The following is a 144,179-nucleotide window of genomic DNA, read 5'->3' as shown; positions in this document are numbered from 1 at the left end:
AGTGGAGGGCTACGGAGTAATTTCGACCACTTGGGGATCTTTACGTGCGCTGACATCGCACAGCACACGGACGCCTCTTCGTTTTCGCCTCCATCGAAACGCAGCCGCCGAGGTCGGGTTCGAACCCGGGTATTCCGGACAGTAGTCGGGCGTCTTACCACTGTGCCACCCCGACGGGGCATGACCGCGTAGAAAAACTGATTTATTTTTTATAGGAAGGGAAAGGCGCAGTATCTGTCACACTTGTGTCTGTGGACACCTGAACCAAGCCGTAAGAAAAGGGAGGAAGGTGGGAGTGAAAGGGGAAAGAGAGAAAGAGGAGCCGTAGTGGAGGGCTACGGAGTAATTTCGACCACCTGGGGATCTTGAACGCGCGCTGACATCGCACAGCACATGGACGCCTCTTCGTTTCGCCTCCATCGAAACGCATGGTTCTCTAGTTCATTGAACCTTTCCATTACAGATGGATGCGACTTCCACGTCATCTATTAACGATGCGAGAAAGCAACCTCCTGCCCTTTCTCGCGATTCGCAATAATGTCCTTGCCCTCCGCTGTCTTTTGAGCGGAGTGCGCCGTTCTTTTGGACACCAAGTGGGATGGTTCTTTTGCTTTGGTTCTATGGATGTAGATCTGCTAGATGGCTGGATTGGTTGGGTTGGTTGGTTGGTTCACAGGAAGGGAAAGGCGCAGTATCTGTCACACTTGTGTCTGTGGACACCTGAACCACGCCGTAAGAAAAGGGAGGAAGGTGGGAGTGAAAGGGGAAAGAGAGAAAGAGGAGCCGTAGTGGAGGGCTACGGAGTAATTTCGACCACCTGGGGATCTTTAACGTGCGCTGACATCGCACAGCACATGGACGCCTCTTCGTTTCGCCTCCATCGAAACGCATGGTTCTCTCGTTCAGTGAACCTTTCCATTACAGATGGATGCGACTTCCACGTCATCTATTAACGATGCGAGAAAGCAACCTCCTGCCCTTTCTCGCAAGATTCGCAATAACGTCCTTGCCCTCCGCTGTCTTTCGAGCGGAGTGCGCCGTTCTTTTGGACACCAAGTGGGATGGTTCTTTTGCTTTGGTTCTATGGATGTAGATCTGCTAGATGGCTGGATTGGTTGGGTTGGTTGGTTGGTTCACAGGAAAGGAAAGGCGCAGTATCTGTCACACTTGTGTCTGTGGACACCTGACCCGCGCCGTAAGGGAAGGGAGGAAGGTGGGAGTGAAAGGGGAAAGAGAGAAAGAGGAGCCGTAGTGGAGGGCTACGGAGTAATTTCGACCACCTGGGGATCTTTAATGTGCACTGACATCGCACAGCACACAGTAAAGATGTCAGCGCACGTTAAAGATCCCCAGGTGGTCGAAATTTTTCAAAACATTTATTTCGTCGCTTAGGAAGGTCTAGGGAGACACGTACTAGATGGCCACTAGTCCATGGCTGGCGGCGACCGCATTAGCTCGCTCGATGGCCCGTAGATGGATCTTCGGGTCCAGCTGACCAGCACGGCTGCGTATTTGGGTTTGCTCGGTACGGTGGCTCCGCAAGGGACAAAACGACAGAAGAGACGAAGAAAGCGGGCGGTTCCGACCAGCATCTACCGCCCCCAGGAGCCGAGCAGCCTAGCTATTAGCGGCGCATGCTTTTTCAATGGGCGTCATGTTGGACGCGGCACTAGCTTGAGGAAAGCCTATACTACTGCTACTATTATTATTATTATTATTATTATTATTATTATTATTATTATTATTATTATTATTATTATTATTATTATTAGTAGTAGTAGTAGTAGTAGTAGTAGTAGTAGTATAGAGGAAGACTCGTTTTACTAAGTTGGCACTGAATTGTCTGTAGGTAACGGCCAAATTAACTGGCTAAATATTATCTTGCCAGTTTTAATTATTAATGATAATAATATTAATTGGCTCACAGGAAGGGAAAGGCGCAGTATCTGTCACACTTGTGTCTGTGGACACCAAGGGATGAAAGTGTCCACAGACACAAGGGAGGAAAAGAGAAAGGGGAGCCGTAGCGGAGGGCTATGGAGTAGTTCAGGTGTCCACAGACAAAAGTGTGACAGATACTGCGCCTTTCCCTTCCTGTGACCCAATCATAATTATTATTATTAATTAACACTGCGAAGATAATATTTAGCCAGTTAATTCGGCCGTTAACTAGAGAATTCAGTGCCAACTTCGTGAAACGAGTCTTCCTCTATACTACTACTACTACTAATGATAATAATGATAATATTAATAATAATTGTTAGCAGAGAAATATTACTGTGTATTATTAATTAATATTAATATTAATATTATTATTATTATTATTATTATTATTATTATTATTATTATTATTATTATTATTATTATTATTATTATTATTATTATTATTATTATTATTATTATTATTATTATTATTATTATTATTATTATTATTATTTATATTATTATTATTATTATTATTTAGTAGTAGTAGTAGTAGTATTATAGGCTCTCTCAAGCTAGTGATTATTACTGTGTATTATTATTAATATTAATATTATTATGATTATTATTATTATTATTATTATTATTATTATTATTATTATTATTATTATTATTATTATTATTATTATTATTATTATTATTATTATTATTATTATTATTATTTCGTAGTAGTAGTAGTAGTATTATAGGCTCTCTCAAGCTAGTGCCCTGTTCGGGGAGAAGGGAGCTGTATTAATTCCGCCTGCGGTGGATCATTTGCGGAGTCCATAGAATGTGGTTGTATGTCGCTTTTTCGCCGCCTTTATTGCAGTTTGGGTTGTAGAGGCCTAGGCACATCAGGGCAAGTACCGCCGGATTTAGGAGGGCGCGTGTTTGTAGTCGGCGCCAGGTAACTTCCTGCGCCTTTGCTAAGGATTTGTGAGGAGGCGGGTTTTTGTGCGTTTCCAGCCTGAAGCGGTGGGTAATATCATGAAAAGATGTTAACCCGTTCCCCGTGAAATTCGAGTTGGTGGGTGTGCTCACTGCCTGATACGGCGGTTCTTTCAAAAAGCCGGTTCTCTCTCGTTCATGAGCCTTGTTTGTCGGAGCCAGGTGAGATCCAAAACGCAAAGCGAAAAAGCAACTATACCGCCCATCCTTGTCAGCTATTTCCAACCAAACCATTTCCTTCGGATCTTCCCGCGGGTACCGCGGGCGAACTGCTGCAGGTACCCGCACTTTTTCTTTTGTCTTGCAGTTTTGTGGTTTCATTCCATGCCGATGAGTGGGGACCGCTACTCGTACTCGTCCGCTGTGTAAAGTGGTCCGCGGCAGTCCGCTTTGGTTCTGTTGCGTAATATGGTGTGACACCCGATGCCATTGAAGACAGATTTAATTGGCAAAGAATGGCTGGCCCTCGCGGCCCTCGAGGCCGGGCGTCAGTGGATCGAGGTCAATATTGTCATATTCCAAGCGTGCTTAATACGCTGTGTTTTGTAGTGTGCGGAGCGGAGCCATGCTCCGGAGAGGAGAAAGGTAGAGCGAAGTGGTGAATGTTCCGCGTTCTTTCGTATTCCTCAGTCGTCTCAACAGGCAGAAACCGCAACTGCAATCCCAACCGCAGGCAGAAACTGATGCTAAATGCCACCGCTTGCTGTGTCACGTGAGGGCCAAAATTGATTTTACTTTTTAGTATTATATACATATATATATATATATATATATATATATATATATATATATATATATATATATATATATGATCTGGCCTCTCCTGAGCGACCCGACTCACCTCTACAGATGTGAGCCAGTGACCCGTTCAAGTGAGCCGGCTCACTTTAGTGAGTGCAGCCGCTCTAATCCGCTCACGAAAGTGAGCCATCTTGCCCATCTCTAGGTCAGCTGTTCTTACTGTTCTTACCCATTAGCACCTGATCGGACTGTTTTCAAATTGAAAAATCGTAACATGTATTCCAAATTCCTATTCGGCCTCTCACATCTAACATGACATCCCAAATTTCCTTTTCAATTATACAAGCAAATTTAGATCACTGCAAAAACGCAACTCCAACATTATTAGACCGAATCCGAGAGGCTAATTTCGATTTCGCACTCCTCTTGGATTCCTACACGAGGGGAAACGACATTCCGGGCATCCCTGAAAATTATTTGGTTTTCAAGGCGCCATCAGCACCTAGGACAGCCATCGTCGTAGTCACCACTCGCTTTGACATCTTCCCATCGTTCATGTCTTCTCGTGTAACATCGATCACTTGCTCGTCAACAACGGCATCATTTACACTCATATCAGCATACGCTCCACCGCACACTCCAATGACACCTACCCTGAACGACATACGACAATCACTCATCACAACGGAGGGGACACCTGCGGTGGTCGCTGGCGACTTCAACGCCAAGCACACCGCATGGGGTCCGGAACTCTGCGATGCGAGGGGTGGAGAGTTCCTGAGCTTCGCAATGAGTTCCGGACTAATAATATTAAACGATCCGTCTTCCCCTCCAACTTATACAACACCATACACAGACAGCTGGATAGATATTTCACTAGCTACACCCACATTGCTTAGGGTAGGTTACACATGGACAGTCACTGATACCAGAACATTTTCGGAACACAAACACATTGAAATCCGATTCGTCCATTCACCGCACGTAAAAGAGCGTCGCTTAATATATAGAGACACAACAAGATTAATAAATTCACTCTCTTCCACACAATTCACGGATGCCGTTGTAGGGGCAAATTTGGCTTCATCGGCAGCATTAGATTTGATTCTCCAAAAGTTTCAATCTTTATTCGATCACTTTAGAAAACAAAATTTATCAACCACCCGTCAGGATTCTCGACATGCAATGGACAATTCGAAACAGTGGTGGACCAGCGATCTGACAGTCGAGCGCTCCAGGGTGCGCGCCATGAGAAGGCGCTACCAAAGAACACATGATCTGCAAATGCGAAAATTTTACGGTGACATTTATTACACCGCATTGGCAAACTTTCGTTCAAAAGTCTCGGACGCCCGAAATTCGTTCCTGCGCGAATTGGCCAGACGATCCCTACAATCAGGCATATTCGGGCGCCCGTATAAATTAGCTTTCAAAAAATATACAGCACCCATAATTCTTCCTTCGGTGGAGCGGCCTGACGGCACCATGACATCATTTGTGCTGGAAACAGCACAGACGTTGTTGGACGGTCAGGTCGCATCGGATTCACACGAAAACGATAGCGACGCTCACAGACGGATGCGTATCGCTGCGGCATCCCCGTCCCTCGGAGGACCGGACGACGCCCCATCCAAGCACGGCGAAGTGGGCATGGCGGTGTCCCGCGTCGTGCCGGGAACGGCGTCAGGTTTGGACGGGATAACGCCGCGTGTGGTACGCGAACTCTGGGAGCGTCTCCCGAATTTCTATCTATTTATATTTAACGCTTCCCTCAAGCTTGGCCATTTCCCAGTGACCTGGCGAAGGGGACGCATAATTTTCTTGCCTAAGCCAGGTCGCCCTCCGGAGATGACCACATCTTATCGGCCAATAGTAATGAATTCAACTTTCGGCAAGGTGTTAGAGCGTCTGTTGTACGGGCGCTTGTACCACTTCTATCGCGATGCAAATTGCTACATTCGAACCAATTCGGATTTACCAGACAGCGCGGAGCCGTACAGGCTCTATACGCGCTCGTCTCCAAATTACGAGATATAAGGAATAGCGGCCAATACGCACTTCTTATATCCATAGATTTCCGTGGCGCATTTGACAGTGTGTGGCACCCCTTGGCCCTGGCTTCGCTCGGTGACTGGGGGTGTCCGAGGAACCTCTGTGCACTGCTGCGGTCCTTTCTGTCGGACCGAGAGGTGGTATTCCGCTCAAAGGCGGGAGACGCGGTCGCGCGTCTCACCTTGGGCAGCCCACAGGGTTCCCCACTGTCGCCACTTCTGTGGAATATTGTCGTGCGCGGTCTGCTCGAGTTGCCCATGCCAGAGGGTGTATCGGTGCAGGCGTATGCGGATGACGTCGTCATCCTTGTGCCTGCATCCGAATGAAAGGTGTTGACGCAATTGGCGGAGAATGCTCTCGCCAGAGTTGCGACATGGGCGGAGGAGGCGAGAGTCACCATCTCACGAGAGAAGACAGTGTGCGTCCTTATTGCTCCCCCCAGGGGTGGAATGGGGCGCACACTTCCCACCGTAAGGCTGGACGGCGTACGATTACAGTTCAAGCCGTCCGTAAGAATCCTCGGTGTGGTCTTCGATCGCACTCTCTCCTTCATACCTCATGGCGACATGCTCAAGGAGAAGGCCGAGATGCTTGCCGCGCGCCTCAACACTTTCATGCGACTCAGCGGTACACCGGCACCGGATCAACGAAGAGCACTTTACCGCCAGGTCGTTCTTCCTTCACTCGCATATGCGTCACCCGTTTGGTGGACGGAATCGCCCCATTCGGGACTGCGTTCTCGGCTGCTCTCAGTGCAGCGTGCTCCCTTATTGGCACTCACGGGAGTTTATTCTACAACGAGCACCAGGGCGCTCCAAATTTTGCTGCATGCGCCGCCACTGGCTTTGGATCTAGACAGATTCAACACGAAGTTCGCGCTATTTACGCAGCGATCTGACGTCACTTTTGGACGAAATACATACCGCGCATCGGAAGTGGCGAGACCTTTTGACGACTCTATCGAACACCCGGCAGAGGTAGTTTCGTTTGCGTATGTCCGGTTGGACGTGGAGGCGGCGCGGGCGTCGGCGTCGTCGCCCGTTTACCATGTCTATACGGATGGCGTATTTACCTCTGCCTCGGCCGGAGCGGCGTACGTCGTTATGTCACCAGCAGGCCGAATAACATCTGTAGGCCGCTTCAGGGTGGAAGGAGCAACTGGTGCATACGGCGTGGAACAAATAGCGTTTGAGGAATGCCTCCGCTATATACAGGGTCTGCAGGGATCGACACCTGTGTATATTTACACAGATTCTTTGTCGATTCTTGCAGCTCTAGCCGCACCAAAAACATTAAATACCAAAATTTACGAAATCAAGCGATTGCTTAAATCTATTATCACACGGAGGCCGATCAGACTCTATCACGTTCCTGCATATGCAGTTGTGCTAGGCAACGAGCTCGCGGACATTGTTGCATCGCGAGCTCACAGGTCGAGCCGGACCAGATTGGCATTAGCTTCGAAAACTGTGGTCAGTGCCGAATTCCGCCGGGCCGTTGCAGCGAGATGGGCAACATTGTGGAAGGAAAATAACGAGGGAACCGGAATATTTAATTTCATTCCGGACACGTATAATTTGCCCACCTCGTTTCCTCCTGTGAAGCCAATTATTCATCTCACTACTGGTCATGGCCGATTCCCTCATTACCTTCATCGGTTCGGCCTTTCTCCATCGTCGCAGTGCCCTTGCGGTGCCCCAGAGGACGACGTCATTCATTATCTCACGTCATGTTCATTAACATCAATTCATCGTCAAAACTTAAACCCGCCAGCTCCTCCTAACCATGACGCAAGAGTTTGGCGTATTTGGCTTGATTCCAAAAGAAACTGTGCGTGGTTGATTCGGCTTGTTAAATTTATTAGCTCCAACTTACCAGATTACAAACTTCAAAATTCAGTCAATTATTAGATTGGTATTTTTAATTTTTTTTTATTTATTGATTTCTTTTACCTCTTCTTATTTTTTGTTTCTTCATCGCAACATTCAGTCTTTCAGGGCCAATCAGGCCAAATGAGGTGAGCACTTTTGTTCTCGCCCTGACAAGAATCAGTGAAATTGCGATTTAAATTTTGTAAATATTGTATATAGTGTATATACATGTATATAATGTACATTAGTAAATATTGTATATAGTGTATATATATGTATATAATGTACATACACCCAATCTTTATATATATTTTGTATATACACCTGTACATACCAAATGTACAAATTATATTTATGTATATACTATAATAATTTTTTCTACATTTATACAATTATTCCTTTATGTTATCCTTCTTTTCTCTTCCTTCTGTGTTCCTCTTCTGTTGTATTCTCTGCGATTTCTACTTTCAGATCGCTCTGGACCTCCTCCTCTCTTGAAAAGTCGCAGAAAATCATCCATTCTTCCAACGACGCAAAATTTATTTGAAAAATAAAATTAGCCGTTCTTTCTTGGGGTAGGAGGACGGGGTTGTCTTTGTATACCTTTATTACCTATGCTTCTAGTATATGTAACTAATATTTAAATTTGGCACCATCAATGATTATTACCCCCCAGAAAATAAAATAGCTCTGCGAGGCTCGCCCACCCTCTGTGCTCGTTGAACCCTTCGGACACAGATGCGTTACCGTGCCCACTTTTATTTTTACAATTGGCTTTTTCCACCAAATTAACCCTTTGGCCGATTTGGCCCTATTCATTAATTTTTGATTGGTTTAAGCCTGATATGGCTTAGCTGGTGCAGGCTTTTTCTCATTCCGCTTTATTTTTGAATTTATTTTCCAACATTGTCAGGAATGAGACTTTGGATTGGGGCTGGGACTGGTACGCCACCATTGTTGTTGTTGTGACTGTAGGAAGAAACGAAAATGCGCGGGCCTGCTACTGGCTCTGTAGCTGAGCCACCTCCGCTGCCTCGTGCAGACAGAAGAGGAAATAGAGAAGAAAGAAAAGGAAGAGGGAGAGAAAGACGCGTTTCGCAACAACAGCCGTCGCCACCGCCGAAGCGGTAGCAGGTGCAATGACGGCCTACAACAGACAAAGATTCGGTGACAGGCTAGCCCCCGGCCGCCGCAAACGGCGGGGACCTCTGTGTAGCGCCCACAAATCGCTCATTGCTGACAATGTTTTCCAATCCAAAAAAAAATTACCGACGATTACGTTACTTCCTAATGCGAAATTTGAGCGCAGCAAATAAGCTGTTTCACCTTTTCGATAGATTGAGGCAAAGAAATCGAGCAACACATGTATGCGCTATCGCAGAATTTTTTTTTTATTTTTCACACGTATTCCTTTAACAAAGAGTCCACTAACAGTTCTTGACAGTCATGAAGGAAGTTTTGTGGTCGGAGAAATAGACTGATATATGTTCGACTTGGTACACCAATGCTTGATTCTCAAAGACGAGATCTATACAAGTGCCTCGCGAGGTTGTCACAGCCGAGGGACGCGTTACGAGCGAGAGGAACGGGATACGAAGAGGCGTCCGTGTGCTGTGCGATGTCAGCGCACGTTAAAGATCCCCAGGTGACGAAATTACTCCGTAGCCCTCCACTACGACTCCTCTTTCTCTCTTTCCACTTTCACTCTCGTCTTCCTCCCTTCCCTTACGGCTTGGTTGCGGTGTCCACAGAAAACAAGTGAGACAGTTACCGCGCCTTTCCCTTCGTATAAAAAATAAATCAGTTTTTCTACGCGGTCATGGGGTGGCACAGTGGTAAGACGCCCGACTACTGTCTGGAATACCCGGGTTCGAACCCGACCTCGGCGGCTGCGTTTCGATGGAGGCGAAAACGAAGAGGCGTCCGTGTGCTGTGCGATGTCAGCGCACGTTAAAGATCCCCAAGTGGTCGAAATTACCCCGTAGCCCTCCACTACGGCTCTCCTTTCTCTCTTTACACTTTAACTCCCACCTTCCTCCCTTCCCTTACGGCGCGGTTCAGGCGTCCACAAACTCGTGTGACAGATACCACGCCTTTCTTTTCCTGTGAACTAATTATTAATGTTATTATCTACGCGGTCACGTTGTCTTGACTCGCTAGCGGCGGCAGCGGCATCAGACAGTCACTGCTAGCGCTTCCTCCGACGACCCCTCCCCCCCCCCCCCCCAAACCCCCGTCCTTGTGTTCTCCGGCTGCTCCGAGCTTCCTGCGAGGCTTCGGTTGCCAAGCGCCGGCTCGAACTGGGGGGATGAAAGTGGGGAGGCGCTGGTTACGAGGCCGACGCCGACGCGAAACCCAGGAACGAGCACCAAAGAGCTGCTCTCTAAAATAGATGGCGTCAAGTCCGTTGCTCTCGGCGACCTTTTGAGCCCACTCAGTAGCCCGAACTTGCGTTAACGGGCCTGAGCTGGCCAGTATAGCCTCCCACCGCTCTAAAGAAGGGACTGGTAGGGTAGTAGTATAGTGCCTAGAATATATTCTAGGCACTATAGTAGTAGGTCCGCTGGTGGCGGCGCTTTTTTGCAGCTGCATAATATATGATCGTATCCTGCTATTTCGCCGCAGTGTTTACAATTTGGATTGTATTGTGCTGGGTACATGGGCTCGAATTTAGAAGGGCTGAAGAAGGCACGCGTCTGGAGCCGACGCCAGATTACTTCCTGCCTTTTGTCTAGTTTCTTGTCTGGTGGAGGATATATCCGCCTTTCTAGTTTAAAGTGATTAGTGAAGTCATGAAATGAGATTAGTGCATCTCTCGAGAAATTGGGGGAATCAACCTGGCTCACTGCTCGGCTGACATAACCTCGAGCTATACTGTGAGCCAACTCGTATCCTTTGTTCCCCGAGTGTGCCGGCACCCATATTAATTCCACCTCTTTTTGGTTCCAGTCTTTATATCTTAAAATTCGCTCTGTCTCTTTGGAGATAATGCCGCTCGCAAAATTGTTTATAGCAGATTTGGAGTCGCTGATTATGGTAACAACTTTGGTGCTGACCATCGCCATGGCGATAGTCGCCTCCTCCGCTGTCTCTGAGTAGTGTGTTTTTATTGAACCTGCCGTTAATGTTTTACCCGAGTCGTTCACGCCCACGATAGCAAAAGAGTTGCCTCCTTTTTATTCTGCCGCGTCTACATAAACAGTGTATTCAGAGCCTTCTAAGTTGGCCTCAAGGGCCTTTGCTCTTGATTTTCTCCTGTCTTCATGAAATGCAGGGTGCATGTTTTTTGGTAGCGGTTTAATAGTAAGTGCGTTCCTTACTTCAGTCGGCAGTTTTACTTGTGCATTTCTTTTCGGGATTCTATCTTGTAGTCGTAATTTACCCAGGATTTTGCCATCCCGTGGATGTGGTGGCGAGCCTCTTTAGTTGTGTTATTATATGTGCCTCGCATAGTTCCATGGTTTTATTGTAGACCACCACTTTAAGAAGTCTTTCCGTAGGGGTGCAGTGGGGTAGCCCCAGTGCTGCTTTATATGCCTGCCTTATGATCTTTTCAATTTTGTTCTTTTCTGCCACCCCTAGCTTGAGGTAGGGGATGGTGTACACTAATCTGCTTTTCACAAAAGCCTGAACAATTGGGCACAAAACTTTCTCTTTGACCCCGCGTCTTTTGTTGGTTATTCGCCTTATCAACCTGGTTGTCATGGTAATTGTTGACTTAAGTCGATTTATTATTTCTGTGTTCTTTCCATTGTCTTGGATCATCAGTCCCAAGACACCAAGACCCTGATTTTGTCCACTCTGGTTTTCGGTGTGCCATTTATTTCCACCAAAATGTCTTCAGCGTTGATATCGCGCTTTTGTTTGTTCCTCGGATTACCAGAAGTTCCGATTTGCTTGGTGAGCATTTCAGCCCTGCCCATTCCGCATATCTTCAACAATGTCGATTGCCTGTTGAAGATTTTCTTCCATTTCCCCATCGTTGCCTGTGCATGTGCATAACATGACATCATCAGCATATAGCGTATGTTTCACCCCTTTCACAGTTTTCAGTAATGGTGGGAGGTTCTTTAACGCAAGGTTGAAGAAAGGGGAAAGAACTGAGCCCTGTGGGGTGCCCTTGTCTCCTAGCTTAATTTTTTCAGGCCTGACGTCTCCAAGGATTATTTCTGCTGTTCTTACGGTTAGAAATTCCCTAATGTAATCGTAAATACTCTTGCCAGGGGAAATTTCCTCCAGATTATTAATATGACTTCGTATTTGATATTATCAAAGGCTTTCTGTAGATCAAGGCCAAGTACAGTTTTTGTGCCCCCTTTATTGGGTGCGTCAATTATGTCTGCTTTGAGTAGAATCATTACATCCTGCTTGGACAGCTTTCTCAAAACCTAGCATTGTTTCGGAAAATACCTCCCTTTCCTCTGCATACTCCTGAAGTCAGTTTAGTATTACATGCTCCATCAGCTTCCCTAGGCACGATGTTAGCGATATCGGCCTTAGGTTGCCTACTTCAAGTTTCTTCCCAGGCTTCGGAATGAAGACCACTTTAGCATGTTTCCACTCTGAAGTCATCCTACCTCGTTTCCATACCCCATTAAGAAAGTCTGTGAGTGCCGCCACTGATACTAAATCTAGGTTTATCAGCATTTTATTGCTGACCCCATCTGCTCCCGCTGCTGATGTGGTTCTTAGCTGACTCATTGCTCTCTATACCTCCGCTATTGATATGTCTCTATCTAACTCTGTGTTCTCTGGTCCTCGATATGGTGCAGATGAATCCCCTTTGCACGTATTAAGGTATCTGCTCTTCAGTTCCTCTATGAGATCTTCAGCCGTGCCCTGGTATTTATGAACCAATCTTTTAAGCTGTCTTTGAGCGGCGGTCTGAGTTTGTCCTGGACCTAGCAAGTGGCGAAGAAGTTGCCACGTGTTTTTACACCCAAGTTTACCATTCATTCGTCGCAAATCTGCCCCCCCCCCCCCCCCCCCCCTCCAGTGTTGACTCTGAAGTTCGTTCGCGTATTCTTTAATCTGTCGTTCAAGTGTGCGTATTCTCTTCTTTAGCCTTCTATTGCGCCTCTGCCTTTTCCATCTTTTCGTAAGGCTCTTGTGGGCTTCCCACATGTGGGCCAACCTCGAATCTGTAATATCATTTCCGGCAGTTGCGATCTTTTTAGTGTGTGTGTTTACATCACTTTTGAGTCGTTCAACCCATTTATTTAGATTCACAATCTCCCTCAGAGCGGTTCTGTCCCTTACTTTTCTAAGAGTATCCCAATCTGTCAGCTTCTTTTTGTGCAGCATCCCCTTCAGCGTTCTGGTATGTATTTCAATCTCTATGATATAGTAATCACTACCTAAGGTATGTCCTGTGTTTGACCACTTCTCGCCCTCAAGGTCTCTGCCCAGCGTCAAGTATGGGGACGTGTCTACACTGATGCTGTTGCCTATCCTTGTGGTGTCTTGCGGGTTGTTTAGTATTGTTAGTCTTAAGTGTTGATTTTCTATCCATAGTTTGTTTCCTTTGGGGGAGGTCATCCTATATCCCCAAGCAGGATGCGGGGCATTGAAATCCCCAGTGATTATTAGCGCTTTCCTGTCAGCTAGTCTTATGGCTTTCCTTAAAAGATCTGCCAGCCCTGCCCCTCGGTTTTCGGGTGAGTTGTACGTATTCAGAATAAAGAGACTGTTGTCTCCCTTTGTGTTTGGGATTAGTTCAGTCATTACATAGTCTTCACTCCTGCTTTCGAGTTCGTGTTGTATTGCTGTCAAATTTCTCTGCACTAACGTAGCCGTGAACGACCTAGGTTTATGGCCCCTTTGTAACTCTAGCGGGGTATACGCGGCGTAGCCGGTTACTTTTACTGTGCCGCTTGCCTCTTGTAGCGTGATTACATCGGGTGTGTTTTCAATTTTTTGAATGTGTGCCTGCAGGTTCCCTCTCTTAGAGTGGAAACCTCTGCAGTTTCACTGCCAGATTTTAATTTGGTGGTGAGGGATGTCCTAGGACTGTTGCTGCGGGGGCAGCTGAGGGAGGGCGTTGCCGGAAACCGGGGGAAACCTTGCTTCTATGTTCGTTAGTCATTCCATAATTTGCTCGAAGCAAGTCATTGTGTGTTCTCTGACCATGAAGAATTCCGCCGTAAGATTATCTACCTGCTCGGTTAGTTTGTCAACCCTAGCCGAAACTGCATCTATTCTGGCATCTTGAGCTCCTGCCCGCTTCATGAGTACATTCATGTCCAACCTAAGTTTGCTGTGTGTCGGGGTCGATACTTCCTCATTCAAATTTTCTGTCACCTTTTTGGGCTTGCTGTCCTCTGTGTTTTCCTCTCTGGGTAGAGGTCTTTTCGCGGGAACTCGGGTGTCCGTCTCCATTGATGTTTCGTTATGTGCCATTTCGTTAGCATTACGATTGACTAGTGCTTTGTGAATTCTGGATAGGTGACTTGTCGAGTACCCTCTGCATTTTCGTGTAATCAATAATAAGTTTCCTCATTTCTGCCAATTCCTTCTTTATGGTTTTAAGCTCTCTGTCCCTATTAGCGAGTTGTTTTACCAGTTCGTTCTCTCGAGCCGTTTCCCAAGGGAAGGTCTTAACTGGCCAGCTCACCTTTTTGCATGTCTCCATTCTTGCTTGGACTCCTTCCTTTGACTTGGCTAGGACCTGAACCGACGACTACGTCTCCTGTCTCCGGCAGTTGTGGAAAGGAGTTCGACCTACTTTTCCCCCAGTAGCCTTTGTGGTTGTCGTTGACCCGCGATCGTGGCTGGTGTGCAGAGTCATGTTGCCCTAGGTCGTTCTTGGGTTTGTGGGGCCGTGTCTTGAGCAGCCTATACTTGCAATTCCTACTGCCGGTGTTGTGCATCCCCCCGCATACAATACATTCGGGCTTGCACGTCGGTAGTTTTCCATCCGTTGACTCCGGGTGGTTTTCGCCGCATCTGCGGCAACGCTCTAGCCGTGACTTGTAGCACACATCCGTCCTGTGCCGCGTCTTCCTACAGTTGTAACATGTCTCCATCCGCTCTCGGTACGGCTATACGGTGAACACTGACCCCAGTAGAAAACTTGTCTTGGGAGCCTTTCCTCTCCAAAGGTGATCAGGATAGATCTTGACTTGCCGATTCTCCTTGCGTTGAGTACGGCGATGTTCGGGTTCCGCTTGATAAAGCCTTGGCGGACTTCCTCCGGAGTTCCGATGTCGTAGGCATTGTATACGACGCCCTTAATAGTGTCGTCGGGTGCCGCGATGTAGGGCGACATGTCGAGGGTCTTCTGGTCTATAACTATGGATTTGATGTTCACATAAGTGCTCGCTCGTTGACGATTGGGCGTGCTTATCGTGTACGTGTTGCTCCAGGAGTTGATCTTTGAAATATCTTCGTCCAGGACGTTTACATAGGGTAGGTTTGCAGACCGCACATGGACTGCAGTAGGTGACGTGGCACATAGTCATTTAAATTCCAGCCTCTTGGCCTAAAGATTATTTTATGTCGCTCTCCGGAAGCTTCGGCATTGGTGCCCTCTTGCGGATGATCTTGCCTGCTTTTCTGAATGACAGATTTCTTCTCGCCGGCGCCGTGCTCGCCGGTGTTCACAGAGCTCGACGCGGGTTTCGCGTCTTTCTTCCTCATGCGGTTGTGCATACTGAGAACGGTCTGCCACTCACCGTTGGCGGACCACTAGGGGGCGGCAGAGGACAACGGACGAACTCCAAATGAGCTCCGCTGATTTCGTGTTTTTACCCTAGACAGTGATACCCTACAATACTTCCGTTGATATCGCCGGTTTCCTGAAGACAAGCGGAATCCAGAGACACCAACCAGAAGTACGTACAACAAATTTTGACCATTTTAGGTCAACTTTTCCTCGTGGCCAAGCCAGATACCTCGCTAGGCCTACTGCGCCGCGCCGAAGAATATGGAGCTCTGCGTTGCAGCAGCGTTCGCCAGCTGGGCTGCGCTGTGGACCGTGCCCGCGCGCCGTAATTCGCCATGAAAGTCACCGTAGAAGGCATCCCAATTTCTCGAGAAGAATTAGCAGGCAGTTATTGGTTGACTAAAATAAACAAGTTCCGGGAAGCGCGAACAACATCAGGGCCTGCCGTGCCAGATTTCTCTGGAGACAAACCGGGACCGAACCAAGCGTCCCAAATCGACAATGGGCTACGTGCGAAGACGGAAGCTGAACTCACGCCTCAGCAGCGAGGACGCTTTCTAGCCAAAAAATCTGTAGCATCGAACCAGCCTCGCTTACCCAGCAACGCTCTCAAGCTTATTGTGCACCCACGGGGTGGACTGCTACTCTCCAAGATTACAACCTACCAACTACTAGAAGCGATTTGCACTGCTGCTCACTTCACCAGGGACGCTGTTCGTCACGAAGACCTAATACAAGCTAACCTGATCCAGAATACGTTCGTTTACTGCGCCCCAGTCGTCGAAAGAGCTGAACGGGTGATGCAACTCAAAGAGATCGCCGTTGACAACAAGGTTGGTTGGTTGGTTTGTGGGGTTTAACGTCCCAAAGCAACTCAGGCTATGAGAGACGCCGTAGTGGAGGACTCCGGAAATTTCGACCACCTGGGGTTCTTTAACGTGCACTGACATCGCACAGCACACGGGCGCCTTGCTTTTCGCCTCCATCGAAAAGCTGCCGCCGTCTACTGCGCTCCAGATGATAGTTCGAGCCGTGGTGTGATTCGCGGCGTCGACCTCCGACTGGATCGAAATACAATCCAAGCAGTGTTACAAAACAACCGTAACACACCCATTGTGGACTTTCGGCGGCTCGGGATCCACCACCGCAGTACTCATCACATTTGCTCAGCGCCAAGTGCCTACCTGTGTCTACTTTTGCAATAGTCGCCACAGATGCAACTTATTCAAGAAGTACAAGGTGTGCTATCGCTGTGGCGAGCTCGGTCATCAAACCGATGTTTGTGCAAGCACAACTACCAACTGCAGAGGTTGCGGACTATCCAATCCTACCAACGACCACACGTGCAAACCAATCTGCCGCCTGTGCGGCAAAGAACATCTCACGGGCGATAGTCGCTGCAGGGAAATCTTCAGGATTCCTTACGAAGTCAAGCGCAGGAAGTGGAATAAAATTCGAAATGCTGAAGAAGAGAAACTCAAGACCCAAGAGATCGCCAAGCGGATCACACTCAAGCGCACCAGCCGATGGGACCGGCAACGCTCCGATAGCCAGCAGCGGCAGCTCCGAGAACGCTCGAGCTCTTTTCCACCGCTCAAGTCTCCCGCTCCACGGATGGGTTCTCAGGGGACCTCCCGGACCAATCCCGGGACACCTGCAGTCGTCCAACAGACAGGGGACTCTCCTCATCCTTTGCAGCAGCCACCTGGGCTACCACCATCTCTACCCGATCTACGAGAACGTCAAGAACCGGTGAGTACGCAGGGACTCCCACTACTCCGGACACACACAAAGCGATTATGGAACTGACAGCAGTCATCCACCAACTTATACTCAGAGTAGAGGCTCTCGAAAAGCCAACTCACTCCGTCTCCCCCGCATCCGCAGGGATCATATGAATCAGTACCTATAAATATCGCTCCTCCCAACCGATCCGCACAAAAAAGCAAAGCAACGTCCGACACCGACTCACCCGCGGAGGGTTGGCAGGCACGTTTTGCCAAAGTTGAGGAAAGCTGCAACCTCAGTCAAACTCGCATCAAGGCTTTAGAAGCGCACGTCGAACGCTCACTCCACACAATCGGCTCACAAGTCACGCAACAATTTGAGATGCTGAGCAAAGCTATAGAAGCACAGGGCAAACTCCTCGCTGCCGTGGTACTCGCGGCCCCTGCGCCGACACCCGTTCAAACTGCACAACTATCCCAGCCTAATCATGGCTCTCGGGTAACACCACCATCTGGCAGTGGAACTGTCGTGGGTTCGCGCGTAAGCGCCCGGTCCTCCAGCAGTTCTTCGCCGCGAGTGATCGCCCCGAACTAATAGCTCTCCAGGAATGCGACAAGAACACGAAACTTGCCGGTTACAGTACATACCTATCGGAACGAGTAAAACCTCGAATAGCTACTCTCGTCAAACGTAATCTCCTGTCCTCCAACATAATTTAGATCCGACTTTCCCCGAATACGTTTTCATAGAAATATTACCTCAACCCTCGCGTAAACGTCGCACTAGTCTGTTTATAATTAATGTCTACAGCCCTCCCCGAGCTCATAAGGATATTTTCGGACCGCTTTTCCTCAAAGCCCAGCAGCTGGCGCAGGGGCAACCCCTCCTCATTCTCGGTGACTTTAATGCGCATCACCGCGCTTGGGGCTATCACTATGACTCTGCTAAAGGTCGACGCCTTTGGAATGGCTGGCATACGAACCAGCTGACCCTTATCATGGACGTGTACGTCCTACCCCACTAGACACAGTATGGGCCTACACCGTGATAAAACGCCAGATCTTGCCTTTACGACCTCCGGAGTTAAAACGACTTGGTGTCACACTCACGAAAACTTTGGGAGTGATCACTTCGTACTCGAAATCGTAATACACGAGCCCACCAGGCAATGTACGCGGCCGACTCAGGTGATTGACTGGGACTCCTTCCGGACGCACAGGAAACAGCAGGACAAACCTCCCGCTATTACTGATGTCAAGGCGTGGACAACCGAAATTGTCAAACAAGTGGCCGACGCCACTCAAACCGTCGAGTTAGAGGACAGTATCCTACACTTCGACCGCTACTACGCCCATTTGTGGGAGCGTAAGAAGTCGCTCGAAGCTCTACTTGCCACTTGGAAATGGGACCGCGATATCCGGCGCAGACTGGCGCGCGCACATACGAATATCGAGAACTATGCAATACAACTCACTCGACAGAGCTGGCATAACATATGTGACCAGATGAACAAGACTCCAAATGCTCGTAAGACGTGGAGCCTCCTTCGACATTTAGTCGACCCAGAAGGAGGCAAGCTCCAGACGCGCCAACAGTTCGAGCGAATCTTCCACCAGTATCCTGGCATGTCTCACGAGCTCAAACAAGAGCTTATAAATACTTACATCCGCCCTAAACCAACAACCAACCTCCCCTTCTATCAGGGCGCGGACAATCTCTGTCTAGACGCTCCAATCACTTTTGCGGAGGTCCGAGCAGAACTCAATCGCCTCAAGATGACTTAGGCGGCCGGCCCTGACCGCAGTTCAAATAAAATGCTTAGGAATCGTGACGACGCATCCACTCATGCTCTTACCGACTATTTTCAAGAATGTTGGGCCAGCGGTACCATCCCTTAAGAGTGGAAATGCGCCAATCTAGTTCTCATCCCCAAGCCGGGCAAACCACCAACCTTGGCCAACCTCCGTCCCATCTCTCTCACGTCCTGCGTTGGGAAGCTGATGGAACACGTTATCCAGACCAGACTCTCACGATACCTTGAAGATAACCATCTTCTACCAGAGTTTGGCTTCCGCCCTCATTTAGCGCCCCGGACATTATGCTTCTTCTCCATCATCAGGCAGTCATGAGACGTACACTAGACACAAAAGTCATCGTCGGCCTCGATGTTGCCAAGGCATTCGACAACGTCCTCCACGAAGCGATTCTTCAACAACTTCAAGCTCTCGGTGTTGGACATCGCATGTACGCGTACATCCGAAACTTTCTCACCGACCGCACAGTGCAACTTAAAGCCGGCACTGGAGATCCTTCCATCATCTCTCCGGGAAACCGTGGCACGCCGCAAGGCGCCGTACTTTCGCCGATGCTTTTTTAACGTTGCACTGACAGGCCTGCCGAAGCTACTGGCCGACATCTCCCACCTGCATCACAGCATTTATGCTGACGACCTCACACTTTGGATCACGCGCGGCAGTGACGGCCAGATTGAAGAGACTTTACAGACCGCGATCGAACGAATTGGAGATTATCTAAGTACAGTTGGCCTCACTTGCTCGGCGACAAAGTCCGAGTATATCATCATCCCTTCCCCGGGACGGCGCCCTTCAAATATACTACCTGACATCAACCTGCGGGTGCAAGGAAACCCGATTCCTCGAACAGACAACATCAGGATCTTGGGCTTGCATCTACAGGCCAACGGCAGCTACAACATCACGATGCAACGCATCGACCAGTCGGTTGTACAGACCGGACGCCTCCTTATGCGAATCTCCAACAAGCATCATGGCATGCGAGAGTCCAACCTCCTGCGCCTCGTTCAAGCTTTCATCTGCTCCCGCATCACCTACTCTGGACCCTACTTACGTCTCACTCGTGCCGAAAGCGAACGGCTAGAGGCGTCACTTCGAAAAGCATACAAGACGGCCTTATGTCTTCCCATGTCCACAGCTACCCATAAGCTCATGGCTCTCGGAATCTCCAATACCGTGAGCAAACTGATCGAGGCAATCCTCACCGCCCAGTATGAGCGGCTCTCACTCACACACGCTGGCGGAGCGGTACTGCAGCAAGTCGGGATCTCCCCGCTGAGATCGGCCCCAAGTTACGCTGAACTTACACCGGAATATCGCCTAAATCTCCGCATTCCTCCCCATTCCCAAACGGATGCACCCGGAACACCACGTCGAGAGACGGGCCGACCGGGCTCGTCAATTCGAGAAACTCTTCAGTGGACGTCCGGACGTCACGTATACGGACGCCTCTTACCATCCATCGAGGCCAGCGATGGTGGCGGTAGCTCTCGCCCCTCACCGCAGCTGGTACACAGCCTGCAGCATTCGCAATGCAGAAACAGTCACCGCAGCTGAGGAGGTTGCCATTGCGCTAGCGCTAGCCGACCCTAATACTAAAGTCATCATCAGTGACTCTCAACAGGCTATTCGCAATTACGATGCTGGCCGTATCTCTTGCCAGGCGTTACACATTCTACGTTCTGCAGCACCCTCTTCCACATCTCGCTTACTTCTTTGGGCTCCAGCCCACGAGTCGCTCAGCGGAAACACCCAGGCACACACTCTCGCTCGAGATCTCAGCTGCCGAGCCGAGAGTATGAACAGCCACCCTGCTTCCGCTGACACGAATATCTCACGCGCTTCTCTACTCACTACTTACACGGACATACTCCAGCATTACCGACTCTAAATGTGCACATATCCTCCCGAACACCGCGATCTAACAAGACGCGAGGCCGTTCAATGGCGCAAACTACAAACTGACAGCTTCCTACACCCCCTCTTATACAGCAGGATCTTTCCGGATCAGATAGCCCCCATGTGTAAACACTGCTCAACTCCGGCCACACTCATACACATGGTGTGGACTTGTACACATTACAACACAGACAACTCAAACATCCCAGAGACGTGGGAGTCTCTCCTGTGTACTTCCGAGCCAGCAGACCAACGCTGGCTTATCCAGCGCGCGGTGGAGGCTGCGGCATCCCAAAGGATCCCCGCCGACCACCTCTAAGTCAGCGCAACCAGTCCTTTGACTGGTCCCCTGTTCTTTTGGCGCAATAAAAGAGTTCTCCACCACCACCACTCAACGTTCTCGAATACTGTGGGGTCAATATCATTTCCGTCCACAACGCTTTTCATAGTGGTAGTATGAGGGCCGCCACAGTGACCGGCGTCCGTCGACGTGGGATAGAGTATGCGACGCTAGGTCTGAGAGTTAGGCCTAGCTCTTCTATCTTGATGGTGAAATTCCGATGAAAGAGGAAATAATCCACCGAATGGCCAAACTCAACTCTTGCACGGAGTGATGACCAGGATCTCTGAGGTAGTCTTCGGCCCGTAGGCGCAGGTGAACGCTCTGGCTGTAGGAAGCCTGCTATTGGCTCTGTAGCTGAGCCACCTCCGCTGCCTCGTGCGGACAGAAGAGAGAAAGAGAAGAAAAAAAAGTGCCCAAGATTACGTTACTTCCTAATGCGAAATTTGAGCGCAGCTCTTCAGCTGTTTCACCTTTTCGATAGACTGAGGCAAAGATTTCGAGCAAGACATGTATGTGCAATGACAGACAACGTTTTGTTTTAATGTTTCGCACGTAGTTTACCTCAAGAAACACTCCACTAACAGTTCTTGGCTGTAATGAAAGAAGCTTTGTGGTCAGAGAAATGAAGACATGTAGGACATTTGGCAGTCCACACTGAACCCTGGCCAATTCCCCTTCGTGGGTATGTGCCAAATATCAAAAAAGTTGAAGAAATGAAGAGAGCAATTGAGTTATCGGGTGGTTGCGGGAGGCAGCGCGTGGGTCCATAGGAACGTTGCCCAACTGATGCAGCTAGCGAGCGAAGCGAGTGAGAACGGTTGGTTGGTTGGTTGGTTCATAGGAAGGGAAAGGCGCAGTATCTGTCACACTTGCTCTGTGGACACCTGAACCGCGCCGTAAGGGAAGGGATGAGGGTGGGAGTGAAAGTGGATAGAGAGAAAGGGGGGGATGCACGCACCGTGATCCGCTGATAGCGAGCTGCGGCGTTCCGGCAACCGCAGAGCACCCTCGCCATCACGCATGAAGAGGGGGGTACCCCCTCCTCCTTTTTCTGCATGACGGCGACCACCGGTGTTCTACGCAGTATGCTGTCTTGACTCGCTAGCGGCGTCAGCGGCATCAAGTCGCTGCTAGCGTTGCATCCGGCGACCCCCCCCCCCTCCTTTCCTCGTTTTCTCCGGTTGCTGCGTGCGTTCCTGCCCCCATCGTTCGCCGCTGAGTGTACCCCCCCCCCCCTTCCTGCGAGGCTCCAGTTGCTGAAGCGCATGCTCGAACTCTAGGGCTGAAAGAGGGTGGCACTGGGGCATGCCAACGCCGCCGCGAAACCCAGGAACGGGCGCCAAAGAGCTGCGCTCTAAAAGAAGAGGGAGAAAAAGAGCGCGCCGCAACCTCCGCCCGTCCTCTGCACCGAGTGCTCCAGTGAACTAAGACAATTTACGGGCGGGCCTCAAACATCCTACTGCTCCCTTTTTAATATAGTGTACATACCTTTTATTTTTACCTATATCCTGTCCTTGCAGTCGCTCACCTCTTTGATTTCCTCTCCTTCTCTATTTACTTCCGCCGCTGTCACGAAATCTGCGCACATTTTTAGTTTCATTGCAGCTTACAGGCGCGGAACTTCGGTCAGGATCCTCGGGAAATGTTGCGCCCTTGATATTGCCCAACACCAAATCGTAGATAGGGCGTTCCATGCAAAGGGCTGTCAATTTTCCAGATTAATATTGCATTTGCACTTCAAATTTTGCCTCAGGTAGCAACTGAATTGAGCCGTCAATCAGCCTCACAGGGCATTTCTCACCAGTCAGATCATTCTCATGAATCAAACTTCGTTTAACAATTACGGCACTGCTACCTGTATCTCGTTGCACAGAAACTGATTTTCCTCCTATCTTTCCCCTCGAAACCGGCATCCGATTCATCGCTGCTCCAGGTTACGCGTGTACTACGGCGTTCACCACCCGGATTTTCTTGTGCTTCTTTTGACTGACAGCCTTATCTGCTTCCTCCTCCTCTAGGCCGTGCACCAAGCGGACATTCTTGCCATTCTTCAGCTCAACAAAGCCATCGGCATCTTCTTCCTCCAGGCGACATTCCGACTCTGACAGAGCCCTCGCGCATGCCGCCTGCGGGGCTGCCTTGCCAGCGCCGGGACACAACATCGCTTTGTGGCCCTTCTGTCCGCATTTCCGACACGCGGATGGATGGCGAGTTTGTGGCAATTAGGTGCATAATGGCCTAGTTGTCCGCAGAGATAGCACCTCGGGGATGACTTTACGCTAGGTTTTGTCTGTCGGAATTCGGGCTTTTGAGGGGTTTCAGAATATGTATTCTTGCTAAAATTTTCGCCTCCCTGGGCTTCTAAATATTGGTCTGCGAGATCGATCATTTCGTCCAATGTATGCACTTTTCTTTCTTTTAAATAAAATGATAGACCAGGGTGACAGCTGCCCAGGAATTGTTCCTTAATTTGGAGTTCGCGAAGTGCTCCATAATCTAGTTTAATTTTTGAGAGTTCAGTCCAGCGGTCAAAATAATTACTCAATCGCGCAACATACTGTGTTGCCGTTTCACCGTCCATAGGTTATCCAGTTCTGAACTTCTCACAAAACCCATCCGTCGTAAATCAAAACCTTTTAAGCAATGCACCTTTCACCTTGTTATAGCTGCCTGCATCCTCAGGAGTAAGACTTCCAAATACGCTTAATGCTTCGCCGCTAAGGCAAGGGCTCAAGATGGTAGCACATTCACTGTCTGTCCAATTTGCATTTATGGCGATCCTTTCGAAGCACAAGAGGAACGCGTCGAGATCGTCTCTTCTCTCGTCGTATTTCGGGATCAATTTACTTGCGTCTATCCGCAAGCTGCTATGTCCTTCCCTGGGGCTATGCACTTCAGCTAAAACGTTGTTGTTCCCCGAGTTTTGGAGCTGAAGTTTCAAAGTAATTCCTTTTCGCGCTGAAATTCCTCTTCTCGCTCCTTCAGAGCCCTCTCTCTTTCTTCTTCAGCTTCTTTTAGAGCCCTCTCTCATTTTTTCTCGGCTTCCTTTCGAGCCCTCTCTCGTTCTTTTTCTGCTCTCTCTCTTTCTTCTTCGGCTTCCTTTCGAGCCCTCTCTCGTTCTTTTTCTGCTCTCTCTCTTTCCTCTTTTTCTCTTTGGCTAACCCATTTGCGCAGTTCGGCACCGGACCACCCCAGCTGGGTGCCAGCCTCAATCAGCTCTTTCAGATTCATATCTGAAGCGCGAACCGTCTGGGTGTAGCCTAAACACTGCTTAGTGAACCTCGCCTAAACGCTTCCGCGCAGCACAACCTCTCGCTATCGCTCTGCTGCTACACTGTTTACGAGTTCTTCGTAAACTCTTCGGACTCGTTCTCCGTCCTCTGAGCTTGAGTGCACCAAACCTCCTGTCGCGGACACCAGAATAATTGTTACCCGCTAATAATTAGTAGGGATTATTACCTATGCACCCTTAACGGTGCGCACATTCCTAGACACTCTTAGAGTGAGGGGGGTAGCTGTTCCGGTCGCAAAGGAGATGCCCTCGACCTGCGTGGCAAGCTCAGCCGGAATTCAACTACCTTGTAGTGACAGAAGGGGGTGGCCGTTTGGTGCCCAGCTGTCGCCGGTTCAAGCCAGAGTAAGGGTTGGAGTCAGAAGTACCAAATAAAACAAACTTTATACACAGCAAGAGGCGATACAGAGGAATACACAAACACTAAAATTGAGAGACGTGAGGTTCACAGAAAAACAAACGCTAAGCATGCAATTACAGAGGTATTCATAACACAGAGGATTTACAGCAGATCAAACACGAGAGTCACAAAAACAAACACCAAATTGCTCACCGGGCACTGTTGCAGTCCGATGCCTCGAGAGTCACGATGTGGCCGCCATGCAAGATGAGCGCCGCTCCCTCGCAGGTTCGTGGGTTTGCCAGCAGCGGGTGATCTCCAGGAGTCCAGCCGAAGCACTTGCGAGCACGCCGCAACCACTGACTGACTGACTGACTGACTGACTGACTGACTCCACAAGCGGCGCGGCCTCAATAAAAAGGGCGCGCCGCGTCTGTCTGTTAAGTCCACGGAAACGGCCCCCAAGAAGCCACTGATAAACGTGTTCAGTGTGTAGAACACATCCTTTTGAGCATTAACGCAAAGTATAACTGCTTGGAACAAAGCCAGCGATTTATTATTAATTTTTAAAAACAGTGTTTTTTTAAATTCGCGGGCAGAGAGAATGTCGTAAGGCGGTGTCGCATGGAACTATTTCCTGGTCCCGTGACGTCACGGGCATGGAGGAAGGAAACACGGCTCAGTTGACTGGCAAGGCTTGCTAGAAGCAGCCATTCCCTCCAACTCCGGGGCACGTAAGCTCTACGAGGCAGCTCTCCTTGTAGAGAGCCCTTCACTCCTTAATCATGGCGAGCCATAGAGGAACCACAGAGAGGCCACGCGTCCTCCAGTGGAATGTGAATTCCCTACGCGCTCGCCACGCTGACCTACGAGACATGATTTTGCAGGGAACCATGAACGTTGACGTCCTGGCGCTTCAGGAGACCAGGATACCTGTGGAATCTGCTCGCCTTCCGGGCTACACTGGCTACTCTGGCCTGTCCTGCTGTGCCCTCGGTTCATGTGCAGATGCCCCCTGCCTGGACCCGTCCCACCCTCAGGACCGACCCCGCACCGCCATCTATGTGCGTAACACCATCCCGCACACGGTGCTGGATGTCGCCGCCAAGGACCTGGGACACCTCGAGATTTGTACCATCCGTGTCCGTCTGGGCAACACAGACACCTCGGTGGCCTCGGTCTACGTCCCCCCGGGCGTCCCATGGGATCCTTCCTGCCTCACGGCCCTGCATTGCCGCCTAGGTAATGATGCCGTAATCTGTGGCGATTTTCCATCAAAAGATTTTATTTTGACAGAATTATATTATTATAACACTAAATAAGAGATACGAAATGCTTACATTTCTGGCGCTACCAAATGTGTATGCCTTGGTTGTATTCATTTTCTTCACATAGAGAACTGTATTCCGTGATCTCTCAATTATGCAAGTCGCCTAAAATAATTTGTGTATGTGCATGCCTGCTTTTCATTTCTTTGCTGTTATGTGTTCATTGATTGTTACGTTTGCTTGTGTATAAGCCTGAAAACATTTGTTAAATGTCCTTTATCGTGTCTCCACTGCTGTGTATATGTATGTATGTATGTATGTATGTATGTATGTATGTATGTATGTATGTATGTATGTATGTATGTATGTATGTATGTATGTATGTATGTATGTATGTATGTATGTATGTATGTATGTATGTATGTATGTATGTATGTATGTATGTATGTATGTATGTATGTATGTATGTATGTATGTATGTATGTATGTATGTATGTATGTATGTATGTACGGGCCTAAACTAGCTTCGGCTATTGGCCCAACATTTTTTTGCAATTTCTATATTTATTGAAATAAAATGATTGATTGATTAAAAAAAACTCTCACCACAGGGCCTGGGGCAGCCAGACATCCTCAGCCAGGGGCAAGAAGCTGCTGGATTCCATTTCAGCCACTGGCATGCGGTTCCTGAGGCCCACGGCCCCAACCTTCATCAGGCCTCGATGCTCGTCCATCCTCGACCTGGCCCTGCTGACGGAGGCCTGCTTCTACACCTGGGAGCGAGCGGCAGACTCCCTGGGCTCCGACCACTACCCCATCTACCTGACACCTACCAAGCAGCGTCGACGAGACAGGGTGTATCGGGTAACGAGGTGGTCTCAGTTCAGGGAGCTGACCAAGGGTATCCCGCACGCAGGTGACTTCCTGACCCTCTTGGGAGAACGTGCCCAGAGCGCCACCGTGACTGGCCATGTCCCCAGACTGACCCCGGTGCCTGACCTCCGGCTACTGGGTCTTCGAGCAGCTAGGCGAAGGGCGGAACGCACAGCCAAGCGGACGAAGCTTCCCAAGGACTGGTCCAAATGGAGGAAGGTCGACGCCTGCTGCCGCCGACAAGCCAACCGACGGGGTCGAGAAGGCTGGGCCAGCCTCTGCCACAAGCTTCAAACCGCCCGACAGTCAGCGACAGCATGGCGTCTCTTCCGATCTCTCCTGCAGGTGACCGTCAACCGCCATCCTGTCCTGTGCGCCGCCATTGCCAGAGGGGTGTCCTACCAGGTGTTAGCCGAGGAGCTGGCCGACCACCGGTCCAAGGCCGCCCGCCCTGCCGTCGGCCCTCTACCAAGCCCTCCGCTACGTGAGCCTCAGACTCGCCACCCCCTTCCTCCCGCAGTAACCTCCATGGTCGCTCCTCAGTGCTCGGATCTCATCACCACCCACGAGCTTCTTCGGGCCCTCAACCGGTCCAAGAAAAAGACGGCTCCAGGTGCAGATGGGATCACCCTCCAAATGCTGCGCAACCTAGACACCCCAAGAAAGGCCCGCCTCCTGCAGGTGTTCAACGGGATCTGGAAAAGCGGCATCCTTTCCGAGAGTTCGACTACGGCCATCGTGGTCCCCATCCTCAAGGGGAAGAAGCCCCCCCCCCCCAGCAGCTCTCGTCCTACCGCCCCGTGTCCCTGACATCCGCAGCCTGCAAGGCCATGGAGTCTGTGGTCCTGGAGCGCCTCTCCTGGATTGCACGGGTGAAGAACTTTCTCCCTGAAAGCCAGTCCGGGTTCCGGAGACACAGGTGCACAGCGGACTCCATCGCGGACGTGGTGTCCACCCTGGAAGAGGCACAGTACACGGGCGACGTCGACTTTCTCGCCCTTCTGGACGTCGAGTCTGCCTTCGACCATCTACCACACCAGGCCATCCAACAGGCTCTGGATGACCTGGGAGTCACAGGTAACCTGCGGCGTTTCATAACAGCCTTTCTTTCCAATCGAACCCTGCAGGTCCGGGTTGGACAGACCCTGAGCTCGCCTCGCCCCATCAACACTGGAGTGCCCCAGGGGTCTGTTCTCAGCCCCTTCCTGTCCAACCTGGTGCTGGCCGGTCTCCCGAGCGCCGTCAAACAGGGTCGGGACCACAGAGTGCTGACCTCGATCTACGCCGACAACATGGCGCTCTGGGTCCGGGCCCCAAGGAGGAGGATGATCTCCGCTAGGAAAGCCCTTCAACGAGCCCTCGACTCCGTGCAGCAGTTCCTTCGCGACAGGGGGCTCAAGCTCTCCGCCGCAAAGTCGGAGGCCCTCATGGTGCACCCTTTGGGAGCACGAGCGTCAGCCCATGCAACCACCCTGACGATCGACGGCACCAGCCTGCCCTGGAGACGCCAGGTCAAGTACATGGGGCTGGTGATCGATCACCGCCTCACATGGATCCCTAGACAAGGCCTACCTGGGTCATCTGAACCGGGTTGGCCGAGCAGCCCAACGTCTTCTTGCAGGGGGCAACGGCTGCTCGCTCCACATCATGGGTAATCCGGCTTTTTGAGGCGGCCGCCACCTCTTCCATACTTTATGCCCTCCCATTTGTTTCCCTCAGGCCCACTAGAGTGAACATCCTGGACGGAGCACGCAGGAAATGGATCCGACACCTGCTGGGAGCAACGCAGTGCTCTAGGATTATGGCAAAACTGGCGGAAGCCGGTGTCTACCCCCTGACCCTGCAGCTCCTCCAGAGAGGCCTCACTCACGTGGACCGCCTTCACCACGCCCCTGACGGAGCATCCCTCCTGGCACGGCTGCGCAGCGCCCCCCATTCACGGATGGGGCTACTGACGGCTGTATACAAGGACTTCATCGGAAATGCCCCAGGGTATTCCATCCTCCCTCCTCCACCAACACGTCCTCCTTTACAGGTCACCCTTGACCTGGAAGGGGTCAGCAAGCGCCGCTACCCAGTTGCTGCCCTGGGCCAGGCCGCCGCAGCTCTGATTGAAGAGTGCAAAGGGAGCACCCTCCTCTTCACCGACGGCTCGGTTCTGCCTTCCACGGGCCAGGCTGCAGCGGCTATGACGGCCCCACAAGTGGGGGTGTCCAGCTCTTGCAGGCTCTCCTTTCCAGGTAGCTCTACTGCAGCTGAGCTGGCGGGCCTCCACCTGGCAGCGGACTACCTGGAGACTGGTCAGCCTCCAGGCTTCTACACCATCCTGTGCGACTCGAGGCCGGCACTACAGCTCCTGCGCAAGCCGTCCTGCTTCCAGCTATCGGCTTGCCACCTACGAGCGCGCCTCCAGGCCCTGGAGGATGCCGGCTTCGTCATCTCACTGCACTGGATCCCGGGCCATGCGGGCATCCAGGGCAACGATGAGGCCGACGCACTTGCCAAAGCGGCCCACTCCGACCAGGTAAGTATGACTAATCATGTATCTGCCTTTGACTTTTCCTGGCTCCCCCTCAAGAAGGCCGTGAGGGCCCTGCACCCCGATCGGCGGATCGCCGAGGGGAGGACATTCCACCGCCTGTCCGACAAGCTCGCCCGCAGGGAGCGAGCTCTCCTCCTAGCCTCCGCACCGGAGGTTCCTGGAGGCCCACGGAGCTGTATGTCCGTGGCCGGGCCCCCTCCCCAGCATGCCCCTCCTGCGGTGATGCAGGAACGCTGGGGCACCTCTTCTGTGTGTGCCCGGCACACGCCCACCACCGTCGCAAGATGGAGGCAGGCTACCGGCCCTCGGACTTCCTGCTGACACCGAGGACCACCTGCTCTTCCCGGCCAGGAGCCCCCTGGCAGCCCACCGGCTCCTGCTGGCCTTCCTGGAGGAGTCCGGCCTGGCTGCACGACTGTAGCCCACCACCGGGCCTGCTGACCTGCTGGCCACAGCGCTGGCGACGGAGCCGATGACGAGGACGACGACGAGAGCGACTCCACGATGATGACCCACCCCTGCCCTCCCAATATCCCATCTCCCACTCCCCCCCCGGACACCAAGAGTGCCGCCGCGAATTAAGGCCGGCATAACCCGTGTCCGGTATCCCCCCCCCCCGAGAATAACCCAAAGACCCCAACCAACCAACCAACCATTCGCTGCGGTCACTGCAACCATGACGTCACGGACACACTTCCGGTAGCTGCGAAAGTCTGCTCGTGCGCTGCTCGAACTATGTTGACTATGTGCGGGATGTTACACAGCTCGCCGCCCTTATCGGTTAGGTGGCCATTGCCCATCAAGTGCAACAACCGAAGCGACGCAGGGATCGGCAGAACGAAGCTGCATTTATAAATATCTTATCTATATAACGTGGTTTCAGGAGTATCGGAGTGTCGTCCGACGAGGCGTCAACAGCACAGTCAAGCACCGCACGATGGCAGCACCTCCTCGACCGCCGTAAACACCGCCGCTGTGGCCCCTCCTCCCACATACCGTTCGCAAATGACACGGCGGATCGTTAGCACCGATGTCCGAAATAAAGCGTGCTAAAATTTGTTGGCGTCTGGAATACTGAGCCGAATATCAAGTATGAAGCCCTCGTGAGGATCGCTGACCAGCAGCAAATTGCTGGTAAGAGCGATAGCCGTGATACAAGCTAGTTTCTGCTCAAGCCAGCTGCCGCTGGTGCATTTCGGCTGATCCGATCTGGTCGTACTAGCTCTGCTCGTACTAACTCTGTACTAGAGTTAATCCTATAATTATTTTACTATCACTATAAGGCAGTTTCATAAGTAGACGATTTACGACAGCGTTGATCATGTTCCAAAGCGTCGACCGCCGCGGCTTCGAAGCGAAACAATGTAGGCCAGCGACCACTAGGGACGGTCACGCACGGCGCGGTCGTTCGCCGCGCTCGCACGTTCCACCCCCGCGGTAATTGTGTAACGTACCTCAGTCTGCTCGCGGCATACCGTGCTGCACGCGTTGCAAACTCGTGTACTTTCATAGCTAAGGCTGCGTATTTTTTGACGTTCTGCTCAGCAACAAGCCGTTCAAACGATACTGTAGGCAAGACAAGGCTTCAGTACGCAGTCGCTGCGCTGTCGGCCGTAATCGAAGACGTCGGGCGGCACCATAATCTATACATCGACCTTTAAACGTGATACAGTGGGCAAATGAATAACTTTGTGAAGCAGACCCGCTCGTTCGTTCGCGCACTCGGGCGCCGACGAGTAGCTTCCGTCAACAGACGCCGTCATAACCTCGGTTAGTGACGCAAACCGAGGTAGTCAAGCTCGGTTAGCGGTAACCGCGGTTAGTGGTGACACCATGGTTTGGTCCGCCGTGTAACATAGCATAACCACGGGTTTGCGGTTACACTAACCGTCGCTGCGCGAACTGGCGAACTCCTCAGGCGTGTGCGAGCGAGGACAGGTTGGCGCGAGTACGCCAGCGAGCGAGCGCGCGGCAACCGGAAGTTCGTCGAAGTGACGTATGTCTGGGCGGAGCTTTGAACTTGCTTGTATTCTTTGTTTTTTTTATGGCTCCCTTCGGCGTACGAGTTGAGAGGGAAAATTGGAAGGGTCATTTTTAATCGCGATATCTCTGGTGTTGCAGAACTAGATCGAAAATTTTTGCGGGAGAATGATGGGTGGTTCAATAACTATCAGTGTCATGGCGTTGTTTACCCTTCTTTGTGACCATTTTCAGGGGACCTTTAAGGCACGCTAAGGCTAGCGCGGACACACACTTAGCTTCGCTGGTTAGAGCGCTCCCTTTTCCTCCCGTCGAGCCGCGCGTCGTCATTGGCCACGACCCGTAGAGCATTCTGGAAAGCTCTGGCGTGTGCCAGACTGATGATTCACCGTCATCCCCGGGCAATGGGAAAGAGGCTGACGGCGACGCGTACAAAGCTACGCGGGGAAGGAGGTTTTTCTCTAACTTTCCATGCGGCGCCGCGTGGGCCTCGCGCCGCGCCGGCTTAATAAAAATGTGCGCCGATTTCGTGACAGCCGCCCCAGTTCAGGAGCTTACGGAGGAATGCTTGCAGGCAGCGACCGACATCATTGTCGATTACGCAGCGAAAAGGGGACTTTCGTGCTCCCCGCATAAATCTGAGTTGTTCGCTTATAACCCAAAGTACCTTCTTTGCAAGAATAGCGGGGAGTGTCATATTCAGGTGGAGGGCATACCGGTGCCAAAAGTAGATCAGATCAGGATTTTGGGGATGGTCATTCAATCCCACGGCCATAACGGAGTCCTGAAAAAATTAGAAATTTACGTGATGCAAACCATCGGGCTCTTGAGGAGGGCCGCCACCAAAGGAAGAGGCCTCAAGGAGATAAATTTACTAAAACTAATCCAGGCGTACGTAATAAGCAGAATAAGTTACGCCACGTCCTACCTGGACATCAAGGCCGGCAAAAAAACGGTCCAAGATCATGGGAGCAAAGAAAGTAGTCTATGTTGATGCGGCAAGTGGCAGAACAGGTGCAGCGGTAGCTTCGGTAGTCGATGGCCCAGGGGCACCGGTATCCGCGGCAGCCATCAGAGGCCGCAGCATAGAGACTGCGGGGGAGGTTGCGATAGGGCTAGCTTGCGTAGGAACGGAAGCCAAGTTCATAATTAGCGACAGCAAAACTGCCATTCAAAATTTTGGGAAGGGGAGGATATCACCGGAGGCGGCCGAAATTCTCACCCAAAGAACACCGAATAGGAAAATTCAATTAATTTGGAGACCCGCTGACGCTGCCGCCCCTGGTAACGAGGCGGCTCACGAGCTAGCCCGAGCTTTCTACTTCCGCGTAGCCGTCGAGCCCCCCGAACACTGGGCATACGACGAGTGTCTGCAAAATTACGGGGAAATCATCGACCATTATAAATTGGGACGTAGACTGGTACCCCCGCAAGATGTCAAACCAAATAATAGAGAAGCTGCCGCGTGGAGGCGGCTACAAACTAATACGTTCATGAACCCGGTCTGGGCGTTTCACGAGCTACCAGACCTTAGGGACAATGATATGTGTAAACACTGTGGGGCGAGAGGGACCCCCGACCACATAATTTGGGAGTGCCCACAATCTCCAGGTAGAGGACAAAATATTACGTAGAGAAGCCTGGGATACCCCGCTGCGAAGCGCGGACCCTGCGATCCAGCACCGCACCGTCCATCTGGCGGAAGAGGCCGCAACAAGCCAAGGGCTACCTGCCAGCCTCTAATCTGCGGGCGCACGACTCCCCGTCTTCCCCGGCACGCGTGCCGGGGGCGGGGAAATGGAAGCCCATTTCTGATGGAATTAAAAGTTGTACAACCAACCAACCAAGGAACTTCTGATGATAAATAATTTGTTCACAGGAAGAGAAGGGCGCAGTATCTGTTACACTTATTCCGATGGACACCTAAACCGCGCCGTAAGGAAAGGGAGGGAAGTGGGAATGAAAGTAGAGAGAAAGACGAACCGTAGTAGAGGGCTACGGAGCAATTTCGTCCACCTAGGGATCTTTAACGTGCGCTGACATCGCACAGCCCACGGACACCTCTTCGTTTCTCCTCCATCGAAACGCAGCCGCCGAGGTCGGGTTCGAAGCCGAGTACTCCGGCACAAGGGAATGCCCCAATTCTCCCAGGCATATTGATGAAATCAGGGAGAAAGAAAACTGGGATGCCCTTCTCCGGAGTAGCAAGCTCGAGTAATCCGTCTGGAACGGGACGCTTTGCGAAAGACGTCCCTATGCGGGGCTCCCTCTCCCTTGGAGTCCCCCAATGGTCTTACTGATGGAGCGGAGGAGCCTCTACATCGACGGCATTAAAGTTATCTTGAACTTGAACTTGGTAATTATTATTAATAATAATATAATAATAATAATAAAAGAGCACTGCAGAATCTGCATTGGGGTAATGCAAAAGCACGGATACTGCTGTTCCTTGCTTCAGGTTGCTTTATTCACTTCTTGCTTGAGTTAGTGAGTGAGTGAGAAGACATTATTTACACCAACATGGACCTCGGGGCAGGGGCTCAGCCAGGGGGAGGGTCTCCTTGCCGACTCTTCTGCGTCGTGGCCGCAGAGAAGGTCTTGGAGTGAGCCTCCTCTGCCAGGTGTAGGACGATCTTTTGTTCATCCGCATTTGAGCTGCGGATGTAGACTTCCAGGTAATTTGATCAAAGGGATCAGTTTTTTTAGCTTCCGGATGATCGGGGCATTGTCAGATTAAATGATTTTGACTCAGAGATACGTTGCAGAAATTGCAAGCCTATGGGTCCCCTGTCAACTCATTATGCAGAATAACATAAGGAAAGAAACGACTGGCCTGAATTTTTCGCCAGGCCCTGCATTCTGAGGGTATTAGGGACCTATCAGGTGGTGGATAGATCCTTCTGTTTAGTCTGGGAGTCTCAGAGAGCTCCTTGTAGGTGATGAGGGGGTCTTTGTCTCCGGGTAGCGGGGTCTCTATGGCCGCTCGGGTGTATTCATCTCGTGCGAGGCAATGGACAACCTCATTGCCTTGTAGACCCTCGTGAAATGGAAACCAGATTACTGAAACTTCTCGGTTTAGCGGGTGCCTTCTTAGTAGACTGGCCGCCTGCTTGGAAATTAGGCATTTGCCGAAGTTCCTAACGGCCGCCTTATTATCTGAAAGGATAGTTTTGGCTTTAGTGCCTGTACATGCTAGCGCTATCGCAGCCTCTTCAGCTATAAAGTGTTACGCGTATTAATGGATCCACCTACTTTCTGGGGGTGGTTTCCATCTACCACTGCTATGACCGCGGCCCCTTCAAGCCCGCAGGCAGCATCGTAATTGGCTGATTCCTCAGGAGGGTAGTTTATTAGTTTGCTTTGAATAAATTTTGCTCTATGCTGTCTTCGTTACTTGTCATGAATCGGGTGCATATTCTTAGGGATCGGTGCAATTTTGAATAGTTTGCGCTTCTCAAGCTCCAGGAGTTCAGCGACATAGGGTGGCTCACCTGACTGAAGCTGTAGTTCTGGTAGTATTTTTCGGCCAACTACAGTGGAGCTGAACCGCCAAATCTGGGCCTCCCAGACCTCTTTAGCAACCTCTTCCCAGGTATTATGCACTCCCATAGCTAGACGCTTCTCTTTTGAATGACATTCTGATCATTTTCTCTAACTTCTTTACTTCACCAGGATTGAGATTGAGAAAGCGGGTGGCATAAGCTATCCTGCTGATTACAAAGTCACGAAGCAGTTGTATTAGGCAGTGTTCTCTGCGGCCTTTGTTCCTGAGAGAGATTCGCCTAAATAAGCCGGTTACCTGGTCGACATACGTCTGATGCTTTTTCAGGATGGTGGTGTTTTTCCTATTCTGCTGTAGGAAATACCCCAGCATCCTAATGGTGCTGACTCTCGGTACCTTGCTCCCTGCCACGTATACCTCCACTGGTTTATGTAAGTGCGGTAGGTGGGATTCTCTGGTTAGTTGTCCTTTGCAGCACATTGAGAAAAGTTCAGATTTGTGAGGAGAGCAAGATAGGCCTCTCTCTAGGGCGTAGGTTTCAACTATATACGGTGCTTCCTGCAGCCTATGCGATATATCGGCGCTGGAGCCTCCACCGGTCCAGATTGTTATATCGTCTGCATAGATGCTATGTTTGATGCCTTCTATCTTATTAAGACGGGACGAGAGATCTTTCATTGCAAAATTGAAGAGTACCGGGAGAGGACAGATCCCTGGGGCATTCCTCTGCCCCCGGTACTGATGGGCTCGGGCCTAAGTCTCACGAAGCTGACTTCAGTTTTCCTGCAGGTGAAATTGACATAGCTGAAGCACTTGCTTCCCACTCCAGCCGAGTTGCGGCCTTCGAGAACCGCTCTGTGCTCACCATTATCAATGCCTTAGTGAGATCAAGTCCCAGAATGGCTCTATATGATGCATCGTCCTCGGGAGCGTCCATGATGTCGTGCTTTAATCTGAGCATGACATCCCGTGCGCTTAAATCCGGCATGTACCCTACCATCTCCCCTGGCTAGAGTTCCTTGGTTTCCATATGCCTAGAGACTCTCATTTGGACCACTTTTTCCGTGAGGTTTCCCAGACAAGAGGTGGGAGATATGGGCCTGATGTTGGATAGTTCATGTTTCTTGCCCGGTTTAGGAATAAGGACCAATCTGGAGATTTGCCACTCCTCTGGGATTTCGGCCCCTTCCCAAATTTTAATCATTACTTCGCGAATGAAGTGTGTATGTAGAGTCTTTGTCCAGATTTGTAAGCACAGTGTTCGTGATATTGTCTGGCCCTAGAGCAGATCTCTTTTTGAGATCCTGCAGGACTGCCCTCAGTTCAGTTCAGTTCAGTCGTGTCCGACTCTTCGTGACCCTATGGACCATATCACGCCACGCTTTCCGGTCTCTCACTATCTTCCTAACATCACAAAACTTCATCTGCAGCGCCCCGAGGATGCGATCTAACCATCGCGTTTGCTGCCTACCCCTTCTCTGGTGACCCTCAACCTTTCCCAACATCAAATATTTCTCCAGCGACTCCTCCCTTCTCATCAGATGACCAAAGTAGCTGAGCTTTAACATTAGATTTTGACCCTCCAATGAGCAGTCAGGGTTTATGGTCGACAATATAAACTGATTTGATCTTCTGGCCGTACAAGGAACTCTCAAGATTCTCCGCCAGCACCACAATTCAAACGCGTCAATTTTTCGGCGGTCAGCCTTCTTCACAGTCCAACTCTCGCATCCATACATCACAGCTGGAAATACCATAGCATGAGTTATACGGATCTTGGTTGGCAGACTAATGTCTCTGCTCTTTACTAGGTGGTCAAGGCTAGCCATGGCTCTCTTTCCCAGAAGTAGACGTCTCCTAACTTCATGGCTGCAGTCTCCTTTTGGGGTTATCTTGGAGCCCAAGAAGAGAAAATCTGTCACAGCTTCCACTTCTTGTTTCCTTGATGCTCCAGGACTTGATGGGGCAAGACGCCATGATCTTTGTCTTTTTAATGTTCAGATTAAGCCCAAACTTCTCACTCTCTTCTTGTACGCGCACCAGAAGTCTCTTGAGTTCCACTTCCCTAATTTCTGCCAATTCAATTGGAGCATCTGTGGCCTTATTCTCGAGCCCGACATAGCAAGGTAGAAAGGGGCCGGGATCCTGACATGTATACATTGTCCTGATTGCATTTAGCACCTTCTCGTTTCTTCCTTGGAACTTATATTTGATCTTAATCTGGTCTAGTCTGGTCCGTCTCTCAGTGTTATTGCGATCAATGAGGTAGCGGAGGATAGCCCAGGTCTTGGGAAGGCTCATGTTGAAGTTAATCTCATCGCACACCTCGCCCCAGCTCCTTTCGGACAGCTTGGCTGCATACCGCTCAATTTCCTTATTGAAGTTAGCAACCCCTCTTCTGATATTTCTGTTCCATTTTTTATTTTTTCACCTTCCCTCCAATTCTCTCTTAGGTGTTTGTCTAATTTTGGGACTTGGAGATTCGTCGCCTGTTCTTCCGTGGTCTTCTTTATATGCCGATTAAATTCTTGTTGCCACTCAGTTAGAGAAGACCAGGACTTATTACCTGCAGCCCCTCTGATTGACCTAAATTTATCCCAATTTTGGCTCGTAACACGGTATCCCGAAGATTAAATCTGAGCCGAATTTCTATGACCATATGATCGCTGCCGTAGTTTTTTCCCGTGTTGCACAATTCAACTGGGCCGCACCTGTGAGTTAATGTAAGATCGAGCATGGTGTCTTTACAGACACTGTTACCCATGCGCGTGGGTGTCGCCGCATCCGTTATTCGAGTAAGTCCATTGGATAATATGGATTCAAGCAGGCCCTTCCCCTTCTGGCATTGTGTATCATATCCCCATTCTTGATATTTAGCATTGAAGTCCCCGAAGATTAGAAGTGGTTCGCAGCCGGCAACCTTTAGTGCTTTTTTTAATAAGAACGATAATTTCGCATTGATTTGTCTCAGTGGGCTATATAAATTGAGCACGAAGAGATTCTCTTTGTTATTTCCTGAAAGGTCCCCAGAAAGGGGTCACAAAGAAGGGTAAACAACGCCATCACACTGATAGTTATTGAACCACCCATCATTCTCCCGCAAAAATTTTCGATCTAGCTTCTGCAACACCAGAGATATCGGCGATTAAAAATGACCCTTCCAATTTTCCCTCTCAACTCGTACGCCGAAGGGAGCCATAAAAAAAAAACAAAGAATACAAGCAAGTTCAAAGCTCCGCCCAGACATACGTCACTTCGACGAACTTCCGGTTGCCGCGCGCTCGCTCGCTGGCGTATACTCGCGCCAACCCGTCCTCGCCCGCACACGCCTGAGGAGTTCGCCAGTTCGCGCAGCGATGGTTAGTGTAACCGCGAACCCGTGGTTATCCTATGTTACACGGCGGACCAAACCATGGTTGCACCACTAACCGCGCTTACCGCAAACCGAGCTTGACGACCTCGGTTTGCGGCGTTAACCGAGGTTATGACGGCGTCTGTTGACGGAAGCTACTCGTCGGCGCCCGAGTGCGCGAAACGTACGAGCGGGTCTGCTTCACAAAGTTATTCATTTGCCCACTGTATCACGTTTCAAGATCGGTGTATAGATTATGGTGCCACCCGACGTCTTCGATTACGGCCGACAGCGCAGCGACTGCGTACTGAAGCCTTGTCTTGCCTACAGTATCGTTTGAACGGCTTGTTGCTGAGCAGAACGTCAAAAAATACGCGGCCTTAGCTATGAAAGTACACGAGTTTGCAACGCTTGCAGCACGGTATGCCGCGAGCAGACTGAGGTACGTTACACAATTACCGCGGGGGTGGAACGTGCGAGCGCGGCGAACGCCGGCGCCGTGCGTGACCGTCCCTGGTCGTCGCTAGGCCTACATTGTTTCCCTTCGAAGCCGCGGCGGTCGACGGTCTGGAACATGATCAACGCTGTCGTAAATCGTCTACTTATGAAACTGCCTTATAGTCATTCCTATCCTGCCATAGTAAAATAATTATAGGATTAACTCTGCCGACGCATTAATCGCAGAGCTAGTACGAGCAGATCGGATCAGCCGAAATGCACCAGCGGCAGCTGGCTTGAGCAGAAACTAGCTTGTATCACGGCTATCGCTCTTATCAGCAATTTGCTGCTGGTCAGCGATCCTCACGAGGGCTTCATACTTGATATTCGGCTCGGTATTCCAGACGCCAACAAATGTTAGCACGCTTTATTTCGGACATCGGTGCTAACGATCCGCCGTCTCGTTCGCGAACGGTATGCGGGAGGAGGGGCCACAACGGCGGTGTTTACGGCGGTCGAGGAGGTGCTGCCATCGTGCGGTGCTTGACCATGCTGTTGACGCCTCGTCGGACGACACTTCTATACTCCTGAAACTACGTTATATAAATAAGATATTTGTAAATGCAGCTTCGTTCTGCCGATCCCTGCGTCGCTTCGGTTGTTGCACTTAATGGGCAATGGCCACCTAACCGATAAGGGCGGCGTGCTGTGTAACAGCCCGCATAGAGTTCGAGCAGCGCACGAGCAGACGACTTTCGCAGCTACCGGAAGTGTGTCCGTGACGTCATGGTTGCAGTGACCGCAGCGAATGGCAGCTCCTAGCAAGCTTTGCCAGTCAACCGACCCGTGACGTCACGGGACTAGGAAATAGTTCCATGCGACACCGCCAAGCGACAATCTCTCTGCCCGCGAATTTCAAAAAACGCTGTTTTTAAAAATATTAAATCGCTGGCTTTGTTCCAAGGAGTTATACTTTGCCTTAATGCTCAAAAGGATGTGTTCTACGCACTGAACACGTTTATCAGTGGTTTCTTGGGGGCCGTTTCCGTGGACCTTGAAGGGCCTGGTCCCCCTCACTTCCGTGTCCTTGAGGAGGCCACGCGTGTTGTCCATGGGTTCCGGAAACTTAAAACTGCTTCAATGTCCCCATAAACCTCGTGTTGAGTAACCGCCGTATTGAGTTCAATTAGAGCAGCCACCCGAGCCGAGTCTCCTAGTGAGCTGCGAAACTTGTATCCCTTGAGGCCAACATGGCTGGCGTTGGTCTCTTGTAATGCAATTACCAAGGGTGGTTCTTCGCTCGACTGTATTACCAGTGGAAGGACCCCCTTTTTCCTACAAATCCCCTGCAGTTCCACCGCCAGATTACACCATCTTTCCTCCTCGAATTATTGTGTCTTCATGCCCCTTTTGCCAGCAGTTGTTGGTAGCGAGCATGCCTGCGGCGAGAAGGGTTTGCTCCATTCTACCTAGGCTGCCCTCCATGTGTAGCAGTCTAACTTGCAGGTTTTCCCGCCCATAGGTGGGCCTCTTCATTAGTTCCTTAGGATACCTTATGTCTACGGCAAGTTTGTCGAGATGCATGTCCTCAGGCTTGGCCTTCTTTCTACTGGGGGGCCCACTTTCACGTTCTGGTTCTTTTTCGCTCTCGAAGGGGGGAAGTTCCCTCATCTCACGATTTTCTAGCTTGATTAACCCTTTCCTCAACTCTGCATTTTCTTGCTTAATTTTCTGTAATTTCTGCACGAGTGCCTGATTCTTTCTGATTAGTCTTTCTTGACCAGTTTGCCTCCTGCCAAGGTACTTTTCTGCTTGAGGCCCCATGGGTCCGCCGGATCACGTATGAGTGATCCGAGGTTCGCCTTGACTTGCTGAGGTGTTTTGCGTGGTCGGTCCCCTGCTTCAGCGCTAAGTTTTGGCCCGAGTGTAGCGTCCGCCTTCTCCGGTATGGCGATCTTGACTGCTGACCCTGGCCTGGTGGCAGACTTGGAGTGGCTGCGGGAGCGGGAGATGGAGCATGCCTCCTTAGTTTTGAAGGTCTTTAACTTGTTCTTTAGAGGAATGTGCCCCTGTTTAGGGGCAGTATCTTGCTATCTCAGTTTCTTTTCCCAGAGTTTCCTTTTGACTATGTATGGGGTCCTGTAGATCTTGATGCAGCTTTTGTCCCCAAGGGGGTGCTACCCCTGGCAAAGTGCACATTTGGGGGTGCACGTATGATCCGATAGGGGATGTTGAAACCCGCATCCTTGGCATTTGCGCGTCTCGGGATTTGGGGAGATGTCAGCCCTACGCCCGAATTGCCCGCATGTGGCGCACACCTGGTATTTCTTTTTGAATAGTTTGCACTTGAATGGTGTTGCCTTGAAGTTGACCGTTAAGGGTGCTGTGTCTTCTACGAAACACAGCAACACAGTGCCTGTGTTCTCTCCCAGCCGTCTAGCTAACGCAATGGCCGGATTTCCTGATCTATTCAGGATAGTCAAGAAATGGCGGCCGGCGAGGACAGACGTATGTCTCTGTGCTCCGCCTAGTCTGCTTCCATCGGCGACCTGCTTCATCATACTCGCCTGCTTTTCACCCTCGTGAACCATCAGTGTTTGCCCGAACTGCATCCACTCGGATATTATGTGCTGCAAAGGTTTTTCGTGACTTTTTTACGTGTTTTGTGCCGGACGTGAACAGCGGCCACACCGTACACGTGGGTGGACTGCGGATCCACCATGTCGGAGACGCAGGCCTCCGAAGAAGCCGGCTCTTGGCCTCGCAACCAAGCAAGTGACGCTCCTATGGACGCACAAGAATTTTCGGCCGGAATAGGCGCAGATGGCTCCACCATGTCTGAGACGCCGGCCTCGGAAGATGCCGGCTCCTCGCCTCTCAACCAAGTAAGTGACACTCCCATGGACGCACAAGAACTGTCGTCTTGGATAGGCCCAGATGACTGGGAAATCAGGCTCAGAAGAAAATACGTTTCTGAGGAACAAGCGGAAAAAATTAAAGCGGCGAATGACGCGAGAGCGACGAAGCTGCTAGCGAAGAAGACACTCAAGGAAGCGAAAACCTTAATTGCCCGGACTTTTCCGATGCCCAAGGAGTGGGCGAAGATCGTACTTAGACCTCAGGGAGGCATAGAAAAGATAATCAAAGGCTACGGGTTGGCGGAGCTCACCAATATCATCGCTAGAGCCGCGGCTATGCGCGAAGAGGAAGCGCAAGGTAATCATAACGACCAATTAAACCATTTTGATCGCCATGGCATCGAAGTAAACAGTGAGAAGGTACCAAGGCATCGTGGCCCTCCGGCATAAAAAAGGCACATCCTCAGTCACAGCCTGCCTTGTGACGCCGGATACATTCAGAAAGAGGGTATGTACGGAATCCCACCGGGCCACTTCTTGCTTACCCATTTTAGTCTTCGGTGCTTCCAAATAGCGCGCCAATTCCTTTAAATGCCCATTTTTTGGCTCTGCATCCAATTACGTGACGTAACAATCTCTACGTCACTAATTCATTTCTTGTTTACCCATTTTAGTCTTCGGTACTTTAAAATTGCGCGCCAATCCCTTGGTTGGTTCCCAGGAAGGGAAATGCGCAGTATCTGTCACACTTGCTCTGTGGACACCTGAACCGCGCCGTAAGAGAAGGGAGGAAGGTGGGAGTGAAAGTGGAAAGAGAGAAAGGGGAGCCGTAGTGGAGGGCTGCGGAGTAATTTCGTCCACCTGGGGATCTTTAACGTGCGCTGACATCTCACAACACACGGACGCCACTTCGTTTCGCCTCCATCGAAACGAAGTGGTGTCCGTGCGCTGTGCGATGTCAGCGCAAGTTCCTATGCCCTTTCAGGCTCTACTTCCGGTTGCGTGACATCACATCCTTGACATCACCTTAATTGACTGACAACTACTTTAAAACAAACTCTGTAAGCGCACTCGCGACGCGAATTCTGCGCAACCGATCTCTCAATCACAACATCAATCTCGTATGGGTTCCGGCTCATACGGGTCACTCCGGAAACGAAGGGGTCGACCGTCTTGCCCGGGCGATATATCGGGAACGGACGCGCCCGTCGAGCCGCCCAGCACATATGCGGGATAAAAAATTACCGACGATTACGTTACTTCCTAATGCGAAATTTGAGCGCAGCAAATAAGCTGTTTCACCTTTTCGATAGATTGAGGCAAAGAAATCGAGCAACACATGTATGCGCTATCACAGTTTTTTTTTTTTAATTTTTCACACGTATTCCTTTAACACAGACTCCACTAACAGTTCTTGACAGTCATGAAGGAAGCTTTGTGGTCGGAGAGATAGTCTATGTTCGACTTGGTACACCAATGCTTGATTCTCAAAGACGAGATCTATACAAGTGCCTCGCGAGGTTGTCACAGCCGTGGGACGCGTTACAAGCGAGAGGAACGGGATACGAAGAGGCGTCCGTGTGCTGTGCGATGTCAGCGCACGTTAAAGATCCACAGGTGGTCGAAATTATTTCGTAGCCCTCCACTACGACTCCTCTTTCTCTCTTTCCACTTTCACTCTCGCCTTCCTCCCTTTCCTTACGGCTTGGTTGCGGTGTCCACAGAAAACAAGCGAGACAGTTACCGCGCCTTTCCCTTCCTATAAAAAATAAATCAGTTTTTCTACGCGGTCATGCCCCGCCGGGGTGGTACAGTGGTAAGACGCCCGACTACTGTCCGGAATACCCGGGCTCGAACCCGACCTCGGCGGCTGCGTTTCGATGGAGGTGAAACGAAGAGGCGTCCGTGTGCTGTGCGATGTCAGCGCACGTTAAAGATCCCGAAGTGGTCGAAATTACTCCGTAGCCCTCCACTACGGCTCCTCTTTCTCTCTTTCCACTTTCACCCCCACCTTCATCCCTTTCCTTGTGGCGCGGTTGAGGTGTCCACGGAAAACAAGTGAGACAGTTACCGCGCCTTTCCTTTCCTATAAATCAATAAATCAGAAGGTGGCAATGCGCGCGTCCTGCGGCTCAGCATGGAAGAGGAGGAAGGGAAAGTGACGACGCCTGAATCACGCGACTTAACACTGAGGGGGTGGAGTGGCCGCAAAGATGCACCCTTTGAAACAGTGAGAGAGGGGAGTGTCAGTTGGAGACGTGGCGGCCGTCACTGGGCAGCGTTTCACAAGCGTGTGTTATTCCGCAGTGAGCAGTCGTGTACGTGTCGCTCGCGCGTCCTCAACTTCGGCATCTGTCCCCTCGCATCAGTCACTCACCTTCACGGACAGCAGACGTGCACGCGCGGTGCTCCCTGGACCTCGGCTCCGAGCCGTTCGCTGCATCGTGAAGCTGGCTGTGCAATTACTACTACTACTAGTTCTGTGGGATATTCTTGGGGGAGGGACACCGGACACGGGTTATGCTGGCCTTATGTCGCGGCGGCACTCTTTGTGTCCGGGAGAAGGGGAGATGGGATGTTGGGAGGGGGAAGGGGGGGTGGTAATCGTCTAGCAGCCGCTCTCGACGTCATCAGCTTCATCGCCAGCGCCGTGGTCAGCAGGCCCGGTGGAAGGCTTCAGATGTGCAGCCATGCCGGACTTCTCTAGGAAGGCCAGCAGGAGCCGGTGGGCTGCCAGGTGACTCCTGGCCGGGAAGAGCACCTGGTCCTCCGTGGAAGCAGGGAGTCTGAGGGCCCGGTGGCCTGCCTCCATCTTGCGACGGTGGTGGGCGAGTGCTGGGCACACACATATGGCCTCCGAGATCACCTCCACGCGCACGTTTCAGGTCCCCTAGGCGATGCGCAGATAAGGGTGCAGGGCCCTCACTGCCTTCTTGAGGGGGAGCCTGGAAAAGTCAAAAACAGATACATGGTTAGTCATACTTACCTGATTGGAGTGGGCCACTTTGGCAAGTGCGTCGGCCTCATCGTTGCCCTGGATGCCCGCATGGTCCGGGATCCAGTGCAGTGAGAGAATGAAGCCGGCATCCTCCAGGGCCTGGAGGCGCGCTCGTAGATGGCAAGCCGATAGCTGGGAGCAGGACGGCTTGAGCAGGAGCTGCAATCCGTCTCCTTGGGGCCTGGACCCAGAGCGCCACGTCGTCGGCATAAACCGAGATCAGCACTCTGTGGTCCCGACCTTGTTTGATGGCGCTCGGGAGACCAGCCAGGACCAGGTTGAATAGGAAGGGGCTGAGAACAGACCCCTGGGGCACTCCGGTGTTGATGGGGCGAGGCGAGCTCAGGGTCTGTCCAACCCCCGGACCTGCAAAGAACGATTTGAAAGGAAGGCTGTTATAAAACGCCGCAGGTTACCTGACTCCCAGGTCGTCCAGAGCCTGTTGGATGGCCTGGTGTGGTAGATGGTCAAAGGCGGACTCGACATCCAGGAGGGCGAGAAGGGCGATGTCTCCCACGTGCTTTGCCTCTTCCAGGGTGAACACCACGTCCGCGATGGAGTCTGCAGTGCACCTGTGTCTCCGGAACCCGGACTGGCTCTCAGGGAGAAAGTTTTTAACCCGGGCAATCCAAGAGAGGCGCTACAGGGCCACGGACTCCATGCCTTGCAGGCAGCGGATGTCAGGGACACGGGGCGGTAGGAAGAGAGCTGCTGGGGGGCTTCTTTGCCTTGAGGATGGGTACCACGATGGCCGTAGTCCAACTCTCGAGAAGGATGCCGCTCTCCCAGATCTCGTTGAACACCTGCAGGAGGCGGGCCTTTTCTAAGGGGGGGGGGGGGATGTCTATAGGTTGCGGAGCATTTGGAGGGTGTTCCCATCTGCGCCTGGAGCAGTCTTTTTCTTGGACCGGTTGAGGGCCCGAAGAAGCTGGTGGTTGGTGATGGGATCCGAGCACATGGGCAGCGACCTTGGAGATTGCTGCGGCAGGGAGGGAGTGGCGGGTCTGAGGCTCACGTAGCGGAGGGCTTGGTTGAGGGCCTATGGCAGGGCGGGCGGCCTTGGACAGGTGGTCTACCAGCTCCTCGGCTAACACTTGGTAGGACACCCCTCTGGCAATGGCGGCGCCCAGAACAGGATGGCGGTTGATGGTCACCTGCAGGATTAATCGAAAGAGTCGCCATGCTGTCGCTGACTGCCGGGCGGTTTGCAGCTTGTGGCAGATTCTGGCCCAGCCTTCTCGACCCCGTCGGTTGGCTTGTCGGCAGCAGCAGGCGTCGACCTTCCTCCATTTTGACCAGCCCTTGGGGAGCTCCGTCCGCTTGGCTGTGCGTCCCGCCCTTAACTCCGCGGCTCGCTCGCCTTCAAGCGCATTTCCTTCTCTCTTTCTCTCCCCCTATGATCCCACCACGGACCTTTCGGCCGCAGAGCAGCGAATTGTAAAGAGGTTCATTGTGCCTGTTTTCGTTAATTTCTAAAGATGGTGCAAGAAAAATTGGCCGCCCTGTATATGCAGTGCCTGGTGTCATCGACGGTATCGGAACCATGGAAGAATGCAAATATTATCCTCATTCATAAGAAAGGGGGTGGACCTAAAAAATTGTAGACCAATCAGCTTACTGTTTGTTACGTATAAGGTATTTACTAAGGTAATCGCTAATAAAATCAGGACAACCTTGGACTGAAATCAAGCGAATCAAGCAAAGAATCAAGCAGATTTTCGGAAGCGGTACTCTACTATCGATCATATTCATATCATCAACCAGGTTATAGAAAAATGCTCGGAATATAACCAGCCCTAATACATAGCATTCATTGATTACGAAAAAAACATTTGACTCAGTTGAAACCTCGGCGGTGATGCAGGCATTGCGAAATAAGGGTTTCGAATAGCCGTGCATGAAAGTGCTGGAAGATATATTTAGGGGCTGCACAGCAACCATAGTTCTACATAAAGAAAGTAACAAAATCCCCATAAAGAAAGTTGTTTGGCAATGAGACACGATCTCCCCAGTATCATTCACAGCTTTGCTTAGAGGAAGCATTCAGAGACTTGGAATGGGAGCAGTTAGAGATACATAAGGGTAGATGGAGAATACCTTAGCAATCTGCAATTTGCTGAAGACATTGCCTTGCTAACTCGGGGGATGAACTGCAAATAATGATTGATGACCTAGACAGGAAAAGTAGAAAGGTAGGCTTAAAAATCAATATGCAGAAGACTAAGGTAATGTTCAAGAGCCTCAGGAAGGAACAGCAGTTTACGTTAGGTAGCGAAGCACTGGAAGTAGTAGCGAATATGTCTACTTAGGACAGGTAGTAACCGCAGACCTGGACCATGAAAAGGAAATAACAAGAATAAGATTGGGATGGAGCGCATTTGGCAAGCACTCGCAGATTATGACTAGCAGCTTACCGGTATCGCTCAAGAGGAAAGTATACAACAGTTGCATCTTACCTGTACTCACCTATGGGGCTGAAACGTGGAGGCTAACCAAGTGGGTTCTACTTAAGTTGAGGACAACCCAGAGGGCTATGGAATGAAAAATGGTAGGGGTAACGTTAAGAGATAGAAAGCGTGCTCAGTGGGTCAGAGAAATAACTCAAGTTACCGACATTCTAGCGGAAATAAGGAAGAAGAAATGGACATGGAGAAGACATGTAGTGCAAAGAGAGGATAACCGATGGTCGCTTAGGGTAACAAACTGGGTTCCAAGGGAAGGAAAGCGTAGCAGGGGGCGGCAGAAAGTTAGGTGGGCGGAGGAGGTTAACAAGTTAGCAGGGGCAAGTGGATGCAGCTAGCACAGACCTTGGTTAATTGGAGAAATATGGGAGAGGCCTTCGCCCTGCAGTGGGTATAATCAGGCTGATGATGATGATGTGTAAGAAAAGTTGTCACGGCCGCGCCGCGCGTTTGCATCGCGTCACAGTGTACGAAGCTGGGCCGTTAGGCACTGCGGCATGCTTGACGTGCTGAAGTACAATGGTTAAGGAGTGCTACGCACCTACTTCGCATTTGATCAACTGTGCAATTCGACCGTAATTTTTTTTTTTGAGCTGTGAATGGTTATACAGTCGTGCCCCGTTAATATGACCCCCGTTAATATGGACGACCCGAATTATGGACAGTTTTTCTGAGGACGAAACCTTTTCAATGTATTTATGCCTCGTTAATATGGAAACTCGCTGTCCGGACAATGGGCAGGGGAAGAATGCACGCGCCCCACTTGGGTTCATGTATTTTTGTCTCTTTAATATGGACAGTGCTTGAAAAAAAAGCACAGGAGTTGGAACGCAAGTTAAAGAAGGGCGCGCCGCCCGCGAACCTACGCGACAGCCGATACGGCGGGATGCCTGAACGAGTCCTGTGGGGTTGCAAAGAACCAAAGCGGGCGTGTCGCCGTTCTAAGGGAGGGGGAGCGCAAGAGCGGAGAAGAACGTACACAGCAAACCGAGAATCAGCGTAAGAAAGACCCCGAAAGGGGGAAACCAGGAGATTTCTGGGTGCAGCGGAAGTGCCGCCGCAGTCGGGAAAACAGCAACATGTGGTTGCAATAAATTCTGCTGAACGTGAACAGAGAGGCCGGTAAAAGCGTAAGAAAGAAATGACAGGAAGAAAGACAAGTGCCTACAGTTGCGGTGGGAACTGAAGTTTTCTTTCCCAAAGCGCAATAAAGCCGGTAATGCTTTTCGGTGAGAGTTAAGACACACTCACAAAGTAGAGCGACAAAAGAAAGGCGACGTGCGAACACGCAACCGGGACCGGGCGTCCCGTCCTGGACGCGCTTCCCTCTCATGCTCCTGGTTTTCGTCCCTGTTGCGCTGCTGCACTGCCAAACTATGCACACTAGGCATCGCTTTGAGTCAACGATGCGGCCTTGACAAGGTCTGAGCTCTTCGTAGTCGGCTAGCCGTTGTTCTAAACTTTACTTCAGCTTGCAGTGTTTGTTTTATGGCAACACATAAAAACGGCGCCAAGAAGATGGGATGTTCGATAGCCATCTGCATAGTAGCTTGCGAACTTGACTCCCTTGCTTCCTTACAGAAACAGTACAAGGCAAAAAAAGAAAGAACCAGAAGAACGAAAAGGCAGAAAGGTTAACTAGGCAAAACAGTTCACAGCATCAGGAGCCTGTAAGCCTCAACTTGAGTCTGGCTTTTGGCATGGCGGGAGTTAAACGCAAAAGAATAGAGCTGACCGCAGGCGCGAATAAGTCTCTGAATATAAGCGGCTAAAGCCATCTCAGTCAATCCAAGTTGCGAGGGACTAGTATCGACAGCCAAGCTGTTTCCTCGCCTCAGGAGAATCTCAAGCAGCTACTTGGCGGCTACTTTGCTCAGTGAAGAGGCCATTTTGGAAGTGGCGGTGAGTAGAGAATCAGACGCTGATTCATCGGCCAGTGAGGAGTTAGTGCTCGAAAGTTCGACCAACACAAAGCCCAACATCACGGGTGTCATGGTAAGCGAGTCGCTTCAGACTGCACTACAATTTTTCGAAGACAACAATGGCAAAGATAATGCACTCAAAATTGCCGGTGTTCTGCGAAATTTTGAAAGAGTCGGACACGACTGAACTGAACTGCGCACCGCTATGTACAAAAGCAGTCGTTAATTACAATTCTCTTTTCTCAATAAAATCCTTTTTGTTTTTATTCATGACTCGTTATTATGAATGACTCGCTTTATGGACAGTTTTGGTCGGAAACCAAAGTGTACATATTAACGAGGCACGACTGTATATTTGTTTGTCTAAACATGTAACAACTTATTATCTATTATTTCGCTACCTAGGAAGCCCTCGAATGGGGTAATTTTCCCCATGAGCGGCGCCATCGTGCGGGCATCCGTCCTCGCTCTCAAAACATTTTTTTCCTTTGTTGTCATATCTTTGCAAGAAAGATTTTTCAAAACAGTTGTGATCTTTGCGGTGTGCAGTGGCGCTTTGGAAATAAGCGAGGAGAAAGGTTTACAAGCAACAATAAAATAAAATAATCATGAAATAATGGAAGTTGCCAGAAAAAGTGAGTCGGAATTGCACCGCGAACCAGTTCGGAACGGTTTCTCCAATTTGTTCCGGTTTGGGTGCAGTGCAAAGTTGGCGAAAAAATTCGGGTTCGGTTTGGTTCCGGGCCAAAATTCAGGTTTGGTTTCGATCGACACCCTTTAAGTGACCATTGCACATTATTGACTTGGCTGAGGTTGTTTGCACGTGAAATAGCATTATTCCATGCAGTGATAAGAGTTTTGTTGCTCAGAGCGAAAAACATTCCGGTATAAGCTGCTCTTGTCCGTCCGATATGCACTCATGCAGCCGGGCACGCAGCATGTTGTTTGACCCCACTATGCGTCTACTACTCCCCGAAAACCATCAAATTATTTACACAAAAGCGACAACTCCAGAACTTGACACAATGCCGCCGTCACGATGACCATGAGACTCCGTCGACTGCGTTGCCCATCGTTGGGAGCCTCCTTGGACATAGGAGGCTCCCAAAGGACACAGAATAAAGCGTGCTTCGAGTAAGCAATTCATGTTTGTCCCCTCTGGCCCGAACTCGCCGCAGTGGCTACTTCTCGCACTGGGGGTGGGGGGTCAGTGCTTTGACTGTTAGGGCTGGCACATCGGGGCTAGATAGCAACCTCCGAGTCTATCCCTTCGGAGCGTTATGAGAATAACCCCCGTATAAGTAAGCTACAAAAACAGCCTTTGCGACGAAAGTCTGGCTTTTATTATGCAAAATGTTTGTTTTAATGAAATTCATGTCGCTCGATTGACTGAACAAGCAGAGCCTTGCAATGAACATACAGTGACCCTACCATGCCACAGGCACAGACTTCAGCGCTAGAACTTGCACAGTTTGTCGAAATTTACAAGTGTACATTAGTGCTTCCAAAGAAAATGTCCCTATTATCAGGCTTAAGTACTACTATCGTACATCCAGCCTTACAAAGCAACACGTGGTGTCTGCCTATCTACTCGGGCAGACATCCAGTGAAAATATAATGCATTATGTACGCAGAGCAAGAACCAGAGACGTTTAGTAACGAGAGCTCACAATAAGCCCGCCTGTTGGCGACTGCAGAGAAAAACAAACAAAGCTTTTGAACAAGGGCTCTCAAATGTTGGTAAAAACATACAAATTTAGTAAGAAACGCAAGACAAAAGAGGACGGAGGGGGAAGCTCAACAGTAATCCGTGAAGGAAAACTTCAAAATTAAAGATATGCAATTGCTATGGTATAGGTGCAAAAACAAAAGGAAAGGCACATATAAAGCAATCTGTAAGTCACCGAGATTCAGAGCTATGCACATACAAAACCTACGAGTCCTATATTTGCAAGATTGCCAATGAATAAAACGCAGCCATCACAACCTCCATGTGATTAAAAAGCAGTCGCCATTAATATGTACAGCTGTGCACGTTTCCTCCTGTTTGGTTGTATTCCCATAAGAGCAATCAGATCTGGTGATGGTGGTCAGCGTTCAACATTAAAGCACTAACGTAGTGTTACAATACCATAGTGCTACACCTTAACTTATAATAAATTGCAGACCAAACTTGGCCATTACACCATTTCAGCTTTGACAGGGCTGATATTATCACCCGGCTAAACTGTGATCAATTTAGCTTAATCCAAAAGGAGATAGAACCAGTACATGTTGCCGTAGGTGCCTTTGGATCGAAAAAAATGTCTAGTGCCTTTAATATACTTGCAACAGAAGGGTGGCTGAAAACCTGTTCAAAAGAAAGCAGGCGTCGGAATATCAGTTCTCATATCTCAAACACCAAAAATAGCAACATCTGGCCTGATTAGATCCAAGAGAATAACAACATGCACCACAACCACAAATTCAGCCATCATAAACAAGATCTTGCACAACAGAGGGCATAAAAATGAGACACTGAAAACTTCAAGTCCATCGTTACGGAATAATCTAACGGCAAAAAAATTTACATCCGTTATGGGCATAACATGAGAAGACCTAAGATATTAAACATAATCCCAATATATAAAATTGCAATGGTCAACTACTTAAGTGCACACTCTAGCAACTTCTGAAACATCTAGGCAGTTCTGCGAGGTGAAGATATGATTTTGTCACGATCAGCCCAGACATTTGCAATACAACCCAGTCAAACCTTGACAACGGTACTTGAAATTGTCTCCAATATGACCAGTCACTAGCATACAATTTCATCATACTCAATACAATTATTACGAAAGAACATTCGCCATTAACAAATTAACGGGATGACAGAAGCTGTACTACAACAAAGATCGGCATTACAGGCACTGATGCTTACTAGAGAGCGAAAATATAATACAGCAAATGCTTAGATTGCCTAATTTGATGGAAGATGAAGTATAAATGCATTTGCTCACAACCAAAATAACTACACAACATTTCAGTTCCATCTTTCATATGTTCACTGATACGATTACTACAAAAAAAAGTGATCGGAATGATTACAATACTTGGTAATGCGAACCTTTAGCGCAGTTTCTGAGAGGCTGGAAACATAGGTGATCACATATGAAACATACAGTTGGCATTCAGCCTTTACTTCAGCACCAGCAGTCGTTCCAAACACGAGCTTGCCAGAATCTACCACTATCACTCATCGCTATCTCACATCACTTTCATCCTCTGCTTCGCTCTTCGTTTGCTCTCCCAGTTATATAAGAACTGCACTCCAAAACAACAATTCAGCATTGTAGAAGCTAGGTGGAGGTCTCCATTGTTAAAAAAGCAAATACTGAACAAAAATCCATTTTTCTTACATTGCACAACTCTCAGGTATGGAACACGTAAAAGACAGAAAGGCGGAACATCATAAATACAGTTTATTATTTACTCCAGCAAAATGCACCTCAGTTCTAATGGGCTGAATGTTCACAAGCCTGGACTGAGGACCAGCTACAAATTGCAACTGTCGCTCACATAAGGGTCTGAACAAAACTAACTGCAAATAAAAGTCTAACTGCAGCGGGGTTAATAAATGACTACTCTAAGAAAGAGAGAGAAGGAACAACAAAGAAAGTGGGAAGGGAGGAAAGAGTTAACGACGTAATATGCCCACTTGTGTAGTTCATGTATCAAAGGCTTCATACACTGTAAATGTGTGTGTGATCCTCTAGAAGCAACATCGGCTCAATCACGTCTAGAACACACTGGTTACGTATTCTCTGGCACGATTACAGGAAAACCTGTGACCTCTAGCTTGCTGGAGGAGAAATGCAGGTACAAGACATTCATCTTTCATCATACATCCAAGGCGACTTCAGACTCAACTTATAAAAACCTCCTAGGAGCTGGGCACACTGAATAAGTGCTTTTTCTCTATACTATATTACAATGCAAAGCAAGGTTGAAGGTCATATGTGCTTGGATTTTAAGGCCAGTTCCAAGAAAAGGCTCTCTATTACACGAGGTGGTTTCAGTTGATTTCCCGACAGTAATTTCTGCCCCAGCATCTGCGTAGATTTTAAATTTCAATTTTATAGCAAGAAACAAGAAATAACACTTTCCGCAAGCTTTTTTTTTTACATAAATTCCTGTAATTTACGGCTTATTACAGCCACATTAAATTCTAAATACATTTGGCCACGACTAGTATTTCATGACCAAAGTCAGTCATGTAAGGATGTTGCTGGCTCCTGCCAAAATTGGACCTTGCACGTCTGAAAGAAAAAATTTTTAAGAAAGCTAACCGGCAAGACACTGAAGTTGCCTAGTCACAACAATGACTGTTTAGACGGCGCAGACACCAATGTTGATACAGCTGGAGCTTTTTAATGAGCTTGAGGAGCACAAAGTGAGGTGACCAAGGCTAGTAGCAAGCAGCATCAAAATGCTGCAGTTGTGGTGTCAACATACAAGCAGAAATTATGGGGCCTGTCCTAACAAAATAAACTGCAGCACTCGGAACCATTTGCGCCTCGCTCGCAGCATCTCTGTGCCTACAGTGATGCTGCACCATCTCCGGCCAGCAAAATGCACTACAAGACTGGCCAGTAAGACTCTTCCACTGACTGCACACTGTGACGGATGATACGTTTGTGAGAACAGGAAAAGAATAAAAAAAAAAAAAAGTAAAGAGAGAGCACGGGACACAGCCTGCAAACACGAGGCATCAATGGGTCGTGGGAACAGGTGTTGCACTGACTGGGACCCACAACATCTGCCGGTGCGTGGCAGATGTTCCACCTTTCATTCGAGCGCAGCCGTTGAGCACACAACCCTGAATGGCAGTCCCCACACAGTGTGGCAACGAGTGGTGCTCAGAACCCGCGCGACTTCTGTGCAGCCACGAACTCGGGGTAGTCAATGAAGCCGTCCTTGTTGCGATCGTCCATCTGGAGGATGGGGTCGATCATGGCCAACAGCTCCTGGTCTGTGAACAGCTTGGTGGTGCCGTGTGGGGTGGGCTGCTGCTGGCCCTGCTGTGCTATGTGCTTGCTCTCCTCCACTGCAACATGCAAAGATGGTCATCATCATCAGCTGAGCTATGCCTACTGCAACGTAAAGGACTCTCCCATATTCCTCCAAATAATCTGGTCCTATGCCAACTGCATCCACTTGACTCTTGTGCACTTCATTAACCTCTTTTACCCACCTGACTTTCTGCCAACCCCTGCTATGCTTTCCTTCCCTTGGCATCCAATATGATACTCTTAGTAACCATCGGTTATCCTCTCTTTGCATTAAATGTCCAGCCCATGCCTACTTTTTCTTCTTGATTTCCATTACAATGTCATTAACTTGAGTTATTTCTCTGATCCACTTACTCTGCATGCCTCCTATCACTTAATGTAAGGCATGTAAAGAAGACAAAGAACGGAAAATGCTGCGGCATCGCCATCACCATCGCTTGGCTCCGGCGCCCATCTCTCGTGCTGAAGCTGTGCCCTGCGGCTGGCAATTCGACCCTGCTCTGCCCGAATTACTGGCAGCGCTAGACGTTCAAACGAACTATTAAATCCACATCTCACTTGGTGGAGGTCAATCTAAGGTTCCCTGTACCCATCTCGCCCTGGAACTTCGCAGCAGAACGTTGACTACACCAATGACGGAGCCGACTTCATTGCACCTACCTCCGCCCGTCACCTGCACAGGTGCGATTCGTCAACGGGACCCCGCTACCTTCAGTGGAAGCAGCGATGACGACGTCGACGATTGGCTGACCACTTACGAACGGGTCAGCCGTCACAATAACTGGGACGACAACCGTAAGCTCACCAATGTCATCTTTTACTTGAGCGACGTCGCTAATCTGTGGTTTAGAAACCACGAGTCGGACTTTACTACCTGGGCGAGTTTCAAGACGAAATTTTCTGATGTCTTTGGCCGCCCCGCCGTCCGAAAACTCCGCGCGGAACAGCGTCTTCGGTCGCGACTGCAGCTACCCGGTGAAACGTTCACCAGTTACATTGAGGACATTGTTGATATGTGTCGTCGCGTTGACCCGACCATGACCGAGGCCGTTAAGATACGTCATGTCCTCATAGGAATTGATGACGGCGCTTTCAACATGCTCGTCGCCAAAGGCCCCACGACGGTCAAGGAAATCTACGACCTATGTCAAAGCTACGACGAACTCCGCAAGGAGCGTGTTTTGATTCGCCAGCCTCAAGCATCACTTGCTGGACTAGCCGCGGAGAGGGAGTCATCTAGCCTCTCTGAAAACATCAAGGCTTTTGTACGTCAGGAGGTCGCACGACAACTGTCCCTGCAGCCATATGTTAAGGAGTCGTCACCAACTGGCCTTGTTCCGGAGCTTCGCCGTGCAATCCAACAGCATGTATCTGAAGTCCTCCCTAATTCTGTTCCTCAATCACCTCCGGTCGCACCCTCAATGCCGTTCCCCACGCCCACAATTTCATCGTCCGGCGTTGCGCCACTGAGCTATGCTCCAGCATTCGCGCCGGCTCCTCCCCAGGTATTGCGTCGCTCATATGCCGAAGTTACTTCAAGTCCACCTCCTGAGCCAGCATATGCCTATGCTTCGCCCCCTATGCGTTCGGCACCAACAGCGTTTGCTCCCCCCTTGCGTCAGACACCATCTCCATGGCGCACTGCAGACAACAGGCCTATTTGCTACCACTGCGGCATCCCTGGGCACACTACACGCTACTGCCGGCGCCGAATAAATATGGCCTTTGCTGCGCGGCCTGCGCCACCTTATTTGGCCCCCCAATTCCCCGTCCCATCGGGTCCTCCAACAGCATCCCCTGACCCTCCGGACTTCCTGCCTCGTCGTTCGCCATCACCACGTCGCCGCTCCATTTCGCCAATGCGCCGACGACCCGCTACTCAGCCGGAAAACTAACCGCCGCAGTTCGCGAGGCACGAACTGCGTATTCGACAGAATTTCAAAGTCCTCGTCTTAATCCCGCGAATGTTACTGCTGTCATCGTTGAAGGTGTTCATACTCTTGCGCTCGTCGACACCGGTGCCGCTGTATCAGTTATCAGCCAAAAACTCTGCCGCTCCCTCCGAAAAGTGACTACGCCTCTCGAGGGACTATCGCTTCGTACCGCATCCGCTCACAGTATACAGCCGACAGCTATCTGCACTGCTCGCGTCGTCATTGCTGCAGCCTTGTACATCATCGAATTCGTCGTTCTCCCCACATGTTCTCATGACGTCATTCTCGGCTGGGATTTCCTGTCCCAGCATCATGCTATCATTGACTGCGCCAGTCCTCAAGTAGAGCTCATTGAATCGAGTGATGCACCGTCTGATGCCCTGTTCCACGAGCCGTGTCCTCGTTTTGCGACCAAACTCCTCGTAGCTCATGACACAACCATCCCACCCGGAAGCGCTGTTCTGGTTCCCCTCACTGCCTCTTTTACCACCGCCGCGACAGTCCTCTTTGTGCCCTCTAACGTTGTCTGCCGCCGCCGCCACTTACCGCTGCCGTTTGCCGTCCTTGACATGAACAACGGCGCTAGCACACTTCTGGTAGCCAATCCTCTTGCGTCTCCCGCTATGTTGATCGAAGGGGAGTGCCTTGGCCGCATCGAGCCCGTGGACCTTCTGTTCGCCTTTGATGATGTGTCATTCCCTGTTTGCCAAGTTGACGCCTTGACCCCAACTCGTGTGGCTTCCGATCCGCTACAGCGGGACCTTTTTGACCATTCTGTGGACAGCGCTCTAGAGCCGCGCCACCGCGAGCAACTTCTTGACCTTCTACACCAATTCCGCTCCTCCTTCGACATCCCGCAATCTTCCTTGGGCCGCACGACGACCATTTCCCACCTCATCGACACTGGCGCTCATCCACCTCTCCATCAGCGGCCGTATCGTGTGTCGCCGACTGAGCGCCGTGTTATTGCCCAACAAGTCGATGACATGCTCCAACGCGGAATAATTAGAGAATCCTGTAGCCCATGGTCGTCTCCTGTGGTCCTAGTTAAAAAGAAGGATGGCTCCATACGATTTTGTGTTGATTATCGCCGTCTCAACAAAATCACTCGTCGTGATGTGTACCCCCTCCCACGAATCGACGATGCCCTAGACTGCTTGCAAGGCGCAGAATTCTTTTCCTCACTCGATTTACGCTCCGGGTATTGGCAGGTGCCCATGGCAGAGGCGGATCGTCCTAAGACCGCCTTTATTACTCCAGACGGACTATATGAATTTAATGTTATGCCATTCGGACTCTGTAACGCCCCAGCCACATTTGAAAGAATGATGGACACTGTACTGCGCGGCCTGAAATGGAACATCTGTTTATGCTACCTTGATGATATCGTCGTCTTTTCAACCGACTTCCCGACCCACCTGACTCGACTTCGCCAGGTCTTCACCTGCCTAACCCCCGCCGGTCTTCAACTGAACCTCAAAAAGTGCCGCTTTGGTGCCCGCCAGCTCACAATACTCGGACATGTTGTGTGTAAAGATGGAGTTCTGCCTGATCCTGAGAAGCTGCGCGCCGTCGCTGACTTTCCGAAACCGACCACTTTGAAACAACTGCGAAGCTTCGTGGGCCTCTGCTCGTACTTTCGTCGTTTTGTTCGGAATTTCGCAACCATTATAGCCCCCCTTACACAGCTCTTGAAAGGCACCCCTAACCTCTCCTCTTGGTCGCCAGCCTGCGATGATGCATTCGCGACACTGCGCAATGTTCTAACGTCACCGCCAATCCTTCGCCATTACGACCCTACTGCACCTACAGAACTTCACACCGATGCCAGTGGTGTCGGCCTCGGCGCCGTCCTCGCCCAGCGCAAGCCTGGCTTCTCCGAATACGTTGTCGCCTACGCCAGCCGTGCTCTCACCAAAGCCGAGTCCAACTACTCCGTTACCGAAAAGGAGTGCTTAGCAATCGTGTGGGCTGTAACGAAGTTCCGCCCTTACTTATACGGCCACTCCTTCGAGGTAGTTACAGATCATCACGCTCTCTGCTGGCTCGCGTCCCTCAAGGATCCGTCTGGCCGTCTCGGGCGCTGGGCTCTCAGGCTTCAGGAATACGACATCCGTGTAGTGTACCGCTCTGGCCGCAAGCACTCTGACGCCGACGCTCTTTCTCGGTCACCGGTGTGCTCGCCTAACTCATCGTCCCCTCCTCAAACACTCTTGTCAGCACTCACCATTGAGGATATGCCTTTCGAGCAACGACAAGATCCTTGGGTTTCTAACCTGCTAGATATCCTTGGCACTACTTCCGCGGCTACGCATCCTCGGGCACTCCGCCGACAGGCCTCCCATTTCGCCATTCGGGAAGGCCTTCTCTACCGAAGGAACTACAACTCAGACGGCAGAACGTGGCTTCTTGTCATTCCGCGCCACCTCCGCTCCAAGGTTTGTGCCCACCATCATAGTGACCCGCAAAGCGCTCATGCCGGCGTCCTCAAAACATATGATCGAATTCGTCAAAGGTACTACTGGCGGGGAATGTACAATTTCGTACGTCGCTACATTCGCTCTTGTACCGCCTGTCAACAACGCAAGATTTCTCGCCACCCTGCTGGCCCTCTTCAGCCTTTACCGTGTCCAGCTCGCCCGTTTGATCGCGTGGGAATCGACCTCTATGGTCCGCTACCATGCAGTGCCGCTGGTAATCGATGGGTCATCGTCGCCGTCGACCACCTGACCCGTTACGCCGAGACTGCTGCACTTCCCGTGGCGACAGCTCGAGAGGTAGCCCATTTTCTTCTGCACCACTTCATTCTTCGACACGGCGCCCCCCGCGAGCTACTGAGTGATAGAGGTCGTGTCTTTCTTTCCGAAGTAGTCCAAGAGCTCCTGTCGTCTTGTAAATCGATACATCGAGCTACAACTGCGTACCACCCGCAAACAAATGGCCTCACGGAGCGCTTCAACCGTACGCTTGGGGACATGCTCGCAATGTATGTTACATCTGAATCTGGAAGCTCGAACTGGGACCAAGTACTGCCATTCGTAACGTTCGCGTACAACACTGCCACCCAAGCAACAACTGGTTTTTCGCCCTTCTTCCTCTTATACGGCCGTGAACCATCATGTACTCTGGACACAATTTTGCCATACCATCCAGATGCCTCTGAGTACAGTGCTTTGTCAGACATTGTACAGAAGGCCGAGGAATGCCGTCAGCTAGCTCGCACGTTTACCTCCAACACTCAAGGCTATCGCAAAGATCAGCATGATACCGATACTCCTGCTCCCACGTTCCAGGCCGACAGCTTCGTTTGGCTATGCGTTCCTGCCACCAACAAACTAGACACCAAATACCACGGACCTTATCGCGTCTTGGAACGCACATCCCCTGTGAACTACGTCATCGAGCCAGTCACCCCTTCTTCCGACCACCGCCGTCGCGGCCGCGAGATTGTCCACGTTAGCCGCCTCAAGCCATATTACAACCCTCTGGTCGTCTCTTCTCCCTGAGTCGCCAGGATGGCGACTTCTTCACGTGGGGGAAATGTAAAGAAGACAAAGAACGGAAAATGCTGCGGCATCGCCATCACCATCGCTTGGCTCCGGCGCCCATCTCTCGTGCTGAAGCTGTGCCCTGCGGCTGGCAATTCGACCCTGCTCTGCCCGAATTACTGGCAGCGCTAGACGTTCAAACGAACTATTAAATCCACATCTCAGGCACAATATTTTTTGTTCCATAGCTCTTTGCCACCTAAAGTATGACCGTTTTTGTTAGCCTCTACATTTCAGCCCCATCAGTGAGTACAGGTAAGATGCAACTCTAGTATACTTTCCTCTCAAGCGATACAGTGAGCTGCTGCTAGTCATAATCTGCGAGTACTTGCTAAATGCTCTTCATACCAACCTTATTCTCCTAGTTTTTCCCTTTTATGGTTCAGATCTGTGGTTACTACCTGCCCTAAGCAGATATATTCGCCTACCACTTCCAGTGCTTCAGTACCCATTGTAAACTACCGTTATTTTTCAAGGCTGTTGAATATTACTTTCCTCCGCCCATTAATTTTTAGTCCTACCCTTTTATATTTTTTTTTGGTGCGGAGAAGATGCACTGTGTAAACGATCCCACACACTCACCCCCTCCTCTGTCAACCCTTCTGCCACACCTATCATCATTGTTGTGTGAAAAGCCCACACGAGACCACCGTGTTATAGAGACAGAATGCACCACCAAGGAGGAAGAGGAGGGTGCAAACTGGTCTGGGTGAGAGTTCGTCAGTCTTACCGTGCCAGTGGATGAGGGACTTGATGAGCTCGAGGCCGTCGAGCTTGTTGTTGTCGTCATTATCGTGCAGCTTGAAGTAGTGGAACTGCAGCTCCTCTTCACTCATCTTGCTCATGTCCTGGTTGGGGCCCAGCATCTCGCTCAGGTGCTCCTGAATGTGCCTGCACAGCAACGTTCCGAAGAAGAGAGATTTGGCTCCACTTATTGAGGCTGCTGCCTGTCGTCGAAGAAGCTCAGAGAAGCACTTGGGACAAACAAGCTCGCATTCTGAAACTACCATTTAGGCTAACACGTTCAATTCCCCTTGATGAGACATCCAATATACATTGGCCAGGTGAGACTGCAGAGGCAGTTGTGGTGCTCAGTTCCAACATTAAGCCATAGATCAGCTGTCCAGACAGCAGAAACTACGCTCAAACCAGCAATTCTGTTACCTATAACAACCGTATAGTCAAACCACATTGCTATGAACCCCAAATTAATGAATTTTTAAATTTGACGCAGTTTTTAAATCATCAAGTGATTTTCAATATTTTACATCTATGCATAGTGCATATTTCAGAATAATATACGAAATTTATTTTTTCTTCTATAAGCTGTGGTTAAGTGGCAATGGGGCTAGCCGCCCTCCATTTTTTCTCTCTGTGTGTCGTTCGCCAGTTATAGTAGTTTGTACTATTTGCAAGTGTGGCCAGGTATTTTTTGATTGCAGATAATCTTACTGCAAAATTCGTGCGAGATACGGCGATGAATGCAGCCAGCGATGATAAGAAAAAGTGAAAGCCGTTTTCGCTACAAGAGAAAATGGCCACATTGCAAGAAACTGATGCAGGAAAGAAATATTGGCCTCTGCAGAAGGCTTGTCATTGCACCATCGACCGTTGCAAACATTTTGCAAGAAGAGACAAAGCTGCCAAGTTTCACTAAACACTGAGGATGAGGTCATTGTATTCAACTCTGATGTTTTATTGCACACGAACAAAGTTCGCACTAGTCCGCACTTTCATCGCCCAGTGCAGTGACATATCCGATGAGGTGCTGCCCTATGTGGAAGGTGTAGTGTGGTGTGTAGTCGTGTGTGTTGCATGCAGCAGAAGAAAACTGATTTCTTCAAATAAAGCAGCCTTGAACTTAGTGCAGCATTTTCATCTATGATTTTGTCTGCACACCTGCTTATTGCCAAGGTGTGTACATCATCTTGTACCTAGGTTTGATCATTGGCTTACAACCCCAAGTTTCTCATTAGAACGATATTTGAAAAAACGATTTTTAGCGGTCTCGCGTGGTCCAGCATATTAATATTTAATTTTAAAATGTCCTATTCTCTCACAGACCCCAGGTGTGGAAGCAGGCTAGAATATTTCGGAGCAACTCGGCGAGCAGTAATAAAGCCATCTGGGAGCGTTTGAAGACTATAAAGAGAATTTTGGAGCATCAGAATTAAGTTTGGGAGCCTTCTTCTAGAGACAAACACTTTTAATAATTGCGACGTTTGCTTCCTGCCACATAAAAAACTCCATTTGATCAGTAAACCGTGAGCAGCACAATCAGAAATGGATGCAAAGATTGTGAGTGTCAACAACTTACGCCCGGTCTTGGACATGTGACTTTTCTCGAATGAAGCTTCCGCCAGGGGCAACCTGAGGAGCAGCTCCCAGTTGCTGCTGTTGTGGGACCATGCCGGGTTGTTGTTGAGGCACCATACCCTGCTGCTGAGGTGCATATCTGTGTGACAAGGGCAGGAAGAGACAGCTCAGCTACACTGTGAACGACTATCATGCAGAAGTTGCAAAGTGCAACGGCATAGTTTGCAAGGTCTTCTCAGAGCTGAGGCAGTCAAAAAACGGACCTCCTCTTCGAGTGATGCTAACACCATGGTATAATTGTAACCCAGCATATACTATACACTGCCAGTGTCATGCTCATAAAACACTCCTTGGATGCATGAAAAAGTATATATATACACAAATGAAAAGACTATGCGGCATTCCTTCTATTATCATTTAGTGTAAAATACACATGACGAAAGAAACACACTTTTGTGCATTTTTTAATGTTTTTTGTGCTAATTGATATTGGAGCAAAGGAAAACCAACTAGCCCAGCAATTAACTTTTTTGAAGAACCATATGGGAGGGTAACTGAAGCATAGGTGCTTAATTCGTTATTTTTTATTTTTTACCTAATACTATATTAAAAGAAGACTAGAGCAGTGGCAAAAGGCAGCAGACTTGCCTTAAGTGAATGCTGACAGCCATATGTGAAAAAGTGCAGTGAACTTATCTGAATGCATTCCTAGCAAATCTGGCATCTCTGAACTTTCACTGACAGTTTCTCACAGCAATGCCAAGACTGCCGTGGCACCCTCATCGAGAATCAAAAAATTCGCAGCATAACCAGAACCATAGCAGTATCGGTCAGTGATGAAAGTGGATACTTAATTTCAGTTTTATAATCAAAGCATTCACTCAGGTCATAAACTGCCTCTTATAAGCCTATCATACACCATTTTTGAGCAATGAAATTTCTTTCAACAAGACAACACAACATGCAGAAAATCCTTCGCAGCGGTCTGCCGGTAGCTGAACGATCCTGGTATCACAATTTCCCCAGAAGACCACAGTTGGTCAAAAATGTCAAAACATCATTGTGTTTGCGAGACTTATGGTTGCAACTTCATAGCATTCTCAAAGTTCAAAATATCTTGAAGATAAAGAAGAAAATTATCCTCACCCTGAGGACTATAGTAGCGTAAGTGTAGGTCTAGTATTACACAAAAGAAGACCCTAGGTTATAGGAGTCTCAGTTCAAACCTGTACCCAAGAAGTATGGTTATGTCACTCTCTTCCAAGCACGAGCAGCGCTTAAGCCGAATTTTGTGAATTAAGACTTGCATACAAAGGACTGCCAGCACTGACCTGCCTTCACAACTGTGTAGTAAAACAAAATATTAATATAAAAAAATGATCATCAAATGATAGCTCAATTATCAGAATGGAGTACACAATGCATCATTAGAACTAGAGTAGCATGTGCAAGATATGAGGATCTTTCTTAGCTGGAACCACATTCCATCCACCCTTGACAAGTGAGTGCAGAACACCCACCCTTGCTGGGGCATGCCAAACTGCTGGGGCTGCTGAGGTTGGCCATAGGCCCCCTGCTGCTGCTGCTGCATGGGCACCTGCATTTGAGGCACCTGCATCTGGGGCACACCTGCCCCTTGCTGGGGGTGCATGCCAATCTGCTGGTGCATCTGCTGGTGCTGCTGCTGCATCTGCGCATCGCTGCGCCAGCTGAGCGCCAGGGCTACCAGGAGGGTCCCACACCACCGCATACCTGCAACGTGACACCAGGCCCATCATTCTTCACTACAATGCAAGAAAGAAGTTGGCAGGAGGAAGTCGCAGGAGGCAAAGAAAGCGAGCAATATCTCTGCACTCAACCAACACTTGTCACTAAAGGTAATTGTATTTACCAGGAGAGAATGCTTGTGTCTTCTTGCTGCCACTAAGGCATCATCAACCTTTTATCACTTGTAACACAGGATGAAGATGGTAGAAAGGAAAATCGCAGTGCACATTAACAAATTTATACATAAGAACGTGGAGCGAGCTGTTGACATTTTCTCAGTCTCAATCACGGTAGAGGAGCTGCCCCATCTGCCACAGTAATGACAATGTCACCTCACCACTGTGCGTAAGTAAGTTGGGAGCCAAGATTTACTATGCACAAGAATTAAGCTTCTGAGTGGTCGGCGTGCCTTTTCTTTTGTCCCTCCACACAGTGTGCTTAGAATCTGCGTGCATCGTATGGCTGCTCTAAGCATGCATCCCTCTCTCCCTCCATCTCCAACCAGTTGAAAACAAATCGGTAACTGTGCATGTGTAGTTCACGTTGTGACAGGTCAATGCAACAGACGGCAGCAGCTGTCAAGCACACACTCATCACACCGCCACTGTTGGCCCCCCCGCACAGAACTAGAACTCGGCCACACCTTCCAAGAGTATTTGAGTTGTACCAGTAGCAGGTTAATTTTCCCCGCTCCCCAGAAGGCTCCATATCTTGTGAAAAAGGCAGATCGCCAGAGGAAGGCAACGAATGACAATATCTTGCAGCACTAAGCCAGGCAGCACGGGAAATCCCTGATTCACAGGCACTAGAGATGTCGTGCGGGGGTTTGTTTATCTCGCAATTTTTGCTCCCAACTCAACATGCATACTCGCCTTCTCAATCTATTACGTATGACTTCCTTTAATTCGTGCTGGTTGATGTGCTTTCATTGGATGTAAGCACACAGTGATGAAAAAAAACCAGACTGTGAAGCCGTTTGTGTGCGTTTGGCATTTTTCGTTTTACATTGCCACCTTCACTGGCCTCTTTTGAAGGTCTCCAAATTTATTTATTTGCTTATCATTTCTTAAATGTCTCAAATCCTGGGCTAGGCTGAAATGAGCGTGGCATAAAGCAGCTCAAACGAAACTGCAAACATGCACGGATCACTGGCACTAGTTCACGAACTTCACACCATTTAAACATTTGTAATGCTGCACACGATACTAACTGATGTTCTGACTCACTTAATGACATGTTATATCTTTGTTAAGAGAAAGTAGGCCCAGCAAGGAAAGCTCATTTCTGTAATAACTGACAGCCCAGAATTGAACACCCAGACAAGACAGCAACAAAGACATCACAAACTTTCGACTAAATCCTTTTCAAACCCAAACTTTGTAAGCATATACCTGCAAAAAAACCGCATCTATCAAGGTTGCAGTTAATTGACTTTCCTGTTATACAGGCATGCCAGACTTCGAGTAAAACACCAACTACGACAAAGAAGGTTATATACTCTGTAATGCTTATTTTCCATGACAAAGGTATAAGGACTACTTCTACAAACATGTGCAACTTGAACTGCCTAGAGCCAAAGGCTTTCTTTTTCAAAACAGCAGTTTGAATTTCATATGCATGATGTCTTCCCCAAGACGCAGATACTAGGTGCTGCCAAGAAGCTGGATGATTTTGAACAGCGTATGCAACATGAGCGCAGTAAGTCCTGAGCAGCCTGCTTTAGGTATAAGTGTGCCAGAAGCAATGTAGGTGAGAGGGTGCATTGTTCTGTTTAATTCAAGATTATGTTTCAGTGAATGTTTCTTTTCACTTGATGAAACAGACTTTCAAACTTCACAAAATGCTGTTGAAACTAATCTCACACTAGAGAATGCTTTCGGAGATAATTCTATGTGCCAATTCAGGACGTTTATGTGGTAAAAATGCTGCAAATAAGAATAATTGTCTGTCCATAACAGTGAGCACTGTGGATGATCGTCCCCAAGCAGAACACCAAAAATGTAGCACGAGTTTCTGACACTATCCGCAGGTTGTAGGTGAACTTCCCACAATGTCCAAGATGCTGTAAGTCTGTCATACAAGGCTGCTCAGCGCATTTTCCAATAAGTCTTAAACATGAGATACATTTCTGCAAGACTGCTCAGCAGTGAACAGATGTTCCATTGTGTTTGTCTTCACAGAACACAGACAACTCAAGAGAATGTCGGTTTTATCTTCAATATCATAAGTGGTGACTATTTGCGGGCATACACTTGTGATCCAGAAATAAAACAGTGGCTGTCGCAGCAGAATTTCTCTATGCAGTGTCTAGTCATCTCAAGCCCGTGCTGACTGTTTTCTTCAACGCTCATGATATTATCAACAAGCAAATTACAGTTACATGATAAACCATCAATAACAAGCGTTATTACAGTGAGGCTTTGAAGCCCCTAAGGGTGGACATTTGACACAGGCATCCAGACAAGAGGGAAACCAACCACTAGCTGTTCCACTGAGAAAATTTGTCCGTTTACAGATCAGTTGTCGTTCAACAGTTTCCAACTTTGAGAACAATTTCAGTCCTTCCACACTCGCCTAACCTGCATCACCCTGACCACTGTGACTTCTTATTGTTCCTGAAATTCATACATGCTGAAAGGGTGTCAATTCAACAAAATGAAAGAGAATAAGAAGGAACTACACAAGTTCCTCGACTCAAACTTTTTAGAAACACTGGGATTGATATGTACATATTCAACGTGACTACTTTGAAGGGTGCAATGCAAACTAGAGATTGCAGTGAGCATCATTTAATTTTATCTTATGATAAAGTTCTCTGAACTTTTGGGTAGCACCTCCTAGCTGTTCTGTTAACTAAAGGATGCAGTGAACCACAAGAAAAGCAGAAGATTTAAAAAAAAAAAAAAAGGCTATGCACCTTGCTTAGAAAAAAAAAAAAATTAATTTTTAGCCAGGCTTTCGATGGCAATAAGGCAATACCTGGAAGATATTTATGTCATGGAAAGAGCCACAAGCCTTCCTGATCAAGAACTCAAGAAAATGTTAAAACAAATGCCGTCAGTAAGGTTATGTGAATGCGAAAGCCACTCCGTAAGGACAATATATTTGAAGCCCAGCATAAAACCCTAGAGTAAATGCGAGAAAAAAAAAAATATGCCAATCTTCCCTACAAAAAATGGAAAATTGACTATCACAGTTGGCTTTTGCACAAAGCCTATAAATGGAATAGACACTCTTGCACATGCAACAACCTACTGCAAGCTGACCAAACAGCAGGCTTCAAAGATGCAGCCTAGGTTTCAAAAACCATTTTCAATATGATCAAGGGTCTCCCACCTTGGACAGTATCGTCTCCTGTGAAATAAGGCTTGCTAAAGATTCACAAAAGCGGAACCTTGGTAACATCAGTTAACTTTACGGTGCCGCTGCTTTGCCACTTACCACTACCCAAAAAAATTATGGCTTCAGGGAGTAGAAGAGCGGTCTGACATTAAAAATTCTAATAAAGAAAGTAGCAAGTCTTTCTTGAAACAGTCAAAGTTGTAATTACGGAAGAAAGTGGTATGCTTGTTTCATCTTATATCTGTGTTTCGTTCCTGAGTATTCCAGCCACCTTGCTGCAGACACTAGCGAAGAGCTCCTGAAAAGAGAATAATCTCCTGACTGCACATCATTTAACGTCAACAAGATAAGCGGATTCCTTCACACCCTTGCTTCGCCGACATGCATTTCACTTACAGCAGTGCACTTTTTGCAACTGCGGAGGGAGCATCAATCTCTGTCACGACTGCTGGCCTGACAATAGCAGCTATTGAAAGGAAACGCGCAGGTTCAATTACGCCACATCCAAAAGTGTCCTTGAAGTATACTGATGGCGTTTTTTCACACTCAACACTAGCATCATATACAAAGCTTCCTTGGAACCTTCCTTGGGATGCACAGTAGCAGATAAATTTTATCGTTGAAAACAAATCGAAAGGTAGCATTCAGTTCTTGGATCTTGTGAAACATGATGTGAAACACTTATCTTTCATCCAGATAACACCTTAAAGATTGAACAAGACTAAAGGCCCACTCGAGAATATCTATGCACTAAGTTTATGAGGGATGATGAGGGCCATATAAGTTTCCCTATAAGTACTATGGTTCTTTACGATTCTTTACGAAACGCGAGGCATCAACTTTACTTTCGATTTAGTTAAGAACCCTAACTTCACCTTGTTATAGCAGTAGAACAAATAGTTACAAGATTGAGATGATTTGCAGTTACTAAGAGTCTCAACCTCCATGTTTACAATTATTCTCTATGAAAGAAAGCTACACTGCTTTTCTAGATATCCACAGTGGATAAAATCTTGACCAAAGAATGGGCCACTGCTAACAGGCCATGGCAGCAATTCCACCCCCATCATATGCATTTAAATTACAAAAGCTTTAGAAGAATATTGAAAACATTACTTCTTAGCCAAATGTCTGGCTATGGTTATATGGATTTTAACTGTAGTTACTTCTGACATATTCACGTTAATTACCATCTAGCATCTTAGCATAGAGCTGCATCTGCTGATGCCTTATACTTCTGTCACACGGGCAAGTTCCAACTCCTTCGAACTTCTTTTCCATAAAGGACCACGGAGGGAGTTCAGCCCTAAAGGAGTTGTCGCCGTGTCACACGGCTAAGAACCAGCTTCTCCGAGACGCCGTCGGGGTCCCATTAGGCGCTGTTCGTTTTGTGTATACATATAAAATAATCAAGTTAAAAACATGTGAAATAATTTTTAGCTGCTTTCTTTTCAACAGTTTGAATTGACTTTAAAATATAAATGTATCTTTATTCATGTGAAAGGAATGCGCTGTTACTTTTACTAGCATATCGTGTTTGTCTGTTCTGCTGGCCACAATGTGCTTGTGAAATTCTTGCGTGCATGCTTGGATTTTTGCACATTTACTTTTTTTCCATGCTTTGCGTTATGCTGCAGTATTAAAATTCGTTAAAAACGCAAAATTAATGCATAAGTACTTCTTTTAAAACTTGCATAAAGCTCGCGGGGAACCAGAGTACTCCCTTTACCTGCTCGAGGGAGATGATTGGAACTCCTTACGCTAGGAACTTCCTTAAACTTCCTTTCCTAAAGGACTGCCGTGTGACATGGTGCGTATCTCCATTGAGATAAAGACTACCTTGGTTGAAGGGAGTTAAAAGGAGTTCAGCCGTGCCCGTGTGACAGCAGTATTACACTGGTTTCTTTAAATAAAAGTGCAAACAATAAAACTTCAGTTCCTCATGATTTAAGATAATTTCTATTGATAGGAAAGCAAATTCAGGTGATTCTTTACAACTGAAACGTCCTAACGTCCAAACGCTAGCTAAACTATGCTGCATAGCCAACAAAACTGGAAAGCACAGGAGAAGGCCGGTCAAGGAGGAAGGTTTCGTAGCAAGTTCTTCGATTTCTTCGCTCTCCGAACCGAACAGCACCATGAGCGATAGCTGCAAAGACGACCGACGAACCTCCTCGTCCCTACTTGTCCCAATAAATTTTATGCACTAAGAACAGAGAACTTTTGCGAATTAAGCACAGGTGTTAGCCACATAGCTTTAGGAGCGATTAGAAAAGCAAAACGGCGACTGCATATTCGCCCTAACTGGTTGGTGCGTGCATAATAAAACGGCCAAAGGAAAAACTTCCCGTGGCGCCGCAGCAAGCAAGAGTCCGAAAAAATCAGCGAGCAATTTTCGTCCACACGAGAAGCAGCAACCGGAAACTATATGAATGCTAGGAAGGTAACTCAAGAATTAGGCAAAACTTTATTCTAATTTCTGAAGGGGTTAACAGCAGGCACCACTTGGAAGGCGCAGTGATGAGCCCAGCGGAGTCGCATGAGGGAGTAAAGATCAGGCGCTCGAGATAACGCGCTATTCATAACTACCACCAAGAAATGACAGTGTCCACACAACAGATGATTGTGCCGCTCGGAGTTTGTTCTGTGAAAGTGACAGCGAGCCGCTCGCAATCAAAGTGGCGTCTCCAGCTGGCCAGGTCAGTTAAGGCCACGTGTACACGCGGGGGACGAGCGAGGAAAAAAACGAGGACGACCAGGGAAGATGAAAACCCCGCGGCATTGCCGGCGCGGCTGAACAGACGCTCACCTGTGACGTCTCGCGGATCAGTTTCGACACGCGCTAGCAGCTGTCGAGAACTCGCGATAGCGCGCTGAAGCTGGAGGCTCGAGCTCCTCGATTGATGACAGCCGGCTCCGCAGCAGTTCCCACACACTACACGCGCTCGTCACACCTTACACACGTCACACTGCACGCTGCGGTCCACATACGCACCTGCGCCTGCGCCGTCTCTCTCCTTTCTTTTTTTTTTTTTTTAAATCACTCGATGTTTCTCTCAATAGTCGCATCGAAAGTGTGGCGCTTCTCATGCGACGGCTTCAGCTGCATTTAACAGAAGTTACAAGACAGGAACATAGTTTTAACAGTTTTAATTTTGGGCTTAATTTTAATTGTGGTTTACGCCACTTTACGTAGAGTACACTTATCTTGTACACGTAAATTAGAACAGTATTCTAATTCACTATATACATGGCCTTTCGCACACATCTTGCCTTGATGTGTATCCCAAACTTTGCTACCATCACTGCATGTATTATGCTTAAAACGCTTCAGTAATTTTAATAGAAATAATTGAGTCATAGTTTTACATTTTGTCATAGACTCTTTTGAGACTATTCATGGTATTCATCCATTGGCCTTGACTCATCTCTCTATACTGTCTGTCACGTGCTTGTATTTACAAATTGGTTATGTGTTAACAGCTGAGCGGGCTGTGTCTTGCATGCGAACTTTATGCGCGAACTCTTCAGTCCTTAATGCTGCAACGGAAATTTGAACCACTCATTGGCGTCCTTCGCCTTACATTGTCTACATGTTCTTGAGGAATATCTGTGTCGTTCCGTAGAAGGATTCGAACTGCTGCTCCGTGCTGGGCGTTCTTTCGGAACAGTGCCAAGATGAGCATGCGAGCGCTGTGTATCATCAGCATACCGCACAAGGATGCTGCTACGACCGTTTACTACAGGTGATACCAGCGTTACTAGTGTACACTCCGCTTCATTTAAGGGCGCGGTCTGAATGCTGGATTTCACGGTTTTCCTGAACGGATCGAGTTCAATCTCCGTTCCTTCGTGAGAAGGGCGCTTAAAAGTTACTCACTGTATCGTAAACATCGCTGGTATTTCATCCTTTCTTATCCCTTCCTCTTGTGGTTACAAGACTTGCCTGAAAATCTGATGAAGGTTTTTTTGAGCCAGCATTTGCATTACTGAAGTTGCTAATTATTACAGAAGTAAATGCCAAAGTCAGTGGCACCGGGTTTCTTTGAAGCTTTGTGCCACCTGCTGCAGTTTAGTTCAGCTGATCTTAAGAAGGGGACAACAAGTGCATTGCTGTCGCCTCTTCACCCGAAAAATTGCTACGGCAGCAAAAACGCTGGGAGATCAACAGTTGCAGGATTCTCGGAAAATCAGAAATAAATTAAGAGTCATGTAGCATTTGTCCTTCCCCTTGTGCACTTGTTTGTGTAAGTCAGAAAACGCACAGGGTGGTTTGGTCCCAACCTTGGAACAAGCATATGTACAGTGTTCTGCAACTCTATTGGAACCAGTTCCAATAAAGTTGCAGAACACTGTATTTTAGGAGGGAGGTGAAGATACATTTGTGGCTTTTTATTTTGTCAATGGTATTTACCGTTGCGATGCGCTTAAACATTTTAAGGAAGTCTACAGGGTCTTTAGATTCTTCTGTGCGAAGCCATATCACATTGGTACAGGAAGAGCAGTGGCTGTGGGCTGTCACCTGTGCATTGGGACTGGGAATGGTTTAGAACTGGTGTCCCTTCAAAATGCAATACTCTTATACAGGCGCTTCCCCACGTGTGAAAAGCGGGCACAGCGCTTGGCGGGATACGTGCCACTACCACCTCACAAGGCCTTGGCTGCTGCCTTGGCGAGCTGCCTGGATGACACCAACGTGAGCGGACACCATTATGATTATCTGCAGGTCAAGTAAAGGCTCATGATGGAAAATAGCGCGAAAAAGTACACGAAGGACGGAAGGAAGACACGAGCGCTTGTCCGTGTCTTCCTTCCGTCCTTCGTGTACTTTTTCGCGCTATTTTCCATCATGAACGTTAACCAACTTGCCCAACTTTCGGCATTACTCAAGTAAAGGCTCCTGGAGGCCTTGAAGTGTTTACACTAGAGGAGTGCACGGGCCGAAAGTTTGAGCCCGAGCCCTGCCCGGCCCGACTCTGATAGGGACTGAGCCCGGCCCGGCCCAACCTGGCGCCTAAATTTAAGGCCCGGCCTGTCATGCTATAATTGCAGTTGAAGCGATGAAAAAGGGAATAATTTCAGGATGATAGGTTTGTCCAAGACTTTAAAATGTTGAGTTCTCACGTTTGAAATGACAAATTTGCTGAATATATGGGGCACAGGGCGTGCATATAATTAACGTATTGGGAAAAAAGTTATCCATTGAATTAGGGCATCTGCGACTCTCTTGGGTAATGAACCCGGTAGCACTAAAGTTTGAGTGCTACAACTTGTGGCTGTCTATAGGAAAGCACGTTTTCGGCACCTGTTTCCTTCTCCAAATTTGCGCTAGCTCAAAACCTAAACAAGGGGTTGATTTTGTGGCCAAGTACTCGGCGAGCTCACCTGACTGATCGTGTGCCTTTCATGTGAAATTTTCACAAGAGAAACAAGAGGAAGACTCTTGCACGGCAGATGCTTTAAGCTATGTCCCGCTTCAAACAAGGCCATGCCAAAAAAGGATAAGTGACAATAGAGATGTACGATAGGCAACAGAGTGGCGCGAATTTTGGAACGGATGTCTAAACATCAGAGCTGGTGTTACCACCAAAGCGGAGATGCGAAGCTCGAAATTAAATAGCCACAAGTGGTCCCTCTGCTCGATCACTGACGGCTACCAAAAATTCGTTCACTGCGAGCAGGACTCGACACCGGCAAAAAACTCTGAAGTCCTTGCATGGGAACGACGGGGAAAAATTCTGTGCATTTTAAACACTTATCACACTACGGTCGTATTCGCGCTTTCACAAATGTTGCATGTGTTCGTGATCGGGATGTTCAGCCCGGCCCGCCCGAGACAAATATATGTTAGCTCGGACCCGGCCCAAGCTCGAGTGAAAGGGCTTTTGAGCGGCCCGAGCCCGGCTCACGGGTCGGACCGGGTACAGGCCTTCGGACCAGCCCGAGCCTTTGCACAGCTCTAGTTTACACTAGCATGTAGAGCACAGCATGAGGAAAAGATAGATGGACGATGCAAATGCTAACTTATTAATACTTATTGTACCTTTCTGATAATTTTTTTTTAACACTTGAGCAGCCATGATTGCAATGCCAGTCTCATACATGCATGCATGCTATAACCCTGCCCTGTTGCCTGAAAGGTTGATAATGCATTTTCTAAACCTCGAGCTACAGGAAAGTCGTGTTCATGGGGAGAAGTGAATGAAATAATGCTGGATGTTGTCCTGCATTTGTGCTACGTTTTTTTGTTTTTTTGCACAAGAATAATAGTCTGCAAAAGGTGCAGTGCTAAAAGTTTTTTTGTTGCTTCCAGAATGTCAAAGAAATCTGTCAGAAGAACCATGTGACGAGATGTGACGACTTGCTTGTACGCTGTCATACATATGTAGGATCCCTGTTTTGCGCTGAAAACTTTCTGCCTTGTGAATGGGCAAGATCTCAGTGAGCATCTGAGAGAGCACAATTAGTGATTTTTTTTAGTTGTGGCTTTTCTCAGTTATGACAAGGCCAGAAAATGCTTAGTGTGCGCGCTGCGTTAGCTTATTAAACACTGCTCTCTTTTTGACTACTAGCTTTTGAAAACTATATGGGTGAAGTGTGCCTTCTGATGTTATCCTCAGTTCTTGAAGGGACACGTTGGGGTTTTTTCGAACATTTTAAGTTCTTGTTGTCATCACATTCTTTAAAATCCCCCTCTTCAGTACAAAAAAGTTTTTCAGGAAATTGCCAGTCTATTCTGTGCGATGCCTAGATTATTTCACTACAGGAATGCATGCACATTGTCCCGTGTTCTGTTGGCATAAACAAAATACAGATTGTGAGGAAACTTAGTTTTAATCGCGCGTGTGCTCCTGTGACAGCAAGACAGCAAGGTGATAACAAAGTAACACACATAGTTCATGTTGGTTGCATCGACATGTTGGGCAAAGTTGTATTCAATTCAAGATATGTTCTCTGTAGTGGATTGGGGGTGGGTTATTAACAATAATATGTCTCGTAGCATCCTAGTAACATAGGTGGCAGTTGACGAGTGGTATATTTAAAAAGAAAAGTGGTTGTTCAAGCATGAGGACTTGATTAGCTAAGTATAGGCTACGTTTTGGACTTGTGGCACCATCTGGTGTCATTAACGCGATTCGAACAAATTGCAGTGCTCATTGGCTGTGCCAGAGGATGCCACTGATCCAATAGGTAGCCGTTAATGGCAATTGATGGTGCCGGGCTGGAAGGTTTCCTAGACTAACGGTCTTGTAATTTAGCAGTGTTGTTATTGGATGCGGTAAATTAAAAAGACTGTTTTCAGTTAAATACTTATTCATCTGACATTAAAAGTACTACTCACTACAACAGTATGTTCCGAAATCCTCTAATTAACCGTGCACTTCGGATGTTCATCTGCCTCAAAAACAGCATTGATACGAAAAATACATGAAATGAAAAGAGAGAAAAAAAAATGACAAAGCATTTACAACACAAAGCAGTGAAAGTTAAGTAAAAAAAAAAATTGCTATACAGTATTTCTTACTGAATATGTATCTAGAATGAAACAGCACAGGCGAACCGTAAACGCTCAGTCGCATTGCACAAATGACCGAATGAACTGTTTAATTTTTCGAAGACAGGTGAGTGACGTATTGATTTCAACTTTATTGCAGAGCAAATATAGACACTCTTGAATCCAATTGCATTACGCGCTCAAGGTTGCTCGTAGAAATCTTCCTGATTGATACCGCAGATTGGGAATTCTTAAAATTTATTTGTGCTGCTACAAGACATTGCAGTACTGTGAAATTTGTTACAAGTGACCAGAAAACTTTAGAGAATGTACCATGAAAATTTTACTAGAATCCCGGGAGACTGAAAAAACGACAAGAGTTGCCCTTAAGGGGACCCTGAAATGATTTTGATGGTTACATTGTAATACAGTGGTTTTTGCGAGCATTTGAGTCAAATTTATAAGCTCTGCATGAGCTCTGTAATTTACAAAATTTGATAAAACTACTGTTTGCAACAGATTTACACTCTTTGGCACCCCTGCCCCTCTGACATACAGAGGGAATTTAGGCAAACCGTCTCAGTGGGCGTGCCCAGGTGATGCTGTCTAGATGAAGAATGGCAGAGTGCAGTGACAACCTGATTTCTTTTTATTTTGTACATTGGAATGTGTCGAGGAAGAGAGAAGGGAGCATCATTTCTTATTGCCTACCTTAAAACTTTGGGATGTGATGGCAAGTGCTGGCATGCCAGTCGTTTTTGTGCTCTATTCGACCAATTTCGTTCTGTACTACCAATAATGCTGTGAAATCGATGAAAAACTACAAACAAGCTCTGGATGGGTCCAGTTAGAAATCTGGGAGCTATAAGGAACTGTGCAGCATTGTTCTAAGTGCTATACTGTTGAATGCCATGCGCTGTTCCCTGTGTTCTTTTGCAGCTGCAGTCTTGGCGGGAGCGCGTGGACCGTCCTCTGCAGCTCCCTGCTCTCGAGCTGTCCACTTCCCAGGGTGCACTGTGGCCTTTTGTGTTTGTAGAGAAGGTCAGTACAATGCTTGGCTCCTAATCACTATCATTAGCCTAGCTACCTGCTATCTACAAACTTCCTAATCTCATCTGCTCATCCCACTGCGCAACGTCTGCTGCTACGCTTGCCTTCTCTAGGCTTCTTGGCATGTCAGATGAATGTTCATAGGAAGTTCGGTCGAGGAGCTTAATTCAGAACATGGCACATGCAGTAAAACCTAGTTGTTGATACGTCTTTTAAAAAATGTGGGAACAAAACATATTTTCCAGGAGAAGGTATGATTTGAAGTGAATAATTTTGAAAAACTTAACTTTTGAATGAGGCACAAAGGCGTTTAGAATTGAAACTTTCACTGCATAAAAGTCTAGATGAGCATGTTTAGACATCACATGTGCACAGCTCTTTTTCTAGCTCCTACTGAATTCAGTCTGTATTTGGGTTGTCTAAAGTGAGGAAGAGATCTAGTAAAAAATTTGATTCATAGAAGGTAGTGACGAGCTGGGACTGCTTTCTTGGTTGTTTTCGAATGCTTCTCCCCCGTACACCAGTGGCATGTGAAAAAACCGTTGAGGTGGCTTACAGTCGCTGCATTTTTGCTCATGCTGCGTCCCCCGGGCAATGTTTATGTTGGCTTGTTGATTTTTTTTTTTTAATCTGCACCCCTGTGCACCTAGGCACCCCAGAAAAGCAACTAAGGCGGGTGAGTGCCACAGAGCAGTTTTCCATTTCTTGAGCACATTTGAGCACGGGGTCCAGTTGATCGCAAAACGTATTATACGACGACCTCATTTTGTCGAAATTTCAGTTGTAGTTACCGGGAAACCATGTTAGCCGGGAACATATTAACAAATAGAAAAATAGTGAAACTCTGTGGGAGACTTTCTACTGCCCACTATTTCGAGCGTATGAAATGGGAAATCATATGAACCAGGAGAGAGAGAGAGAAAACTTTATTTCAAAAAGAAAAAGATAAAAAAAAAAGGGGGGGGGCAGTGAGTGGAGTCTTCATTTCAAGACCCCAGTGGCCTGGGCTGCCGCTCTTGCATGAGTTACCAGCCTACGCTGGGTCTCTAGATCAGAGCATTGCAGAGTGGCCTCCCACTGCGCCTCCGTATGGTGCATGCTTATGTGTGGAGGTTTGGGGCCTGTGCACCCCCATGTGACATGGTAGGCGGTGCGCTGGTCATTGCACCAAGGGCATATGTCTGTGTAGTGTTATGTTGTATTGATGTAGGTTGGGGTAAGTGTTGGTTTGAAGCTGTCTCCATTCACGCATTTCTTGTGCATTTAGACCCTTGTGTGGAGGGGGATAAATCCTACGTTGTTCCCGTAGGTACTTGAGTCGCGCGCTGTAAGTCGCTGGGACAGGAATGCTGGTTGTGAGATCGGGATTAGTGGCCGCTTGGTTTGTGTGACCTCGAGCTAGCCTATCCGCGACCTCATTACCTTCCAATCCAGAGTGCCCCGGAACCCAAGTGATCTGATGTTTGAGCTGCGAGGTTGTAGCCAATGGGTTAGTTGTGAAGCGAGATAATTTTTTAGGTATTCTGCCTGCAAGGAGGAGCCGACACGCCGCTTGTGAGTCGGTGATTATGTGCAGCTCTCGATTGGTCGCGTCTCCGTAGGTAATGGCCAGTACGATCGCCGCCACTTCCGCTTCTGTGATAGTAGAGTGCTGGATGGACATGCTGGAGACTTCTGTGTATGAAGAGCCCACCACCACGGCTGCTGCTGCATTCGGTGTATGCTCGTATAGAGCGGCATTTACATAGACAGTTTTCGGACTGCGTTCCACTGCACGTTTAAGATAATTCACTCGGGCGTGTCTTCTGCCTTCGTTGTGGACTGGAGACATGTTCTTTGGGAGCGGGGACACATATACTCTTGCCCGGTACGGAACAGGAATGTTAGTCGTTGACTGTATAGCTTGTACGTCCGAAGGATAGCCAACGCGCTCGAGAATGAGCCGGCCAGTCTCAGTTGACAGAAGGCGTTCCCTTTGGGACAGGAGGACAGCCTCTTGAATTTCTTCAAATGTGTTGTGCAGTCCAAGAGCTTCCAATTCGACGTTCGAGGTGTATGGTGGGAGGCCTAACGCGTTCCTGTAAGCTGCACGTATCATTGCGTTTACTTTGTTGAGATCTCTTCGGAGCAGGGTGAGGTAAGGCAGTCCATAGGAGAGGCGACTGATGACCAGCGCCTGCACCAGACGGATCGTGTCTTCTTCCCGCATGCCTTTTCTGTTTCTTGCCACCCGGTGGATCATTTTAGAGATCTGCTGTGTTGTGTTCTTGAGGAGGTGGAGCACGTGGTCTACTTTTCTATCGCTTTGGAGCCAGAGACCCAGGATTCGTATGAGTGGCACTTCCCGGATTGGAACCCCATGCAGGAGGATGCTAAGATTACCTGGTGATGTATAGTGGTACCCACGTATACAGATGACTTCAGATTTATCTGGGGAGCATTGGAGCCCGCATCGAAAGGCCTCTGTTTCCATGCAGGTTGCGGCTGCTTGAAGTGTTTCTTCTTTCTGGCCTAGAGAGCCGGTGGTTGTCCAGATCGTAATGTCATCAGCATACAGGGTGTATCCAATGTTCGGAACCTGTTGCAGAGCCCTTGCGATTCTAATCATGGCGATGTTGAAGAGGAGCGGGGAGATGACCGATCCCTGTGGCGTGCCCTTGTTTGGCATGTCGTGAAGATCCGATCTGATGTCACCCATTCCTATCCATCCCACAGCGCCCATTTCTGCTTACCAAAAGTGGCCCACTTGGCACTCTCATCGCAGCGGGAGGCCTCAACCCAGAAGGCCTCCCGTACACCCATTGAAAGTTTGAGAATAGGTTGAGGACGTTTCGACCCCAATGCCTCTAATCATTCACTTTACCAGGTGTGACTGCTCTCCCATCGAGCGCCAGCTATCCTGAGGGAAACTTCGAAGGGAACCAGCTACTAGATGAACCAGGAACGTATCAACAAGGTTCTACCATATATATGCGGCTGAGTTTTCCTGCTTGTGTGGGCATTTCACAGAAAACATCAGTGCCAGACTTGAGCATAATGCTTGCAGCAGTCATGCTCTCAAGAATATAAAGCTGCACAGTGTAGAGAGCAATGTGTTATTTTGATGCCCCATTTTTGCCATGGTGCCAGCATGCGTGGTGCTGCATACATGATCCACCAAGGCAGCATGTTCATTGGGTCCCGATGGGCCGTCCGCATATATGTTCTTAGCAGGTGGTCCATCTTTGCACGGCATGTTTGTGATATGCAGCAACAATATGCCAAAGCTCTATATCATTACCTGCAAAGTCATTTTAGCTATTGTTTTTATATGATAGATTAGAACAGACCTAATGCCAGATTACGTACGGCCCTCAGTACGAAACTAGTATCAGAACACTCATAATGCCTCGCTCCTGTTATTACGCTTGTTCGAAAGGATGACCAATAAGAGTGAAGAAATGTGAGTGTTTCGAAACTGGTTGGTGTATTGAGAGCAGGTCGTTATCTGGTGCCTTGTATGCTCAACCGTCTTTTCGGTGGCACTTCTGATAAGACAACTTTTCATGGCTCCTGCAGGTTGTGTGACAAAGGCAACTACATTGTGGTCTTAGCATTTTGCTCTTAGGTAACTGTATGGGGGACGGAATATTCAGCTGTAGTGCTGCTGTTCTTCCTGACCACAAAAAAAAACTAATTCATTGCTGCAGGAAGGCCTGTATTTTGGCTGCCTTCCGCTGGTCTCGGTGCCACCTGGGGAGCGACCAGAGTTATTATCACTGTAAGTAGTACTGTGGATGCTCATTGATTCACATTTCGAGCGGGAGGGAGGGTACACAAACAAATTTTATATCGAAACCCTCTCCTGTTTCTTTTTTTTTTTCGCACAGCCAATTAATAAATTGAAATTGAAAAACAGAGACCATGTATTTAAGTTGTTTCCAGTAGATTGCGTGGTAGCAAAGATTCATGCACGGCACACTCCTTTCTTGAAGTGACACTGAGCAGGACTCCGCACAGTATGTCAGTAAAAATAAAAATTAATTTTACGAGTTTTTCTATTTATGTTCATGATTTTCTGGCAGCAAAATAAGGTATTTATATGTGAGCAAATATCTGATGAAATTTCACTAAATCCTTTTGTTGTCACTCAGTTGAAATTCTTGATGCCTGCAGAAAGAAAGGGGCTCTGTACTCACAGTTTTTAAGAAAATGTGATTTTCAGGGTTTTGTCGTCTCGAAGTGGAATATGAACTCCGAGTAATGCTGTTGTAAGGATGCAGCATTAATTTGGGCTGCCTGCATCTCTTCAACATTTTCTGACAGTGCGCAGCAGTCAAGCACCTTTTGCATTTCTTGTCAATCAAAATGTGTCTGCAGCAGTCGAGATCGAAACTGGGTCCTCCGGTTTAAAAGCGAGGCCCTCTAAACCACTGGGCCAATTTAGCTGCAAAGTGGCTTAGTGTTTAGGGGAATCGGCATACCTGTTAAAGCATAGCTATGATTTCACTGCTGAATTTGCGTTTTTTTGCCTGACACTAGCCAAGCCTAATATGAAATGTGTGCTTCCCAGCATTTCCATGTTGCATGAAACGAGCATTCATAAAGAAACTTGTGCCACCCTGGTTCACGCATTTCTTTTCGGCACTTGTGACGACCAACTTTGGGAGCAGGCTACCTGACTACTAGACAGCAACTCCAGTGACCAACTTAAGAAAGGAGGTTGGACCCGCTGCTGCTCTGGTTCTCTAGAGAGCACAGTGACATGATAAATATGCATCATGTTATCGTCTGCAGTGCAGCTTGCAATTCCGAGTGCCAAGTGTTTTTTTATGATCCTCAGTGGAAGTTCTGTGGATGCTTTTAGGTTCTGGCCTCTTCGACTTGTACACACCCAGTCGTGTTCCCACCTTCTTCCCTTGCAGGCCTGAGGTGACCACTGCGTTAATGGCTGTCGAGGCGGTCATTGAAGTCCTTGGGAATAGCATCCCTAACCTGACTGCAGTGAGTGCTCAACTTCTGCACCAAGTAATGGCCTGCTGTAGAGTGCAGGAAGTGTTCATGGCTGACTATTGAGCGAACTGCCAGACATGGAATTGTGTAATGTTTAGACTCTGATGAAGTGAAAGGGTTCCTCAACCCTTTACTTTCTAGTCTCATGAATGTGTGTTGTACCATTTTATGCATCAGGTACCCTTTGCTAGTGCATGGAGGTCTGCGGTAAAGTTTGACGTCGACTTGTTCCTAGTAATGGTTGCTTTTTGGTTAGAATGTTTCACATCATTTTGAGCAGGCTATGTGACAAGGATGGAAGCACGAATGGATGACTTCCAGGCAACATCCCTTAATAAATTACCCTTTCTTTGAAACAGTGCAGAGAAAATAGGTTGGCATTTTTTCAATAACAAGTGTTGGTCACTGCCTCTTGGGCTCCAAGTTGGTTTCGGATCTCTGAGCTGGCTCTTCACGCAACTTAATCTGGCGACACAAATTGGATGAAACACTTACTGTCAATGACAGATGACATGCTGCTTTCTCAAACCTTAGGCTTGCTACTAGGTTTTTGATGTCGGCTTTGTAGTGTGAGCACATTAGCCAGCATAATGTGAACGTCGTAATTCTATTAACATTTTTTAAATTTGGCTTTAAATTAATAAACAGCTTTAGTTTATGTAAAGCTTGAATGATAAGGCTTTTACTGCTGATTGTACCAATGTTTCTCTTTATTGTTTTAATTCAATTTAAAAATAGAATGTTTGTCTTCCTTCCACACAAGCTATACTTGTGACTTCAAGACTGAAAAGTGCTTTGTGATCACTGTCTGGGAAAGTGAGGGCAGTTTGATGTTGCCTCAGAGATGTTTGCAGATAAAGAATTGTCACCACCAACAATAGTTCAATACGTGCCAATTTCAGTTTGTCCTCAGCATCTGAGGAGAAACAGCAAGCACCATCACACCAAGGACCGTATAAGGATGCGATGAATGCGTGCTTATTTTTGTATCGTATAAAGCTACTCAAATGCTTCACCGTAACAGTACAACACTTGCTTGGTAGCAGTCATGAGATCTGAGTGTATAACCAAGGTATTGCTGTATTTAGGAAATATGTGCTAGTGCAGTGGGGGGACCGTAGTCCTTCCAGAGAGGATTGAGGACAAGCGTGGTGCGGGAAGGTTGTCTTGAACATGCAAGAAGGGGTTCCAGATTGGGGAAGTTGTGGTTCGGGAGTTGTTGAGGACTACCTACCTCAGTCAGCTGAAGTTTGCGTATAATATGGCTATGAAGGGACGCATGATTATCGGGAGGAGCAAAGTGCACTGGTAGGATTTTTATAGTAAGAGTGAGATACTAGTACTGTAAAAAAAAAAAATGACCATGTTTAAGTATGGTGAGAGAAAATTTAGGGGTAATCAGTGTGATCGGTGCTCAAGAGAATGCACTAGCATATGAACTCCAATTTAAGTTCTTTGTGTTTGTGTTTATAAACAGAGCTCATTCACATCAACAGCAATATAAGTTCTTTTGTTATCCTGTAGTAATGGTTGAAATCTCCTGCCGTTTTATTTGACTTGCTCACATTTGTCATATGGCGCATCTTGTGTCTTTTTGTTCCAAATGCCCACATGCTCTTGGTCGTGAAAAAACCGGCCATGCATTTGAACTTGGACTCATATGTACAAGTGTGTGCGTGCTCTTGCATTTTGACCGTCATGCACTGTTGAAAGTTTATGCGGATGATGACAACCAGAGCACAGCACAAGAGGCTGACAGTGTAACATAAGGCAAGAGAAAGGCTGAGATGGTGGTCAAGGGGTCTAAAGCATTTGCAAAACGAAGCTGATCTGTTCGTGTTACTACGAGTTTGAATCTCGCTCTCGGCCATAATTAGTGCAACTTCTTTTTCTCCCGGATTGTTGAAGATTTCTGAGAATGGCAGGTAATTTTCCCATCATGACCCTCTACTGCTAACATATTAAAGAATAATTTATTGTAGGTTGTGAGCTGTTAAAAGTACTGGGTACATTTACTAGAAGTATTGTATACAGGTATTTTGGAGTGTAGTCATTGCACGTAGTTAATGAGAAAAGATTTAGCTCGCTAGAAGTGTTGAGAGACATTTCTACTTGACAAACGGCAGCTTGTAAATATCCCTGAGAAGCAGTTTTGTTCGGTTTGCTTTGCTAATACTCACCGATTTGTTTGAAATGCCGGGGATGTTAATAGAACGGCTTGATGCTGAAGACAGGGCAATGAGTGCTGTGTGAGATTGACGAGGAGGAAGTATAGCTTAAAGAAGCAAGCGGAAAGCAGCAAACAGGCCTAGAGAGGAGAGGCCTGAGCAAAGCTCAATATGTAGTGCTAGTCACAGCAACAAAAATCCGCCTCCCTGTCCTCTGGGCTATTCTTGATTAGTTATGGAATTGTGTGGGAGGAAAAGATATTGCAGCCTTACTGGTTACAGTGTTTCTGCTGCAAACGAAATTCATCCTTTAACTCTCATGTTTTATGCTCTATAAAAACTGGGGATGAATATTGTTACATTAGGCGGTGCATGCACTGATATGCGCATAAGGAAGGAAGAAGGAGACTCTCGTGAGTTTTGGAGAAGACGACGTTTGAGCAGTGTCGTCTGGTGCCTGCAGAAAATGTCTGTTGTTTGAAAGCCTTGTCTTCCGTGTCCGCCCTCTGCTCCAAGCTGAACTACCCCATAACAATATAATTGAAGCTGAAAGCACTTCAATTCGTCTTTACTTGCAAAAGTCATTTTAAAAATTTGTGAATACAAAGAAAAACTGTGTGAACACCTTTATTAAGTCACTTATACAGTCAAACCTCGTTATAAAAAACACTGATGTAACAGATAATCGGGTGTAAGAGACACCATTCACCCAAATGGTTGGCTGCCTTATGTCTTTCGTTAACTGAACCTCTTTTTTTTTTAAGACAATGTAGGTAGAAGACAATTGGCTGTAAAGGACAAGTTATCCTTGACATTTGGTACTCAGTCTTGCTTGTAACAGACATTTTAACATTAGATGCGGCCCCATCCATCGCCAGGTTCAGTCGCAGCCACATTGAAAACAAAAGAAGAGAGACACAACTGCGCAGTCGTCACTAATTACAACCTCAGCAAACAAAGAGTAGGTCAGTCAGCTATGAAATGACCAAAAGAAGCATCTGCAGTGGGAATGCAACGTAAAGAAGCTCTTCAGGCTTACTGCGAAGAGAACAAGTGCAACTGTGCATTCCAGCATCTGCACGAACCTATCGGGGGCGCAAGTTGGGTTCTCCTATAAGTGGAGCTTCCTATCGGGAAGCACAATAGGTGTTGTGTCCGCTGGTCTGAAGGATTGGAAATTGTGTATTATGTTGCATTTCAGTGTGAACAACAAATCTATCCAGTAAATGTGAAAGAAACGATTAGCTGGTGCCGCTGACATAAACAGAGAGAGAGAGAGAAAACTTTATTTCAAAATGAAAAAGAAAAGAAAAAGAAAAAAAGGGGTGGGGGGGGGCTGTGAGTGGAGTCTTCATTTCAAGACCCCAGTGGCCTGGGCTGCCGCTCTTGCCTGAGTTACCAGCCTATGCTGGGTCTCTAGATCAGAGCATTGCAGAGTGGCCTCCCACTGCGCCTCCGAATGGTGCATGTTTATGTGTGGAGGTTTGGGGCCTGTGCACCCCCATGTGACATGGTAGGCGGTGGGCTGGTCATTGCACCAAGGGCATATGTCTGTGTAGTGTTCTGGGAACATTATGTTGTATTGATGTAGGTTGGGGTAAATGTTGGTTTGAAGCTGTCTCCATTCCCGCATTTCTTGTGCATTTAGACCCTTGTGTGGAGGGGGATAAATCCTACGTTGTTCCCGTAGGTACTTAAGTCGCGCGCCATAAGTCGCTGGGACAGGAATGCTGGCTGTGAGATCGGGATTAGTGGCTGCTCGGTTTGTGTGACCTCGAGCTAGCCTATCCGCGACCTCATTACCTTCCAATCCAGAGTGCCCCGGAACCCAAGTGATCTGATGTTTGAGCTGTGAGGTTGTAGCCAATGGGTTAGTTGTGAAGCGAGATAATTTTTTAGGTATTCTGCCTGCAAGGAGGAGCCGACACGCCGCTTCTGAGTCAGTGATTACGTGCAGCTCTCGACTGGTCGCGTCTCCGTAGGTAATGGCCAGTACGATCGCCGCCACTTCCGCTTCTGTGATAGTAGAGTGCTGGATGGACATGCTGGAGACTTCTGTGTATGAAGAGCCCACCACCACGGCTGCTGCTGCGTTCGGTGTATGCTCGTATAGAGCGGCATCCACATAGACAGTTTTCGGACTGCGTTCCACTGCACGTTTAAGATAATTCACTCGGGCGTGTCTTCTGCTTTCGTTGTGGACTGGAGACATGTTCTTTGGGAGTGGGGACACATATACTCTTGCCCGGTACGGAACAGGAATGTTAGTCGTTGACTGTATAGCTTGTACGTCCGAAGGATAGCCAACGCGCTCGAGAATGAGCCGGCCAGTCTCAGTTGACAGAAGGCATTCCCTTTGGGACAGGAGGACAGCCTCTTGAATTTCTTCAAATGTGTTGTGCAGTCCAAGAGCTTCCAATTTAACGTTGGAGGTGTATGGTGGGAGGCCTAACACGTTCCTGTAAGCTGCACGTATCATTGCGTTTACTTTGTTGAGATCTCTTCGGAGCAGGGTGAGGTAAGGTAGTCCATAGGAGAGGCGACTGATGACCAGCGCCTGCACCAGACGGATCGTGTCTTCTTCCCGCATGACATAAACAAGACATTGTGCTTAGAAAGTGAGACATAGCCAAGTCAAGACCAAAACAAACAACATAAAAACAGAAGTGGTTCTGCTTTGGCGAGGGCAGAGGAAAAATAAACTGCTTTGGTTACTATTCAACCAGTTTCAGCTCCACTCAGAAATGCCTCGTTCGCTTTTTTTTTTTTGTCGGAGTAGCAACATTCACAGACTTGTTACTCATAGCCTCTGTTGCCCTTTTTCAAACAGACACAAATTTCTGAGCGATATTTCTGCTAGCACCTTGGTGATAAGCTTTGTGCTTTTATGATTTCGTGGCGCTCTTTAGACTTGAGTACCTGTAGTGTTACCAGATGTACCTTTTAGGGAGTTGCAGATTGCTAGTTGCGGTGCCACATGAAATCGTGATGGCACTATGCAATCGCTGCAAATGCAGTTCGCCAACATATACAGCTTTGGCCTAACGGCCATGACGCTCTTGGTCCAGTTTTCAAGCTGGAAGAAGCTGTGCCGAAGAACATCAATTCAGCTATGAAACAGACAAATATTTACAACTATTTCAAGAGCAAATAAATGTAAGAAAGTTGTAAGTTGTGCTCAGTGTGTGGTGTGGTCCACCAGAAAAATCCAATATGTAAAAGAAAGCTATGAGAATGCTTTTGCTGTAGAATATACCTTTTTTTCCATATTTTAACCGTTGGAGGCCTACATCGAAATAAGGTCTGGTTACAAAATGGGATTGTGATACTCTGCTTATGAAGGACCTCTCATATAAGCGACAAAAGCTACCTCTCAGTGCATGTCACTTATAAAGGGGCTCAACTGTAATTGCTGTAGTGCTATTCTTGAGCTGAATCTTTGTGTTATTGCACAGTGGTGTTTGTGCCTGGTGAGCGTAACTTGTAGTGTTGCTTTGCTGTATGGCACTGTACTTGTTTGCACAAAGGACAGCTGTGGCAATGACTTGCCATCAACTGATGCTCGCTTAGACTCTTGCAGTGTCACTGTGTCTTTCCATGGCAATACACTGAACAGTTTGTGTACATCTATCCAGAACTCTGCCCAGCTGCTGAAGGTGGAGGAATTCCTGTCGGTGGCAGCCCCCTTTGGTCTGCTCCAGTTCACACAGCCCAGTGTGGTGCAGGACATCCTCAAGGACCGGGAAATGCCTGCGCCAGTTGACACTGCCACCAAGGTCAGTTGCTTCTGGGGCTGCCTTGTTCCTTGCTACTTCTGGTTGCTGGTGACTCTCGCCAACCAAGGATGCATTGGACCTTTGTGCAGCTGTTTCTCTACCTTCCCTCTGATCTCCTTGTTCTCGCAAGAGATGCCATAGAAACCCATGTACTGATTTAACATGACTTTAGGTTGACTCTGGTGTAAGTCGACCCCCTTATCGCATGGCAGGAACAAAAAAAATAACGGGGGCATACAAGTGAGCTCTCTTCAAAATGTGAATGTATTAGTCGTTGGATTACCATTCTGTGATATGCAAGTTACATCGTCGATGCTTTTTGAAACTGTTGTTGTCCAACACCACGTCATCATTCAGCGTGAAACAGCTGCCCATACAGAAATCACCAAAAAGTTCAGGAAGACTCTTTTCACACACCTGGTTGGCATAATTGGCAGTTTTCTACTGCCAATCACTCACACTCATGGCAAAGAAAGTCCTCAAAAAGGCTTGTTCAGGACAATCTTGAGAGGTTGCAATTGTGCCATCAAACCTCTGGGAATTTTCAGCATGTCTGTAAGGTCTTTCCATAGCTCCACCTTCACCTTTGCAGTGATGTACATCACAAGCTTGGCCTCTGGACCAAGTCCCAATTTCAGCTTGCATATATCTGTTTGCTTAGCATCATAGCTAATAATTTTACGTTGCTGCACCAACTGTTCCAAAACATCGAACGTGAGCCCACCGTGTAATTGTTTGTTTATTTTTATTGTGTGTGCGCGCGTGTGTGTGTGAAGAATGACAGCTCTATTACCATATACAGTCAAATCCCGATATAACGAATCCTGCGGGACCACAAAAAAATTGTTCGTTATTTTCAATTATCGCTGTAATGAGAAACCATCTGTTATAAGCAAGTGGTGAAACGTAGGTAATGAAAATGACGTATCTTGGCAGTAAAAACGTGTGCAGAGAAGCAAAATTTCAAATGGAAATGCTGCACTAACTTCAAAGGTGATTTATTTTAAGAGATCAGTTATTTTCTTTTGGCATGTGTTGCGCTCAAGACCATAAACTACATTACACCCGTACAACGCATACACCTTTCACTTTGCGCAACACCTCATCGGATGCGTCATTGCACTGAGCAACGAGAGTACGGACTTCGTCTATGCACAAAAAAAACATCAGAGTTCAATATGACCTCATCTTCAGTGTTCCCTGAAGTTTGAAAATCTTTTCTCGATCTTTCAAAATGGTTTGGTTTGGTTTGGTTTGTGGGGTTTAACGTCCCAAAGCAACTCAGGCTACGAGAGACGCCGTAGTGGAGGACTCCGGAAATTTCGACCACCTGGGGTTCTTTAACGTGCACTGACATCGCACAGCACACGGGCGCCTTGCTTTTCGCCTCCATCGAAAAACTGCCGCCGAGGCCGGGATTCGATCCCGCGTCCTTGGGAACAGTAGTCGAGCGCCGTAACCACTGATCACGACGGTTGATCTGCAGAGGCCGATTGGCTCGTTTCCTGCGTCAGTTTCTTGCAGTTAAAACTGCTGTCTTTTTGGTACCTTCGCTTGCTGCAATCATCATCAGGAGTCACACAATCTTTGCAGTAAGATAATCCACGGTCCACACACACACGAAAAAAAAAGCTTCCTGCATGCGCGAATGGCACGAACGGTCGATCGGCAAGCGACACACGACACAGAAAGAGAAACGGCAGGTGGCTGGGCATGCTGGCTACTGCATATTAAACCACAGCTTTGTGGTGGCGTTAGGAACTGGTACTAGATATGCTGATGGTGATAGCTATAGCCCACGGACTATGGACAGAAATGGTGGTTTCTCCTTCACACGAGAGTTGTGGCGCTGTTAATTTTAGCCAAATTCATAATACTGATGTTCCTACATTATAGAAGAAAATATGTACATAATTCTAAAATATACACTATAGTATTGAAACTCGTAATTCTGAAATATTTCTGCATTGAAAACATAAGAAATCTGTTGGGGATTTTTAAAAAAGCTTGTTAATTTGAAGAATTCACTAATGTGATGTTAGTAATAACGAGATATGACTGTAAACTGTATATAGGTTGAGTGGGAATATAAGCCGACCCCCTTACCTTAAAGTGAAAAAAAAAGAAAGAAAACAGATGAAACTAGTAAAGATTGCCGAAGTGTATATATTTACAATGTTAGCAGCATCCCTGCATCACTGAAGCTACACTCTCCTTCAAAACTTTCAGCAGCATCATCGGAAGATGACCCTTTGTCACTCGCCACCTCTCACAATGCGTCATCTCAAGCACGTTTTTTACTCTGCATTTTATGAAAGATTGCACATGAACATATGAAAGAATGCACGCAAACAGCTGATCTTCTCCACGCCACTGCCGCATGCTTATTTCTGAAACGCCAAACTGTCGCTGAGTGAGCGGCCATGTTGCCATTTGCTTTTGTGAACTTTAGTTTTTATTTCAAAGCCGCTGTAAACTACCTCCACATGCACTATTCATTGCACTAATCATTGCACATGCACTTCTCATGCACTATTCGCATGCATAAGGAATTATATACTAATATAGGTCAAACAAAAAAGCACATGCAAAGACAGATATGTCAAAGACTGAAAAAAAAAATGCAAGCAACCTCAGCTTGCGTGATGTTGTTGCAACTTTGGCTGTCCATTCACAAGCAGGCATGCCACATGTTGCCACTCTATGCTTCACATTGTGCTAAAGACTGCTGTATAAGTTGAAGGGCGACTTTAGCTTGCTTTTGCAAGAAAAAAATCTTTGCTTATATTCTGGTCTATATGGTAAATGTTGCCTTCAACGAGCGCCAGGTGCTTAGAACCCAGTATGCTCGTGGCAATTAATGAAGAGCGACAACAAGTCAAGCCACTGGGTGTGCTGCTAGACAAAAGTGAAATGTGCGACTGGTGTTGGCTGATCCAACAACTGTCAGTTCTTCCCAGAAACGGCCCCATTTCAACTAGTGGCGTTGCTGTAGGGACTCTAGCGGCAACTCTGGCCATAGCTGTCTTAACAAAAATTAGGGTGGGCAGAAGAGATCGGGAAGTTTACAGGCATAAAGTGGTCATGGGTGGCACAGGGCAGTATTGTCGATATTATAGCCAAATCCCGATATACTGGATCACACATAACCACTGAAAACCATTTGCTATCTTGAAGTTTCATTGAAATGAAAAACTTGTGGTTATAAGCCAGTGATCATACCTAGATATGAAAATGGCATACCTTGGCAGTAGACATGCATGCACAGAAGCAAAATTTCAAAGGAAAATGTTACATTTGCCTCTGTACTTTCTTACTTGAAGAAATTGGTTTATTAACCCTTTGAGGGATGAATTAAAAAAAAGATTTCTCATATGGTCACATTACTTTACTGCAGATTTTGAAAGTTCAAAATGACTAAAGCCAAGGAAAAGTTGTAAACAAATATTAAAAACCTTATTTGGAGTCAACATTGCTCGACACTGCAAACTCGGGAAACTCGTTAAAACAAAGAGAGAGGGTATACCTGGTAAGCATCGATGATAAACAAGCTAACAGCAGCCCCAATAAAGATGGAAATCGGCTTCAGTGGCCATAAAGATAAAAATTAAGTTTCGCGCGCCTTCGTAGTGATCATTCGGCGAAGCCGAAACCATGCAAAGGCTTTGCCACAGACTGGGCAACACGCTGCAGCTAGGAATCAATTCTGTTTAAGGCAGCGCAATAAATTTCAAGCACTTCTTGTAAATCCTAGGAGGTGGCAGCACCTCCCAGTGAGCATGTGTCGTTGTTAGGTTGTAAAATTTCAAAAGGCAGATTGAAACCTTACTGGTACGGCGAATACCTTGTGGGATGAAAAACCGCCACTGTACATTTACGGCAAAAACTCTCAAAGGGTTAAGAATGGCTCTATGCCTTCTACTTTGCACAACACTTCACCGGGTGCGTCATTGCACTGAGTGATGAAAGTGTGAACTTTGTTCATGTGCTATTAAAACAGCAGAGTTTTACATGATCCCATTTTTTTATTGTTAGCAAACTTTAACAATCTTGTCTTGGTCTTTCAAAATGGGTGCGATGGTCAATGGGGCAATGCCAAGCTGTCTGCAGAGGCCGATTTTCTTCCCTGCATCGATTTCTTGCAATGCATCCACTTTTTCTTGCAGCAAAGACTGCTTTCGCTTCTTCCTGTATGTTATTCTGAAATGAGTGGAATATTTAAATTCATAGTTCTGAAATATTTTTACAATGAAAATGTTGGAAATCTAGCAAGGATTTTAGAAATAGCACTCAACCCTCTCTTTTGAACATGTACAAATTAGATGGTTTGATTTGTTTTCTGCTCTTACAGGAATCTTCACCTTCAGTATAGTTCATAATTTTGTATACTTTTTTTCTCTGTGATTTCATGTTACTCTATGGTTTGTAATGTGACTTGATATTCTTTTTTGATCAAGACACGATTGCTATAGCGAATGTCAATTTTATTTACTGTGCCAAATTATGTACAATGAAAATGTTGGAAATCTAGCAGGGATTTTAGAAATAGTAATTTTGAAAAAATCATTGTTGCGATGAACCGAGATTCGGCTGTACTTGGAAGAGGTCTTTGTCCTACTGCGGGCGTAATTATGGTGGTGGTGACTTGTTGTAGTCATTTCAGTGTTTACTTTTTGCTGGGTCTACCGTCCGCAAGTGCAGTAGGGTGCAAGTCTGCTGGGACATGGCCTCGCCCTGTGCAGGTTCCTGCGTGGCGACCTGTGCCATTCCATGGGAAGCCTGTCCTCCGCCTACAACTTCGAGAAGTGGTACACTCTACACAGGTGAAGCATCCGTCCACATGTCGCCTTTCTAATAGAACCAAAGCTTAGTCAGCATTATGCGCATGGCTTACGAAAAGTATTTTGAAATGCCCCAATACAGCACGTTTATGTAAATGCAGTGCTAGCCATCAATATGTGCAGATGTGAAGAGAAATCTGTGAAAAACACTGCAGTTCTTTCAGGAGCTGCATGATCAGGAGCCTGTTTCATTGACTCTTCGGTTGTGCACAGAGCTTTTTGCATTGTGTAGCGATGCAATAATATCTTTAACCTGTTTACAGTAGGAGTATTTTTCTCAATATTCTGTCTCCCATTAGGAAATTTTCCGATCACCATAGCATCCATTTAATGTTATGTTGGCCTGCATCGTATATTTGTGAAGTGTCTTAAAACTTCTCCCAGACTTCTTTCGTAACTGGATTGGCCAGAATGTCATTCTCAGTTTGGTGCGTCTGTGTGTTTTTCTCTGTGGCTTTAGGGCTACAGTCGAACCCGGATATATCGAATTCGAAGGGGATTGCGAAAAAGTTCGATAATTCGATATACAGAAATTGGCTTGTGACGGTACTTACGATGCGAAAAAACAATACCGTATTTGCCGCGTAATCAACCCACTCGCATAATGAACCCTCTCTGCACTTTTGCGCCCGAGAATTCGAAAAAAAAAAAATGCTTTAAGGCCAGCTCGCTCACATGCAAGCGATTGAACGATCTCAGCGACGAGCGGCAGCGACAGAGCGAAAAATTTCCAACTTGTTGGAACTGCGTCCCGCTCGCCGCTCGAGCCACCGCGGCAGCTCAAAACAAGGTTTCTGTGTCACCGCGGCAGAAAATCGCGACCGTTTTCGCTTGCATGCCGATGGCGCGCGTCACTCCGTTTCGGTCGTCGCATCCACAGCTCATTTCTTGGCAGCGTGCCAAGATGATGCGTAGCGATAACGTCAGGGCACGTTTATCTTTTTATAGCTCCTCCGGTGGCGGGGAGCGAACTTGGCAGAGTGCCCGTGATGGCTTGATTGCACAAGTCTGGTTCGACTTATCACGCCGCGCTTGGGGCGGGCGTCATGATCGCAGCAGCTGACGGCGTGCTTCCCTTGATTCATACATGCAAAGATAAACGGCTCCCGCCAAAAAAAAAAAAAAAAAAAAGCTTGCCGCTTCTTAACGTCCGCAGCCGCTATATCTTACGCTACGTCACGCGTACAGCACAACGATAAGAAAGAACGACTCTCGCAAAAAAAAAAAAAAATAAGAGAGCTGCCGCTTCTTAACGTCCGCAGGCGCCATAGCCACGTCAGCCACCGCGCGCAAAGGGTTCGCAACACACGCTGGAGAAAGCGTCCCACGTCTGTCTGAACTGTCTGAAAACGGGCTGAGCTGGCTTGGCGCATGCGTAGCGCGTGCTGAAGGAGAGAGCTCGGCTAAAGAATGGCACACTCACGCACATGGCTTGCAAACGTCATGTCTTGGCGCGCGGGAAACGGTAACTGCAAATGCGCGCGCCTTTGGCGAATGGGCGCGGCGCTGTCCAGAACTGTCCCCTCTCATTCCTTCCGCGCGTGGCTTGAAAACGTCACGCGGCAAACGGCCAAGAGTGATGCGATGTCTTTGGGGAAGGCACACCTTCCAGTGCGTAGTGCGGAGTTCGATATATCGAACGACCGGCGAAATTGAGTTCGATATATGACGCGGCTTTCCTATACTTTTACATGGGATTTTCAAGGGGATATTCTGTGAGTTCGATATAACCAAAATTCGATATATCCGGGTTCGATATAACCGGGATCGACTGTATTAATCTAATCTTTTTTGCTTTTCATGCCAGTAAAACCTCGTTACAAGAGACACTCAAGGGACCCGAAAAAGATGTCTCTTGTAACCAAAAATTCTATAAGCACCGGGTTGATCAGTTTACTGCGCATCAGCATATAAATGCATTTACACTCATTAATAGGAAATTGTTTTATTCATACAAGTATGTATTTTTGTGAGTGTATTCCTTCCCGAATCCGAAGCTAAAGCCTTTCGCATTGCAAGCCTTCCTGTTGCTCTAATAAAACTTTGAATCACTCTTACATACTCGTCACCCTCAGATGCTGACACTTTTCCTCTGAAATGTCCTCGTAGTCATCCTCTATGGCACATGTGTCATTTACTTGTGCGAGAATTGCAGTCTGTAAGCTCTTCGGGAGCACATAAGATCCACATACGCAGATACGAATTCCTAAAACGATTCTGGTGCCTTATCAATTACTATTGTACAGTTTTTCTGCCTGTCGAGCAACAGACATTTTACCAACCTTGTTTTGTACAGCAACTTGACTGAGTGCATAATGCCTTTGTCTATTGGTTGAAGGTAGGGTGTGGAGTTTGGAGGTTAAACATAACTTTGGTGGCTTTGAGCATGAGAATTTTGGTGCTGCAAGAAGCATTGTCCGCAAAGAGAAAGGCATCAAGATTCTGAGCTTTCATCTTGTGACCAAATTTTATCATCGAGGAGTTAAAAATGCTGCATGTCATTCATGCATTTTGATTTCTTCGTAGGTGACAGTAATGCGATGCCAGCGGCTGAAACAACGGGGTTGTTTTGACTTTCCAATCATAGGGAAGCACTCCTTCTCAGTTTCTGACATATACTACAAAACGGATGCTGATATGGAACAGAATTTAGCTAGGGGAATCTGAAGTGCATCATGTACGAGTTGGCATGCTTCAGCTGCATTGCATGAGCACACCTGGGTTGTGTCTCTTCTAAATAGTGAAGAATTTACTCCAGGGACTTGCAAAAGTTGTCCTTAGTAACCGAGTGTCTCTTGTAACCATGTCTCTTGTATGCGATGTTGTTAACATGGCAGACATAAGGAAACCAACCAAACCATTTTCAAATGTCTCTTATAACCGAGTGTCTCTTGTAACGAGATTTAACTATAATGTTCAGCACAGCTTAAGTTATGACTTGTCTAAAGCATATGCACCTGTCATATGCAAAGTGAAGAATTTATTGCTTTGTAAATTGAGTGTAAACTTGGGTTTCATTCATTGTAGTTTTGGCATCCTAATACCTTGTTGTCTAATAGCATCTAAACAACGAGTAAGCTCTGTGATTCATTATTTCGTGTGGAAAGACTCGGAAAAGACTGGACAGTGCAGAGACTTACGCTCTACTGTCCTGTTTGTTCAGTTACTCTTTTTCACCTTAGTGTCAACTTGCCCACTGCATCACCGCTTTTAATCTTGCAATCATTACTTAAAAATCGAGATTGTCTGTTTCCTGGCCATCTACCTGAATATAGTAAAAGTACTAGTAATGTTCAAGAACAAGATGTGTCAGTGCACCCGTAGTTGGAGTGGAAGCAAATAAAAGATGTGTCAATGCACTCGTGGCCAGTATAGAGGTGGAAGCATTTGCTGGTGATGAGTGCCTTAAGGGGGACGAGGGTCTTAAAACTAACTTTTTTAGTTATGGCTAGAATCTCACGAAACTTTGCACACAGGTGTGGTTTTCTCTCCTGATTTCAAAAATGTAATTATAATTGAGCTGCTGGTATTAGATCAAAGGTTATCTAACAAAGTCCAGAGCATAATTAGTTAATTTCTTACGCAGCTTTAATGAACTTTCTCATTGCATTTCGTTGCTTTTAATTACATAGATTGATAGCCAAAGTCTTCCCATACCCGATGACATCCTTCGTTTTCTTCAAAAAGGCATGTCATTCTCACATACTATGGTGAGAGTAAAAGGCTGCATTATTTGAAACGAACTCATTAAGCTAATCTCAAATTGACATTTATCCATTGCCTAAACTAAAAAACAAAAAATGTCATTGGGTACTTCATTTCTCTCTGAAGAAAATGGTACCAAAGTTATTTGTGTGAACTAAAAAGAAGTTATCAAAACCCTGCGTAAGACTGTAGAGATCGACCAAAAATATGAAACTGAGAAAACGGCATTTGAAGTTTGACCACATATTATAACTTGAACAATCAGTAGCCTCACTGTGATATTTCTCACCAAAAATGTCATGCTCTTCCCATTTCCGAAACTGTCTTTGGATTTTGATTATGTCAAATAAAACTGAAACTATCACCATTACCCATGGCCGAGGTAGTGTATGCCATTAGGAAATCAGCAAAATTTTTTGACATGCAATATTATTTTAATGACAATTTGAAAAAAATCTCGATAGAGTGATGTAAGTGTTGGATCACCCCCTGATCTTTTCAATATGACTGCAGTGGTGCTAAATTTGTCATTGTCACTCGGCGACAGTGTAGAGAAAAAGCACAGTAAGGCTGAGTGCAGTGTCCAGAAACAGCACTGAGAAAAACGTATTTGCATTTTGAGACAACCTTTAACTTTTGCTACACTGCAACTATGGAAATATAAATGGAATCGTTGTGAGGCCTTGTTCTTTATGAGGAAGGCTATATACTAAACATATAACAGTACCCTCCCCAAATACTGGTAAAAGCTTGCCACAAAGTCTAAATATACCGCCACTAGAACCAGCGGGAGAAGTGTTATTTACAACTTCATATGCCTGTGGCAGTGCCCTTCAAGGCAAACAGATACTCAAAATTACGATAAAACAGTCTTGCAATATTAATAAACCTGCACAAAGTTTAAGACTAAAGCACCAGCGGCATACTGGAATGACCTAATAAATTGGCTAATGTTGCAGAATGAAACTTTGCTACTTTGCTGTACAGCGCATGCAGGGCCGCACGCGGAGTCCCTTGCTGGAGCTAGAACTTTCACACCCCTTGAGCGCAGCGACGCAATTACTTCGACAAACTAAAAAAAAAACAAAAAAAAAACGAAACCGTCCGCGGAAAATGAACGCGGGCAACGAACGGCACGATGTCAGGCTCGCCTGTCGTCTGAAGCGACGCGGTAAAAAAGCAACGAAGTGGTAGCGTCGGTGAGGACCATGAGTATCAGCTGAACAGTTCAATCTATCGATGCTATCTTTGATGCCTCTGAACCGCTCGCAAACGATTATACGCCGCTGGACGTGCTGCAGCTAGGTCGAGAACACGCCGCGCGACCCTGGCAGCGCGCCGCCGCAGTCGTTCTTCGACGCGCACTCGCTACGGAAGTCTACCCATAGAGAAAGAGATTCTCTTTCTCTATGCTCCGGCGGGCTACCGCTGCAGCGAGTGCCGTTGCGCGCGCGTCCGCGCATGCGCACGTTGGTGCCGCCATCCATCAATCAGCGGCAGCGCAAAAAGTCGCGCGCCATTTCCTGGGGCCAGTTTTCGCCGAGTGCCCGCTCTTTACCAATCTCTTTCTCTATGGTCTACCGAGCTACGTTTAAAGACCAGCACCGGCTGCGGGAACGACTGATAACGATCGCGAAAGCGCATCATAAACGAGCGAAGCAGCAGCCGCGACAAAGAACGTTAAAAAAAAAAAAAAAAATGGCGTCAGTCGCGCTGGCCAATGGGAAGCGCGAGACGAGGGGCTCGCTTCACGAGCGCGCGCTCCAGCCAATCAGCGGACCGGAAACGGCTTTCGGAAAACCCGCGACGGTGGTCGTTCTGTTTGAGCGACGTCATTTGGAGATGTCGCAAAATGCGCACAAAGAAACAAGCTTCAAAACAAGTCCAAGATGGCGGCAACCAGCCGGCTGCTTCACCCGCGGCGCGCGCGGGAAGTTCGAACAATTTTTACCCCTTTTTTGCCCATTTCGAGGCTCCCGTGGCGTTTTAAAAGTCGATTTTACCGTATTTCCCGATCGAATTCAGTGTTGATATTTTGAAGGCTAGTGCTCAAAGGTACAGACATTCTGAAAATGCATTTTTCTCAAAATCAATTTTTCGCCCATTTTTGACCAGTTTAAGACCCGTGTCCCCCCCTTAAGTAGTCCACATGAGCTCTGCAGCATGAGAACAGTTCCCCTTGCTGCCTTCAATCCTTCACTGCCTTCATAGCCTTCAGTATCTTTCATCTCTCATAGTCTGAGTCGCTTTGGGACGTTAAACCCCATAAAGCAAACCAAATTACTTAGCTTGCCAAAACTTCTTAACCGTATTGTTTTGTCGCCAGTGGTGGCTGGGTCAAATAGGCCCAAAAAGTAAAGTGCAAATTTTTGAAACCTATGTGGTGCGATGTCATTGTGTGATGCAGTGTGAGCGGCCGGACGTGAGCATCTTCACTCAGGTGTCCGGGAACTTGCGGGTGCATGCAGAGCTGGAGTGTCGCGAGCTGACCCTCACCATGAAGGCCAATGACACCCTGAAACCCACACTGGCAGTTGGTGTGCGCATTACCACCCACCAGGCCACTGAATCAGGTGGGATTGATTGCCATTCGGTGCGCTAGTATGGTGCGCACTTCAATATTACGCATGCGCACCTACTAGCACGGGATGCTGTTTTTATTGTTTGTTTTGATGCCATGCAAAGCAGCTTTTTATCTACTGAATGTCTGGAAGACAGTCTTGTTTTGCAGCACGTATCTTGACAACACGTGACGGTGCCTGTGAGGAGTGGCAAAAAAATGCGGTTGTCACATGCGCACCAAAATTGAATGCATCGGGCAGTGTGGTTGGAAATATGCCTGCTCCTGTCTTCAGAGATGCTTGGTGAAAAACGGTACGACTCCGCCGGCGATGTGTAATTTTTCGCAGACTTCCACCTGGAGCTTTTCCCCCATACAGGCTTTGCCACTGTGTAGCAATGCCTTATTAGTGCTTAACTTGTGTATAGCGACCACTTGTACCAGAAAGGACAAAGATGTCATCACAATGTTTGCCAATGGCACGAAAAGCAAGATTAAGGTGCGTTTTCACTGGCAGCACGGTTCCAGCAGGACTTTGCCGCAAACTAGCACATCAGGCGTCATATCAGTTCACTAAGCATAGCATGTTTTGAATTAACCAGCAGCGAAAGGTGCTTTGAATGGGCCAGCAGTTATCTTAAGTGGTCCGGTCCTGTTACCACTTTACTGTCAGTACAATTACCTCATGTCCAAACAAATGTGCAGCTGATTTCAGCAGTGTCTTTTTTGTTAGTGAAGCCAGATAACACGTAGCATGGCCAGGCGCTGCGTCACACTGGTGACAGTGCCTTGTGTGTGAACAGGGTTCGTTTCAAACTGTGGTCAAACGGTCATTCTGCTCAGTTGTGTGCAAAATCGTGCCAATTTTCGACAAGAGGAAATTTGTGCAATATAGTGCGCAAAGTCCTTGCAGGTGTGGCAGCCATGGAAGAATCTGCACTGTCATTAAATAAGTGTGGTCAAAGTCTTGTCTTTTATCACCTCTTGAGTAATCAGAAAGGAATAAGCCAGCAGGAGCACATTTTGTGATGACAGTAAATATTGGCCAGCAAAAGCGATACGCGGTGATACGAAATGTAAGTGCAGCTTGCATTTCTCAGCAGCTGAGAAGGGTATGGCTCTGCACCTCCATTCACACAGAGCTGTGTTGCCAGTGACGTCAATGGTGACGGGACCGTGCCGTGTACGACTGTGGTGCCATCTTTTGGGATCTAAGTGCTCGCCGCTTACCTTAGCAGTGATGTTTTCAGTGAGCAGGGGATAGTGCACGCTACTCTGATAACGCGCGTCGCTGCTGTGGAGCTCTTTTTCACAGTACTGCCCTACCCTCCTCCACCGCTTTTCTCCTCACGGTGTGTTCACTATCGCTATCTTTCATTTTCCACTGCGTCCCATGTTTGCTCTTCCCATGCAGCACAAGCCGTTACCACAATATTGGCACTATGTTGGTGATAACGTTGGACTAGTACATTGCCAACATGATACCGATATTGGGCCAATGTGGCTGGTGCCGCCTGGGAAATATCACCTGATCTGCTTGTTCGCCCAGCCAGTTCTACTGATGGGAGTGCTGTGCTCACGAGTGGGTTCCGACAAAGTTCTAGAGGAAAAGCTGACCCCACTGTGTATGCAGTGGCATGTCGGTGCATGTGCTCAGCAAAAAAAAATGGGCTGCCGAATGCTTTCATCGATTTTCAGTTGTTGCCTTGATCGATCGGCGGAATATGTGCACTGTTTTTGCGAATAAGACAATTCCTAGCAGCCATATTTATTTATGATGAGAGACAAAAGATGAATCGTTTTAGTTTTTCTATTGGGCAGCCAGAAACACAAGAAAAGGCAGGTGAGCTCATATGTGACTTCACTGGAAATTATCAACGCTCTCACAGCGAGTGATTTTTACAACACAGAGGTACAGTTACTGTACTTGTGCCTTCTTTACAGTGATCATACTCGTTGCACTGCAACCCTTCAGATGCTTCTAACTGTGTGCGTTGTTAGGTAATCACACGAACGGCAAAGCGCGCATGTGCAAACCATCAATGAAAACTACACTGAAGAACCAAAAAGTTCATTGCTTAGAACAGTGAACAAAACATATCCGAAGCCTTTTCTTCCTGACATTTCTTGGGCGTCCATGGCGGATGAAGTGCAGTGCCCCAGCTTTCACTCTATGTAGTATTTCGAAACCTTATGGATGCTAAAGACTCCAAGAAAAAAAACAAGAGAAAGGGGTCGCATGCGCATGACTTTGAACATGCAGAAAAGAATCTCAAGCTTTAAGTATGACAGTGCAAGCAACGCACATATTACTATTCTGAGAAAAAAGGGCTTGAATCTTTCCATGTGCCTCACAAACTTAATTTCTCACATTGTTGACACTTACCCAGCACACAGAACAATGCCTTAAGTACAGCAAAAGAGATTTCTATCATATTTTCGCACACTAATGATTACTACCCTCTGTGAGAAAAATTTGTGACACAGCACCCTTGACCTTGGGAGATTAGTTATACGTGTATATATGTGGCCTAATTTTGAATTGAAATAAACTTGAGGTGACACAGTGTCCGGCACTATGGCTTCCTGTCGGTGCTTTTGTTCAGCACAATTCATACTATATTAGGTATGCGATGTCAGTGCACGTTAAAGAACCCCAGGTGGTCAAATTTTCTAGTTCTCTACTACTGCGTCTCTCATAGTCGCTTTGAGACGGTAAACCCCACAAACCAAATCAATATTAGTAGGTATTTGCATCTTGCATAGTACAGTTCACATATTAATGCACTGCATTTATGAAGTCACACTCTGGGCTCTTGTCTCAAGTACAGTCGAACCTCGCTGTAACGAACACGGATAAAGCGAATTATTGGATAGAACGAACTAAAATCAAAGTTTGGTTGGTCTATGATTTATTTCTATGAGGGTTCTCTCTGTATGATGAAACAAAAATTTCAAAAATTTGACGCTAGATCGGTTATAACGGAGCAGTCATAGAAGCCAGTCTCTCATAAAGATAAATTTTGTTTTTCTACCCTTCAGAGAGAAAAAGAACCTGTTTCCTTTATTGCAGGTAAAGGACGTTTGCAGTTTTATGAAACAAGGATTCATGCGGTGATGTTGAACTCTGTTCTTTCAGGTTCCTCAACGTGGAGCATTCACATGACCCCACCACCCACTCACCCCGTTGAGGCAGTCCGCTACTCCCTGCCACAATCCTTGGCAGTGCCGCCGATTTTGGGCCTCTACTCTATGAGGGTTAGTAGAGTTCATTTGTCTCAGGGCTCTCTTTATGAGCATCGCACCAGATAGCACATTGGCTCCCAGGTTCATGCATATGCCATCTCATTTATTGATTCATTTATATATATGTACCTGCATTTTATCCCAAGGGATACATTACTAGACAAGCAAATGTGGCAAGTGAACAAGATGGTCACAAAAAACACCAAGCAAAGAAAAAAAAAAGCAGGCAGTAGAAGCAGTTATAAGCAGTATGGCAGACAGAGGTAGCAACTTGGCCGCAGCACTTCTGGTGCATACAAATAAAGAAACAAGAACTAAAGTGCACACTTTGTACTTTGTGGCCTGTAAACGTTGCTTCGGTGAACCTGCAGAAATGTTGTCATTAGCTAAAAATGCACACTTTGGAAGGACAGCAGTTGTGTAATCTGAAAGTGGAACTTTTTGTCAAAAAATATTTCGTGTATCAGATTTATTCATTCTTCTCACATATTGCCATCTTGAGCCTGTTGTACATTATAGCTGCTGTGGCATGGAAATTTGTAGTCATAAGTATGACCTTTTTGTGCTGCGGTGTGCACGTTAGTGGGAGAACTGCATTGGTGTCACGAGTGGAAGCATTTGAGAGGCATGCATCAGACTGAGCTGAGGGTATTATGTCTGTCTTGGTATAATGTAAGAGGCAGTGTTGTGGGGTGGAATATGGAGCTTCTCTCTGAAATTCTTAGATAGCCGTTCCATTGTCTGCTTGCCAGGGATATTAAAGGACTGTGAATTTAGCAATGGCCCACTGTTGCTGCACACAACAAAAATTATGTTTTCTCTACTTGGCTGTAGACTGGGTGCTGCCTTGACCAGCCTTTACTTGAAGATTGCTTTCTATACCTGTGCTGCTGCCTTTCTTCTTTTTTTTTTTCCTAACGCTATAGTATTTGGGCATGTCCTTCTAGTGAATGTTGACAAGAGTACATGTGTAAAGGAGACATTGTGGGCAGGAGAGTGACCACCAATGCTTCTCAAAAGCCTCAAAGCACTAATATTTACCGCGTTGCATCAAACATACAAGTGTTGTAAGGTGGCATGAGTGACACGGATGGGTGTAAGTTACGCTCTTTATGCTATAAGTCAGATGCACAGTCAGTATGACAGCTTGCCAGCTCGCCCAAACCACCAGGTTTCTGACTCGGTGCACCCTGCTTGCAATTGAAAGTGAAACCAAATAGCTTTCGAATATCTCTCGGGACTTCTGATTTTTTACCCAACTTTCGGATTGTATGATGACTGCCCTAAATCTTCCGATAAATGGCCTCTGTGTAAGAATGCCATGCTGATTTTGAATGGTGGCGGCATGGTGGTTGTTTCTTGTAAGCGGCGGTAAATTTGTCAGTGGCAGCTGGTTGCGGGGCGCACTCAATGCAGCTGCAGTAGATGTATAAGCTTCGCCTTCAATCTCGGCTAAAGGGCAACCACTCAGTGCACTTAGCGTTGAAGGGTTGTTGCCGTGGCTTTGCCCAAATGCCCTACTATCTGATCCTCCTGTATCATGCTCGACTGCACGCCTCATAATAACGAGCTGCGCTGTGTCCGACGACGGCATGGTAGCTCATCTCTTGGAACTGTTGCGACCAACAATGGTCGCAGATGGAATTGTGTGTGAAAGGGCTAATAACGTTTTAGCATTAAAAGCTGAGAAAAGGGAGGCAGCACTGCTCTGATCAGTTTGTGTCAGCTGCGGAGGCATAGTGAGATCACTTGACGGCAGCATGCAGATGTCTCTAGGATTCAAATATCATGTTTGCTATTGGCGCTTGTGTGTATGTTTAGGATGTTTAGATTAGGACTCATTGGATACTGCCTGGAAGGCCCTTCCACCCCATTGGTCTAGAAAAGAGCAGGTGGTAGGTATAATAGCTAGCTGCAGAACTCTACTCTACTCTATTCATTATTCATTAATTGCGTATGTGTGCCAGCTGGCCCATCGCCTCTGTATCTAGTGTAGGCAACCTGCTTGATTTGTGCTCAGTCTACTCGCACATTGTAGTCACCGTGTGACCTAACAGAAATGGCCATTATCTTGTCCTTAGAAGGGAACGCACTCCAACTGAGTATTAGTCTAGTGTTGTCATTAATGCCAGTCCTGAGGTGCAAGGTTAGCTAATTGGAATTTTCGCAGCACTCTTATGCTTTGAAAATCCCTCTGTTCAGCTTTATTCGGCTTAATGCAGTAATGCATATTTAGTGCGGCTGAGACTGTGCAGCTCACATCATTGCTTGGTGCATTTTGCAGGGAGACAAACATGTCGACTTCCTTCTCCAGCTGAAGTTGCAGGCGGGTATCAAGAATGCTTTCCAGTCACTGGATGTCAGGATACCATTCTTTAACAGGTGATTCCCCCCTGCATCTGATCACTTTGCTGTTTTGTGTCCATCATGCTTCGCTGTCGTAGAAGGTACTAGCAAAGCTCACTTTCTTTCGAAAGGTACCAGACACCGACCAAAATATGCCAGGGATTACTGATTACTGTCAAGAGTGCGATGGCATAGGCCATCGCACTCACTGGTCATTGTTTCCAGTATTGGACTGCATAAAAATGAGTGCATGTAATGATTGAAAAATTATTGGTAAAAATTTTCTGCAGCATTTCTAATAAGAATGTTCTCGAATTGGCTACCTTGGACAGGAAGCTTTCTGCTAACGCAGAAAAAAAAAAGAATATTGAACTTTTCAAATTCAGTGTTCATCTCTTTAAATAGCCTTGAATATAAAAACACCTTGATTTTGGAAAATCTTCAATATGAAAAGGTTTGCCTAATACCCTAAAATTCTTAAATTACTTCTTGTGTGAAGCTAATTTGGCACGTAACATAACAAAGTTCCTTGATTGGGTCTGTGACGAAATTGGGGCATCGCAGGAGATGCATTGTGAGACTGCAGTTGTTGTTCGGACAATAAAAAATTCACAGTGCTGAATTGCGACATTGGATTGTCAGGTGTCAAAGTATTACTTTACGCACAAGGCTCACAGCATTGTCGTTTTGGAACTGATAGATGCGGCGACACACTGGCTTCTCAGGCAGGTGCGGCTGGCTACTCGTGCATTAAGTGAGCAAGGCATACAGGATCGGCTTATCTCAACACCGCAAATAGGGGTCCAGGTATTGCGCATTTCTTTCTTGCACTCTGCTGCCAACTTCCAGCGTGCAGTCAAGCTGCAGCTGGCACTGCTGGGTTACGCAGAAGTTTGATCAGCACTAATCAGCATCGTCATCAGCCTAACTACGTCCACTTCAGGGCAGAAGCCTTTCACATGTCCCTGCTGTTAACGCGGGCCTGTGTGCCTGCTTATACAGTCGAACCCGGTTATATCGAACCCGGATATATCGCATTTTGGTTATATTGAACTCATGAAATATCCCCTTGAAAATCCCATGTAAAAGTATAGGAAAGCCGCGTCATATATCGAACTCAATTTCACCGGTCGTTCGATATATCGAACTCCGCACCACGCACTGGGAAGTGGGCCTTCCCCAAAGACGATCGCATCACCCTTGGCCGTTTGCCGCGTGGCGTTTTCAAGCCACGAGCGTAAGGAATGAGAGGGGACAGTTCGGCGACGGTTGGTCTGGGCAGCTCTGCGCCCATTCCCCAAAGGCGTGCGCATCTGACAAGCAGTTGTCGTTTCCCGCGCTTGTCGTTTCCCGCGCACCAACACATCACATTTACAAGCCATGTGCGTGGGTGTGCCCATTCTTTTGCCGAACTATCTCTCTACTTCAGCACGCGCAACGCATGCGCCAAGCCAGCTCAGCCCGTTTTCAGACAGACGTCGGACGCTTTCTCTAGCGTGTGTTGCGAACCCTCTGCGTGCGGCGGCGCGGCAGCTGAGCGGCTGACATGGCTATGGTGCCTGCGGATGTTAAGAAGCGGTAACTCTCTATGTTTTTTTTTTGTTGTTCTTTTTTTCCGAGAGTCATTCTTTCTTATCGTTGTGCTGTACGCGCGGCGTAGCGTAAGATATGGCGGCTGCGGACGTTAAGAAGCGGCAGGGTTTTTTTTTTTTTTTTTTTTTGCGGGGATGTTTATTTTTTTTTTATTGTTTATCCTTGCATGTATGAATCAGCGAAAGCACGCGGTCAGCTGTTGCGATCATGACGCCCGCCCCAAGCGCGGCGTGATAAATCGAACCAGACTTGTGCAATCAAGCCATCACGGGCACTCTGCCAAGTTCGCTCCCCACTACTGCAGGAGCTATCAAAAGATAAACGCATGCGCCCCGGCGTTATCGCCGCGCAGCATCTTGGCACGCTGCCAATGAGCTATGAATGAGACGACCAAAATGGACTGACGCGCGCCATCGACATGCAAGCGAAAATGCTCGCGATTTTTACCACCACAGCGACACAGAAACCTTGTTTTGAGCTGCCGCGCTCAAGCGGTGGGAGAGACGCAGTTCCAACAAGGCCGAAAATTTTAGCTCTTTCGCTGCCGCTCGTCGCTGAGATTGCTCTGTCGCTTGCATGTGAGCGTGGTGGCCTTAACGCATATTTTTATTTTTTTTTTCAAATTCTCGGGTGCAAAAGTGGAGGGTGGGTTCATTATGCGAGTGGGTTGATTACGCGACAAATACGGTATCGTTTTTTCGCATCGTAAGTGCCGTCACAAGCCGATTTCTGTATATCGAATTATCGATATATCGAACTATTTCGCAATCCCCTTCGAGTTCGACATATCCGGGTTCGACTGTATCTGCAAACTTAGTAATCTCATCTACCCACCTAACTTTGTGCCACCCCCTACTACGCTTGCCTTCCCTTTAAATCCACTTCGTTACTTTTAACAATCTTTGGTTACCTTGTCACATCACATGGCTATGCCTGTTTCATCTTTTGGAATTCAGATCAGATGACAGCAACTCATGTTTGCTCTCTGACCCACTCAGCTTTCTTCTCATCTCTTAATGTTGCACCTGTCATTTTCCTTTCCACAACTCTGTACATTGCACTGAATTTCATTGCCTCTCGAATAGCCTGCACAAATGAAAGGTGGCGCAAGTTAAAGGCCCACAGAAACGGTCACCAAGAAGGGTAAACAATGCCATAACTGATAGATATTGAACCACCCATCATTCTCCCGCAAAAATTTCGATCTAGCTTCTGCAACACCAGAGATATCGGCGATTAGAAATGGCCCTTACAATTTTCCCTCTCAACTCGTACGCCGAAGGGAGTCATAAAAAAAAATAAAGAATACAAGCAAGTTCACAGCTTCGTCCAGAAATGTGTCACTTCGACGAACTTCCGGTTGCCGCGCGCTCGCTCGCTGGCATACTCGGGCCAACCCGTCCTCGCTCGCACCCACCTGAGAAGTTTGCCAGTTCGCGCAGCGTAACCGTGGTAACAAAACCGTGGTTAGCCCATGTTACACAGCGGGCCAAATCATGGTTACACCACTAACCGTGATTATCGCAAACCGAGCTTGGTGACCTCGATTTGAGTCATTAACCGAGGTTATGGCGGCGTCTGTTGACGGAGGCTACTCGTCGGTGCCCGAGTGCGCGAAACATACGAGCGGGTCTGCTTCACAAAGTTATTCATTTGCCCACTGTACCACATTTAAAGATCAATATATAGAATATGCGGTGTCTACTGTGCCGCCCGACGTCTTCGATTACGGCCGACAGCGCAGCGACTGCGTACTGAAGCCTTGTCCTGCCTGCAGTATCGTTTGAACGGCTTGTTGCTGAGCAGAACATCAACAATGGCGCGGTACACGAGTTTGTAACAATGAAAGTACACGAGTTTGCAATGCTTGCAGCATGAGATGCCGCGAGCAGGCTGAGGTACGTTACACTTTACCGTAGGGGTGAGGTGCGCGGTGAACGACGGTGCCGTGCGTGACCGTCCCTAGTCGTCGCTAGGCCTAAATTGTTTCGCTTCGAAGCCGCGATGGTTGACACTTTGGAACTGATCAGCGCTGTCGTAAATCGTCTACTTATGGAACTGCCTTATTGTGAATTCTATCCTGCCATAGTAAAAGAATCATAGGATTAACTCTGGCGACGCATTAATCGCAGAGCTAGTACGAGCAGATCGGATCAGCCGAAATGCACCAGCGGCAGCTGGCTTGAGCAGAAACTTGCTTATATCACGGTTATCGCTCTTACCAGCAATTTGTTGCTGGTCAACAATCCTCACGAAGGCTTCATACTTGATATTCGGCTCAGTATTCCAGACGCCAGCAAATTTTAGCACGCCTTATTTCGGACATCGGTGCTAACGGTCACCGTGGCGTTCGCATACGGTATGCGGGAGGAGGGGCTGCAGCGGCGGTGTTTATGGCGGTCGAGGAGGTGCTGCCATCGTGCGGGGCTTGACTGCCTGAGGAGGCGCCTGAGGAGCTCGCGCAACGCACGAGCAGACGACTTTCGCAGCTACCGGAAGTGACATCATGGCTGCAGTGGCCACAGCGAATGGCAGCTTATAGCAAGCCTTTCCAGTCAACTCACCCGTGACGTCACGGTTTAAGAAAATAGTTCCATGCGACACCGCCAAGCGACAACCTCTTTGCCTGCGAATTTCAAAAAATGCTTTTTTTATAAAATAATAAATCACTGGCTTTGTTCCAAGGCGTTACACTTTGGGTTAATGCTCAAAAGGATTCGTTCTACACACTGAACACGTTTATCGGTGGCTTCTTGGTGACCGTTTCTGTGGACCCTTAAAGGGCCACTGTCCGGGGAAGGCCCTTTTAAGAAAAGGCGCCCAGTGTTTCGATCAGGTACCGGAGAAAGTCTGTGCAAAATTCTACAGCTACACGCGCGCCGCAAAGCATCGCAAATACAATTCAAAGCTCCCTCATGCTCTGCTTTGAGAAGCCAGCTTCACCGCTTCCTGCGCTGGCCCGACGGGCCCCGATAATGACGTACGTACCGGGAACGACGTCCATTGGTCCGTCTCGCTGACTGACGGGAGAAGGATGGGTGTCTACCGTTGCAGCGTGCTTTTCCCTCGCCACGGCCAAACTGAATCCAGCGGCGCGCGCTCCCTCGACCGTTTTTTTTTTTTCGCGCTCGCGGAGAGCCACGCCCCACCTCCCGCCAAACGCGGAGGAGGAAGGGGAATTTGTATTGTGGAGGCTAGACGACCTCGGGCAGGAGAGTGAAAAACCTTTGCGAGGGAACGGAAGCAGAGAGGCAGGATAGAATCGGGTGATTGCGGTGGCTGTAACTGCGTTATTAGTTACTCTTTTCAAAAACATTTTGCGGCCTTGCGTTCCAGGGGCGAAGTCTCACAGTCACCGGGGAAGAAAATATTTTCGACCGGAGGGTGGACAGTGGGCCTTTAAGCTAATGTGAATGACAAGTGATACTTTACTTGTGCCTGCAGCAGCCCAGTGAGCACAGTCCTTCCCATTGCAGGGGCTGCATTCGGAAGTCAAGCCTGACGCCCAGCTGTGGCAGCGTCTCCTTGACCAAGGACAAGTTCAGCCTCCTATGGGCAGTCGGTGAGTTGTCCCCACTGCTTAATCTGAGTTGGCCGCTGTTGGTATGGCAGGAAGCAAATTCGGCAACATGCTGTCGCATTGCAGTGTCTGTGATTGCTTTCTGGTAGACAGTGAAAGCAGTGGTGAGGCAGCCGCTTGCTTGATTTTATTTTTCTCATGAGTTCCTGGCTGATGGGAGGAATACATTTCTCTGGAATGTGTCTTTTGTACAGTACAAATAAGTCAAGTCAGTCGAACCAGTTGATAGTCAAGTTTCTAAGCTCGTGTATCTGTTTTTGTCTGCATTTAACAGCAAAAGTGCTGACAAGAGGGACGTTGACATTTCGGCCACATTGGTTGCTTACCCTTGATTGTTGTCACACTAATTGAAAAGGACTGCAGACTGCCTTTTTGGTTGCTTATGAACTTCTTAGATCTTGCTTTGTTGTTTATGCGCTTTAACTACATGGGGAAATGAAAGCTTGCTTGACAGGTAATTAACAGCATGTCAGGGAAAAAACTGATATTTGGAATTTCCCGACTATTCACAAATTACCGAATACTCTGGAAAATCTCAAACTCGCTGCAGTTTCAGCACACTGTGCGCAATGAATGATGGCGTGGACTGTGCAATGAATACCATCCTCAAAATGCATTGGAGTTGTTTTGCGAAGAGGGCCTTCCCGACAATGTGCACAAAGCGAAGAACTTGAAAAACCTAGAAGAAACATTGTCCTCACTTTGGTTTCATTTCATATGTAGTTGGCCAATTGCAGGCGATCATCAGATGAAGTTACTGTAATGCAAACAGTTTCTGGCAGTTTCTTCTTTAGGCTCTTTGATAATTTGAGCTTTTGACTTATTTGGATAATTTATATGGTCCCTTGAAGTCCGAATTAATGAGAGCTTACTATACAATAGGCATAGGCACTCAGCTAGTGAGCCAAGGGGCCCAGGTTCCATTCCGTTCGTGGCAGCCATATTTCGATGCAGGCAAAGTTCAAGGCCTTGATGCGCTGTCACAACTCGGCGCAAATTAAAGAATCCCATGTAATTGAAATTATTCAGAACCCTGCCGGGGTGGCACAGTGGTTACAGTGTTCGACTTCTGTTCCCAAGGACGCGGGATCGAATCCCGGCTTCGGTGGCAGCTTTTCAATGGAGGCGAACAGCAAGGCGCCCGTGTGCTGTGCGATGTCAGTGCACGTTAAAGAACCCCAGGTGGTCAAAATTTCCGGAGTCCTCCACTACAGCGTCTCTCATAGGCTGAGTTGCTTTGGGACGGTAAACCCCACAAACCAAACTAAATTATTCAGAGTCTTCTGCTACGATGTCCCTCATAACCTGAGATGCTTTGGGACATTAAACTGTACAAAAACTCAAAAGCAGGCAGTGAGCATTCTCTAGTCTTTTGTGGAGGCATATTGTGGTGGTTTTCTATGTAAAAAAGTAGGTGGCAACTGAAAGCAGACACACATTTAGGATTTTATGTTTCTTCCAGTTCTGCCTCCTGCAAAAAGAAATATAAAAAAATGTTTCTGTTTCTTCTAAATTTCCATTTGTCCCTTTCAGTCTCCACATCTCTAGTAGCGGGCCGCTGCAAAATGTTCACGATGCGTATAGGGCAATTTGTGATTGCAGCCTCGGTGATGCTGCTTCCAGTGCATGCATGGAGCATGATTAATCACGAGTTCAACGACCTGTGGGCAGCACACAGTGCTCGAGGTTTCGGTCGCAGTTTGCACTTTGGTATCATCTGTAGTGGCTTGGAAAGTGTTTGGATCATTCGAAATACTGCACATTGTACACTGTGCACTCCAGCCAGGAAAATGCTGTGGATGCGCATCGAGTGGATTCATTGCACCTATATTCTGCCGACATGTAAGAAGCACAACAAACGAACATTGTACTGGCAAACGTGAGAGCGGACCATAAGGATTAGCATATGATCATCCTCTCACATAGCTGGAGTGAGCTTTAGCATCTGCGAACGTTTGACGCGCGTTAACGTCTTGTTGAGTATCTCAAGGAAGGCGAAAAAATGTTAGAAGGGCTGGCAGTGGATGGATAGTTGCAGTCTACCATCATAATTCTTGCATTCAAAAGCATGCTGTCAGAACCTTGCATTCAGAACTTGGTAATTAAGCTTGAAGATTGAGGTTGTTAGGAGTAGTTCAGCATAGGAGGGAAAACTAAGATTATTTAAACATGGGCTCAGTAAAAGCACATGTAAAATGTTATGAAAAATGTTGAATTGGGTGAGTTTGTAGATATTCATAATGTAAACAGCACTAACTACAAGGGACAAGAAAAGAAGAGTGTACACAGTATGAGCGCTGACTCGCAACTAAAGCTTCATTCACTAAAACCTTCATTTATAAAGGAACAATCGAAAGAAAGATGACAAAAAAAATAATGAACACTAAAAACTTGACAGGTATGTTCGTAACACCATCAGGAACTCCCGAGATAAGCAGTCTCTCTATCGCCGAGCAAAATGGTTAGCTTGCTGATGCAATTCTGTTGATCCTTTGCGGTATGGAAAGCCTCGACAACCTCCCGTGTCGTCTGATCTCTGTGGGTGTACAGTACACGTGTGTGGTTAAACAATGCAGTGCACTTTTTCCTTTTCATCACTTTACACTCCAGACAATATTTAATCAAATGTGAAAAGTAATTCCCATTGTTTAAATTATTCTCGTGTTCCTGTAAGTGCTTGTTAAGGCACCGCCCGGTCTGACCGATCTAAACGGCTCCTGCGGACATAAACAGCTCTGCAAGAAAGGGGAACACTATGAACACCTGTTCTACGTGTTTACAGTGTTCCTCTTTCCTGCGGAGCCATTTATATTGATCAGACCGGGTGGTGCCTTAACAAGCTCTTACAGGAACACGCGAATAATTTAAATAATAGGAATTGCCATTCACAATTGGTTAAACATTGTCTTGAGTGTAAAGTGATGAAAAAATGCACTGCATTGTTTGATCACACACGTCTACTATATACCCACAGAGATCAGACGACATGAGAGGTTGTTGAGGCTTTCCATATCGCAAAGGACCAACGGAAATGTGTCAGCAAACCCACCGTTTTTGTTGGCAATAAAGAGACTGCTTTCCTCCGGAGTTCTTATGGTGTTACGAGCGTATCTGTTAGGTTTTTAGTGTCGTTTTAATTAGTTGCGAGTCAGCGCTCATTCTGTGTCCCTTCTTCTTTTCTTGTCCCTTGTAGTTAGCGCTGCTTACATTATTAACTGTTCCGATTGTTCCGTTGGCGTTTCCACGTGCCGATTCTGTGACTTCCTGCTTTGAGCACAATAAGGTGGCGTCCAGTGAGACCAGCAGCTGCTTCAGCTTTAAGGTGGTTGCTTAGGTTTTGATGTAGCCTGTTGTGTCACCCTTTTTTTTTCTCTCAGGCCAGAAGTTTCCAGCCTCTTCCCAGGAGGTTTCTCTGACTGGCACGGTCCACTTTGAAGAGAGACCCTCTGACACAAATGAATCTGCCCTCTGCACGGGCCTGACCTCTTATGTACAGGTGAGCCTTGCCTTGGAATGTGTGTGGAAATCTTTCTCTCTCCTTTTTTCTGTATGATTGATGGCAGTTCTCTCGGTGTAGTGAAAAAATAGCAGGCTTTGTGGACGGAGTTGTCCACCCGATCTGTTGGAGCACACTAGGTTGAGATGGTTTTATGTCCCAACTGCGGTTGCAAAGATGTTTTAGATGTATTATTCATTGTTAACTTGTTCAAAGCTTAGAAAATTATCAATCATAAATGAGCTTAGAAAATTATCAATCATGATTGTTTGCAGAGTGAGCTTTGGAGAATGTGGGAGTTTTTCCAAGTGTGGAGTTTGCAGATATTTTCGTTTGTTTGGCAGATAGGGAAAGCTTAGAGCTTAGAACTGAATACCATATTATGGTACGTCATTCTGCAGAACTTGCTGTGTAATAGAATCTTGATGATAAGAATTTCAGATGGTTGTGAAAGAATTGTTATTATCGAAGATTTTATACCTTCCAAAGGAAATAAAATTCCTCTGCAGAAGTGTCTCAAAGAGATTCTTGCAGATCTGTTAAAATCTGAAAACAATTACTTATGGACGTTTGGCCACATTTCACTATTGGCATTGTGTATAGCACTTACTTGAAACATTAATTTGCAACATCAGTGGTGCACAGTCTGAGCATTGCCACTCATTGATCTCATACGTACGGTGCAACAAGGTGTCGGCGATGTACAGGCAGCTTGCCACCACTTAGGGGTGCAGTTGCCACTCACACATTCATGACACCTGTAGTGGTGTTGGGAGAGTGTTTGGCGCATTTCAAAATTGGCATGTTTAAAATTTAGCACACTGTACGCAATGCCATTCTTTCCTGCTGTACCTTTATCCTCACGATTCTACTGTATAAAACATCTTACAGTGTCAGTGTTGTTTCATCTGAAAAATGCATTTTGTGCGATAGTATTAGAATACCAAGAGGAAAGAAAAACCTGTTTTGTCTATAATAATATTCGTTCACTGGCTGGAGTAAAGTGATGTCGTCATTGCTAAAACACTGATTTGTTTTCAGTCTGTTAACACATTGCTAAAAACCTGCATGCTACCGGAGCAGAAGTGGCGAATGTCAGCAGAAGATAATAAGTTTGAAATTTTCTTATCAGTTTCTGTATGCAGAACGTTGCACTTTTGCACTGTTCTTTTTGCTTTTGCAGAGAAATTACAATGGCTTTACGTAGCTGAAGCCTCAGAGAATGAGATTGTAAGAAAACTAAGTACTCGATAACAGAAAAACCAGCAGAAAGGACACTTTCACAAGAAGTGCACAGCATTGTCCTGTGTACGTCATCTGTAAGCGCATCTTTTTCGTGGGTTTCTCTGTTAACTCACAACAACTGGGTCAACAATCTGCACTTCAAAAAGTGCGTAATATTTGTTATACTGCAGTATTACATTCAAAACATTCATTCAAAACAGCAAACCATTGTCACTAACTTCGCACGTGGTAATCCATGTTGGGCCAGAACAGCGTTCAAACTGTTCAGCTCGTCATTGACATGTGTTCCAAGCATGACAGCATGACCAGGAGGGGGTAAGGAAAACAATTATGGTGCAAAGACAGTGAAAGTTAACCCAGGGCAAGTATCTGCATCTTCATTCTGTTTCCTCTCTGTGCTTATGCCAGTCTTTGTGCCACGCCTTTCTTCTGTAATGAACTGATGCCTTGCTTTTATCAGCTTAGGGTTGACATAGGGATAGGGCCATACAGATTGATAACCGTCTGCTTCAGAGGTTTACCTGCGATGAATTAGGCTTTATGCTACTATATCTGGCTCACCTTGTCTGTGGTATCTTGTAACATATTTAATTTTTAACAGTCCCACAAGGTTTTCATGGAGCATGTGACATGGTGGTTAGACATTGTCAGTACATAATGTCTGTCATGAAATCGTTGGAGAAAATTGCATGAGCCTCACAGCACGTTAGATCGCGCTGTGGTGGTGCAGAGTTTAGGGTGCTCGACAGCTGTGCCCAAGAATGCGGGATTGAATTCCAGCCGAGGCGGTCGCTTTTCGATGGAGGTAGAAAAGCAAGGCGTCCGTGTGCTGTGCGACGTCAATGCACGTTAAAGAACCCCAGGTGGCCGAAATTTCTAGAGTCCTCCACTACGGCTTCTCTCATAACTTGAGTCACTTTTGGATGTTAAAACCCGCAAAACCAAACCAAACAGCATATTGCCTCCAGGAAACTTGCACACAACACGGGGATATGCCACTCGGTTAGAAGTGAGTTTGCTTCTTATGAGGATTTCCTTCTGAAGGCAGGAGGCTCTTCCTGAAAACTCCTATGGGTGAAGAAATCCTTCTTTCTTCCCTGATATTTGTTAAATCTATATCGCCGAAGATAGGGATTGGCTGAGCTGTACTGCCAGTACTGAAAAGACAGGATTGAAAGAATTAGAAGTAGCCATCACGAACGCTGTCTCTCTGCATCGCAGTAAGCCATTTGCATAGCTGTCTACCTTTCAAGGTTGCAGAATTGTGTTAAATTTATGGCAACTAGGTTTCTTAAAAAAAAATTGTAGAAGTTTGACAAGCGTTATCCATCTGCCGCACTTGCAGTCGCTGCTGCTGCTGCTTAAGTCTTCACTAGCTTCCATGCTTGGTAAGCGTCTCGGCAATGGGCTAGTTTGGCTTCTCATTGTTCGATGTCTCGGCAGCCTCTCTGGCACGTCTGTGGCTCTAACAAGATGGCGTATGTGCATGATGCGTTTACCTAGGTTAAATGAGGGAATGGCACAGATGGAACTTAATGAAGATGATAATGTTCACTGTACAGTGAACGAGTATGTTACAGTTGGAACTTGATTAGGATGGTGATGTTTACTGCGCAGTGCGAGAGAGTGTTGCAGTTTTACACGAGGCGCGATTGGCTGTGGCAATGCCATATAACGTTCTCTTGCCTGGACGCAAGGTTGAAGATGATCACGCTTGCTGCACAGCACGGGAGTTCGAGGTCACAGTTGCGCTATTCATGGAGCATTGGGTTTGTACATGAGAGGAGTACAGTTGAAGCTTTTTAAGGTGTCACCGTCTTGGTCACTTTGAGACTGGTTTGACTACCATAAAATTCCGAGCAAGTGCCCCCCCTCTCAAGAGCCGAAATTGCAGGAAAAGTGGAGGGCGGTGTTTTCCTGGAAGGGCACCGAAATTCAAAACGGCGACAATTTTTTTCCCGCTAGAAAACATTCAGCACAGTGCGTATCGATTTCAAGCTTATTTTTCTCTGATCGAACTGAACGGAGATCGGCGTGCTGCCGGCGAGTCTTCTCACTACGTTGGCGCCAATGTATTATAGGCACTATAGACCTTTTCACGACCCTTAGGGAAACCGGTTTGACTGGTCTGAGAACAAGGTGGGGGGGAGAATCCGCAGCTTTTTCCTGTGTTATGAGCACAGCCCAGTCTCCAATATGGCAGCGCCCTTTGGCCAATTTTGAAAAGGTCTATAGCTGGTGCAAACTCGGTGCCTGGTGACGTTTCCTCTCGGCGCGCTATTTAAATATATTCCCGGTTGTCTTATTGCTTTCGGTGCCAGCTCCTTTGGTCGCTCGCATCTGATATCTATCTTGCAGTCGTCGTCTGATGCCAGCCGTCAACCTTTGGGCATGTGCCAATCTGGGCGAGTCAGTGCATGCTGGTGACATTTCTGTTTGTGATGTTTTGAGAGCTCAGATTGGATTGGATTCTTGGACTGTATAGGGTTGGCAGTGTTGCCTGAGTGAGGTGTGTGCTAAGGTTAGGGCGGGGAAAGTGCGGCGAGTTAGGAAGGGGGGGGGGGGGGGGCGCTTTCTGAGAATGGTGTGGAAATGTGAAATCAGCAGTGAAATTAGAGGGGGCGCTTGCTCGGAATTTTACAGTAGTGCTCATGAAAAGCAGCCTGCAGCAGAGTTTCTTTGTCATGACTTGTAGGCAGTGGTGAACATGAGAACTCTGGCTGCTGCAAACTGTGTAGTCTGAGGGGATCTGATGGCCCTATCATATTGGCTGCATGAAGTGTTACAGTCGCTGACTATATTTTAGGGGCCTACTTTAGAATAAGCATCCACAGGACTATTAGGCATGCTTTTCTATCATTGAACAGTTTGGTTGCATTGTCCAAAGACTTGGAAGACGTAGCCCAATATTCCAAAGAGAATGACTATTCTTATGCGTAACTTCAACTGTGCCAGAGCCTATGCTTTTTGTGTTCTCATGAACTTCAGGGTATATATCTTGATCAGTGTACACAAGGACCACGATTGATAAGAGTTGCGTGTAATTGTGAAGCCTCCACCCTAGAGCCTCCAATACTCTGGGGCTTCTGGGCACCCAGCATCACCTCCCACTAACGAGGCTCAGCCCATCCACGTCCACTCTCTTGAAGCTCCACTCACCTTCACCTTCCAGAACAAACACCCACCCACAGAAATTCTTGTGGCAATGGAGCTAAAAACCAACAATGACATAAGACTGAACAATGCAGCAATGCGATTCAGAGGCAATTTGTGTATAGTAGTGGAATTGTGAAACCAGTACAGCTAATGCATATTTGTAGCATCGCATCGTATGATTGCGTTTGCATTTCTTCTTGTTTTCTTGCGCATGCATTGTTAACTGAGCAGCATGCTTTGTTGCAGGTGGATTTCCGAATGACCCAGCGGACGTTGAGTGGTTGCAGCCTGGACTCCAAATCCATCCTGGTCACACCTCCGGTCAAGTTCAAGCTGTCTCTTGGTAGGCACTGCTGCACTGTCACTGTGCTGTGCTTCTGGCGTTGCCTGCCCAATTCAGTGTTTTGTCTTTTCTTTGGTTAAGTTAAGACTTTTATTTCTATAAGGGTACTGATTTATAGCACAAAATTATTATTTTTCAATCATTTGCACATGTCTGGAAGGTGTTTTTATCGCATACAGCACAGGGCATTTTATACGGGCAGTTTTTAGTGTATCAAAATTGCCAGTGGATGCAGAGAGGAGGCATACGCAATGGGCTTTTTTCCAGTGGCACCCTATGCACATGCCTAACCTTCTCGTCCACCCTGGCAAACATTGTAGCTCAGTTAGCTGCTCATGTTGGAACAGTGTTCGTGTGATCAACAGTGGGACTAACTGTGGTACAATAATTTTATGCAGTGCTAATAGCACTAGCACCTTCCAGGTGCATACTGGTATGTGTGTTGTTTCTGCACACATTGGCCTCGAGAAAAAAGGCACTCTTGTTTGTCAGTATATTTGAGTCGGGGGATCAAGCAAAATAAATGTATCAGTCACAACTTATGGTGCAGACAGTGTGTTTATGGATGACTAATGCCTGTCTGCTCTCCCTTGATAAAGCCACCACTGCTGTTAACTATTAACTGTGTTGTAAAGGAATTCTTGCAGAAAAAGAGCAAGAGCGTTGGCCTCGCAGTCGCTATAGGATTGTCGTAGTGTAAAAAGTTCCGCTGGGGCAGCTCAGGGTAATGTGGAGCAAAGAGCTAATGCAACATATTGCACCATTACAGCCACAACTGGATCGAAACAAAAATAATTGAAGTTCATTGAGAAAACTATGTTCTGCAATGAATTCCGCTTGGGTTAGTGACAGCACTAATGTGCACTTTAGGCATTGGTCAAGCTGTAACCTGAAGCGGTGCAAGAGACAAGATGCTTTCTCTCAGTGTGTGTATTTTATGGGATGCTTTTTTAAGGTGATTTCTTCAAAGTTTCCAGTTAGAAATGGCAGGTTGAAGGTAGATTAAACATTTTCTTTCTTGTTAAAATTTTTAGTCAAACTAGGCATAAAATATTGCTGAGTTCCCTCACTGTTTCAACTGTTTCCCCTTTTTTGTGTCATGTCTGCAACAAGTTAATGCCTTAATTTTCATTCTTCAGTTCTTAGTCAGCTACAGGTGCAGTGCTTAATGATTTCATTGCTCTTTTAACTGAAAGATTGATAAGGTGTTTTGGATATTGAAAACAAAAGAACATGAGAAGAAAATCAGTTACGTATTACCTGCTGCTCATAGCAACAATCACATGGTCGTCCATGAATGTCAAAGAACTGTGTCGTCACTCTTTTTGCAAGTGGATGGAAATAAGTAAAATTTGGCAACCAGGAACTGTAGTAGCCAAGCACACCATGGAAGGAAATTTTCTGCCCCTCCCCTTTTCTCATTCGCTGTAAATGAGGAATGCATTTCCGTAAATTGGAACGTTTTGTGACTTTCACACTCGCTGTGTGACGGTTCTCCGTCAGTCTGTGGAGCTGTTGGTGGATGGTAGGCAGCAGAGAGTAGCGTGCGTAGGGAAGGTAAAGTAGTGGCACACGTGTGCTTTTGCTGTGTTTTTGCAGCAGTTGCTTTGATCTGGCATGATGCTCGTCTGCCAGAATCAAGATGTTTCTTAAGCTGCAGGGGACAAGAAAAACTTAAGGGGACACTTCAGCTCTGGCTTAAGTAAATGAAATAGTAGGATTGACAGAGATCCCTTAGTGGTTCCTCTTCACATGCAGTCACTGTTCTTTGTCCAGATTACCACATGGCTGTGCTTCAATTAAGCGAATACTGCACACACATTGGCCCCACACGCCTCATTGCACTTCGGCTAGGTCAGCATGCCTGCTTCACCTAGCCAGTAGCATGCCTGGCTTTTCACCCGCAGGTTATGAGTTTGAATCACGATGAAAGCATGGAATAACATAACTTTATAAGGATAGCTTGCTCGAGTCATGTGGGGCCCTTTTATTCCTATTAAATGTCCTCTCTTTAATTAATTCCATTCCAGTCTGTGATGTCATGTGTTAAATGGGTTTCATGGTATGCCAATGCTTCCTGGATGATGGTACGTTTTCTGCCATAATATGCTGAATGACAGAAAGGAAGGCCCCAGAGCTAAACCGCACAACCAGTGCTGCCTGCATGCCATCTCCGGTAGCATAGTTACTTTTCTCACCTGTGATCGTTTGTGCTCGCATCGCCAACAGGCAAAGTGTGCTGAAAGCCATGGGACACATTGGCAATGAACACAGAAGGGGAGCAGAGGACCCTGTTTGGGCATGTGCCATGACAGATGTAGGCTATCAAAATGCTGGCATGAGCAAGGCACTGGTGCAAGGTAGTGTTAGCGATTCAGTAATGCAGGAATGCTACTACAGTTGCGACAGAACAGTTTAGATTGTATTTCGCAGGTTTTCAAGTTAGAATAGAGCTGGCTCATGAAAATGAAGCAGTGGGGTTCGGCTGTATTATAAAGTCTCACTCATGCTTTAGTACAGGGAAGGAAATATGCATCTAAAATTTACTGTCACTGCAAAAAAAAGAGATGACATGTTTCACAGTGTCTGCCCCGCTGCAGTGGTGCAGTGGTTAAGATCCCAAACTATTGTGCCGGAGTGCTTGGGCTCAATCCCCACTGCTGACAGTTGCGTTTGGACAGAGGCGAAAGGGAGAGGCGTCCATGTGCTGTGCGATGTCAGTGCATTTTAAAGATCCCCAGCACTACAGCTCCTCTTTCTCTCTCTCTGCTTTCACCCCATTCCTTATTTGCATGGTTCAGGTGTCCACAGAACAAGTGTGACAAATACTGTGCCTTTCCTGTTTTGTGAACCAGTTAATATTATTCATAGTGTAACTACACATTCATTGTTTGTTAGTGACTGAAGCCCAGCCAGTGACTGCTGGTGGTTGTCATTGCACTTTCTGATGACGGGCAAGAGGCACAGAATGCAAGGCAATCACTCTAATATGCCCGCTGAGACAGTCATGTTTTCCTTCTGGTTAGAAAGGGGCATATTTAGTTAAGTTTGCACTACAGGTAACACGCTGACTAGATTTGGCCGCCATCAAGATCTTGTCTTCTGTGCTTATCTTGTCCGGGGAACCTGAGTGTAGAAGTGAAAGATTTTTATTCTACAAGTGGGGATTAATTGATGTTCTGCTTGAAGTAGATGATGTGGATGATAGTTCATTGTTTGCTTTTCATAAGATGTTTTAGTGCTCATTTTTTAGAAATATTGGATGTTCTGGTGGTGACGTTGGATGAATAAAACTTCTTCCTCTTCGTTACAGACTACGAGGTGCGCTCGTTGGAATACCGAATATGGAACAAATTTGGTGAAGTTCCCTTTGCTACGCCAGCAATGACTGCGGACTCCGTTGAAAACTGATGACCAGTTATGTTTATATAGAGTGAAATAAATTGGATTATTCATATGCTGTCGCCTGCTGATGGTCTGCAGAGCCTTTCTTGCTCTGCTTTTGACTAGCTACTGCATATGGCAGCGGGCACAACATATTCCTACTTTCAATAGTTATTGTTAAATTAGACACTGTACATATTTTAATTTGCTTTAAAATGGGGGTGTGTGAAAATAAAACTTTCTAATATTAGTATTTAAAAAAATGTTTCAAAATATTGAATACCTGATAGTGAAAAAAAAATAGAAAATAGCAATTTGTCTTTTTTGTTTAAGAATTGAACATATTTACAAAAAAACAACTAGAATTTCGAAGGGGTACTATATAGATAATTGAACAATCCAGTATGAATATTATATAAGATTCGATATATTGTTTTATTGTACAGGATAGATTGTGCAAAACCGGATGTAGTTGTTATATCATTGCCAAATACAGTAAACTCGTTAATTCAGGCTTCAAGGGAGTGGAAAAGTTAAAAAAGTTCTAATTATCGAATGGACCTAAAAACTGCCAAAAATCATTGCCATCATAGCAATTTTACCTAATGAGCCTCGCTGTTGTGTAGTGGTTAGGGCATTCTACTGCTTTAACCAAGGATGCTGGGTCAAATCAGAGCTTTGGCAGCTGCATTTTGATAGAAAGCAACAAGCCACCCTTGTGCTGTACGATATCAGTGCACGCTAAATAACCAAAAATTTCCGGTGCCCTCCACTACAGCATGTCTCATAGCCTGGGTCGCTTTGGACCATTAAACCCGATAAATCAAACGAAACTTATATCTAATGAAGACCAGCATGGTTGGCTGCAGTGAAATGAGGCTCGAGTAAAATGTTTTTCCCGGTATCATGCTTAATTTAACGTTCTTAATTACAGCGTACATTCTCGTGCCTGCAGATATGCGGGAGCACTTGTAGGCGGGCCAGGGCAATCAATAGGTGTGTGCTCCTTGCCGAAAATAAGCAATAAACTAGGTACATAACATGAAATGCAATAAAATAGCAAAACCCTGTTTGCATTGTATGCTTTGTAGTTTGCCTAACAACCAGTTTCTAGCTTGTAATTTCACTTGAGCGAGAAATCGACTGTACAATTTTATTTGGCAGTCTATTAAAGTAACAGGGAGCATAATAGGCACAACTTTTTCCATAGCTGGTGTAGTCTAAAGAGTTCGTTTCTGTGAAACACTTGGTTTTTCCCGAGGTCGCTTGAATTTACTACAGAAAAGTTTGTAATAGCTACAAAAGCAGAAAGATCCCATCAGAGGGCAGATTTCTGCATTTAATAGCTTAGCACTCTCATCCAAGTTTTTGGTACAGCTCCACAAAATATTTGTGATTTGGTGCAGCAATTTATTTGCCTGAATTCGCCCTAAGCTCTCAAACATTTTTGAGTGCACTTCGGACCACAAGTGCGATGAGGCGAAAGCCACGCGTGGAATCACAGTCCTCCACTATTGCTCCACTTTCCGTTTTACTCTCTTTCCCCCCTTTACCGCGTTTAGGTGTCCACGTGGAAGTGACAGACACTGCTGTTGTTGTGGCTGTAGGAAGAAGGAAAAGAAAATGCACGGGCCTGCTACTGGCTATGTAACTGAGCCACCTCCGCTGCCTTTTTTATTGCGGAAGCAATACTACTTTCACTTTTCAGCCCTTCGCGTAGCGAGGCGGTAGCTACCATTGACCTTTAGCGTAACCTTTGGCACGCCGCCAGCACAGCTGCGCAAACACAGGGGCCCCAACTCGCGCCGTCAACTCGCGAGGCGGTAGCTACCAAACATGGCCTAACGCCCGCTCCCTCCGTGAGGGAGCGCTACAGCCGGAGTCACATCATCCCATCTGCCGCAAAAACAGGGTCCCCAACTCGCGCCGTCAACTTGCGAGACGGTAGCTACCAACTGTGGCCTAACTTACCGCTGGGGGTGCAACGTTGGATACTATAGGAGGTGGCCTAGCTGCAGGTGGAGCCAACGCAATCTTCAGGGATGCTTTCATTTCTGCTGGCGTTGCAGCCGGTGCCGCAGCGGCAGTTGTACATTCTGCCGTAACCTCGCCAACAACCCAGTATATCGTTGCAGCCACGGCACTCCTTGCCTCGCTTCTAGTTATACATAGAACCAGATAGCACCCCGCAATAAATAGTTGAACCTATGCCGTGGCCAGAGTGAATCACTGCATCCACAAACACCTCAACCAGCGGCGTAGTCATAGCTAAATTGCTTTCGCAATTACCAGGCTTAGCCAAGCTAAGCCACTGCCAATTTTTTAAAAACTGATTAGTAGGAAGGGAGAGGCGTGCTAACTGTAACTTGTTTTCTGTGGACAGCTCTTAACTGATTTATTTATAGGAAGGGAACGACGCGGTAACTGTCTCACTTGTTTTCTGTGGACACCGCAACCGCGCCGTAAGGGAAGGGAGGAAGATGGGAGATAAAGTAGAAAGGGAGAAAGAGGAGCCGTAGTGGAGGGCTACGGAGTAATTTCGACCACCTGGGGATCTTTAACATGCGCTGACATCGCACAGCACACGGACGGCTCTTCGTTTCGCCTCCATCGAAACGCAGCCGCCGAGGTCGGGTTTGTGGACAGCTCTGAGAGAGATTGATTTATAGGAATGGAAAGGCGCGGTAACTGTCTCACTTGTTTTCTGTGGACACCTCAACCGCGCCGTAAGGGAAGGGAGGAAGGTGGGAGTGAAAGTGGAAAGAAAGAAAGAGGAGCCATAGTGGAGGGCTGCGGAGTAATTGAGTAATTTCGACCACCTGGGGATCTTTAACGTGCGCTGACATCGCACAGCACACGACCCCTCTTCGTTTCGCCTCCATCGAAACGCAGCCGCCGAGGTCGGGTTTGAACCCCGGTGCTCCGGCACAGCAGTCCGGCGTCTTACCACTGCACCACCCCGGCGGGGCTGTGGACAGCTGATTTATTTATAGGAAGGGAAAGGCGTGGTAACTGTCTCACTTGTTTTCTGTGGACACCGCAACCGCGCCGTAAGGGAAGGGAGGAAGGTGGGAGTGAAAGTGGAAAGAGAGAAAGAGGAGCCGTAGTGGAGGGCAACGGAGTAATTTCGACCACCTGGGGATCTTTAACGTGCGCTGACATCGCACAGCACACGGACGCCTCTTCGTTTCGCCTCCATCGAAACGCAGCCGCCGAGGTCGGGTTCGAACCCGGGTACTCCGGCACAGTAGTCTGGCGTCTTACCACTGCACTACCCCGGAGGGGTTGTGGACAGCTGTGATTTATTTTTTTAAAAACTAATTTATTTATAGGAAGGGAAAGGCGCGGTAACTGTCTCACTTGTTTTCTGTGGACACCGCAACCGCGCCGTAAGGGAAGGGAGGAAGGTGGGAGTGAAAGTGGAAAGAGAGAAAGAGGAGCCGTAGTGGAGGGCTACGGAGTAATTTCGACCACCTGGGGATCTTTAACGTGCGCTGACATCGCACAGCACACGGACGAGAAGTTTCGATTCCATCGAAACGCAGCCGCCGAGGTCGGGTTCGAACCCGGGTACTCCGGCACAGTAGTCGAGCGTCTTACCACTACAACACCCCGGCGGGGCTGTGGACAGCTGATTTATTTATAGGAAGGGAAAGGCGCGGTAACTGTCTCACTTGTTTTCTGTGGACACCGCAACCGCGCCGTAAGGGAAGGGAGGAAGATGGGAGTGAAAGTGGAAAGAGAGAAAGAGGAGCCCTAGTGGAGGGCTGCGGAGTAATTTCGACCACCTGAGGATCTTTAACATGCGCTGACACCGCACAGCACATGGACGCCTCTTCGTTTCGCCCCCATCGAAACGCAGCCGCCGAGGTCGGGTTCGAACCCGGGTACTCCAGCACAGTAGTCGGGCGTGCTGTGGACAATTGATTGATTGATTTATAGGAAGGGAAAGGCGCGGTAACTGTCTCACTTGTTTTCGGTGGACACCTCAACCGCGCCGTAAGGGAAGGGAGGTGAAAGTGGAGAGAGAGAGAGAGAGAGAGGACAACCGCGCCGTAGGGGAAGAGAAGAAAGAGAGAGTGAAAGTGGAAAGAGAAGAAGAGGAGCCCTAGTGGAGGGCTGCGGAGTAATTTTGACCACCTGGGGATCTAACGTGCGCTGACATCGCGGCTTCACTGATGGGGCTGGGACAGGTAGGTCACTGCCGCTTGCGGCGGGGGCTACCCAGCCACAGAATTTTTTTCTGTTGTAGGCCGTCATTGCACCCGCCACCGTTTCGGTGGTGGACGACGGCCGTTGTTGCGGCGCGCGTTTCTCTCCCTCTTCCTTTTATTCTCTACTTTCTCTTCTGTCTGCACGAGGCAGCAGAGGTGGCTCAGCTACAGAGCCAGTAGCAGGCCTGTGTATTTTCTTTTCCTTCTTCCTACAGCCACGACAACTACGCTGACTGACATCGCACAGCACACGGACGCCTCTTTGTTTCGCCTCCATCGAAACGCAGCCGCCGAGGTCGTGTTCGAACCCGGGTACTCTAAAACAGTAGTCGGGCGTCTTCCACTGCACCACCCGCGATCGCGGGTGCAATGACGGCCTACAACAGATAAAAAAATGGGTGGCTGGCTAGCCCTCGCTACAAGCGGCGTTGACCTACCGTCCCAGCCCCGAAGGCCTAGGAACAGCCTCTCGACAGATGCCTTTTTAAGGCGAAAGTCCTTCTAGGCTTCTGTGCCGAGATCTGTCACATTCCGCGACATGTACATGTTCTTTGTCTAGCGCTCCTGTTGTTGTGGCTGTAGGAAGAGAGAAAAGAAAATGCACGGGCTTGGTACTGACTCTGTAGCTGAGCCACCTCTTCTGCCTCGTGCACACAGAAGAGAAAATAGAGAAGAAAGAAAAGGAAGAGGGAAAGACGCGCGCCGCAACAACTGCCGTCGTGCACCACCGAAGCGGTGGCGGTTGCAGTGACGGACTACAAAAGATGCAAATTCGGACAAGCTAGCCCCCGCCTCAAGCGGCGGTGACCTACCTGTCCCAGCCCCATCAGGCGAGACCGAATTGTCTATTCTGTAGCGCTCCAGCCATCTGCAATTCCACACTTAAATTTAAAGGCATGCCAAGGAACGCCACGCTGCTGTTGTGGCTGTAGGAAGAAGGAAAAGAAAATGCACGGGCCTGCTACTGGCTCTGTAGCTGATCCACCTTCGCTGCCTCGTGCAGACAGAAGAGGAAATAGAGAAGAAAGAAAAGAAAGAGGGAGAGAAAGACGCGCGCGCAACAACGGCCGTCGTCCACCACCGAATCGGTGGCGGGTGCAATGACGGCCTACAACAGATAAAAATTCTGTGGCAGGCTAGCCCCCGCCGCAAGCTGCGGTGACCCACCTGTCCCAGCCCCATCACGAAATTCAACAACGCCACGCGACAGGAGCGATGGTGTATATCACTCGAACACTTGCTGGAGACAGTGCGACAGGTACTGCGCCTCTCCTTTCTTGCAAATTGATGATAATTATATGTAGCACAACGAAGGAACGTCGATAAGGGGCAAATTATAGAAGGGTAAGGCTTTCACCGCGCGACAGGAGCGATGGTGTATATCACCCAAACACACTTGCCGGAGACAGTGCGACAGGTACTGCGCCTCTCCTTTCTTGCAAATTGATGATAATTATATGCAGCACAACGAAAAAAACTGATTTATTTATAGGAAGGGAAAGGCGCGGTAACGGTCTCACTTGATTTCTGCGGGCACTGCAACCGCGCCGTAAGGGAAGGGAGGAAGATGGGAGTGAAAGTGGAAAGAGAAAGAGGAGCCGTTGTGGAGGGCTACGGAGTAATTTCGACCACCTGGTGATCTTTAACGTGCGCTGACATCGCACAGCACACGACGCCTCTTCGTTTCGCCTCCATCGAAACGCAGCCGCCGAGGTCGGGTTCGAACCCGGGTACTCCGGCACAGTAGTCGGGCGTCTTACCACTGCACCACCCCGGCGGGGCCACAACGAAGGAACGTCGATAAGGAGCAAATTATAGAAGGGTAAGGCTTTCGCCGTTAAGAAGAATGAACGTCGATAAGGAGAAAATTATAGAAGGGTAAAGCTTTCGCCGTTAAGAACAATGATAATAATTGGTTCGCAGGAAGGGAAAGATGCAGTATCTGTCGCACTTGTTTGTGTGGACACCTAAACGGAAGGGAGGAAGGTGGGAGTGAAAGTGTAAAAGAGAAAGAGGAGCCCTAGTGGAGGGCTACGGAGTACTTTCGACTACCTGGGAATCTACCCACCTGAAACAAATTCTTTTTTAATGAGGAGGAGTGGAACACCTCTTATGCGTTCCCATGAACAGTCACTGAACATCCACTATACTAGATATCTGATGTCCATATGATGCTCGAAATGTTGATATTATATCGACATAACATCCATAGAATGTCCATTTTGACACTTGAGGACCCCCATATAATGCCCACAGCATGTCTACAGACAATAATAATGAGATTTTAAATGATATTGTGTGGATATTAAACAGTGTATTTTTAGGTGCTGTGAGTTGTGCATTAGGAGTACCCTGCTTTATAATAAGCAAGTAATTGCTGAATAATGTCCACCCAAGCATAACCATAAGGCTCCACTTGGGTGGACATTGTTGTGCAGTTACTAACATCCTGCAAATATACTTTTCCTGGGATATCCTCTAAATACATCTGAAATGCACTATCCTAGCATAATTGATTTCATACTTTGCAGCGACTGCTGAAAATTATAAACAAAAATTGTTGTACCCGTCATGTTTATTTGGCCATTCATGTTTTATTTTGCCTCCGTGATATCAGGTCCTGGGTGCACACTGATGACATGTAAATATACAAAATCACATATTTAAATATATGCTGCATAGTACCGGCAGCACATTTAACACAAATATGAAAAAAAAGTACCATGGTGGGTATGCTGTGAAGGAATCATGTTCATTGATGCAACCTGAGCTTGGAAAAATAAACTCAGCAGCAGTCAAAATACATTGTAATTGTATTCTAAACAAGCACATTCGTGGAGATAGCACTGCATTCTTCACAAATCTTGAATAGCCATGACAAAAACTTTAATTGTAAATGCGCTGCAAAAAGGGGTAACGACAGCCCTTTTAACACAAACATGAAAAAAAAAGTGAATGGGTATCCTGCGAAGAAAACATGTTCATTGGTGTAATTATACCAACAATATACACATACATACAATGTAAACATAAGCTCGGCTTCGCACAGTGGAAATGGTCTTGATGCAATCTTTCAGTGTTCCCAGAGCAACATTTTAAAAAGCATTATGTGTAAGAAAAAACATACAAGACCCCCAGGATCCCTCAATATGACACGAGTTAAATGAAAGGAATCTTCAAGGAATGAACACCAAAATATTTTAGACAATGTTGAAAAACTATTAAATTCAGGAAACTGTAGCTGACTTCCAAACAAGAGCAAAAGCATGGCAGATTTAAACTTCAAAAATTTCACAGCTATCAAGACTCAGGCCGTTCTGTAATTTGTAGATAACGTTCAATCTTTCTTGAATGCCTGCAATAGGGAACCCAACCTCAAGTTTGGCTGCGCGACTGCAGCGCACCCTCCTCCGCAAGCGGCAAAATTTTGAAGCATTGGTCTGGCGCAGCGCTGATGCGGCGCTTGACCGAAGGTGTTGTGCTGCTCGCGTCGCTCGCGTTACCTCTCTTTGTGAGTGCGGGCGCCGGCCCGCCGCCGTGGCTTCGCAGGCGTGCAAACAGGTGTCACAGAGTTTAAAACATCGCTGGTTTTATTGCGTGTGGTAGCGTGGCACAGCGGTTACTTCAAATGGGCCTGGGTCCACACTACGCATACTACGTGTTGTGGGATGGATGGATGGATGGAATATAGGCGCGTTCCCTTTGGAACGGGGTGGTAGCAGTAGCTATCATGCTCATTTTTCTCCCTATATCTTAATTATTGATTTAGATTAGTTAACTAAAATATCATTCTATTTATTCATTTTTGTTTCTACATTACTAACATTATGTCACTTCTCTGCTTTTAAGCCACCAATCTTCCATTCGTTTTTTGCTAGTTTCCACCGCCGGTTTATTCACCCGGCCACTAGTATCTCTAAACCCCAGAGCTTCAGGAACAGTGATTGCGCCTGCATCAACTTCCGGATGGATGCCATTACATTCGAGTATAATATGGTCAATTTTATGCGAAGCATATTGCTAGAGGTAAACCACAGCCCTTCGTGACGGTTACACGCCGTGCAAAGAATGTGGAATGCTACGTCACACCACGTGATACGCTGACGTCACGACAGAGGAGAGACGGGGGTCCAGCTCGCGCCATCGGCTGCGGTTGCACGCCGTGCGGACCACGTGGTATGGTGACATCTCCATCGTTCGTCGGTCATCTTCAGTTTGCCCCACTTGTGCATCTGTGTATCGGGTATGACATTGGTAGCGGTATCGTTTGGAGGTAGTCCCATCTTTGCTCTTGTAATGGCGTTCTTATAGCGAGGTACGCGCTCATACGCACTACCTTCGTTTCTTTGTCTAGGTAACAAAACAAATTGCGCGATTTGGTTTTGTACAGTTTCCGTAGGGACCGCTTTATCGGCTTTGGCGGTGTAATTGAAGGACCACCATGACGGTGATATGGCTCGAAGGGTATACATGAGGTGACCTCACAGCCATGCTTGGTGAAGACGTAACGAGCGTTGGTGCACGTCAAATTGGGAGAAATTTAGAGAGCACCGTCAGAATCAATCCGCAGAGCCAAGGGAAACACTAGAGGACTGGGTCCAACGCCTCCTTAACGATAAGGACTTCCACACACAACATTACACAACACAGCAAGACGTCCCAATGCTCGACACGAAGAAGGCTCATTTAATAGAAGCCCACGCCAGCTTAACCAAACGTCTCACCATTCAGAAGCACAATAAGAAACTTCAGCGGAAAGTACGAGATCTTGCCGCACAGATTGAGGAACATGGCAACCAGCTGTGCCGCCAAAACTGGACGCAAATATGTGAAGGGTTACGAGGAAACCTTACCACCGACCGCGCATGGCAACTGCTCAAACACCTTCTAGATCCCACCCAAAGCAAGATAATCCAACGTAACACTATCGCACGCCTAACTCACCAGCACAAAGATGACACGCAGTCACTGTTAGTGCAACTCAAACATATATACAGCACCCCGGGACAGCCGCAACGGCTACCACCGTATGCGGGCTCAACTAATACTCAGCTAGACGCGAAGATCACGTTTGCCGAAGTACAAACAGCTCTCCAGAAACTTCGAAATACCACACCAGGGGAAGACCGAGTCACCAACGCCATACTTCGCAATCTCGACGACAGATCCCTTCATACACTCACAGACCTATTCAACCATCACTGGGAAACCGGTACACTCCAAAACGCATGCACGCATGGGGAGATAATCCTTATACCCAAACCGAACAAGCCAATCACCCCTACGAACATGCGCCCCATATCGCTCACATCTTGCATCGGGAAACTCTTTGAACACGTCGTGTTAGCACGTCTTACCGCATACATGGACGAAACCTCACAGTACCCACATACTATGCTAGGCTTTCGACCTCGGCTCTCCACTCAGGATGCCTTACTACAGATAACCACTGACGTACTCGACCCGAGCGCGCCAGCCCACACGAAAGCAATTCTAGCCATTGACCTCAAAAAAGCTTTCGATAACGTCAAACACACGGCCATTCTACAAGCACTGACGGACCTCAACGTAGGTACCAAGGTACACGGATACGTAAAGGCCTTCTTACAAAACCGAATAGCAACGCTGCATATCGACAACATCCACACGCAGCCCTACACGCTGGCCAGCGTGGGAACACCACAAGGTTCAGTCCTATCTCCCTTCCTATTTAATATAACGCTTATACCTCTTGCTCATAGATTACAAGCTATCCCCCACCTTCAGCATACGCTCTATGCTGACGACATTACTCTCTGGACAACACATATGGGTCCGACGGACAAATCGAAAATACCCTACAAATCGCAGCGGACACCATAGCTACTATCATACATGACATCGGTCTCGAATGTTCACCAGAGAAATCGGAGCTCCTCATCCTGCCGCCGAAAGGTGGGATCTACCACACGAACATTGACATAAACATCCGGGGTAGACGCGTTCCTCGTGTAAACACGTTGCGTATACTTGGTCTGTATCTGCAGACCAAGAACAAAGGGAAGAACAAAGAAACACTAAAAAGGCTGAAACAACTCTCGCCGCAACCGCGCAACTAATAAGACGAGTCACGGGGAAGGCGCACGGACTCCGAGAAGCTGATACTCTCCGCATAATCCACGCCTACACAGTTAGTCGTATCCTCTACGCGACCCCTTATCTTAGGCTTAGCGCAGGCGAAACTCAGCAGCTAGACGCCATGATTCGGCAAGCGACAAGAACGGCTCTGAATCTACCAGGGAACACAAGGAACGACAAACTGCTTGCCCTGGGGCTGCACAATACAATACGCGAATTAAGTGAAGCACACATTCAAGCCCAATACATACGCCTTGCTGCCACACCTACTGGTAGACAAATATTGCACAAGCTTAACATCCGGATCCCTGCCAACGACCCAAAACTAAGCACGCTTCCATCCCACATCAGGGAATCTCTATACGTCAAACCACTACCTCGAAACATGCACCCTTTACGGGATCAAGGCCGCAGGACTGCACGGGCGAAATCACGACACAAGTGTTACGGGGACGCCCCGGATGCGGTCTGGGTGGATGCAGCTGTAGACGACCAGGGAGCTACGGCCGTAGTTTACCAACCAAATACCGACACCCTCAGTTTCGAACTGCCACCAGGCACCACAGCAGAAGAGGCTGAAGAAACCGCCATCGCCATGGCTATGACAGACACCAGTGCCAACTACATAATCAGCGACTCCAAAACCGCAATCTTAAATTACTCTAGAGGCAGAGTACACCTCTCTGCCAAATGTCTGCTAGCCACACCAACTCCCCACCTCCTCCGACGCGCTGAGCTCATCTGGGTGCCTGCGCACTCGGGAAATCCCGGCAACGAGGCCGCCGACTCCTTAGCCCGAGGGTCTAGAAACCGGGCACAGGCAGAACTCGGGAGGGATTTCTCGAAGGAGCGCATGCATGTTTTCGCTGAGCTCACCGCACACTTCCGCGCCGAACGGCAACAATACCCACCACCACACTCCTCCCTTACTACCAGGGAACAGCATCTCTGGCAACGACTGTAAACGAGGACCCTACCCACTCCCTCTCTATTATCTCACTACCAATCAATCACGCCAATCTGCCCCCTCTGTCAAGCCCCTAAAGCGACACTGACCCATATCCTACTAACCTGCCCGGCGTCTCCTCCTCCCGGCGGACCGGTGCCACTCCTGACTTGGGAAGACTGGGAGACCACACTACGCTCCAAGGACCCGGCGAAGCAAAAGATCGTAGTTCGCCGGGCTGCCGACGTCATGGACAGATTGAATATGAACGTTTGAGTGCGGTGGGACCGTGCGGGGACCCCGGGGGCCAGGGGGCCCCGAATACCCTTGCGTCTAATAAAAGTTTTGTCCTCCTCCTCCTCCTCAAGCCGGCTGGACACGGGTAGTTTACGGGGAGGCTTTCCCATACGACCGTGTTGTTGCCGAAGAGATCAAAATGTTTGATTCCTTTAGCACGTCGGTGTTCTAAGAGCTTTTGCTTTGCGTACATATTCGCGTAGTGGCAATCGAGTATCGTTGGCCTGGGGGACATGTTCGTTGTGCGTGTCGGTAACACAGTTAGATTAGAGATGAACGAGTCATGCTATTACCAAGTTTTATGCGATGGGAAAACAGTGTGCATTCCAAGTTTAAACCGTGTAAAAGCACGTGTAACCAAGGAAAAAAAAGTTTAGCCAAGTGTAACCATGGAAAGCCGAGTTTAGCAAGTAATATGCTTCGCATCTGACCAGGCTTAACCAAGCTAAGCCTCAGCCATTTTTCACTGGAGTTACCACATACAGCACACGCGTCATCTCCTGGGGCGCCACTGACGACAGCGCCCCAAGCGGCAAGCTAACCAGGCGGACCACCGGGAGACCCCGGCATGGGCGACGGCGCCAAGCAGAGCGAAAACGGGCGCCATTACCTGATGTATAAATAAACAGTTTTACTTGTTATACCGGCTACGACTATCACATGGTGGCAGCGGCGGGATAACCAACGCAGCATGACACCCAGAAGGACAGCGAGCCCAACGTAAGCGGCCGCAGCGTCATGCCAGACAGTCGCGGCGCGAACGAAGAGCGCGCGAGCGGCACTCCGGGAATGACGTTCAACCCACTCGCCGTGGAACTGCTGACAAAGCTCGATTTCCGCAAGCCCGAAGATTGGACACGATGGCACCGCAGGTGGGAACGCTAGCGACTCATCTTCGGTCTGACAGGACAGGACAGGACGAGATGACGCAAACCAACACATTACTCTACGCCATGGGCGAAGAAACGTGCTCGCTGCTTTGAAACTGACAGACGAACAGATGGCATCATACTCCGCCGTGGTGAGTGCTTTTGAAAAGCATTTCCTACCTCGAAAGAATGTCATCTATGAGAGAGCGCGATTTAACTCTCGGAAACAAGAGCAGCATGAAAACGTCGACGCATTTGCGACTGAACTATTCAAGATGGCCGAGAGATGCGATTACGGAACTCTCAAAGACGAACTGATTCGGGGCAGGCTCGTGGTCGGCTTGCGAGGCGTAAAACTCAGCGAGAGCCTTCAGCTTGACGCAGAACTCACTCTCGAAAAAGCAATCACAGCTGCCCGTAATTCAGAGAGCGCGAAACTTCAACACAAGGAAATTCGCTCCATCGAACAGCCAGCTCTCGGCATGGGAGAAGTTCGCGGCCAGACAAACGCCAAAACTCGCCGGAACGAAGCGAAGGTGCGGTGGTGTGCGTGACCACACGAAGACACAGTGTCCCGCGATAGACAAGACGTGCAACCAGTGTGGGAAGAAAGGCCACTACGCCCGCGTCTGCGTGTCTAAGCCGAAGGACGAGACCTCGAGCATCCGACAACGACGAAAAGATCTCGGAGAGCTATATCTAGGCGAAATTAAAGTGGGAGTGAACACGCCGTGGAGGATTACTGCTACCATGAACAACTTGCCTTTTACTTTCAAGGTCGACACCGGCGCGGATGTGACTGCAATCGCACACGACCAGTACGACAGAACCGTCATGGGACCCATCAGGTCAACGCAACAGCTGTTGATAGACCCAGGCCAGACAGCGATAGCCATTGTTGGCTTCATCGATGTAACATCGGTGCCTCTTCTACTGCTTCCACTTGTGAAGAAAGAATTAGAAAGGATGGTAGACTTGGGAGTCATCCAGAAGGTCGAGCGAGCAACCGAGTGGTGTTTTCCAATGGTTGTCGCACGAAAAAAGAACAATGAGCTGCGCATCTGCGTGGACTATGGCCTACTGAACCAACAAATAATACGCGAACGTGTGCACATGCCTACGGTGGACGAGTGTCTTGCAAAATTAGCAGGTGCAACAGTTTTCAGCCGCCTAGATGCACGAGCAGGGTACTGGCAGGTGCCACTGTCCAAGGACTCTTGCGAATACACAACCTTCATCACACCAGTTAGCAGGTTTCAGTTCCTGAGGCTTCCCTTCGGAATCTCCACAGCGCCAGAGGTCTACCAACGAGAAATGCTCCGTGTGCTTGAAGGACTAGATGGTGTGAGTTGTCTACAAGATGACATCATTGTCTCAGGGAAGACAACTGAGGAACACGACACCAACCTACTGCTGGTGCTGAGGAAGCTGGAAGATGCAGGTGTTACCCTCAACATTGACAAGTGCTCCTTTCGGCAAACAGAAGTAACATTCTTAGGGCACGTCGTAAACTCAACAGGAGTCAGCGCCGACCCGGAAAAGGTCAGGGCCATAGTCCAGCTCGACCCACCATGTGGTGTGTCAGAAGTCAGGTCTTTGTTGGGCTCTGCAAACCACCTAGCGAAATTTCTTCCAGAGCTAGCAGACTTTACGAAGCCGCTCAGACTTGCTCCACCAAGACGCCGACTGGCACTGGGGCCCAGCTCAGCTGCAGAGTTTTGACAAACTCAAGCAAGCTTTAAGCAGGACGCCGATTCTCACTCACTACGAAGCTCAGTCGCCTCACACAGTGTCTGTGGATGCTTCCTCATACGGTCTTGGGGCTGTACTTCTACAGCAGTTGCAAGAAAAGCTCCTAGCTACCTGTGGCATATGCATCACGCTCCCTTACGGATGCAGAACAAAGATACGCCCAAATCGAAAAGGAGGCACTGGAAATCACATGGGCTTGCGAACATTTCCGCAAATACCTGCTGGGATCAACCTTTCACGTGGAAACGGACCGCAAGCCGTTAATATCGCTGCTGACGACTAAACGACTTGACGACCTGAGTCCTCGCCTTCAACGTTTCAGGATGCGCCTTTTGGATTGCAACTACACCATGTCCCACACTCCCGGCAAAAAGCTGTACACAGCTGACCTTCTGTTCCGGAAGCCATCTGGGAAACCAGCAGACAAAGCAAGAACTCTCGAGAGTGCAATGCGCGAGTCTGAAGAATTAGCACTTGAACAGCTCCCTGCTTCAAACCAAATGCTGGACAGAATCAGGGCAAGCATCCAGTCAGACGACACACTTTCCAGGGTGGCTACCTTCTGCACTACATCATGGCCAACTGTGCATGGGCTGTCATCTGACCTGAAAAGGTACGTCGAGGTGGCTAGTGAGATTTCGCTCGTTGATGGTCTGCTATTCAAAGGCGACAGAATAATCATCCCGCCAGACATCAGAGTACAGGTTCTGGAAAAACTCCATGCAGGCCACTTGGGCACAACGAGGTGCCAAGCGAGGGCAAGAGAATGCATATGGTAGCCAGGCATAGGCAAGCCATAGCCTCCTTTATACACTCTGTGCCTGTCAACTCCGCGGCCGTCGCTGCCGCTCCTCCTCCGTTGACAAGTTACGCCGCTGGCTGTCGAGAGATGGCGACAACGACGCAGGGTCACCCTCGCCAGGCGAGTGCCAGGTGCGCCGTGTTGCAAAGCGGTCCGGATAGTCACGCGCTGCCGCTTCCTCTTTGTTTCGTGGACTGTTTTGCAGTGTGCAAGGTCATGCTTCTACTTTTCTCTGCCTTTGAGTGCTGCAGGAATACAGCATTGCACCAACTGGTAAATGCCATCTTGGCGTTGTCCTTCCGGTGATCGCTGCGTAGTGTTCAGCTGCTTTGAGACTTGTAAAAAATAGTGACAGCACCAAATACCGTGTTTATTAAGCGTGGATATTGCAATAGTAATGTTAGATGTGAACCTGTGCTTTCTGGACTGCAATGCTAATTGCTTCCCTGCCTAGCTCGTCTGCGTAGTGTGTTAGATATGCTCCTGCGAAGTTTTTTTGTTTTTGCAGTATACGCTAATTACGAAATTTTGTGATAAAATAGAAACACCAGATTTACTTATTGTGAAGATGATTACTTTAAAGTGAGTTAAACCGAATCGTGCAAAGCTTATATTAGTTTTTACTTGTCGACTAAATCGCTGTCCCTCTCTAGCATCGGAAACCGCAAAACTCGTACTCAGCCGCAATAAGGCCTGCGAAAAATAATGACAGCACCAGAAGTGTGTTTATTATGCGTCAGTAAGGTAGTAATAATAAATTTGCAGGTAGTGACTACAGTGACGGGGCCCGGCAGTTTAACAAGGGCGTTACAGTGAGGGGGCCCGTCACTTTAACAGCAATATACTACGATGACGGGGCCCGGTACTTTAACAAGGGCGTTACAGTGATGGCCCCGTCACTGTAGTCACTGCCAAATGTGCACGTGTATTTTCTGGACTGCGATGCTAACTTCCTCCCTGGTTAGCTCGTCTGTGTGGAATGTTACATGTGCTCCAGCACAGTATTTTTGTTTCGTTAACTGCGCAATTCTGTGAAAAATATGTGACGAATATTTTGGAGTGATCGAAACAGAAAGATGCAATGCGTATATTTGCCTTTCCTTGTTTTTCACGTAAAAAAAAAAACTGAATAATTGAAAGTAAATTGAACTGACACACTGAATAATTGAAAGTAAAAGCTGATACCAAAACTGCTCTCCTTACAGATCTCAACGGCATACTGCGATGCAGTTGTTCCGATCATCTGTAAATCAAGCTGGCTTCTGAAGTGCTATCAGTGGCAAAAGTCACCGTTAACATCTTTCCCTACTTGGGGCAACTATTCATCACACCACTTCTACATGGTAGGTACTCTTGTAGCACAATTGCTGTTGTGAAATGTGTAAATAATTGCTGGTGCCTTAAATTTTGTTTTATTGCAGCGTAGACTAGCATTGTAATTTTTCGATTACTTATGGCGCTAGCGGAGCAGTCATGCAGTTTTTCAAGCCATGCGCAATTTTTTGAAACTGCCTGACATAAAAATGTCATATAGCGTTGGTGTTATTGCCTAACAAGTATGATCCTTTGTTATGTTTAGTGGACGTTGGCCTTACAAGTAAATACGCTGAATATGCACGATTCATACTTAGGAACAGTTATCCTGCTAGCGACTAACAGCTCTCCCACCCCGCGCCGACGTTCGTACCCGCGCGACCCGTACGCCTCGACCCTTACGTCAGTTGCGCCCTCAGCGAAGGGAGCGGCAGCGCCGCGCAACTTTACCCGACGGCGCCGCTCTATTGTTCGCGCGGCGCGTTGACAGGCACAGAGAGTATAAAGGAGGCTATGGGAAAGCACATTGAAGACTACGTGGAAAAGTGTCTAACTTGCAGAGAGCACAGAAAGCCAGAAACAGAACCCCTGCTTCTAACCCTATTGCCAGCACACCCTTGGGGCACAGTCGGCATGGATCTCTTCACGCTAGAGGGGAAAGAGTATGTTGTAGTAGTAGGCTCCTACTTCCGAGTTTTCGAGCTAGAACAGCTGCCGAGGATAGCTACAAAAAACATAGCCCTCGTCTTGGAGCCAATGTTTGCACGGTACGGTGTTCTACGGACAATACGCACAGCCACCGGGCCGAAGTTCACTTTCACAGAGTTCAAAGAACTAGTGCATCACTGGGGAGCCACACACGCAACCTCAAGCCCTTACTACCCGCAGAGAAACGGTACGGCTGAGAGGGCTGTGCAGACAGCAAAGCAGCTTTTGAGGAAGTCTTCCAACATACACGAAGCGCTGCTTGCCTACAGGGCCACACCCAGCGTGGAAGGGTTTTCACCAGGAAAACTCTTAATGGGTCGTCATCTGAACACCACAGTACCAACCACTTCGAAGCTGCTAGCCCCGAAGTGAGACGACAGCGAATTCAGACAAAATAATGAAGCCTACAGAGCTCGCGCAAAACGATCATACGACACCCGGCACAAGGTACGGAGCCGAGAGCGCTTACCACCAGGCACAGCGGTGCGCATCCTTGCTGGAGCTGCATCACACGGCGTGGTAACACAGCCAACATCAGAACCAAGGTCGTACGTTGTACAAACCGACAGAGGACAAGCAAGACGTACAGCAGGACACCTGCAACCATTGCAGGACACGAACACCACTAGAAGGGGACGTGTTTTTAAGTGACCAGAATGCCTGGACCTGCGAGATCAAACCTTTCAAGAAAGGGGGGTGTTATGGGCGCCACTGACGACAGCGCCCCAAGCGGCAAGCTAACCAGGCGGACCGCCGGGAGATCCCGGCATGGGCGACGGCGCCAAGCAGAGCGAAAACGGGCGCGATTACCTGAAGTATAAATAAACAGTTTTACTTGTTATACCGGCTATGTCTACCACACTACGCATGAGGAGATTGGCGCAGAAGCTCAAGAACTGATTTTATATGTGTTTACTAAAGTCGTATTTCTCGATCTCGCCTACTGAACGGCTTACGTTGGGCTCGCCGGCGCCGCAGCGCACGAACTCTGCGCTGGCTTCCTCTTTTGTTGGTACTTCTGAGCTGCCAGATTTGCAGACGCTTTGGCGGAGCTCGATCTCGAATGACGATCGTCTGCTTTGCTCTCGCCGGCCATTTCTTCCTCTGGCTTCCTCTTCCGTTGGCCTCGCATTTTTTCTTTTTAATTTGGGACGTTTGCGGCTCTTCCCTCGCAGTAGCCGCAGCATTTGCCGCTTCATTCCCGGTGGGGTACGTCTTCGTGACAGGGTGCGCAAGTGGTTTTCTGACCTGTTTTATAAAAGCGCGAGGAATAAGAAAGGACATGACACTGTGCATCGACGAATAAAAGCGTGTTCGGAACATCTGATGGGTTGTTTATTCAAGCTAATAAAATATCAGAGATCAATCGTATGGTGCTCTCTATTCGAAAGATATTTGCGAGCAGCCCTACACAGCTAGATGTGGATAAGAGAAGAAAAAAAAAAAAAACACGCTTCACAAACTCGTAGACATCAAGTCCACTATGCTCTCTAAAGATGTCTTCGGATTTTTGCCGCTGGGTTTGCCTCATTGCTGTGCCTGGCTTGTGCAGGACTCATACGCATGGGAGTTCATGAAACAGCACACAGCAGCAACATGCTTGCAGCGCCCCTGAATTCCTGCCTTGCAGGTACACTTGGCAGGGGAAATCGCAAGCTGGCGTTTTTCAAGGCGTGTCCATGCTAGCTGCAAAGAAACATGTCACATAACAGAGACGGGCCGTTTGGAACCCACGACGTAAGGAGCAAAACTAAGAAAAGAGAACAACGATGCTTCCTCGCAACTCATGCTCAAACGCAGATTGTTTCTTCCTTAGAAAGCATGACACTGAAGCTCCAAGGCCCTCAAACCGTTATTTTCAGGATATATAAAATGACCTTTAAGCAAAGTTGCAATTGAGTGAACATGTTCGTTCAGTTTTGTAGTGTTTAACATACACCTGAGCGCGACAAGGCAATGAGGGGCGCTCTATTGGAGACCTGTAAAAATCCCCCCCCCCCCTCATGTAGTTATTTAACGGGCACGTATATTTCTAAAGACCTCCTTGCAGTTCGCCTCCAGCGAACGGCGGCCGAAATCAAACCCGCGTCGCCATGACCAGCAGACCCTAACGCGTGAGCCATAGCGGCGGGGCGAGTGATAAATAAAACAGTTATATAATATACTAGTATAAAAGCTAAAGGAACAATGAAGTAATAACCACGCAGCGAAAATGTTTTTCTAGATATCGTCCAGAACTGTCTCATTTACTCTGTGGAATTGAAATTACTCGATCAATGGCGGGACCAGTTATTAGGAGCTGAATGCGATTCACGAAAATTAAAATGCGAAAATACCTCGTTTGCAGCAGAAGGGTTGATGTTTGTTCGTATACATGTGAATTCTCATTCTATTCAGGTGGAAACTACGTATAAAACGTTCTGAGTATGCAATTGCACGACAATTGATCGGCATCAAAATTAACATATCAGCATATATCGAAAAGCGCGCCTAAGATGCGAACGAACCCACGTATCTTTTATTAAGATCATATTGCAAATTACGAGCGCTGTGACGGACAACAACAACGAGAGAGTAAAGACTCTCTCGTTGTTGTTCTCCGTCGCAGCGCTCGTAATTTGCAATCATGTACCAACTAGCTCAACTTTCCGTATTACTGCTAAGATCATATGTACCAACTAGATTACATCGGCAAGCTCTTCAGAATTTAAAGCAAACAGCGCATCGAATGGTTGCATGCGCCTTACAAATCTGGGTCAATGAAATGGGTATAATAAAAATGAAATGCCTCAAATTCCACGTCGTACACGATGTGGTCGCTGACCTGCAACACAAACTTATTCTTCACGATAACAGCGTTGTCATCTACAATCTGCTCAACAGAATGCACATGGCTGACTAACAGCTCTCCCTTTTCGACATTTGCGCTGCGAAAGTATCCGCCGTCATAAAACCACATCGAAGTGTGTACATTGCTACACACTCGTTTAAAACACCACTTCGTCCAAGCGCTAGTTTGAAAAGAAGAAACAGGAGCGCGCGCGAAGGACAGCTTTCTTTCAGCACGGAAATCCAAGCGCGCCAAAAGCGCACGCAAAGCGAGTAGACTGCGGTCAGGGCGGGCGCGCGCGCAAGTAGCTTTCAACACTGCGAGCGACAAAAGGTCTGTTCGAATCAGCTGCACTCTTTGCACCAGTTCGGTAAAGTTCTGCGGCGGTGCCGCAAGCGTGCGGCACCAGTTTCAGCTGTTCAGAGTGCAGGCTGGGCCGTTTGCTAGCCTTGGCATCGCCAACAAGCTGCGGCCGGCCGTGTGCAACATCGCGTAAGCCGACGCCAACGTTCCGGTTAACTTCATGAATTTTCAAATAGCACGCGCGCGCAAAACGAGTCGCTTCTGCTTGCAGAAGCCGCAAAGACGCGAAAGTCTACAGGCGAGCTATTCACTCTGCCAGACCAATTACATGGCGTTGACCGGAGAGGGCGCTGTTCACTAACGCCCACAGCGCCACCCTGCGATGCTTGGGTCCCCTATAATGTGTGCGAGAGTATAGTAATGAATGAACGGTTCTTCGCAGTTTTGTTCACTATCACAAGACAAGGGCGGGACTGTCTTATAGAGCTGCGCTAGGAAGCTGTCCACTTTACTAGTAAAAACGTATATGGTAGGTAGCGGGAAGTGTTTTATGCAAGTTCAGGCTGTTCTAGACACCCAAAACCGCATCTATTGCCTCTAGCTTGGCATAGCTTGGCTGATTCTAAGGAAAAAAGGACTAAAAGGGGTAGAGAGGTTAGTCCTTCCGGATTTGCATCCTTTCTTTTTTCAGCGACGTTATTGAGAAGCTTTTTTACGTACTGCTTATAAATTAAAAATACATTTGAACTATTATCTCATGAGTAATTTTGATTCCGACCAGGCTATTTCACCAAATTAGCCCTCATAAGTTTCGAGGGTGCGAAGCAAACAATTGACAGGGTTTAATTGTTTCAGCCATCTTTACTGATCTACTAAAATCTTTTAACACAATTAGCAGTATCATACTTGTCTATGAACAAGAATTACTTGCAATATCCGGTCAATTCCTAGAGTTTATCTGCTGTTATTTCACTCCCTTTGTTTTTGTAAATGATACCTTTACTGCCACTCAGGCTGTAACTAATGCTGTTCTGCAAGGATCGATATTAGACCCTGTACTCTGTTTAATGTTCATTAATAATCTACCTGTTGCGCTAAATCATACAACGTGCATGTAATATGCGAATGATACAACCATTTATGGTTCTTGCAGATCCGCCGGCACTATTCAGCATATGCTTATCATAGACCTTAATAACATTACATGTGGTGCAGAAATAACAAGCTAAAATATATCCTCCTAAAACCACTTTCATGCTATGTCGCTCTCCTTTCACTTTCATAAATGTTTTGCCAACATGGACTATTGATAACTGTGCATGCACTGTGTATTTCTGAGCGTAACTCTCGATAAGCACTTCAAGTTTTATAGCTATGCTCAATCGCTCATGCGTAAAGTTTTGTTTCGCAATCACATCACGCAATCACGGTGCAAAACCCGTGCACATTTGTAACCTCACATAATACGTTGATCTTATTATGCCTAAATTCATAGTCCTCCTCTCCTAAGTACTGTTTGTCTTGCTGTGGAAATACATATCACACATATATTGAAAGACCTAAGCGCCTTCAGAATCACGCCTTCAGGCTCACGTCATTCAGTTCATTCAAATTACACCCTTTGCCACTGTCACAGCTTAAACGTCCTTCCAGTTAAAAATTAATTTAGCCTAAAATTGTCTATGATCATTTTTAAATTAGGCAATCATCACACTTATATTTATGGCATTAAAGCCGGCTTGTACATACTAATCCTATCAGGTTTCAATAGCGCAATAATCTCCTTTTGGCAAAAATAGGGACTAATTATGAAGATTTTACTATCCTTTTTGTCGGCGTATCGTATTGGAATTCTTTACCTTCATAAATTAAAGCATCGCATACTTCTCACTGTTTCCAAATTACCACATGAAAGTATATTTAATAAAGATGTTACATAGTTACATGCTTCTACAGTTATAGCCAATTTTGAATGCGATATTTTGTCTCTTCTATGCACTCAAGTTCATGCTCTGTACATTACCTTCTTTAGTTTTTAGTCATGTATTATTTCTATCGTTGTTTGGTATGTAGGTTGCACTTTATACTAATTCGTTGTTACGCTGCTTCGCGTTTCTTGCATTTCTACATCACTTGCTTTGCTCTGAGTGGTCTCCCCGACAGTCTTGCACTCTTGGAATTCCTTCTGTAGAAATTTTGTTGTATTCATTTTCTTGTATGCATGACAGAAACTTGAAAGTAAGGTGCTTCACATTTATATGCTCCATCGACGGGTAGCACTTGTTCCATAGTTTGCAGTGCATCAAGATATGCAACAACTGTAGACTATGTGGTGCTAAACACTACTGCGTGAAGGTTGGCAATGAAATGAAAAGTTGATGAAAAATCAATAAACACGAAAACTAAGATAAGGAGCCTAAAAAAAATTGGGTGTGACGCATGGCCTGTTGTCAGACGCTTTCCTGTTCTCACGCACAGCGAGCGTGGGACCTTCTTGACATGACAGTGTTCAAATCGAAACGATTGCTACAGTTTATATTGGTTTAAGCCCATTTGTATTTAGGCGAAGCGGGCTGGCCAACATTACTTTCATTTCTTTTTTAAATTTCCCACACTATCTTCAGCAAGTCTTCGGCTGCCTGCGACATTCACCGCTTAGACAGCGCGCGCAGGCTTCGCCGCGCCTGACGAAAGTGACTCCTTTTTGCCTTTACTTTGCATCGGGGCAATTTTCAATATCTTGTGTCGTTCCTTTTTAGTATGAAAGCTCTAATTCACGAGGCAAATGAGAAATACAGAATTTATTTTTGAAGACTGGGCATTTATTCTTTGAGGATGCCTCTGATAGGTGGTAACTGGAAGGTGATATGACAGGGCACAGATTCGTTGGCGGTTTTTGCGAAGTCACGAACCCACATGTCAATGTAGAATTAGCAGTTGCTGCCACTCAGGCTTCTTAATTGAGATAGGAACACGAGATAGGAATATGGCCTTCCAGAGCCCTTAGCTCTATAGTTAGATATGCTGCTTCTATAAGCCGCGCAGAATTGTTCATACGGTTTGGCTAAAGGGAGACTTCAACTCGCTCTCGCTCCTTGTACCTTGAGCAGCATTCATTGCTGTTCTCATTTTGTCGCCTCTGGGAAGTCGTACTTGGCAAATGACATGACCGATAATTGATTGGTCGGCAGGTTGTGTGATTTCACCTACCGGGCTTAAAGCTGTTTTTTTATTTATTCAATACTGCCGGCCGCCTTTTGGTAGCCAAGGCTGGAGTGGGTACAACGTGTACAATGTTTGGTCCACAACAGACCTCAGCAGCATAACAAAATAAAACATAAATGGGCGCACAGTAAACCTTCTTTGAACGCATGAGCTTATAAGCTGAAGATAATCGCGTTACATTCGCAGCACCAGCTGCGATGTGTTCGACATCAAGAGCCAAACTTCAAGAGCATTCACTCGAAGTATAAAACAAGATATATTAAACTTGCTGGTAGACATATTATATATTTGCCTTTATGTTTGCTTGCAATAAAAGTGTGATGTGAGCAATGACGTATTTGTCATGTAGTTTAACCTTACAAACTAGTTGATAAGCCAGCTGAGTTCCGTCCGTAAAATGGACTACGAGTCTGGTCCTTAGCGGCAGCTCTCAGAGGCGGCGATGGCATGGCGTGAACAACAGCGGACGAGAACACAGTGATCACGTCATGTCCACCTGCCATCTACCAAAATAAACTACGCCAAACTAGTGTTCTCGCTTATAATAGGGAGCATGCCACTACGTCACTGTAGCGGCCATTTTGTGGTGCACGTAGCAAGGAGTAAGGGTGAAGCATATACCTAATCGCCTTATCATCGCATGCTCCGTCTTGCACAGCTGAAGCTGTGCTTTGCACCGCAAAAACGGTCCCCGTGACTTCACTTAAATACCTCGAATTCCATAGTCAGTCACTTTAAACTTCGGCTTTGTTTTGCTAGAAAAAATCTTAATTTCCCGACGCAGCCAAGGGTAGCGTGAAACAGGTAGACAGAGAAAACCAAAAAGAAATAGACGTTGGCAGCTTTTGTTCTCGGACATCATATAGGGACTTGGTTCGCGTATGTGCCAGTTTTGCCGACGCAACGCCTCAAATATGCTTTACCAGACATCACTGCACTAGAACCACTGCCAAAGCCCTCTACCTGAACTCAGGACACGACCTAAGCCTGCTAAATGCTCAGCGATGCAGCGATACA

The 144,179-nt window shown here is 47.5% G+C and overlaps 3 protein-coding genes across 3 annotated transcripts; 2 read left to right on the top strand and 1 right to left on the bottom strand.

The window, feature by feature from the left end:
• Nucleotides 1–25,549: 25,549 nt before the first annotated feature.
• On the top strand, nt 25,550–45,167 carry LOC146177520 (uncharacterized). Its single transcript, XM_084581586.1, has 5 exons — nt 25,550–25,898; nt 26,595–27,518; nt 27,617–28,048; nt 41,294–41,496; nt 44,931–45,167. The coding sequence occupies exons 1-5, from the start codon at nt 25,550–25,552 to the stop codon at nt 45,165–45,167; spliced, it is 2,145 nt and encodes a 714-aa protein (XP_084437712.1).
• A 5,001-nt stretch (nt 45,168–50,168) lies between these two features.
• LOC146177519 (uncharacterized) lies at nt 50,169–69,797 on the bottom strand. The gene is made up of 5 exons (XM_084580492.1): nt 69,619–69,797; nt 63,221–63,452; nt 61,702–61,839; nt 60,115–60,275; nt 50,169–53,937 (listed from the first exon to the last, which is right to left on the bottom strand). The coding sequence occupies exons 2-5, from the start codon at nt 63,448–63,450 to the stop codon at nt 53,750–53,752; spliced, it is 717 nt and encodes a 238-aa protein (XP_084436618.1). The 5' UTR covers nt 63,451–63,452; nt 69,619–69,797; the 3' UTR covers nt 50,169–53,749.
• Nucleotides 69,798–70,204: 407 nt separating this feature from the next.
• On the top strand, nt 70,205–119,856 carry LOC146177518 (AP-5 complex subunit mu-1-like). The gene is made up of 14 exons (XM_084580491.1): nt 70,205–70,555; nt 71,397–71,505; nt 75,244–75,345; nt 79,044–79,114; nt 80,259–80,337; nt 86,150–86,290; nt 91,033–91,113; nt 97,244–97,409; nt 100,536–100,654; nt 102,927–103,024; nt 108,058–108,143; nt 111,539–111,657; nt 116,305–116,401; nt 119,715–119,856. Exons 1-14 carry the CDS (start codon nt 70,488–70,490, stop codon nt 119,810–119,812), a joined length of 1,434 nt encoding a protein of 477 aa, XP_084436617.1. The 5' UTR covers nt 70,205–70,487; the 3' UTR covers nt 119,813–119,856.
• The last annotated feature ends 24,323 nt before the right edge of the window (nt 119,857–144,179 follow it).

This window comes from Amblyomma maculatum, chromosome 10 (assembly GCF_055883805.1).
Source record: "Amblyomma maculatum isolate TAMU_Amacu chromosome 10, ASM5588380v1, whole genome shotgun sequence".
Classification (NCBI taxonomy): domain Eukaryota; kingdom Metazoa; phylum Arthropoda; class Arachnida; order Ixodida; family Ixodidae; genus Amblyomma; species Amblyomma maculatum.
This window is presented reverse-complemented; position numbering and strand designations above follow the sequence as displayed.

Bases quoted from the DNA above. Each gene is read 5' to 3' on its own strand.
- LOC146177520 (XM_084581586.1), top strand. From the start codon at position 25,550: ATGAACGTTGACGTCCTGGCGCTTCAGGAGACCAGGATACCTGTGGAA. The intron at 27,519-27,616 runs GTTCGACTACGG...TGACATCCGCAG, and splicing joins AAGCGGCATCCTTTCCGAGA to CCTGCAAGGCCATGGAGTCT. The intron at 41,497-44,930 runs GTAAGTGACACT...CTGGTGTGGTAG, and splicing joins GCTCCTCGCCTCTCAACCAA to ATGGTCAAAGGCGGACTCGA.
- LOC146177519 (XM_084580492.1), bottom strand. From the start codon at position 63,450: ATGCGGTGGTGTGGGACCCTCCTGGTAGCCCTGGCGCTCAGCTGGCGC. The intron at 60,276-61,701 runs GTAAGTTGTTGA...GTTGCTGTGCAG, and splicing joins TCACATGTCCAAGACCGGGC to GCACATTCAGGAGCACCTGA. The intron at 53,938-60,114 runs GTAAGACTGACG...TGCATGTTGCAG, and splicing joins GTCCCTCATCCACTGGCACG to TGGAGGAGAGCAAGCACATA.
- LOC146177518 (XM_084580491.1), top strand. From the start codon at position 70,488: ATGAGCATGCGAGCGCTGTGTATCATCAGCATACCGCACAAGGATGCT. The intron at 91,114-97,243 runs GTGAAGCATCCG...TGTGTGATGCAG, and splicing joins AAGTGGTACACTCTACACAG to TGTGAGCGGCCGGACGTGAG. The intron at 103,025-108,057 runs GTGATTCCCCCC...TTCCCATTGCAG, and splicing joins AGGATACCATTCTTTAACAG to GGGCTGCATTCGGAAGTCAA.